A 128,270-nucleotide genomic window follows, 5' to 3' on the forward strand; every position below is an offset into this window, starting at 1 on the left:
CCCCCACCCCTCTAAAGGGACGAGTGGTATAGCTAGTGAATAGTAACACCGGTGTCCTTCAAATTTAGAGCACAGCTGTTTTAATTTACTGCCCAAGTGATCTGTAGCTGTTATATTTCACAACGTGGTCGCCGTCAGTTTGGCTAAACAGCTGTTATGCTCTGAAATGAAACTGTTTTTAGTTGAAGCTGAGAGCTGCTTCACTGCCATTCAAAGTGGCTCTCTCCTTAATACTTGTTATTTGTGTGCAGCAACAAGTGCTCCGTCCGGCACTTCACAACATGAAATCATACAGAAATGCACAGACTGCTGATAGAGAGGTAGTAAGCTTCACTCACACAGACAGAATCTTAAACACGCAGCACACCACAGCATTCTTAAACATGATGCTGACAGAAAGGTGTTGTGTTACTCAAACAAACCACCATATGCCCAAATGAAATGTTCATTAGTTACTCGCAACACTCCCCTTCCTCCCCTCCCCTCCCCTCCCATCCCCTCCCCTCCCCTCATTTCCAATTATCCAGCTGCGCAGTGTGAGGGGAGGCTGGCTGCTGTGCAGGTTTGTCTTGGTACAGTATGTGGATGAGCTGTACTTAGCAGGCAGCAGCAGCAGCACGGAGATTGTCATATAACTGCAGATGTGCCGCACTGAAATGCAAATGCCACTAAATCTTATTGCCTCATTTTTGTTGATTGCAGTGCCCGTGGTGTCTAAACAGTTTTGTAGAAATGCATCTGCAGCTTTAAGGAGCTGAATCTTTTTGATAATGTGGTATTTGTCTTGAGGCCATTTTGGTCGTTACGCTCACTGTCTCTCTCAGATCCCTTCATTACCCTTCTGAGTCTAGTCAGTGCTTGTTATCAGGAAACATAATGACCTTTATACACTTGGCCTTACTGACTGACAAGGAATAATATGACTTCTCATCGTTTGCTTTCATGCGCTTTGTCCAGGTGGCGGCATACAACTCGGAGGGGAAGAGCAACCCCAGCCAGGTGGTCGAGTTCATCACGAACCCGGACAGACCCAGCAGCCCGTGCAGGCCTGTCATCAGAGGAAGAGTCCTGCCCAACAGCTTCAAGATGGCCTGGGGTGAGCGTTTCCTACCTGTCGCCCCTTTCCCTTATTAAAAAAAAAACCCTTAAGTCTTTTATATGTAGTTGACACCCTGGCAAAGCAAGTTTACAATGTCACATTTTTCATCGAGCTCTGCCTGAGAGCAGCAGATGCATCAGCTGGAGACGGATGACGTTCTGAGTAGTCTGTACAATACATGACTGACAGTTCTCTCCTTCATTCAGACATCAGCATGAGTCCTTCCCACACCTCACCGGACAAACACATCACTCACTGCTGTGCTTGGTCTCTGCTTCCAGTTTTTTCAGAATGGTGGAAAAATAAGAAGATATGTCTGCAGAGCTGAAGACACTGTCAAACCTCGACTTGTTTCCGCTAAAAATGAGCCTACATCATCAGCAAATCACGCTTCATCTACGTTTATATATTTCCCTACTAACTGTATGATATTAAAGAGTTTTCGGAATTAACCGAGTCATGAAATCACTCCCCGTATTTGATAGTTAGCTGATTTGCTTCAGTGCACATTTGGATTTCCAGTCATAAAGCAGTGAAAACTGAGCTTACTGGCACTAGCAGGCTACTGAGGCGAAGAGCCCGGTTAGTGCAGTTTTACAATGATTTTCTTTTTTTTCTTTGTTTTGAAATTCAGAGCCCCCAAAAGAAAACGGTGGAGCAGAAGTCACCAAGTATGTTGTGGAGCTGTCTGAGGGCTTAAGCGGTAAGTGATTGGTTATTTAAGTTCAAGTGAAAACGATGTTTTTGGAGTTTATTGAAATAATGGAAAATGTATTTGAAATGTGTTTGTACTCAGGCTTGTCATGGGAGCTGGTGTACTCGGGGCCAGCCATGGAGCATGTGTGTGAGGGCTTGAAGCCCGGCTGCTCCTACCAGACGCGAGTTTACTGCATGAGCGAGGGGGGGCAGAGCCCGGTGAGTCATTCAGCATCAGCACACGTGCACACACAGTCGCGCACATGGCCTTGTGTTTCGCCACAGGAATTTTGACAGTTTGCTCATCAGTTACGATTTTATTTAGTTAGAAAGGCATCACAAAATATATATTTTTAATGAATACACATACACAAGTGCCAAGATTACTACACTTCTTTTATCTAACTTAAAAGGGACTTCTACCTGCAAAGCTGAATCACCCCAGACATCCAGGATGTAAACAGACTCTCTCCATATTGTCTCCTCCAGTCCACTCAACAATGCAGCTATATAAATCTGATCATCATGTGCTGTTTTTCCTATTATTGATGCATTTCTCGGCTCTTACATACACAGTCATTGTTAAGCCAGGCAGCCATGAATCTCACCACATCCCGTGGTTGATCTGATAAATTTTACATGACTAATTCTAGATATGCGCTCTATTTATGGTGAGTTTTAATAGGAAATTGTCATTCACCCAGCCTCCTATGTTAGGAGATTAGACTAGGCTTCCTGGTGTGCAAGTACAAGGCAAAGCCTGCTAATCAATTAACCCTCCCCCCATGTGTCAGAGGATGTTTTTCTTAATTAGTTCAGTTCACAGACGTTCTTCATTAATTTCTTCATCAGCTGTTAGTGCATGCATTTATTCATGATGGGGCTTGTAAAGAAACATGACTCATGGTGGTGAGCCCTTGTATTTCTGTGCAGCACAATGTGACATAACACTCACATGTTTGCCTTTTGTCACAGAAGCTGAGTTTGAGAAAGACCTATTTTTCACTCGCCAGACTATCTGTCTAACTTTATCCACGGCTTTGAAAGGAACACAAAATCTTTCTCTGCTCTACGCCGGTGGAGCTTGTGAACGATGCATTCACATTTGTCCCCTCTCTGCTCTGTTGTAGCCTGAATCAGTCTGATAAGCTGGCGAAAGTGACAATCTGCATCCAGTGTGTTTGTGTCGTGTGAGAGAGAGAGAGAGAGAGAGAGAAAGAGAGGCAGGGTGTGAGATTGTCAATTTGATATTTTCTCCGGGGCTTAATTGGTGCGTTGTTTTCCCTTGCAAGCTGTCGGAGACCCTGCAGGTCCAGACTCCCGCGGTGCCCCCAGGGCCCTGCCAGCCCCCTCGGCTGGTGGGCAAGCCCAAAGCCAGGGAGGTGCAACTGCGCTGGGGTGAGTCATTCTTCTCCAACTCAAGTGTGTGGGATGTATTCAAGCTTCTGTTGATACGTTTATTTGTCTCGCAAAGTACCTCAAAGCAGTGAGCTTTGATTATGCAGTCTGCATTGTTTGTACATACACGCTGTTACTTTCTCTTGGAGAACCCTTTCTGAATTATATTGATTTTATAAACACTGGTTGTACAAATGTCCCAGGTCCCCCTCAGGTAGACGGAGGCAGCCCGGTGTCCTGCTACAGTGTCGAAGTGAGTGGGCCGCAGTCTGAGGAGAGCAGGGAGGTTTACCAGGGCCCAGAGCTGGACTGCTCTGTGGGAGGCTTAATGCCTGGCAAAACCTACAGCTTCCGGCTCAAGGCAGCGAACAAGGCTGGGGTGAGAACGACTGTTTAAAGTGATGCACCAATAACAGGAGAAGGCATTGTTGTTTTGTTTTTTGTTTTTTTCAGATGCAAGCTTTCAACCCTCTCCTACTAAATTTGATTTGAGAAGTCTAGCGTTAGATTTTTCGGTAGTATTTAATTGTTTTTTTTTGGGGGGGGGGGTTTTCTGTTGTGCGGATAGTTTGGGCCTCTATCGGAGCGCTGTGACGTTACGACCGGCCCCGGGGCCCCTGAGCAGTGCAAGGCTCCTTCCACCACATGCAAATCCCCCAGCTGTGTGGTTGTGACCTGGGAGGTAAGACTGACTACACTTCCGTTCCTCCACTGATGTTATACAATACCACATGCATCCGTTTTGAGAATATGTCAAATAATTTACATACAGCGCATTATTATTAAAGACAATCACACAGTCACTTCCTGATGGCCGTTGTTGCTGGCGTTTGCCTTCTAGGCTCCTCCTTGCAATGGAGCTGCTGTGACAGAGTTTCGTCTGGAGTGGGGGGCTGCTGAGGGCAGCATGCAGGTGTGTTACAGCGGACCGGGACTCAGCCATGAAATGAAGGGGCTGCTGCCTGCAACCAGCTACTTCTGCCGGTTACAGGTGAGCATTAACAAACACTTTATTTAGTGAAGCTGAAGCTAATTTCCCTCTGTTAAAAACACAAGCTGGAAATAGAATCATATCTCACTGTACAAATCCTGCGTGAGTAACTTCTGTATTATTATTTTTATTATAGACCTGTGAAGAATCCATGGGGTGTCCCAATAAAAGGAAGAATAGTTGAATTTCACAATAAGATCATGGAAATAACCCAAATTTTCCTGTGCGGGTCTGTGGAAATTAATCTGATGAAATGAGTGGGTTCGTTGCCCTTAAAAGCTTGAGGTGAATTTTAACGGCAACGTCATATGGAAATTCCACCCTCCTTTTTCTCACTTCTTTTTAATGGAGAAAATCTTATTCAATATATTTTTTACTTCAGTTCCTTAAACGTGTCATCACTGATGCTGCCGGTTTTGTTTTAGATCAGCAATGTTGATGCAAAAATCCACTTTTTAATCAGTCATGGGATCTTCCCATGTGTGAGAGCAAAGGGGGGAAAAGCACAACACACTTCCACGATGCATCAGAAAATAACTTTAGACCCAACTATAAAAAAACATCATTTCTCTCTCTCTCTTTGTCTGTGCCATTGTGGCTCAACGGATGACGTATGGTAACTAAGTAACTAACACTGTTGGGGTTAACTTAGGCGGGGACTGTTGGGTCTGTTGTTGAACCAGTTTAAGATTCTTTCATCCTGAGTAAGAAATACATATTCATAAATCCATATTTCACACCCCAGTCCTCGTAGTTGTGATCACAAGTGTCCAAAAACATTGCAGCTAAGGTAAATTACGGCTGTGTTTTTTGGATGATGATTAACATGAATATAAAAAATTAACTACAATAGGTAAGAGACAAGTTTTAAGTCTACAGGTCGTGAGGTTTCAGAGATCCCTTCTTTATAGTTTCAGCTGGTTGGCAGCGATTTGGAGAACAATTGTGAACTGTGAATTGATTTTTGACACGATGATGTTCTTCTCACATCAGCGCAAAGTGGTGACTCACTTTTAATTTGTCAGAGTAAAAGCTGGTTTGATTGTGCGCCTGCCTGTTTTTGATGGCTATCTAAAGCGCTACGTGAGCACTGTTTATATCTGAAATACAGTTGGTTCACTAGTTACTTCATCGTGATGAATAGACTGATACAGCAGCATGTCTCTATTGTGCCGTTGCACTGAATGCACATTTCGAGACTGTCGCCAATGAAGCCGGCGTTTGTCTAATAGGAGAGAGAGAGAGTCTGGCATTAAAACATTGGCTTTGTCCTTTGGATCTGGTTCAGGCTGAAATTTCAGGCTGTGCTGTACTCTGTACTCTTGCAGCCTCTTTTGTGGTCCAGCAGGGGAGGAAGGGAGGAACACTGGCTGCTTATGGGTCCACACACACGAACAGGCAGTTCTTGTCTGGTGCAAGTGCTCAGACCATCCCTAAATGTTACACTCTGGTTAGGCTATAAAACCGGATTCCTATTATAATAGTTGATTAAAACCAAACCCACATTGTCCTAGTTTTTTAAATATGTGATTTTATTTATTTTTTCCAGTCCATGGGACTTGGCTTGAAAATAAAACCACATCCTTATTAGAACATGTTGAAACCCTGTGTTTACATTGGGACTCCACCTTGTGGTCAAACTTGGATGTTACACACGTGTCCGTTCACATCCCAGGTGAGAGTTGACCTTGATCAGCTGACTCTTGTGTCTTGCTGTTGTGCAGGCCGTGAACGTGGCTGGCGTGGGGCCCTTCAGCGAGGCTGTCCTGTGTCAGACGCCCTGCTCCGTGCCCGCAGCCGTCAGCAACATCTACACACTGAAGGAGTCCGAGCTGCAAAGGTACGAGGCGCCAGTGGATGCAGATGAAGATGAGGAAGAGGAGGACAGCAGTTCCCGGCCGCCACCGCTCTACTCTCCGTCCACCTGTCTGGGTATTTGCTGGGACACCCCGTGTGATCACGGCTCCGAGATCACTTCCTACCTGATTGACCTTGGAGAGCGCCAGCCCATCGCCATTGGTCCTGTCACCAAACACATCATCCAGCATCTGCAGCCTGACACCAGCTACAGGTGGGCGCATGCATTATGCATGTACTACACAACACGGCAATGAGAGCCAACATTTTTAAACTGTTGGTTCTCACAAGTCATAGAGTGGGGCACAAATCAATTTCACACTCAACACACTTGTACATTAACTTGCTCTGTGATACTTTGTACCAAAGGATGTTAAAGGGGACATCTGAAACCAAATATGATTTGTCACGCTTGTAAATCCAGGTTTTTTCTGGACAGGGCCGGCAGCTGTTTAGTCCAGAACCTGACACCTTCATCTGTGGCCGGTCGCTTGTCTGTATTTCTTTTTGATTCAGGATCATAGAACAGGTGTATTTTCTACAGGAAACTTAGATTGTGCAGAGTTAAATAAAACAAAGTCTCTTTCATGGATCCATATTTTATGAAAGTTTTATTTATCTGATATGTCATCTGCACAGGATGTATTTTACACTGGTTTATTTACCTGCTGTTTATTTTAAGCCCACGCAGAACTGTGCCAGTTATATAGTGCAGTCTGGAAGCTGTATGCCAATGACATATTTTTCATTGTTTTGGCTCTACACAGTGGACTTGTAATGAAACAAAGACCGAAGTTGAGCTAAAGTGCAGGCTAACAGAGCCAAAACATCATAAAATGTGTCACTGCCAGACTACGTACAGACTGTACATTAACAGAGGCCGAACATAAACATCTGTCAATGAGATAGAATACTGTTAATGCCACTTTGAAACCCGCTGCAGGCTTTCTGCTGGGGTCAGCTCAGTCCCCGCGGCTCTCTGATGTCGACATCTCTTACGTTTTCCTCAGGATCCGAATCCAAGCCCTGAACAGCCTGGGGGCCGGCCCCTTTAGTCACACCTTTAAGCTGAAGACGAAGCCCCTGCCCCCGCAGCCGCCCCGCCTGGAGTGCACTGCCTTCAGCCACCAGACCCTCAGGCTCAAGTGGGGCGACGGCCCAGCAAAGGCAGCGACCTCAGACGCCCTCCAGTATCAGCTGCAGATGGGGGACAAGAGCGGCAGGTCAGTGGCCCATTAAGTCAGGCGAGGGGGGAAGCGACTTGACGAGAGATAAACCGATAGGAGAGGAGAAGCTTCATAGAACTGTATCAAGGAGGGGTGGGGTAGGTGGGAAGTGATGCACCAGAGAGACTGCCATATAAGGGGACAGGAAGTGATGATATGCTTTATGACACTGTGTATTTCCTGACAGAGGAGTCACTCGTCCTGTTCGCTCTTTGACATCTTTATCCTTTTGCTCATTATATCCTCTCTCCATCTCTCTCTCTCTCTCTTTTCTTGTTCCTGTCATTGCAGATTTATATCCTTGTATAAAGGACCATGCCACACACACAAAGTCCAGAGGCTTAATGAGTCTACCTCTTATATGTTCCGCATCCAGGCCTTTAATGAGGCGGGCGAAGGGCCCTTCTCCAATGTTTACACATTCACCACCCCACGCTCCCCTCCAGCCCCTGTGAAAGGTACAGACGCAGCTCTTTCTTTCTTTCTTCTCTCTCTCTCTCTCTCTCTCTCTCTCTCTCTCTCTCTCTCTCTCTCATTTACTTTCACTTTACCCAATATGGATCAGCTCTGATTATCTTTACAAACACTCTGCTGACATACAGACAGCCAATGTGCTCAGCTTTTAACCTCAGTTGACCCAGGCTCGACTTGCATTTGATTAAGACCCGGCAGGCAGAGATTCACTTGTCGGCTGTCATCATGAGTCGGGTTGCTCAGCGCTGTGGTGTGGTCTCAACCAGCCTCTGCAAAACCTCTTTTGATCCCACGTGTTGAAGTCAGTAATGAGGACGTGGGTTTTATTCTCAGTGTGGCACCTCTTTTGAAGCGGGCCGTCATGTGCCAGTTTGTCAGTGTTACTCAACACTGTTTGTCTCCCCACATGGTGAAGTGGACTCTCGACTATAAACTGTTTGAATTCAGACTTACCGTTTCAACATGAAGTCTAAAGCCTAATATCATAATGCCACAAAGGATTAAAACCCTCCCTGCTCTTGTGGTAATTTTTTTTTTTTTTTCGTATGGTACAACCACGGATTGTTTTTGCTTAAAATTCCACCTACCTGAAGAAGAAGAGCATGACTCATACATATGGCACTCTGCTGATGGGGAAAAGTCGCATGTAGTTGTCTAGAATTCATTTTGATTCTGCTGAGTCACTGTACACTGCTTCTTCTTTTTTTTTTTCCTTTGGAAGTTTGATATGAATTCTTTAATATCAAAAATGAAAAAAATACACATGTGGTTATTTTAAATTCTATCCCTGAGGTTTTGTAGGTTACATTGTATACTGGACTGGGTGTTTCACACATCTCAGCAACAGTAATGTGCTCCTGCCCTTCAGAGAGAAGCTTCAGTAAATAGGAGTTCCGTCTTCCTTTGTTTAGGATTATACGTTAATCTAAGAAGGCCCAGAGGTCAGTGAGTCAGTGCAGCATGTATGTACCAGTCTTATCAGAGAGTGTTGGCAGAGCTGTTTCAACATGTTAATATTTACACATGAAGTAAATCTACACTTACTCATTAGGAATTTCCCCTTTCTTGATCTGACTGTTTGATCTCTTGTTTTAAATGTGATGTGCAGCTTCACATTTTCTCTCTCTTGCTCTCGATTCACGCCACCTTCACCCTCCAGCCCCTAAAGTGGAGCGTCTAGATGACAACTCCTGCGAAGTTACATGGGAGGCCCTACCGCCCATGAAGGGGGACCCGATCACCTACACCTTGCAGTGCATGATGGGCAACTCTGAGTTTAAACAGGTACTGACGTTGCCGCGTGGAGGTTTGTGCGCTCGCTCTGCGTGTTTCGTGTCCTTGGCTTTGTTACCTGCGGGTGACCTGCCATTCATCACAATGGCCTTTTGATGCAGATCAGGATGCAGATGGATCCGGGGGCCTTTATGTTTTCAGCGTGGTGTCTCAGCGTTCTGTATTAGTCACCGCTGGCTTTAAATTGCCCATTATGCAAAGGTCATTGATCCATGAGGTATCCCAGGCGTCTGGCCCCTGCCAGGACATTCATCCCTCTTAGTGGCCACCAGCCACGTTAACGTGGAATAATGGCCATGGCAGGGTTATGCTAATCTCACCACATCATACATGGCAATCGAATCAGTGACGGGAAATATACGACTGCCACCATGCATGAGTTTCCATCTTTACTGTCAGTTCCGGTGGCCTAGACCCGACGTTTTAAGAAAAGGGAATTATTCTTTTTTGAATCTTGGCACCAGCCCTTTGTTGATTGGTCAGTGTGTAACGGACAATGTGATAATTTTATAGTTATGCTAATTTCACACCCAATATGAAGTAAAAACATCTAGTAACACCCCCCCCCACATAGTTTTTTTTTTTACCTCTACTTTTATGATTTAAATGCAAAGTTAGATCACTCAGTGAAGAGAGAAGTGTCACTCTAGCAACCGAACAGATCAGGTTCACAAGGCCCCCCTAAAAACTCGTGGGTGTGGCAGCTGAGTAAACGGCAAAGGCAGATGGCTTCCCGCTTCATCCAAGGCGACAAACAGCAACAACTCTAACAAATAAATCAGAAAATTGTCTGTAAATTGAAAAAATAGTCAGAGCTCAAAGAGGAATCCTCAACTGTTTTTCCGTGATGCCTGACACAGAGCTGAAAGGTGACTTCATCCAGTTTGTCAGAAACGGTATTTCTGTCAGCTTTACAGTCCAGTACAAGTTCAATACAAACAAATCTAATTTCAGCAGTGTTCAGTATATCAAGAAGATTAATTTAAGCCGCTGAATTATAGATGTATTACCACAGACGTGATGATGAAAAAGAAGGAAAGATGAAAAAGACACAAATAATTCATTTGTGTTAAGAACTATCTCACATAACAAAACAACCAGTTTTCACACTCTTCTTCCTCGTCTTATTTTCAGTTTTTAATCGCACTTCTTCTCCTCCTCCGTTCTGTCCGCAGGCCTACAAAGGCTCTGCCACATCCTTCCATGTGCAGAACCTGCAGCCCAACAGCGACTACCGTTTCCGGGTGTGTGCTATCAGGCAGTGCCAGGACGCCCCGGAGCTGAGCGGTCCCTACAGCCCCACAGTGACCCTCTCCCCTCAGCGGAATGACGTGGCGGTGGGCAGCGGCGCGGCAGGCTCCGGGTCCAGGGCCAGCACGGAGTCCAACCGAGCCAGACGGAGCCTGACGGACGAGCAGTGCGCTTTCCTCCTCCTCATGGTTTTCGCCGTCATCGCCATCCTCATCGCTTTTGTTATCCAGTACTTTGTCATTAAATGAGCAGTTTGCGCCACCCAGCTGCAGGGTTATAGCTTTATTCTTTCCCCCTCCCTCTGTGGTTTTTGTATTCTTCATTTTATACTTATTGTTTTCCGTCGTCAGCTGAGTAATCGCATTACTCGCGTTGAAGTGTAAGGGGAGGACGGGCTGGTGAGCTAGAGTTATAAATTGAGGATGGAACATCTTATTTGGCACCTGTGATACCTTCCTGACTCTCATGCCTTTGTCACCCCGCCCCAACTCTGTGGTATCTGTTCAGATTTCTGTTCCATTATGATCAGCTTCCTGCGCATAAGGAACTCAGAAAGAGCAGGGATATGGTTTATTCTGGGGAGAGGGTGGGGGGAGAAAGATGCGCTTCTACTCATGTACTTGTTGATTTCAGTATTTAAATATATATATATACATATATATATGTATGTGTATGTATGTATGTATATATATATATATATATATATACATAATATGTGTGTATAGAAATAGTCATTATTTATATTTCCATTGATGTGTCCAGTATGAAACTGTTTTTGATAGGTGTGTTCCAACAATAGTATGTAGGTGTTTCATTAGCCTATGTGCTATTTGATCCTGGGACCTGGTGGGCCAGTGTTTGCACAGTGAGGTGTGTGTGTGTCCAGATGTGTATATTGTACGTAGTTTGTGCCACCGAGGTACGCGGCTGGGAGGGCTTCAGGGCCACATGAAGGGACTTTAGCCCCTGCTGGAGTTTAAGGGGTCTAGCGAACGAAGAGGAAACGGAAATGAAAAATCTTGCTCACATTATAGAACGTTCATTTAGCACTTTCCAACCTTTTTGATGTTCAGAATGTTTAAGGATGCAAAAATGACTGGAGAAATGTTAGTATATTTTTGTACAGTGAAGACACAAGGACCTGTAAGTTTGAGAAAAAAAATGCTCAGTATAAAGTTAGAAAACAAACAAAAACCAAACTAACAGTGAATTCTAATTATTTTTACTATCATATAGTTATACTGTAGCTTGTTTTTACAATCATGCAGCTGCTTTACTCCGAAATATTGTTGTTCAGCACAAAAAATGTATGCTTAACTGTATGTTTTTGTTTTATTTTTGGTTTCTCCCCCCCCCCCCAGTAATTGATTTTGCACCTTAGTGAAAGAAAACCTTGACTGATTGCGTCTTGGTCTTGTGATGCATTTTATAGAACACACTTTGAGATTGTGCAAGCCCTACTTGTGTTTTGGGTGTTTTAAAAGTTGTAGTACCACATAACGTGTCACTGAAACAGCTGATCTATCTCAGCAAAAACAAAAGAAAAAAATAATTAAAAAAATAAATAAATAAAAAACACTGAAAAAAGTACGTACCAGTTGTTTCAGAGGCCTTAATTGGAGAGGAAAAAATCTCGGGAGAATTTTCTTAATTTCTCTTAAGTTTTGATGTTTTTCTTTTAGTGTTAGAAAACACTAAAATGTGTTTTATTTCCTTTTATTTTTGCAACATTTATTTGATGTTAGTAAACATATGTAATCGTGAGAGAAATGAAAAGTAGTTCTATGTATTACTTATGATTTATTTTGATTTTTGTTTTTGTCAGGTTATACATGTGTGAAGTATATTTTTTTATAATATTGAAGTAATATAAGTTAATACTCTCCAGAGAAAATAATAAATCCTGAGTACTCATGAATCATGGAACGCAAATGGCAGATACAAAATATCATGTACTTCCTGTGAATCTAAATTTGCCTTTACTCTGTGTGTTAAGTATTCGTAACAGATTGCTAATGCTGAGTTTTCACTGGTAATCTGGCTGTAGGGTCTAGTGTTGTTTGGTTTTGGGCAGAAAACAGCTGTTGCAACCGTAAAAATGAAATACAGGTACCTTGCAAAACGTCTTGGATAATTACATGATTTGGTCTTTGGGACATTCTGCAAATGTCTTCTCTTTGTCATTTAAAGAATTCAAATTCCTATTTTTGATAGCAATTGCAACGTGTGCCATTTTAACACCTCTTCACCCGGGGCTTACTACCTTTGGCTGGGGAGATTAACAAAATGCTACAAAAATGAGTAAAATATGCACAAAAATAGAGACCATTTTTATGTAATTTTAATGTTTGCAGTTACCTCATACACCGTACATTCCAAAATGAAAATTTGTTATATTATACATACTACCAGACATATCACTTTAAAATGTTCGTTATGGGAAAAATGTATAATCATAGGTATGTATCTAAAGTGTATCTGTATAGCCATGATATCTACAAAGGATCCATGCACAATAAAAGATTTATAATTCTTACTCGTGTGTGAAGTTTGGGTGTATGTTTGTCTTTGACAACTCATCAGTTATAACACACAGCTCTGATGACACGGTTGAGTCAAACAGTTCACCTGGTTGACATCAGTGTGTGAGGCCTATTAACCTGCAGATATCTACGGCAGTACTCGCCTCGGCTGCTGAGACTTTCTTTAGCCAATGGAACTGACCGTAAATAAAACCTAAAAGGGAAACACATGAGGCTAGAACAGTGACATTCAATTTTGGCATTGAAAACAAAACCTGAACTAAAAAAGGGGACATTAGCATTGAAAAACTTGTATTGGAAAAAGTATTGGCACTGAAAAGGGTTCCACTGAAAAATAAAATGCTGGCATTCAAACAACACAAACTTACAATATTATCATCTTATTTAAGGTTGATATTTTTCAAACTGTCACTGAAAAAAGATGGACATTGAAAAACACATGATAGAAAAGATATCAATAATTAGATAACAAGATTGTGTTTTCTTAATTTTATCTTTCAGTGGAACCTTTTTCAGTGACGATATTAATTTCAGTGCCGATTCAACTTCTTCCAATAGAAGTTTTTCAATGTCGTGTCCTTTTTCAGTTCAGTTCAATGCCACATTTGTTTTTCAATGTCAAAGTTTTCCTGTCACTGTTCCCGCCCCATAAAACCAGCCATAGTATAAGCACCCTACACTCAGAAGACTGAGAGTGGTGAAAGAGAAAACATTTATTTTTATCTTCCACCACATTATCGTCACTATCAATTACAGTATATAATATTTGACAGCATGTGCTGTACTCATTTACTTCACTGCATACACGACAGAAAAGCCTGGAAATTTTATATTTATTATTTATATTTTATTTTATATTACTTCTTTTTTCTAATCCTTATTTTTCACACTCCTCTTTAAGCCACACGCCACTGGATTTCACCACATTATTTTTGTGTGAAATAAATAAAGATTTTACTTGATCATTTCCAAGTTCATTATCTAAAAAGGTTCAGGAGAAATTGTATTTCAGTCTTGATGCGTGTACTGTTAATAATGCTAACACAAAAAAAATTACCATTACATTTCATGTCCTGTTGTTATGTTTCATGGTGTGAAGCAGACAAAGTTGACATGTAATTAATGTCTGTACATCCAACAAAGACACAGAGCTGTGAGCAAAGATATATAATCGGACTGTATTTATTTATGATATTTTTAAAACAAAGGAACAGTCAAACACTTTTACCGACATGAATCAGATGAGCTGCACTGTGACAGACAAGTGGCCAAAATCCAAATGGCGCTTCTCTTCTTTTCTTTCCTTGGCTCCTTCCTCATTTCCTTTTTCACTCTGTGTCTCAAGACAAGAAAAACTGTGTCCAAGCCTTAAGTAGAAATATGGTCAGCTCCCAATAATAACTATTCAATCTTATCTTCATGATAGGGATACTTCTTCTGCCTGATCTTTATTTTTTGAGACTTCAGCACTGCTGGAGTATTGTGTGTGAGGATTTGTGTGTGTGTGAGGATTTGTGTGTGTGTGTGTGTGTGTGTGTGTGTGTGTGTGTGTGTGTGTGTGAGAGAGAGAGAGAGAGAGAGAGAGAGAGAGAGAGAGACTGCTGAATGAAAGCTGTAGGAGTTGCACAAGGACACCTAAGTGTTTGGTGTAAGCAAGAGAGCCATGATTAATGAGGGTGAAAGTGGGCTTGCTTGTCTCAGTCACCAGTCTGCTGTGTGCTACATTGGGTCTTGCTGAGAGACAGACTAGAAACCGTTTAAAACACACACACACACACACACACACACACACACACACACACACACACAAAAAAGAAAAAAAAATGGGCAAACAAGCTCTCCTGGTCCTGTTGCTTTGACAGGAGTAAACAGTGACAGAGGAGGGACGTTCCTGCTGCCCCCTCTCAGGTCCGAGTGGCGCATCCGGCCGTGGGTCAGCTCAGTGTAAACACACAAATACACCCCTGATGTCAGTGTGACTCTTGTTACAAAGGTTCATTGAGATCTAATGGATGCGGTGGCTCTGAACCAACAGAGCACACTGTGGTCATCCAGCAGGTCAGCCAGGCTTTGGCACAATATAGGAAAAACCTGCAGATCAGGAAGTGAAAATACACCTCTGTGCATGTTCTTTCACTTGCAAGGCACTAGTTGGGGAATGCCATCTTTCAAAAAAATAAAAAATAAAAATAGGGACAGTCCAATTTACACACAGAGGCAACAATTTCCCACTTTTCATTTTGATCTGCAGAGCCTGCCAGACTCTTTCCCTCCCTCACTCCAAACCGTTAAATCAGACTGCAAAGCTCTGAATTTGTGGATTATTGGGATGTGAAGTCAAGATCATTGCGCGCTGACTTGTTGCAGGTCACACTAGATTAAAGCTGGTATTCTAATATTGAAAACCAGAATCTAAACCTGAACCGGGCACAAGAATTCACACTAAAATCAACCAATCCCCTTTAAACCATAGTCTGTGGATCACTGCCTGATTTTTACACTGGAGATGTCTGTTCGGTCTTTTGACCTCTTTAGACCAAACTTCGTGGCATTCCTCTCTGACCAGCATCGCTGAGGTTAAGTTTGTTGTAACAAGCGTGACAGGTAACTCTGGGGTGAGGAGGAAGGGATGAGCTGGCGGTGGAGTGTGGAATGATGACGCTGAGCGCAGAGACAGATGGGGCTGGTGGACAATTAAGCAAACACCAGAACCAGTTTTTCGGTGACTGCTTCCAGAGGGCTCGGCAGACACGCTGAGACTTCAGTGATTGACGCAGTCATTGATAAAGTTATAGCCCTCTTTATGTGTATATTTCTTATGTATTTGTGCTCTGTCCAGATTAGTATGATCATCAATCTGCAGCATTCGTTCTCCCAGAGGAGCAGCAGTGAGGGTGGGGGAGGTGGTAGTTGTGGTGGTGGGGTTCCCTCAAATCTTATTCCTTCCATCATATGCCTTTTTCGGTCATCCATCCCATCATCATTTGATTACACAGATTACTTTGACAAACACACACACACACACACACACACACACACACACACACACACACACACACACACGCACACACAGAGCAGACTGCCCCTCTGTTGCTCCCCGACTCCTTAGGGTGCTGTGGAGGAGGTGGTCCTTTCTTCGTCTCTCTCCAGAGCTCGACTGGCTGTTCAGCATCAGGGACCTGCTCTGCCACTTTGTGTGTGTGCCACTTCTCCTGCTGCTGCTGCTGCTGCTGCTGCTGCTGCTGCTGCTCTCCATCGACACAGTAACACAACAGAGACCCAGCAAAAGTTTAAGAGGGTGAAAGATCCAGCTCAATTTTAAAGGTAATATCATCAGCAAAGATTTTTTTTCCTTTGACACCAGGATGTTATTTTTGACAGTGAGTTTGCATGTTTTTAGCCCTTTTACTACAATCGGCTTTTACTTTATATCACAGCTAAAAATCATGTTGGTGTGTTTCACAGTTGTGAATATATTTTGTATTTCTGTACCGTATAAAAATAACTTGGTGGACACTTGAGCACAAAGTGCATAAAGTGCACTTTGTCAGAGTTTACATTATTGCTACAGGGAAATGCAGTGCAATAATTTAAAACAAGCAATGGCTGTGTGAAATTGGAAAAACAGAAGAATAGAAAAATAAAATCTCCAGTAAAGTCTGCATAATTTGTATTTTAGGAGATAAATACTTGCAAAAAATGAAACTCCAGCTTGGTCCTTTAACATCTCATCTTTCTCCCCTCAGCTGCCTGTTGAGTCTTGATTTCACTCTTTACTGCACCAGCACTTAGTGGAAGCTGGCATGCCCTGGACCAGACCACAGGTGGACCTTCATGCCGGGGGAGCAGAGGCCATGGACCACTACAGCGCAGACGACCACCACTACGAGGGCTCCCTGTTCCCCACCTCCACCCTCATCCCCGTCACCGTCATCTGCATCCTCATCTTCATCGTCGGGGTGACGGGTAACACCATGACCATCCTCATCATCCAGCACTTCAAGGACATGAAGACCACCACCAACCTCTACCTGTCCAGCATGGCAGTGTCCGACCTCATCATCTTCCTCTGCCTGCCCTTTGACCTCTATCGCCTGTGGAAGTATGTGCCCTGGCTGTTTGGGGAGGCCGTGTGCCGCTTTTACCACTACATCTTCGAGGGCTGCACCTCAGCCACCATCCTCCACATCACGGCCCTGAGCATAGAGCGCTACCTGGCCATCAGCTTCCCCCTCAGGAGCAAGGTGGTGGTGACCAGACGAAGGGTGCAGTACATCATCCTCGCCCTGTGGGGTTTCGCCCTGGTTTCTGCAGCTCCCACGCTCTTCCTGGTCGGGGTGGAGTATGACAATGATACACACCCGGACTACAACACGGGGCAGTGCAAGCACACCAGCTACGCCATCAGCTCCGGACAGCTGCACATCATGCTCTGGGTGTCCACCACCTACTTCTTCTGCCCGATGCTCTGCCTCATCTTCCTCTACGGCTCCATCGGGTGCAAGTTGTGGAAAAGCAAAAATGACCTGCAAGGCCCCTGCGCTCTGGCCCGGGAGAGGTCCCACAGGCAAACAGTCAAGATACTGGGTGAGTAGGTTGTTTCTTCTCAGCAGACAGATACATGTTTGTTTCACACTGACATTGAGCAGCAATCATGATGGTCAAAAACACACCTGAACCGCTACAATTGAGTTTCATAATGTTTTTCTGTATATCACCATGACACCAAAGTTTCACATTTGTAATTTGCAAGTAATATTATTTGATATGATCCAGAATTACTCCATCTGATGCTCGCTTTCTGAAATGCTTCATAAAGAAGCAGACAATTCTAATTCAGGAAGGACAGCATGTGAAACTTTGTTGGTAAAAATTCAGTGTTTGTTTTACACTGTCAGTCTGACTTTTACTGTTGCTGGAGCAAAATAATAAGGTTTTAAGTTTTTGGGGTTAGGGTTCTGAGTCAGTCGAGTGTGTTTGTTGTAGCAAATTGAACTTTTGCTCTCACATATATTTAAAGAATAGATTTGTACTCCATTTCAAACCCAAAGTAGTTTCACCTTGTTTGGCATAAAAAAAAATCCAGCTCTCTGTATGTGGTTCATTGTGGTTCTTTTATCCTGCAGGTTCCTTGAAGAAAAAAAAAGCTGGTGCCATGTTTGCTGCTGTTGATGTCAGCGGTTAATTATTCTGTTTTGTCTGAGGCTAATCATGTCCTGCCACTGCACTTACTGATTGGCTTAATTTGCAGATCTGGCACTCTGTGCAGGAAACCTTGTTTTACAACGCAAGACCATGACCAGGCTGATCTGCATTGACCAAATATGAATCATGATGCATCCATTAGGATATTAATGCTGTTCATTAGCAGAGCACACACACTGCACAGAGCTCGTGTTGTCAGACTCGCTGCCGTTTGTATGCACATCTGTTGCATCCCAGAATGGATTGTCATCAGAGGCCTCCATATATCAACCTTAATGGTAAGGTACATGCTCCTGCAGTGCATGGCGCCTTTGTAATCTGCCGGTGTCACACGTCTCAGGAGTCACTCAGTGATCACCTTTCCTATTCGCCAAGACACGATCACTTCTGGATAAAACACCTGTTCTCTCTGTAAATCTACTCTGCAGTGTATAGATAACTCTTACTGTTCATTAACAAATAACTGGCTTCATGCAGGCCAGATATACCTCTCTTTTAATTATTAAACTGACATTTATAAGCCGTACTGAAATCACTGCCCCCATTAGACAAATTGGTGGTATTATTTCTGCAGGGGCTTCTTGATCAATACCAGTGACTCAGTGATTACCTCACCCAGCACTCAGATTTCTGCCTTTCAAAAGCTAAATAAAGCCATGTTGTTTTTATGATGTGCTTTCACCACGGTGGACATTTCTACATTTCTGCTGCACATATGCTCTAATTAGCTTGCTACATGCCTGTATTGTGAAAATGTGACTGCGTGGTTGGAGCCAATTACAGGCCACCATCACTTTAGGGGAACAAGAGAGGTTGTGCACAGAGCGCTTGTGTGTGTGTGTGTGTGTGTGTGTGTGCGTGGGCTTAAGGAGAAGTTCTTTTGATGTCGCTGTAATTGCTGTCGGTCATTAATAAATGTCAAGGGTGACCATTGACCATAGATCATAGGCTACTTAAAGATCCTGGAAACTGCTCCACTTAGCAAATGAGCCCAAAATGAACATAATATTATCTGTCTGAGAATAATAGTGTTTATTTCATATGTGAGGTTTCTACAATTGTGTGTATTGATACTCTCATTGGTTTACTGTTACTAGACAGATTCTGCTGTCAAATGAATCTGATCAAACTGTTCCCACGAAGCACTAATAAAGCAAAGCTCACTAATTGTGTCCCTTTTGTTTAATTGCTACTGAAAATGAAGCGTAAAATGTCAATATATGGTTTTATAGGGGTGTTAATTAGTGAATTTAAAAGTGCTGGTAAGCAGATTTTGTTCATAGGCTAGCTGTTTCCCCCTGTTTCCAGTCGTTATCTAGCAACTGGCTGTAGCCTTATATTTACTATATAGGAAGAGCAGTATCAGTTTTCTCATGCAACTCTTATACATATCTCTTATTTCCCAATTTGTGAACTTAAGTGACACTAGTTTCCTCCTCCAATTTCTCTTCACTTTCAGTGGTGGTGGTCCTGGCCTTCATCATCTGCTGGCTCCCATACCACATCGGCAGGAACCTGTTCGCCCAGGTGGACGACTACGAAACGGCCATGCTGAGCCAGAAGTTCAACATGGCCTCCATGGTGCTCTGCTACCTCAGCGCCTCCATCAACCCGGTCGTCTACAACCTCATGTCCCGGAAGTACAGGGCTGCAGCCAAGCGCCTCTTCCTGCTGCACCAGCGGCCCAGACAAGCCCACCGTGGCCAGAGACAGCTCTGTGTGACAGACCACATCTCCACCCTGAATGAGAGCCTGACCGGGGTCTGACGTGATTTACAGGATTGTTTGACTTCACCACCGAGGGAGAGTTTTGCAGGTTTCTTTACAGTTCAGGAACTGCAGCTGAAGAGGAAACTAGTTGAAGATGTGTAAAGGAGAAATGTTTGTTCTGGTTTATCTTTGAGGGGGAATTCAGGGATGAGAGCGTCGCACTTCACTGCAAAGTCAGTTCATTACAACTCAGTGGTATTTTTCTTCACAGGGACTGGGTGGAAGTTTCTAAGCCATCTCAAGAAAATATTCATTCCAAGCAAAAAAAAAGTTGTCATTTCCATTTTCCTGTCTCAGTGTTATGCAGAAGTATTTTCCTCCATGTTGTGTGTGTGCTGCTGCATGTTTCTGTTGCTTGGTGTCAGCACTTGTTGAACACACGCATTATTTCAGTTTATAATTACCATCAATCCGCAGCACAGATTAATAAGTGATCCCTCTTCGTTAATGACGGACGACATTTTGCCACATTTGACTGTTCATTTGTAATGTTTAATTGTAGTCTCCGCTACAGATTGGATTTGTTTAATGTATGGTGAACAGTTGTTATCATACTGCTCGTTGTTCTCATAAATCAAGAAAAACAAAAACAAGTAAACCTATTAGCTCTGGGCCATTAGTCGTGCTCATTTGAAATTGGGTATTCCGGTGTGTGTGTGTGTGTGTGTGTGTGTGTGTGTGTGTGTGTGTGTGTGTGTGTGTGTGTGTGTGTGTGTGGGGCCACCTGAGCCCTGAGGTTTTTGGGGGCTGCATACGTGCCAGCCATCACATGTAATCTGATAGGGTTATTATATTACCTGGGCTCTGAGTTAGATTTACACTGGCAGACAACATCCCTGCATCTCCATATTCAATGTAATGGCCGCTCTAAGTGCATTTCAAAGATGAGAAAGATATTAGGTTGTCAGCTGCGGCACAGCTTATTGCTTTTATTGCCTCCACTTGCATAACCTTGACACCACTGTACAATCCTTCTTTGATGTTGCATTTTGAATTAGAAACTGTACAATTTTGTACCTTGTGCACTCTGGTAAGAACGGTAACATCAAAGTTATGTATTTTTAACCTGAACAATGTCAAATCCCAAAATAAACCCAGAGTTCTCCAGGTTCTGTCTGCCATACATCTTGTTCTTTAAAAGGAACTGTCATGATTTTGCCCATGAATCATCGGGGCCTTGGTTTGCACAAATACAAAGAGACAAAGTCGCTCTGGGCTGACTCATCCTCATGTCAGTTTTTTTTTTTTTTCACCGAGCCATTCATCTCTGCCAGAGGAGCTGCAGCAGTGGGTAAAAAGCTCATATCCCACAGACCATCCTGCCATCACCTGGGGAAAGATCAACAAGCAGCACGACTCCTCTGTTGGTTATTTTCTTTGCTGATAATGAAGAGAGTGTCTGAGCGGCGCGTCCACAGCTGTCAACACTTCCTTCACGCATTCAAGTCAGTCAGCGTCAGAAATTTTGTTTGTTTTGCCTCTGCTTTTCAGGCCATGACTTCTATTAAAGCAGGGAAGCTCTACCACACTGCTCAACTCTGTGAGCTCTGTAATATGAAGACAGTGACTTATCTGCATTATAAAAAGAATTCGGAATATAGATGAAATGTGGTGACGTATCACCTGAGAGATTTAGAGGTTCATGAGGACTAAAGGTCCTGAGCAACAATACTTTTATTTTAAAAGAAAAGTGATATTATACAGAGTATAAGATAGTATCTAAACCCTTTGGAATCCCCTGGTTTTCTGCAGTAATTGGTCATAAACTGTGATCTAACCTTCATCTAAGGCAAACACAATGTGCCTATGTTAATAACACACAAACAATTGTAACCTTTCACATCTCTGTAGTGAATACACCCTTTAAACATTCATGGTGTTGCTATTTATACTGTGTAATCAGTGTTTATCTTAAACTGTTAAGTTTATAGTTAATGCACAAAACATATTTAAACTGAAGAGCGTTGGGATGGCTGTGCCTTTACCCATGTGAAAATTTGATATATGTACATATATTGAATTTATGTATGCTTATATTATAGACATACAGTATGTTAACTATATATACATCCATCCCAAAGCCTGTCAATATATGTTGATATTACAGCCGATATAAGAAATAGACATAAATATTCAAAATGAATAAGACACTGATAAGAAAAACATAAAAACACTGAATTTTGACATATGTGTTGTTTTAATAAACTTGCACATATCTAAATTTATATAATTAACATTATACCACATAAAAAAATCATATAGATATTTTTAATAAATGTACATATAGAACTTTTACTATGAGTATTTCATATATGTTATGTAACTTATATCTTCATATATCCAGAGGATGTGTATATGCGATAATATATCCCCTTACAGGTGTAATATATCTTAACATCACTATAAAGGCACATATATGTTATATATTAGATTTCTTTATGGGTATGATTGTTTGGTATTAATATAGAAATACGGCAGCCCTCATAAAGAGATAAAAGAACTTAATACTAAACCACAAACAAGACGGGGGCCAGTAGAATATCCTGAATTGGCAGAAACTGTATAGATTTACACATGTATTCCTTTCTTACTTTTCTGCTTTGCACTTTCTTTTCATTTGTATCCATCTCCTAATGACAATTTAAGTTGATCTCTTCTGGGAAATGACACAGCTGCACACACCAACATGATTTCGGTGTAATGGTCCTTTCCTCCAGAGGGGGGAGCCAAGGTACACTGCGATCAGGAGAGACGCACCGTGTATGTATGCATGTGTGCAGACGAATAACAGCAATATCAAACGTTTCCTGGGGTTAACATCGGTCAAATGTTGCTTTTAAATTACATAAACACCACTGTTGTAGAAGAATGCTTCATGTTTTCACTTCTCCCCTGTAAGAAACCTTTATCAGCTTCCCCATTTCAGCCCATTTTCACAAATGATCAGAAACACATATTTCCTTCCTGTTTGGTACCCTATGTCTGCCGGTCCATGCATGTGGCTACAGAGAGCTGGGCCACAATGGAAGTTATTTTAGGGGAGGGGTCTGCAGGACAAACGCTCTCCTCCAGAAAGTCTGCAGAGGTTCACTGTCTTATTGCTGTAGCCAACCCAAACTAACTGTGAAGCCAATCGTCCGTAACACTGCAAATGTTCGCCGTGAAAGCCGAGTTGATGGAGAGCCCAGGGAGTTTGATAACCACCTATTTAGAAGTATGAGGTGATTCATCTTGTGTAGTCTCACCCATCATGTCTCCCTGCCACATGTGCCACCTCACTTCTACTCTGCACTCGTCTTGTCACAGTTGGGTGACAGTGAGACAGAGAACACAAATGTGTTTCTGTCTTTTTACAAACCACTGGGTGCTCACACGGCACTTTCAAATGCCTCTAATGGCAGTAATAATGATAATAAGCTTCATTTATAAGGTGCTAATCACCTTGTCTTCTGCAGCTTTTAGTAAAGAGTTTCCATTGTTTAATGAACCGTGTTGCACAAAGAAGAGTCAATACCCTGATTCTTTCTCTAAATTAGTAAGAGTTTCCCTGCAATTTGGAGGCTAATTTATATCCACTTGTTATCTGTGAAGTGTTTGTTCATGAACAGTGTTTGACATTGGGTCAACTGAGGGACAAATGTCAACTCTCTAGACAAAAGAGCCTGTTTATGTGTCAATTTCAAACCTGTCAAACTGGATCACAACTGGCTTTTGTCTGTTTGACAAGTAAAGAAAAAGGCGTAAGTGGTGGAAAATACATTTTTTAGCCCCTGGTGATGATCAGAATATGTGAACTGATATGACAATATGGTTATTCTTGCTCTACCAGTACTGTGGCCTTAAGACAATGTAAGGAGCACTGTGTGGTCAGTATACCAGCAGGAGAAACAGCCTCCTCTGCAGTTGTGTGGCGTGCTGTTGGCGAAGCGAGTCCATTAGACGACTTCTCTACATTTCCACACCACAAACCACTTGAGTGACTGGCTCTCCTTCCTCCTGGCCCCAGACAGGACAGCAGAGTCCCTCCAAGATCTTTCATCCTTACATGAAAACTCAAGATGAGAGTACTTGACTGAAAAGCAGCTAATAGTAATATTTATGTGCTTGCCAGCTGTGAGTGTGTCCTGGTTCTTGGTTCACAGGAAAACCGGAGAGGGCACGCACAATGCAGCACATTCGGACAAGAACAAACCGCCTGGTGAAAGCAAACTCTTCCTGTGCTCCTGCACATGAAGTGGTTGCAAGAGGAGGTGAAGCTTTCACTGCAGGTATTTCAGACATGCACATTCAAACAAGAACTGATGAAAATCCAGCAGCCTGTGGTCCATGCATGAAACACAACTCATTACTCAGCCTATAGATAGTTCTTCTTTGAAAAAGGGAAAACAAAATCATCCTCAGCTGTTTTCCGTTTTTGCATTTGCATTTTTGTTACATTAAATTCGCATCTATCTATTGTCAAGTCTGAACCTCTGACCTTTGAACTGTGCTTGTAAATATCGGATATGTCGATGATGACTGTATGTTTTTTGAGTTTCTCCAGTCAACTTTTAGACAGTCTGCAGGAATTGTCGGAAGGTTATACACAGTGGAAATAGAGTGCTATAAACCAAACCATTAGGTACCGCAGACAGGAGTGTCTAGGAGAATATTAAAGAGAGTTTTTGTTGGTGTGGACACACTTTGGATGGAGGACTCAACCCCCACCAATTTCTTATAGAGCAACAATTACACTCAATGTTGTAGTTTGTGATGTCCACCTCACACAGCTGAGTCAAGACAGAGACAAATGTGGCAAAATACTGGGCTTCAAAATAAAGGTATACATATCTATAAACGCTGACTGAAACTAAGAGTATATCATATATAGCTAGATATATACTGTATGTACTTTCCAGGTGAACATACATTTAGGATTTTTAAAAAGGGTAAAAAGAGAAGTTTGGCCTGAAAACTACTGCTGGGCTTCATTCTAGACTGGATCTCTAAAAATGTTTTTCATCTGCCCACATTTCATTCACTGATGTCACAGCAGGTGTTTCCCATCAGTTTGCAAAGGCAAAGTACGTGGTGACATCACAGATTTGTTTGTGGCCAGGAGTAAAAACCTGCTTGAAGGTTTTGGCTCACAGAAAGCAGACCTGCAGCATTTCTGTGTCACTGTGTGGTCTGATCGGTAAATTGACTGGTGAGTTTTGTAAATGATTTGATTTGGGTAACAATGTGTTGTTGTTTTTTTCTCCTACTGACACCATCCTCAGTTTTGCATCTCGTCCCCACTATTGATAAGAAGTTATGTTTTCTAGCTGTTCACTGTACTGTTTCTGACGACTTTTTCAATGTATCTACTATCTCAATAAAACTCAAACCCTATAATAATAAGAAGAAAAGATTATGTAGGCTACCAACACTGTCCATCTGATGGTAAAAGACAAACAACTGAACATTCACATTAGTTTGAGAGGCCCACCATACATCGCTTGGTTGGGTTGCAAATGAAGTCTAACTTTTAATTCCAGTTTGCATCTACCAAACATATCAAACAGCAGGGGAAAAAAATATTTAGTATATATCCCGAGAGGTTTGATGATTCAGTGTCAGTTTGTAGAAAAACCTCCCCCCAAAAAAAAAAAAAAAACTCCAAAAATGTATTTTGAAAGTCTAGCAGAAGCTGTATTTTATTTTGTAACTTGACAGCGCTGAGGAAGCCCGAAGCGCGTTGGAAGTTGTCCCCTCCTCCTCCCCGTCCATGCGGCTGATTTGGCTCCAGATATAAACACAGAGCTGCTCTCTGTCCTCGCTGCGCTTCTCGGTCTCCTCACAACCAGCAGGCACTTTGCTCCAGGACCCGAAACACAGAAAACACTGAAGAAGAAAAACAGGAGGGGACCATCTCTGGCACTTTCCCCAGGATGGAGGTAACTACCATATGACTCTGAGCGGAGTTTTCTGTCGCAGCCTGCACTTTTTAAGCCACTTGAGCAAATGTTTTTAACATGTCATGTGGTTTTGTGCGGCCATTGTGAGGTTGAAATTAATATATTACATCATAGGAGCTGAGTGAGTGACTTTATAGTATTTTGAATGCTGTGTTATTACTGTGGCATTTCTGGAGGGACTGAGGTCTGTGCGTGCAGCAGTTTAACATGTGATATTGCTGATATAATGATACAGCTTTGATATGAGTAGCCCTATGGAACAGTATATACACGTGTGGTTGTATTGACTAGGATAAAAAAAGTTCTTTATGATCTTATTAGACACAATATATGTGACATATTATATGATAAGCTGCATGTGATAGTTGTATAGTGTCATTTTAAACTCTTTAAAAACTGTTAAAGGATGACTGTACATCTCTTTCCTGAGGGTGTGGTTGTTCTATTACACACACACACACACACACACACACACACACACACACACACACACACACAGACACAGACGCCACACAGGTCTTTGGCTCACTGTGCTTGAGCTTTAGGCTGATATGGTTTCATGGTAGGTTTGTGGTAACGACTTCATAACAAGTAACCACTGTGAGAGAAAAGAAAAGGAGCTGACAGAACATCTGTCGTGACCCAGTGTTGTGTTTGTGTAAATACCATTAGTTGATTTCTGTCTTCGATATAAATTGGTTGTAGCTTTTAAGTCTGAGTCTTTTGATTATCAGCAATTTCCCAGCCACCCACCCCTCAGCTGACACATTCTCCTTTCTCTTCTCAAAGAGAAGCCAAACAGTCCTTTACTGTTTACTTTTCTTTATAGCTATAAAAGAAAAGTGCTTCTTCATGGTACAGGAGGCCTGTCCTAGCCCTTCCACACATGTGTTTTTCCTGCAGGGTTTGCTCACAGGTTTGCGGCCTCCTCCCTGCAAAACAAGCTGAACCTCAGACTTTTAACATCATTCTGGAGTATTTAATGTCATGTGGCGAATAGGAAGAGAAACGCCCATTTTTTCCCCACAGCACGTGAGGGAGCACATTAGTAATCGACCACAGTACTACTCTCGCATACTTACACCATCCAACTTCAGGACTCAGACATGCTTTAGGCCAGGTCAGCTTATTTCCCCCCCCCCTAAATCTGTAAAACATGAAAGAATGTTAAAAAGAGAGAAGGGGGCTTTTTTCTTTCTTAGGTAAACGATACAGTCTTTGTTAGATAAAACTGTTTTGAGAGAAAACCATGGATCTGCACGCAGAGGCTGAACACTGAGAGGGTGAAAGCAGGTTCAACTATTATTGTTGAGTTCAGCTTTTTCTGGAAAGAACAAACCCCAACCTCAAATCTCACAAGCTCAGTTTTCATTACAAGCTGTTCGTCTATCTGGTGGTTTAGAGGTTGATGACACTGAGCAGCTGCTGCAATTAAAATTTAGACTAAATGCTTACTTACCACTTCTTAACTACCTGATCTGTCCTAATAAAGGTGCTGTTACAGATGTTGATGCACAGATGCATTGCTCAGTGATTTCACTTCTCACCTCTGTTTTTTCAGAAACATATTTCCGTTGACAGTTTAGGTAAAATGTGACACTTCAGTTGCAGCCATCACGACTTTCCGGTCTTCAAACTTGAAGTAAAACCTGTCAGCCCACTGATTGTTCCAGTCAACCAACCAACCAGTCACTACTTTCCTGTAAGGTCATTTTAGTTTGCGTCCATTGATGACACCCGAGCAGTGTTTGTTGAATCTTGCTACATCAACACAATTTGTCAGCTGGTTGTGCAAGTGTATGTTGCTGCTGCTGTTGTTGTTGAAATTAATTTGTGTAAAATAGATCAGTTTAGTCAGTTGTGTTTTTTGTCTGCTGCGGCCTCAGGTTGAGTTTTGTAGGATGGTATTTTTGCTGCATTTTGCCCAAAGCACCTGTAAAGAAGCGTTGAACCAGCCTGTAAAGTCAGTCTCTCGCCGTCATTTAAACGGCTTCGGCCTTTGCACTTTGATGACATCACGTGTTAGTGATGCTGTGTGTTTCTGGCTTTAGGAATGAAGTTGTTCATGCTCACAAACACTGATTTACGTCAGCTGCTTCGGGCAAAAACCTAAGATGAGCTGAACGCATTGGAAAGTCATTTTCTAGAAATTTTGTGTTTCCTGTGTTGGAATGACAAGAAGACAAACTGGAACATTTTGTGTCTATGTGTGTGTGTGTCGGTGTGTGTGCATGCACCTGAGGACTGAGGATACTGTTCTGTGTGTGTTTGGTTGTGGGGGTGGGGGGGGCGGAGGGTGGTGGTTTTCCTTTGATGGAAAAACAACACCACAGCGAGAGGAGTGAGTATTTGGGATTGGCTTGCCAACCATATGGTGAGCACATTTATTATGTAATCCATAGTAAAGTTAAGAGACCAGTCTGTACCAGACAGACATCTGCTAATGAGTGAGGTCCCCCCCCCCTTTTGGCTTTACAACAGTATGTTATTTAAATTGTGTCATACTATTGTTATTGTTGTTATTATTATGATTTTTACTAACCAATATTTCTACCGCCACTACATAAAACTACTGCTCTGCTTGTACTACAGTCACTAACACTAGAACCAGTATAATAAGTATCGTAGCATCCTTTGAAACTTTCAGTGATCATGACACAGAGTAAAAGCATCCTCTGGTATTATGTCCAGAGCTTGTCGGAGCTGGACATTATCAGTGACAGATGCAGTCTGAGGTGTCTCCTGAGGCTGTATATTAAGCTCGGAGCTTTCACTCCACAGTGAATGGTTCACCCTGTGCTGAACATAAAACAGACACGGAACTGACCATGAAGCTCAGAGGAATGTAAAGCATCGGCATCAAGGAAACTTTAGTCCGTTCTTTAAGTCACAGCGTTTATTATGGTTGGATCTGTATGAAATGTATAAATGCGTCTTGATTTTACAGCTTATACAACTCTGTGGCTAAGGGGTTTCTGAGCCATGATATGAGCACACAGCGATGACAGCACAAACCAACCAGCGTTTCATGTGACTCTAAAAACTTCGATTCCACTCGTACTTCCTGTTGTGGTTACATTTTTGTAACATCCTGCAAACCACACCAGCTTTCTCCTGATATTGTCTTGTAGCATGTTTTCTACCTCCTGTCCACACATGTTAAATCTTTTGAAACCAGCATGGTACCCTTCCAAAAATGGTGTAATTGCAAAATCATATAGAAAACAGAAGTAAACAACGGGAAGTGTGTCGTTGCTTTCTGCAGAATTTTCATATTTTCACTGTAGTCTCTGCATTTTGTCTTCACTGTTTCACATTTAGTTTCCCTAGTGACAACAGTAACAATATGAACTCACACTAACGTGAGTTAGGCTACATTCATCGTAAAAGTGACTGAAACTCCTTGAGGAGTATTTATAAAAGCTTTGATGAGGACGCAAATGCTCTCTAAAGAGCAGTGAGCTGATATTTATTCTGCAGTCTTCTTCTGAAGAGGGAGTGAACACATATCAACCACTGGCAGCGATAATAAAATGTGCAATGCACTGATAAAAGATGAGGAGAAGATCTGCAGTCGATGTAAACAATGCAGGTTTCAAAACATTCAAAATAGGGATTTATGGATTTATAGATTTATAGAAAGCAGGAAATGGTTTCAGCATGTATATGTGAACGTAAAAAAAAAAAAATGTTTATAGGTCAGAATGAGAGCAGACTCATTTAATCTAGTTCATCTATATTAGCTTAAAAAAATAAGCAGCTCAGTGTCTTTGAAGACGGTAGCGTGCACAGACTTGCTGACTGAAGCATTTAAATTTTGTGCAGTGGATATGTGATTGCCTTAATCTCCACGCTGTCCTAAACTGCTTAAGGTAGTTTTGTGGGAGCTCGGGCTCGTTGGAGGATATTTGCACCTTTACGACCAATCAAATGGTTCGTAAAGCCTCACAATCCCTTTACTGCTTTAGCTGCTTTTTTATTGCAGAGTGGTGGTTGTTCTTTTCTTAAATGTTGTTATTATTGCTGCCATTACTGCTACACAAAGTGTTCATGTAGTATCTGTGTTTTGTTTTTCTTTTCCTGCTATCAGAGATGAAGTTGTGTCAGACCCTGCCCCTCTGAGTTTCAGCCCAAAGCATTGTGTGGGGTAGACAGATAGCCAGGGCTGGAGCTGCAGAGGAGATAGCGAGGGGGACGCTGTGAGTGTGTGTGCAAAGAAAACACACATGCTGTTGGCTTTCAAGGAAGTTACATCATGGATGGATACATATAGACCAAGGGGAATTTCTTGGGATATGGAAGGCGATTTTTAACGATCCACACTACACATCCCAGCTTAACTTAGTCAAAATGGTCTTAAAGCGGCACATGTTATTGCCATCAAAGCTGGTTAAGGTTTGAGCAGGTCAGAGAGGCAGGCTGTGTCAGGCGCTAAGCTCTCTCAGACATCTGCAGATTGTCAAACACGTTGAGTTTTGTGAACATAAAGCGTACAAACGTGAGATACATGGAGACGAGGTTTGGGCCGGGCAGAGGAAGTGAAAAAAAAAAAACAACAAAGCTATTTCTACATGACTTTCTAACTTACTTCCAAATCTCTCTGCTGGACAGTTAACCCATACTGCCTTGTGCCTCCTCAACCATGCTCTTCTAAATTTGGCATCCAGCCACGCTCTTTATTTCCTTTTTTGGCAGAAAAGAGCGCAAACACAATAAGTGCTGCAAGCTGCTTGTACTTTGCAAGTGCCATTTTCTTTTTTTAAAGTCAGATTTGACATTTTTACTTTAGGCTGTGTGCCAGAATTTGTCACCACCTAATCTAAATTACAAATGTTTCTGATTTCCTCATCTAAGCTTCATCATTTGATGTGTGGAGTATTACACTGCTGATGCAAATAAAAACTGGGAGAGTTATTAAGAGCCTTAGAAAGCAGGTACTGCTGCAAGTTTGAGCATGTTATAAACCCATTAATCGTTTGGGCGTAGCAGATATATGATAGTTGAAAAAAATCTTATTAACATAGACTGCTGGCTGAAAGCAAAACATCTAAGAATTAGAATAGATACAAGTCCACAATGCAAGTAGAGTGGCTTGGTAATTGGACTATAACCTGTGACATTTTCATTATAAGAATCTAACCAGTCTTTGAGAAGTAGTCAGATCCTTTACTTAAGTAAAAGCTGCAGCGCTGTGATGTAAACCCCAACTGCTCCTGCAGAGCAAAAAAACAAAAAAAATAACAGCAAAATATACAAAAGTATCAAAAGTAAAATGACTAATTTGGTCATTTTGTAGGCTGCAAATTGTGGTGCTGCTGAACAGTATTGTGTTATACTTACAGGTGTTTCTATTATTTTGTCCCCTCATTTTAATTCAACAGTGGCAGGCTGGATAGCAGACACCCCTCAACACCCCTCTGTATATTGCAGTAATTATTTTTGGCTGGAATGCAATAGCAGGGTCAGCCCTGTAATCATGAATGTCACTGACTGACTGAGTGATCATATTTCCACCATTGATCAGCCGAATGCCACGTGACTGAGTTAGAGTTTCCCCATTGACCATTGCTCCTTCAACAGGAACAAACAACAAATAGTTTCTATGGGGGGGGGGCATTAACAACCTGAAGTGTTTGAAACGGTCTCAGTCTTATATTTTAGCCTTGCTGTAGACAGATCACACGCTACTGTACACGGACACTTGCTGCTCGTAACGATAGCAAGACTGGTGGACGAGGAGTAGATTGATCAAGATATAAGACGAACACATCAAACGGAAACTGTCTACTATGCACAGATACAATGTGTGACGTAAAGGTCTGAGAGCTCCAGAGGAACTATAGAGTGAACAGAAAGAGGACTGAGACCCATCAGAGCTGAAGAACTGATTCCTCTTTCAACTCAGCTCACAATGCAAACATGTAAAAAGAACTGAGTCTCTTTTCTGTCGGTCCACTTTAAAGAGGAGTTTGGTTCGTTTACAAAGGACTATATGTGAAAACACCTTAATACTCTGTCGCTTCTAAGTTTGTCTCTGAGTCATCATTTTACAAGGACATATAGCCAAAATCACAGCACAGTCTTTGGCAAAATCACCAAACACAAAAGTTAAAGACAGACAATGTCATGGTTATAAAATCAGGATTTCAGCAGCAACTTGGAAATGTCTTGGAAGTTAACACGGAGGGTTATTGGGCCACATTTCAGTCACAATGTCAAACTTTATCGTTGTCTGACAACAGAAACCGTGAATGAGATCAGCTTTATTAGAAATTCATCTGTATTAAAATACGTGTATATGTGAGCACAGAGAGTAGGGGAGAAGCAAACAGATAAAGGGCTGAGACCAGCTGATACTAGCAACCTATGACGCCATGTACTAGGTTCTGACCTGGTTTTGTTACTACATTTACTTAATTTATACCTTGTTTTTATAACTTCATCTCTTAATCTGCAAAGTAACTCCATTCCAATAATGCAGTAGAATATGAATACGATCCTAAAGTTTACAGTGTCCAGGTCTCTCATGGATGAATGGATGCCAAACCTTGTGGCTCTCAGTCTCAGCGGGAACTGCACAACATTGTAGTAGGGAAGGTGCAAGACGTCACTGAATGATGTCACTCCATGTCTGTGCTGCTCAGCCCCTCACGTCAACCGTCTGATCCACTGTCCAGATGGTTTTTGTCTCTGTGATTTCTGGATCAGAGTGGATGAGAATACCAGAACACCATGTAGAATTCCCAACAGACGTTTGTACGAGAGCTTATAGGCTCAAACATTTGAAGGGAGTACTCTTTGCTCTTGGCTGTTTTTTAAGTTTTCTTTTTCGTCATTCCCTCTCCAACACCCCACCTTCTCATTGCACAACAGCTCAGATTATCTTAAACAGGCTGCTGTAAGTTATCACATTGAAATATCACAGTGCATTCCATGAACAGGCCTGGCTCTGTCATCTGTTCTCATATCTTCATAATTTGTCAGTCAAATTTTAGCTCAAATTGTATATTTCAAAAAGCTCTTGGGGTCTTAACTCGTTTGTTGTGTTTATCACATTTCATGAAAATACATTTTGGATTTTCAGACTTTATCAGCAGCTTTTCTGTTCTCAGGTCATCTGGATTTATTTTCCTTTTTTTTCTCTGGATGCTTATTTTATTTTATACTTGTTTCTCCACCCTGCAGTACTAGTACTTATGTCTGCAGCACCTCCCATTTCCCGTGAGGCGGCGGCAGCAGCGGCTCGAACTGTAGATGTGTGTGTCCATTTACCTCATCCCTCTGATTGAGGCCCTTTTCTAGTCCACTTCTGCACACACACAAAACACGGTGCCAGTGAGGGTAGTGGAAAAGTGAGATATTCGGATGAGGCCTGGTCCAAAAACACATCATGTTTTCCTGGAAAGGCAGTGAGCGAGAAGGTGCCTGTCTGCTCTTTTACCACTTAACAAGTGTAGGCAGAAGGGAGCCGCTCACTGTGGTGGTTTTCCCCCTGGCAGAACACGTTGACTTGTGAAAACAAAGTCTACAGACTCAAAACTGAAGCCATTACGCTTGGTGAGCTTATTGAACAAGATCTTGCCGAACAGCTGTGCTTTGGTGCGCGCTGTATTTATCTTCCCTTTCGCAGATTTCCACTGTGTGGGGCTCACCAGCAAGAGCTTATGAGGATTGAGAGTAAAGCAGAGAGTCATTCCCAGAGAAGGGTTAAAGATCCTGAGCCAGACATCATCTTTATCAGCTCCATGGTAGATTACATGGCCTGTTGCTCTCTGACCACCGATGTTATATCAAGCAGATATGTTAGGATTTACTGAGACTAATATCATGTGCTTCTTCTCCCCTGCCTCTGAAAATAGGAATCACAGGAACAGACAATAGCAGGCTTTGTGTGATCTGTTTGTCTCTGTGTTCTCTTTCCACATCTGCTGGTCATACAGTAAACCTCGTGTCTGCATCCACAGACTGGAAATTAAGATGTCGGGATTAACCTTTACTTACCTAAACGCAGCTCACTGAGGATGTGCGCACACTTTTTCCTTCAACACTCCACTTCGCATTCACTCTGACAAACACAGTCTTTTTATATAGAGTGTTTTCAGGTGTGGTCATGTACACTGTCACCTGTATTGAAGGTCACTGAAGTGGCTCAGAACAGCTGGACACTGTCAGACTGTCCATGGCACCTCCAGACGGCTCCATGAGTTTCTGGGGAGGAAAAACAACCTAAGAAAAGATTTGTGTACATAAGCGTCCACCGTTGTGCCAATGTGCTGCAAATGAGGTATTATCTTTATATTTAACGCCACCATATTTTCCCAAGTCAAGTCCATTTTTATTAATGTAACACCAGATTATAACCGAAGTTATCTCTTCCCAACTGTCCTGGAGATTCAAACCAAGCAGCATCATCCAGGGCTGAAAAATGAAGCCATAACATTAATGTCCAAAACTCTGTAGAGTCTCATGTTAAAATTCCCAACTTTACAGCAGAAATAAACATGTTTACAGCCTGGAACAAAAAACAGTTTTGGTCTCTATAGTTAATTTCCTCCTTCATGGCAGCTGTACAGGGGGTGAGTTTTTATATAACTCACCTGTGTAAATTTTGTTAAGGCTTAAAGTTATGGAGAATTGTGAGTGTGCCACTTTGAGTGACAGGTGGGTGAGCGTATGTTTGCCACAAACCGGCATTCACCGAAGTCTCGGCTCCACACACGCTCCATCTCTTTGCCCATTTTTGAATTAGCCGGGAGCTTGGCGTCAGTCTCCGCCAAGATGGTGAAGGCGGAGCAGCTCACTCTGAGCTTCAAAACCGCTCTCCAGAAACCTGTGGGTGATGTCATGGAGGCTACGTCCATCTTTATTTACAGTCTATGATTCAGACTAACAAACTGTTTTATGAGACTATCCTTTAGGCCTCCACTGTTCCATTGTATGTCTGTTTTGCTACAAGCATAAATTTACTTTTTTTTTTTTCCATCATTTCAATCATGCTATTAAATAACACAAAATGTCCTTATTTGTCAAAGTAAAGTTTTTTTTATAATAGTACATTACGTCTTTACTGTACGTGGAACTGTAGTAGGGAAGTCAGTTCTAAAATAGATTGTCGACCCAGGCCAACTTTTGGAAAACCTCCATCACATCGGTAAGGCTTTGTTTTTTTTCCATCGTGTCCTTGTTTAGACATGCTCAATAGCTCTGTATGTGACGAGATTACACTACGTTTCAGATGTGGTCTAGCATATCCAGGGACACTCTCTTAGGAGCTGAGGGGTTACAGAGCAGAGCTGTGATCCAGGCTGCCTACACAGCTCTGGGGCTTTTTCCCAGGCCTGGAGCCCCAGAAATAGAGTTTGCCCTGCTCTTTCCTGCAGTGAATCAACGTTTCCCACTCTTTCAGGGAGCTTGGGGTCCCAGCTGAGTTCAACATGTGTGTGTGTGTGTGTGTGTGTGTGTCCTGATAACCAACCTTTTATGGCTCCCTGAAATAATCTGCCTCTTTGGTCATTTTAGTGAAACATTTTAATTGACAGAAAATGATGTTTGCATTAACATTTTCAATTAAAAGACAAAGACAAACAAACAATTAAATTAAAAGTTCAAGATTAGTAAATTAATATCTTGTATTTATAAAGCTGCTGACAATGGCTCTGTAAAATGTTCTTGTTTAAATCATTGCAGATAAAAAAAAAAAACTAAAAACAACACAATAAGTTCAGCTGCAGTTCTAAAGTATTAGTGGAAGTTTTTAACTATAAACAGGAATAAAACTGTATCTATTAGCTTATACGCTATATGCATGATCAGGGTATATTATAAGGAGGTATTTGCATGACCTTATTTTCTGCATGAAGCAGCTCATTGAAGATAAGAGCTTGCTGTGAGAAGACACACAGCTGGATATTAATGGATCTGAAATGACTTCTTCTAAAACTAGAACATTGTTGAATAGTTAACACTGATGAGCCCTTTTTCAGTCACTTTTGCAAGTAACTGATAAATGATCAGAATATGGACAATATAATCTTTGCTGTACATGACCAAATTCCATTCCTAACATTTGCAGTAAAGTGCAGAGGTTGTCCTCAACATATACGTAGAAATGTGGGGTTTTTTTTAAAACCAGAAGTAACTGAAAGAACAAAGAAATGATTGATTGTGTGTTTGAGAGGTTGAGTAGTCATTCTGTCTGTGTGCTATTTAAATAAAGTTGGCAAACCTTGATTTTTTTTTTTCACCCAAAATATCTGAGCAAAACTGTAACCAAACAAAGCCCCACTTCCTTTGCCTTCACCGTTGTGACTTGAGTTTGTGCTCTTAAGGAGGCCTTTGTTTTTGAAGGACAGGAAAGAGTTAAACAATTAGAGGTTACAAAATAATGGCGCAGAGGGTGGGTGGTCCCTGGTGATTGCTGTTTATCACAGATGAGAAAAGAGAGCTCAGGAAAAGGGTTGGGATGTGGATTAGGACAAAGAGGCAGCGCAGAGAGGCATTAACAGAGGCACCGCAGGGCTAACTGATGCTGTAATAGTTTTGGGTGGAGGGTGCAAGGTGGTGAGGTCATGTTGAGAACAAGAGGGGAAAGAAAAAAATAAAGTGTGTGATTAAAATGTGGAATGTGTGTATCTGAAGCTTGCAAGATCCATGTTTCCATGGGCTACAGCTCAAACCGCGCAGAGAGGGAGGGAGCTGAGAGTGCACACCCAGGAAATGTGACAGAGTTGGCAGCTGTGAGGAGAAGCATGAGCTTTTTAGTGGTCAATAAAAGCGGGATTGAAATGACATGTAGCATGAAAGTCAGAAAGAGAAAGGGAGGAGCACCACAAGCAGTGACTGTTCAATGCAAATCATTAAATTGTGACACGATGCATGAGATTCTGCACAGTTCTGGCCCAGCTCGGACCGTAAACAAACAGCTTGACCCATTCACAGTCCAAATACTTGGCACAAAAATGACCAGAACCCGGTAAACAGAGTAACGCTGGAGGGTTGTTTTCAAGGCTGATGGTGGTGCACATTCCTGCCTGCAGCCATTAGCCAACTAATCACTTAGACCACAGATATGTTGGAGTGAGTTAATGGTCATCAAAGGGCAGCGTGGAGGAGGCAAGTTTAGCAATCAGCTTGGGAATAGTGGGAGAGACAGAAAAAAAAAATAAAGGAGCCAAGAAGTGATAACAGTGTGAGACTGCAAGGACAGGTCCCTCCTGTCACAGGCTGCGGCGTGATGTTGAACAGCTGTGGAGAGAGGGGGCTCACTTCCTGTGTCCAAACCCATAAAATACGCTTTGTAGCAGGAGATGAGATGAGTTCCTCCAAGGACAGCACTGAACACACTGGTTGACTCTTTGACTATTTCTCTTTTCTTTTTTGTATATTCCCCCCTCCCTGCTCTGTTTCTCAGCCCATGTGCATTTTACTGTTGAGAAGAAGGAAGTGAAACGTTCTTTATCTCAGATGATCTCCTTGTTCAGCTGCTGTGCGTACTCTCAATGCTTTATGTTTTTTTTAGCAGTCTTTATTACCTCCCCGAAGGACGTTATGTTTTCACCTGTGTCTGTTTGTTTGTTGGTTTGTTTGTTTGTTTGTTTGTCAGCAGGATTATGCAAAAAATGGTGCAGATCTGGTTAAAGAGGCAGATCTGTTGTTGGTTGGGGCATTTTTCCACACTTTCATTGGTTTCTCAAGAAATAATGTTTTGAATCTTTATCTTTATTTATGGTGTTGAGATATGTGACTTTGTACAATTTGGTGCAGGTCCAGACAGATATGTATAGGACCGTTTGACCTTGGTGGATATATGTGCTCCACTGAGCAGAAAGCAACTCCCCTTTACAACGTCATTCAGCTTTTGTGCCTCATCTAACAGGGCAAAGGGTTGCCATGCCACATTTTCTGTTTCAAAGTTTCACACACTGAGAAGTAAAAACAAAGGAATTTCCAGATGCAACAAGGGAATCAAGTGATCAAAAACAAATTTACAAAAGAGGGATCAGTTATAATTTTAATTTGTTACATTTTCAAACTCTTACCTGCAAATTCATCTTGGTGGTTTTCTGAGAAAGCTGTTTTATATCTCTCACCATCTACACAAAGAGTTCATGGTGCTGATGTTAGAGTGGATGTTCAATGCGCGAGGATGAAAGCAAGGATCTCAAATACCATAATCATTTCTCATCTTACACTACATACTTCATGTTTTTATTTTGAAATATTTGATTGTGATTATTGTTGATTGATCACTAATCTCTGACATCCATTTGAATGTGATCGAAATACTTCAGATAAAACCACTGGCCTCATGCAGTGCATTAACATTTTCTAATATTCTATATGTATATGAGTATTTCCCAAGAGTCTCACTGTGATGCACTTGGGCAGTTTGTATCATGAAAGTGAGAAAAACAATGCAAGGAATCCTTGCTCCGCTCCTATATTTCACATATTTACCAGTTATGTCCTCAGCTCATGAGAGGCATTATATTAATTTTTAAATGTGACACACAAGACTGATGTTAATATAAAGTATTCTTCAGGTCTACAAGAGTTGTTTTTTTTTTTTCCCAGAAGGAGTCTCCATCCAAGCCATCTGTGGCTGAACTGGCTGGAAGGTTCAAAGGTCATATTCTACCAATGCCCACCTCAAACGATGAGGTAATGCACTTTATTTATATCTTATATGCAACAGCATCCATACAAAAATGTACAAAACAAAAAAACTGCGTGTTTACAGATTTTATTTACTCTTCTTGTGCTTTTTCTCTGTAGTTGTCGTTTCGAAGAAGACCTCCATGTTCTCTGAAGCTGCAGCATCAAAAAGATGATAATGAAGAATCAGATGTGAGTAATTTTTTTCTTTTACTGAGTCGCGTGCTCCAGATCTGGTCTTGCTCTTGTCTTTTCATGAACCCTGGTCTGACCCGTGTTCTCCTGCAGAAAACCGTTGTCTCCTCAAATCCCTTTAAGATCAAGATGAAGAACTCCCCCATCATTGAGAAACTGCAGGTTGGTGCATGCATCTGGCAACATTTGAATAATTTGTGAGGGAAAGAGGAAACAAAACGACAGCTTGCATCACCAATGATGTGTTATTATAAGATGTAGCACGTAGTCAGGAATTTTCTCTTATCAGGGATATTTAAAGCTTTACTGCCACCCACTGTTCAGTTTACACTGGTGCGTGAACTGCTCGCAAGCTGAAGAAAAAGAGGAAGGGCTTGTCCCTGACGCCACAATCAGCTCAGATTAATGAGCTAATGGGATCAGGGGCCACCCAGCCTCCAGTGAGGCTCCAACTCTCCACCATTACTCCTTTAGTTAAAAGTTCACACGGTGGGCAGCCATGGGACAAAAGGGCTGCCGCTTCTCCCTCTTCCTCTTTTCCCCAGTGCAGGTAGGATGCTCTCCTCTAAACTTGAACAGTGTTCGGGTGCTAACTCAGGATTTTATGTAGTCCACTTCTCACGCTGAAGACGACAGGTGTTGTTTACAAAACTTAAGAGGGAATTTCAGGGCATACTCTTGGCAGTGAGTTTTCAAAGCAGAGGGGACAGGTACTAACAGAGCAGTGTCGTAAATGCAAACCTGAATAATATTTGTAATAAAATCCTTTTATACTTTTCAAGCAAAGCTATAATATTATATTTTAAAGAGGAATACTGCCAACTTGGTGACTAAAAATACTATCAATTGTAAACTGTTAAATTTTTACATTTTAAAGAAAATAATATACCTGTGTTTTAAAGAAATTACACTGTTTAATATTTCCTTCTCCTTAATGAACCTTCTCCTAATGATTTCCTATGTTGAAATGGTTTAATATTTAAGACAATCTTACTCTCATCCGAGGTTTGTTGCATGTTGGTTTTGATAAGTGCTGTTTAAATAAATATAGTAGCAGTAATTAAAGGTGTTGTCTTCTAATTAAGTTTTATTAGAACACAATGTACTAAAGAGATTATAGTGTCTGGGCCTCAGGATGTTCCCTTCCCCCCTGCAGGCCAACCTTGCTCTGTCTCCCACTGCTCTTCTGCCTTCGCCCAAGAGCCCAGAGGTGAAGCTGCAACCAGCACCGTTGTCCCCCACCACGCCCTGCAGCCCCCCGAGCCCCCTGAGCCCCACCCTGCGGACCTCACAGCTGTCCAGTGAGGAGGAGGATCCCGTCAGCTTTGACAGCCCACCTGAGGGCGCCCCACTGCCGAGCATCAACAAGGTAAATACATGGACTCATGCAAAGATGCACAGTAGCTTGACAATATGAAGGACAAATAGATCTGGGCTATTTGTTACAACATCTCAGTATAATGCAGTTGGACTGGTTTTACAGTATTACTGCATGTATCAGGCAGAAGGCCAAAATGTACCATTGACCATACTGATATATTTTCAATATTGCAGCTCATTTGTAAGTATTTTTGAATAGATTGGTACTCCTATGTATCTTATGTTTGTTTGGGTTTTTGCACAAGTTCTCAGTGTGACAGCCATGAGCTGCTGTCACACTGAGGCCCCTTAAGTGTTTCTCACGCTATTCACCGAGTGAGCTGTGACATCACAGCCGGCCACATGGTCCTTGTAGCTGTTGACGTGTTTCTCAGTGGGTGTTCTGCATCTCCTGTTTAAGCAGGCCTCAGATAAGCTGGAGCAAGATGCTACTATAGTGCATAAGTGCTGCTGCAAGGGGGATTGAAGATGTAATCCCCTTAGCCTAGTTAGAGTTTCTAGGTACCTTTTTGTGCACTACTCTCACGCATATGCTGATTACACATGGATAGCTGCCAGAAACATCTTAATCATACAAATTATTTGATATTAAATATAAAATGTTCCCTTTTTTAATACTAGACATTTGTATTTTTTTAAAACATGATCTAAATGACCTGCTGGCTGTTACTTGTTTTGTCCACACAGACTCGTGTGCGGCTATCATTCAAGAGGCGCCCGCCCACGAGACAGCACAGGAGGTCAGCTGGAGAAGAGGCGGGAGCCTTCGGAAGCGGTCTGTCTACATGTGAACTGGACAGCCCAAAAGAAAATGGGGACAAGGACCAGGTTTTTGACAGCGCAGCAGAGGAAGCTGAATGTGGGCAACTGGGCAGTCAGAAAGACATTAAAGACAAGGACATGGACTATGGAAAGACACAGGACAACGTGGCAAAGAGTGACCCAGACAATAAAGGAGATCCAGAGGAGGAGCTGGAAGCAGAAGAAGCCCAGTGCTCAGAGGGTTTGGAGGAGGAACAGCAACCTTCAGAGCCTTGCCCTGCTGATCAGATAGAGGGCAATATTAAGATGGAAGATGGGCAGGAACAGATGTCTCAGGAGGCACGCCAAGGAGGAAATGATGCGGTGTGAACTGTGAATGTTTACTTTAAGAAAAAAAAGATATATATATATATATATGTATAAGTTATTCTGTGCTTTGATTAAGAGAACTCTGAAAAATACTCCTCCTCAAAAAGAGTTCATCTGTTTTAAATTTAATGGTACCTGCTCTGTTTTAAATCCCTCTGTCGCCCTCTCCAGGCCGTATATAGAACAGGTCTATAAACACTGGAGAGTTCTGAGAAGCAGCTGTTTTCTTGCACATGGAAATGAACATCACTGTTGATACTGTATCCATGATGAGAGGAAATTTCATTCATGTTGTACCAAGTCTGCATGACCAGACAAGTCAAAGACATTGTTAACAGTGCACTTCCAAGTCTCTGTCACACATAGAGAGATTTGAAAATACTGAATGCTGGGTTGACAACAGGCAAAAATAATATTAGATTTCATATATATGTTAGCAGATACATAAACATCCTGGCATCATACTAAATCACTGTCACTTTAGGTTGAAATTATATACTTTGCTTTATTTTTTTTTGATGTATGTTGGGCGACATCTCTGCTTGTCTTCTATTTTGTATACTACAAAATATCTAAATCACAGTGCTACTGTGGAGTGGCTCAGGTCCTCAGATTATGCATAGAAATATTAAGAAAATAAACAGCTTCCTTCTTACATAAAGAAAACTTTATGTTACATGTGTTTGGGTTTGTTGAGTCAGTATGGGTCATTATGTCATTTTGTGCATCAGCTTCAAATACAAATTGTTTGCTAAGGGCAATGCTTAATGTGCCAGAAGGTCTTCAGTCAGATGAGGCCAAAAAAGTTATATTGAAAGAATTTAGAGGTTGTATTATAGAGGTCAGAGGTTGTCAATGATGATAAAGGTTGGCTCTACCCAAACACAGATTTTTGCACACCTGAGGAACACCCACACAGGTGATTTCAGTTGTTTTCTGCACCTGTGTGTACAAACTGTGCTTGATTAACAGCTTTGTTGCAGCTGTTAGTGTAGCTGTTGCTGTTAATAGCTCTAATCAAAATAACTGAAAACAATACAGATGGTATTTTATTAAACATTAAGCATATTTTATCAATAAAATTTAAGCAGTTTTAATATGATATGTCACATGATATGATACAATGTGCCTGTTCCTGTGGGCATTATTAGCATGGTGTGAAAACCATTTAAAACACTTGTTAAGAAGTTAATTTTAACTTTGTCAGCCTCTACTGGTGACCATGAAGAATTGCAACTGCAGAATTGCAATAATGGTGAAATATATTGCTGTTCCCTGCAATTGCTACCTTAACCCTAGAATGCAACTTGACTTAAATGTTTATCTCATGTTTCAAAATGGCCGTTAATTGTTAAATTGACAAGCCTGCGTTTATATAGCCTTATTAACTGTTTTAATCAGAATAAGGATGGGTTTAGCAGCAGTGTAGCAAGTGCAGCAGCAGGTGACATCTACACTGTAAATGTGTTCTTACTGAAAAAAGTATACTTGATTCAAGGTTCCTGCTCAGTTCAGTTGACAATAATGGCTGATTTTCAATGTAAACAAAATAAATGAAAATCAGCGAGTCATTAAAGGTAATGACAGAAGAATTCCTGGAATTTTCTGCAGTAAATATATTTATTTTGGCAAATAAAAAGAAAACAGCCACCAACAGTCTTATGAAGCATCATACGTAATACCATTAGGTTAAGCACATATTTAACAATCATATAATCCTCAGGACATTTACCTGAGGGAGGGGAGAGGGGGGATCACGTGGACTGCATACTTCAAATACCTGAATGGTGCGACTTAGTTAGTTTTTCACGCGAATTTTAATAGCAATTTTATTTCATAACGCAAGGAAAAGAAAGGCAGATTCTGAATCGCAATACAGCCAGTAATACATCCAAAAAATACAGCGGTGTCATGTTCAGCTGTTGTGACATCTAACGTTTCCTCCCCCGGTTCCTTGACGACGCCTTCCGACGTCAGCGCCAGCGAAACTTGTAAGGAAACTCACCTGTCTGACTGGGAAGGACGAGCGGTGAAAGAAGAAAGTAATGACCTCGTCCTAAATAGCAGAGAGATAAACTTTTCCAACAGTTGTCAGGTCTGTAGATAACTGAGTGACCTGTGTTACTTTGAGAGGTTGTTGCCTTTTCGAACCGTGGGTGGGAAGTTTACGGTCGCGCGGGCAGTGTAGTTTCATTATTAAAACTTATAACTTTTAGTCACTTCCGCGTTGGGACTTCAGTCAGAATATTTATAACAACTCCCAATAACCACTGGGCGTTGAAGACAAATAAGCATGGACCCTGTGCTGCCGCTCTACACGATAAATGGGAACGACGGTGGGTCTTATTCAACTAATGAATGGGTGAGTTCATGAGATATATATATATATGAGAGTTTGTTTTTATTGGCCTGCCCAATAATAATAACGAAAATTTAAAAAGCAATCCGTGTGATGATTCTTAGAGGCCCACTGGAAACAATTGAGACAATAATCAAGAGATTAGTTGATAGTGAAAATAATCTCTAATCACTGCTCTGGATGTCATACATCATCATCATTTTGTATGAAAATTGCCATTGTGGTGTTAAGCATTTTACAGTAACATTCCCCAATATTTGACTCCTCCCAGGTGACAACAGGGAATGGAGATGGTGTGGCCTACAAGAACTCTGAGGAAACAGAAAGGGACAATTTGCTTACAGTACAGGTGAGCTTTCATCAAGGTTGTGCCGTGGCTTATACAATATTTTGTTTTGTTAAGTTGTTAGATGTCTGCTCAAGAGAAGGAGACTAGAGTAGGACATATAAAATTTCCTTTTCTGTGTAAAAGAGCTGCCCTCTCCATGACAACAACTTGTGCTATTCATGGATGAATCATTGGCTGAATCAAAACACTTTGCCCAGATGATAAATTCCCTTCTCAGAAAAAGGAGGAAAGTGGCATACTGTACGTGTCTTTTTGCTTTGTCAGGTTCCTGCTAGTAACGGGGAGATGACGCTCTGTGACCACGAAGTAGAAGCTCAAAGGAATCCGGCAAATGCACACACTCCTCAAGAGGTAAAAAGACTAAAAAGACTGCAGTTTGTTGTTTCTTAAGCTTTGCCTCCTACACTGACAATAAAGGAAGTGTAACTTCTCAGTTACCCTGTGACAACCCTCCCCGTGAGTTATTTATACATCAATCCCCTGAACAGTGGAGAGGATTTAATTCAGTTCAATCCAGTTTTATTTATACAGCAATGATGATAACATATCATTACCTCAAGGGACTTTACAGAGTAAGGTCAAGACCTTACAATATTGTAGAAAAGAGAAACCCCAACAGTTCCAACAATGAGTAAGTGCTAGGCAACAGCGGAGAGGAAAAATCCCCTTGAACAGGAAGAAACCTCCAACACAAGCGGACACACGGTGGGCGGCTGTCTGCCTGGACCGGTGGGTTGGGAGGAGAGAAATGGGGAAGAAATAAATGAAAAGAGAAAGCAGAAATATCAGTGTATACTGTTGTATTCAAGCACTGTCAGTCTAGTTATTTTGATGATAATAATAGTGGTGATACTTACAGGTGTAATTGTGTTAATATCAGCAGTAATGATAGCAGCACCAAGTAATAATAATTAAATAATAAGATTATAGGATTAAAAAAAGTGGATCACTGGTGGAGTTTTGTGCACCCCCTAGGGCCCAATTAAAGGTGGGGTGTAACAGTTTAGATGAAGAAACACCAGTTGTGGGAAGGGTGATGTGTTTTTTCTTTTTTTTTTTCTGTAGTAGTTACAACTTTATTGGTAACGAATCTGATGAACTCATTGCTACTGGTTACAGTGCTGAAAAGAAACCTAAATAATAGGAGGTTCTGGCATTATGTAGGGCTTTTTAATATGTTGTCAGACGATCTTTCCAGGCTAGGTGCCTGGTCTACCTTTGCTTCCTAATTTCAGATTTCTACAGATGAGAGCCACACCATCCAAAGTTGGATAAGAGCCATCTCTCCCAATCAGACCAGGTCTTCCCCAGAAGGTTTTCCAATAATCTACGTAGCCCACATTGTTTGCTGCGACTGTACATGCTGTCACCGGTCAGATTTGGGAGAGGTCCAGAGAAAACTATATTGTTATAGCAGGACAGTGCAGCTATAAAAAACCTCAATGGAAACCACAGTACATAGTGTTTTTCTACCTGTGTCTTGATGCTTTGTCATTCAATACAATACTGTTTGTAATTTTGTGTAGTGTATAAACTTGCACCCACGAAGATTGTAGCCACATCTTGACAAAGCGTTTTCATTCTGCTTCCAGATTAGCTCCACATCCAGGGTAAAGAGAGAGCTGAGTGAGATCGTCTTCTGGAGAGTCAGACTGTGGATGGTCATTATCTCCATTTTCGTCCTCATCGTTGTTGTGATAATTATTTCGCTGGTGGTGTGCTCAGGTAAACTTTTGTGATGAGTGGTTTCTATATTTAGGAGTGTTAGTTTATGCTACATTTATTAAAACATAAGTAAATGAACAGAGTAAGAAGTCAAGTAAAATAAGATTTGAAAGCACAAATGTAACAAGGCCATGGCCAACTAAAGGCCAAAGCTTATGCAAGAACACAACATCAACACTTTGTGCAAGTAGCTATAAACAATGTAAAGCTAATAATAACATCTTATGCTAAAATAATGCAATTTAAACACAACAGTTACGTTTTCAGTTTCGAAGCTTTGACCCATTTTCTCTCTGTGCAGCGATCCACGAGGATCCAGATGAGAAGTTTGACCCTTCGTTGTTTAAAGTTCCTCTTTTTTTCAATGGGAGCTTCCAATTGTCAAACAAGGCCTTTGAGGAGGAACATAGCACCTTAAATTACAGCAGTGATGCACTTACTGCTGACCTTCAAGAAAAGGTTTGACCAATTGTAACCTGCATTTCAAATAATGTACTTAATAGATTCATATTGTGTGTGTGTGTGTGTGTGTATATATGCATATATGTATGTATATATATATATATATATATGTATGTATATGTATGTGTGTATATATATATGTATATATATATGTGTATATATGTATATGTGTGTGTGTATATATATATGTGTGTGTATATGTGTGTATGTATGTATATGTGTGTATGTGTATATATGTGTGTATGTATGTGTGTGTGTATATATATATTTATATATATATACACACACACATACAGACTGGAATATGCTGACAAACATAGGATTGGCTTTTATGTACAGAGTTTCTTCTTTTCTGTGACTATTGCATCAGTTGTAACATAGCAACAGCACCCATTAACATCATGAATAGAGAGTTTACTTGATGCATACAGTGAAATGGCTTAAGATATAACAACTGGGGGAGAGATGTATTATGTACAGTAAGACAATTACATAATACTAAGTAGAAGTGAATAGTTACGTTATTGAGGCAAGGCGGATTTGCTCTCATTTCCATTTTGCTAAAACCTCTACCTAGCCTTATTTGGTTTTGTTGAGTGAGAAAGCTGCAAAGCTGACAACTGCATATTATGTGGTTTTAAAAGCCACCATCTCCACGTAGAAAACACCTTTGAAACTGAGAGAGTAATGCCACAAGCTTTGTAAGATGAAACCTGTTAATTTCTGCTTTTGCCAGGAGCTGAAAACCTTCTGTAGCTGGTTTTTATCTCTGACAGAGAATTTAAATTGAAAGCATCTGCAGCAGAGCAGAGCTCGAGGTGAATTTGAAAGTAGGTTAGTGTCAGCCAAACTGTTTCATCTCATTGTTTGCCTCTGCATGCACCAACCTGCCACACCCCAGCTGGCTGATATCTACAGATCCTCCCCTGCTCTCGGACGATACTTCTCCAAAGCTGAAATACATGTTTTACGGTAAATGCACATCACCCCCTCTGCATGAAACAACTGGATTTAGTCTTCTGTCATTTGTGAATTTTAAATGGGGGAAAAAAAAATATGCGTTGAACTTCAGGACTTCTGTTTTACTCTCTCCCCCCACCCCCAGGAACAGCTCAGTCATCGCTGACTACCATCTGACATTTCTCATGCCTGAAGAGCAGCAAGATCAGCTGAGAAACTTTACCCTCAGCAGGGAGATGGTGTACAACGTGTTCAGACAGTTTCTATACGACCAGGAGCCAGACAGTTCTGAATTGCTGTACATTGATCCCCTTTCCCTAAACATGTCTTGAGGACTTGAAAACCGGAGTATCTTGCTTTCTTTGTCGCTCAATGGAGACGACTCTAACCAAACACTAAACATCCTACGTGTGATTTGAGAAGCCTGCAATGTTCCTATGAGGTTGAAACACATCATGCATTTTTACCACAGGAAGCTAGAAAGCCACAGTCACACAGACCCACTTTATTTGTGGGTTTGTACGTGCAGGTCATATGCAGTATCTCATGTGTGCTCTGTTTAATAGGCTTTGAAGACTGTCAAACGGAGTATTTTAACTCAAAGGAGAATACTAGCAAAAATCAGGGCTTTGCTTAGTATATGAAATAGTTTTTCCTAATGTATTTTAAATTTTATTGGGATTTACTGTGCCTTTTTTTTAACTGCAGCTGTATGAATTGTAAGAGTATTGGTATAAATGTCAGTGCTGTAAATATTCATATTAATTTCCGGTCATCACTGTAACTTCATGCGTGACCATTTGTACATAAGGAAAGCCTGAAGCCAGTTTAGTGTTTTTTAATGGAAATACAAGTGTTTGTATTTACATATCTGAGCCATTATTCTGTGTCACCAGAAAATGATTTGCAAACCAAAACTGTGGAACACTATAAAAACATTTGCCTAGAAAGTAACAAACACTGTAAGGAAATAAGCTGTAGAGCACTGTACAGGGAAATGATCCTGCTGGAGCCCTCATTCTGTAAGTGAAAGCTATACATGTACATTTAAAACTGTATATTTTACACAAAGAAATTATACTTTTTGGAGAATATTTTACCAAATGCATCTTTTTTTTTTATTTTTTTATTTTACATGTCTCTGATGTTTTGTTTGACATATACAGTCAAGTGTTGTTCTCTGTGGTTGAACAGTAGAGGGAGTACATGTCCCATATTCAACAGTTACTATTTCCTTTGGTTTTCCTCACTTGCTTTTCTGGCTCTGTCTGCAGAGAACCATCAAGCATTTTTACATTGTTATCTTCCTCCTGAGCTGAATAAGTAGTAGGTTGTTAAAGTTAACAGCACCAGTGATGATATATCACACATGTATCAACTAGTAATACTGTGTCAGCACGTCAAACGATCACGTCAAGATTACATGATAATACAGATTACAGCTGTGATAATTCTCATGCCAAATTGTCTGGTACAAACCACAAGACTTCATGGAAAGATTTCAAGCTTGAGCCAACTAAGACACTAATAACCATGTAGAGGGTTTTTTTTAACAGTTAATTTTTATGGTAAAAACATGGTAATGGTTTGATTGAAATGATGTAAATGTGTAAAGGCTATAATTTTTCAAATAAATATTTTTTCAGGTACAGTATTTGTCACTGCTTAAGCTATGCAGTTAATGTGTAACTCAAATGTAACAGTTACAGTTATTCACTTGCATTATAATCTCAGAGTCAGTTAAATTTTCTTGGTTTGCTTTTTGTATTACTGACTCAATAATCATAATACCATGATATGGTGTTAACAAGATTGAGGTTGTAGCAGGGCAGGATAGTGAGTAGGAAGTGACATCACACACAAGAGGAGGGAGGAGAGGTTACAAATCAGAGACACCTGAGCTGGGAGAGGGGGGAAGTTCAAACAAAGGAGAACAAAGGAGGCTGAAGCAGAAACAGTGTGAGAAGTGAGACAAGGAAAGGAAGGAAAAGAAACCAGTACTGGGATCTAGAACTGAAAACTCTGAGTAAACTGGAGGTGGCAAAAGAAAAACAAAAGAAAGGATCAAAGGATCGGTTTAAGGAGAAGAGGATTGAGCTCCGGGGAACAGGCGACAGTCTCAGGCCAGTTTGGATCGCAGCGAAACACCTCTCTCTGTCCAGGTCAAAGGCCACGCTCCTTCAGATAAGTCCCTTCACCCCTCATTCTCCAGGCCTCTCCAGCTGACTGTCCAACTCACCTGCCCCTCACATGCCCACACACACTTACACTCACCCTCAAACCCCCCACTGACTTCCATTGCATTCATTCATTCATTCAATTGCCTTCATTCTTCCATACACCCTTTCACCCCATCCTCATACACCCACACCCCACAGAACTCCTATGAACTGAACTGAACTGAACAGAACTGAACTGAACTGAACTGAACTGAGTTGAACTGCTCGGTGTTCATTCATAAACCACACACCTGGCCACTCGCACTCATTCCCTTGCACACACACCCTCTAGCCTTTGACTATCATTATTATGAGCCTGATTACGGAGTGAATTTAATTTCTGTGAATTAACTATTTAATTTCTGTAAACTGATTTCTGAAAACCGGTATTGATGATTTACTTAAGATGATGATGATGAATTGTTTCAGTTGCTGACTGATTTCTGAAGTCCGGTATTGATGATTAATTTCAAATGATGATGATGATAATTGTTTGTGGTTGCTGACCGATTTAATATAAGAACAATGAGACACCTTGGTTATGTTATTTTTTGTAGCACTGAAGTAAGCAAGCAGCTGGGTTTTTGTGCTCTCTCCAATGGAACTAATTTAAATAATTTAAACATTTGATAGGTTTAAGGTAGATTAACTTTTGCCTGTCTGGCACCCAACCTTATTCTTTTTAGGAGAGGCAGCTTCTACGCTACAAGGTTGACAATGAAATTATGGTTGAATGTAATGTTTGGGGTTTTATATAGAAGTAAATAATAATTCTGATGACAGTGTGCATAGAAACACAGCGTGTCCAATCTCACTGATGTTAAAGACAGTTTAACCCCACGATATAAGCTATTCTGAAAAGTTATGATTAGAATCACTTGGGAAGGAAACTCTATTATGATGCAAGCTCTTAATAATACTGTGTATGGAATGAACTACTGAGTTTCTTTTCCCTCCTGGGCCACCTTTCCTCTTTTTTGTCTGGAGAGAAATATATTTTCACATGCAGTTCTCAGATGTCCGTGCTGCCTGACAGTCACATGCTGGTCAAAAGGTGAAGTTTAAACAGCACTGCATCAGTAGGATCCAAGAGGTTTCAACATTTTATTACTGTACATAAAACCACATCTCTCCACCTGGCAGCTATTTGAAATACTCAAACATTGCAAATGTTGAGAAAACAAGAATGAACCTGCATGTTTCTGTTTAAACTGAATTTATTGATTCTGACCAGACAACTTCAGCTGACATAAGCTGCTCTTTACTGTATTCAGGGTTCGAGAAGGTATTTTCTACAGGTGTCTATCTCTGTTCTGTTAAAGTAAACACTTTTCTTAATCTGTTGGCAGAGGTGAGCGATCATGTGCCATGTTAGAGGGCGGCAGCCTGGATCCTGGTTGTGTGTGCCTGATAGACTAGTGGATACTAGCTGCCCGTGCAGTGTGTAGTCACTGGTGGTCCATCTTCTCAATCCTATTTTGAGAATTGTTAATCGTCTAAAGCCAGATTTACTATAATAAGCACTCTGAGCTTTGATAGACTGGTGGGTTTTAACAGCAGTCACTACTCCCAAGGCTCTGTCATACCCATGATCCTCTCATACGGGTCATGCACAGCCATACTTAGGTCACCTATGGGTCAACAGTGCAGGTTAAACATGTATTTATTCACTGTGAGATTTAGTGCAAGATTTTTCCATAGACTCAAACTCTGCTGCAGTTCAAATCTACTCGCAAATGTGTGAATATAAAACTGATCTAAATCATAAGGCTTGAATATAGGTTAATGATTATATATGGTATTTTAAGAAACTCTGAAATATCCTTTATCCTCTTGCTAATTCAATGGCGACACCATTTTTGATTTCTTAGCATTAGAAGAAAAGTGGCAAAGAGAGCTTTTCAAGCGTAATATCTTCTTTGCTTGTCATTGAAAGAAAGAGCAAGTGTATGAACCCCCCCTCTCTCTCCTGCATGTTGATATCACACAGAAGAAGTTATTTTGACAACCACCCATCCTCCAAAACGAACTGACAACCCTCCCACACACACGCACTCACCAGGATCTTAGATACAGTTGGAAAGGTATATTTTTCATTCCTCCATGCATGGATTCTTCTGTCACACAACCATACCAACAAAAGACCACAGAAATCACAAGCCTTAAATACCTCGCAACTTACAGCACAAAAATCTAAACATCAAAATTAGTAGCTTTTGAAAAAAAAAGTACATAAATACATGTGCATATTTATAATATGTTTGACTATATTCATCATACATGATAATAAACCTTTATGTAATATTTCATAAGAGGATTGATGTGTGCAATGTAACTCAGAAATATCCTTTAGTCTGTTCATGTTTGTAAAGAAGATAAGTCGGTTCCAAGAGGAACTCCCTCGGTTAATTCCAGAAGATTCCCAGAGGTGCGTGACAACCTTTGTGAGTGGGCACCCAGCTATGTGGGCAAACTTAGATGATTTACTTACATGCAGAAATGAATGCAAACATAGAGGTGGAAATATAAAATAAGTAGCAGTTATGGAAATGAAGGGGTCATTGTTTAATAAGGTCAATATAAAAGATATATAAAAAAAAAAAAATAGAAAAGAAAAGAAAATGAAAAAAGCAAATGAATAGAAATAGAAATATGGAGTAAAAAATATGTATATAAATAAGAAGTTCAACTTTTTCGACCAGTTCCATAGTAGATGTGGACTATCAAGGCAAACACCATCAATTAAACTCTGTATCTCTCCAAGACGCAAGAGGTCAAACCTGAGGGAACTTCCTCTTGCATATTACAGTCCCAACCCCTCATCAGTCCCAGAGCATGCAATGTCCTGAGTTTCCTAGAAGACCTCTGCAGTTATCCCATTAAAGGGTTATGTCTCCTTTTGGCTGTCCCAAGACTTAAAGATTAAGGCAGTTATTGTATGAGGCTTCAGCCGGACCACAGTCACTCCCAGAGCTCTGCACGAACACTGTCCTCTCTCGCATCAGCCTCACCGCCAGCTCTCTGCAGGATTCTGGACAAGAATCAAACCTCTGGAGGAGTGATGGGTTCCCACTGCTCAAATTTGGATGATATACTGGAGGAAGACATGCACCACTGGTACACCAAATTCATGAAGGAGTCTCCCTCGGGGCTCATCACACTCTTTGAGCTCAAGACGATGCTTGAAATGAACGGTATGACAGAGGAGGCCAGCAGCTACGTGGACCAAGTCTTTTTCACCTTTGACATGGACGGGGTAAGAAAATACCTAAAACACATTTCTTCTTCTCTGCCCAGGAAGAAAAAAAGATTGTTTGATCCCGTCAAAAATGTTGACAATACCACCAATTTGTCAGACGACTGAATAGACAGTTGCTCAGTGAATTTCTGTTGCATGTACCTTGTTGAAGAAAACAGATCAATTTGACAGGTTTGCTACTTTATCTCAAATGGTTTTACGTGCAATATTTTAAAAGGAGTGATTAGAGATTACAGATATTTCTGACGTTTTAAGAAGGATAAACTGAGGTTAAACTCTATCCTGTGAGTCCTGGACTCCTTCACAAAGCTGAGGAAAAAAGGTCACACATGCACATGCACATTAAAGTTGGGCTACATGATTTACAATATAACTATCTGCAATAGTTTCCCCAGAATTACATTACCCCTATAGTGCTTGATAATATGCTAAATGATCAAATTCGGGATTTAAAAAGAATCCTCATTAGATAAAAAGTAACTTTTGATCTTGCACTATAAGCATGAGAATATAAAGTACAGTAATTTCCCTAACTGTATCTGTTCTGTGTTCTTTTGCAGGATGGCTACATAGACTTTGTCGAATATATTGCAGCAATAAGTTTATTACTGAAAGGGGAAATAAACCAGAAACTAAAGTGGTACTTCAAGCTTTTTGATCAAGATGGAAATGGGAAAATTGACAAGGAGGAACTGGAGACTATATTTAAGGTAGTGTATATTTTCTTTTTGAATGTTTCATAATTAGACCTTACAGTTCACAGTTCCTTGAATCGTAAAGCTTTGCTGCTCTACCGCTAAACAGTAGAAATTGGTTTAACTGGCCATGAACTAGACACGGCACGTAATCCAGGGGGCTTCTTATCTAACCCCGTGTCTAAATATGGCCTTGTTTATAATCTAATTCACTGTCTAGAGAAGTCATAGAGTAATCACCCTGCAGATTGTATGACACCTTTTCACCTTGTCACAATTATATCAAGAACTTTTCACCACTCAAGTCAAATCATGACCCACCTACACGCTATGGTTTGAGTATCAGTAAGAGTTGCTGTAGTATCAGTAGAAGGTGTAGTTGGTAGTTGGTCCAGTATGACGTATTGTTAAGTCTCCTGGTTATTGAGCATCTGAATGGAAACAGGCATAGCATTATATTAAATTATTATGCCTTTTTATGAATCTGTGTAACTAACAACTAACTGTGTAAACTCTCCTATCAGGCAATTCAAGATATCACCAGGAGTTACGACATTCCCCCAGAGGAGATTGTGACTCTTATATATGAGAAAATTGATGTCAATGGAGAAGGTAACAAATATTGTATTTATCAGTCCATAATATAACAATTTATCAGCCCTCAACACGGAAACAGTTTATCACTAAAATCCCCAGAATGTGTTAGTGGTTGCATCCAAATTGACAACATAATGTCTAAGAGACTGGTTTTCAGAGTGAAATATTGCATAAATAGGAAATGGTGTTTAAATAGACTTTGTGATCATTGTGTAATTTTATAATATATAAGTTGTCCCTTGAATATTGTAAAGAAAATGTAATACTTAAGATGTTGTTCATCTTTTCTGCTGTAATTGTGTCTTCAGGGGAGCTGACTCTGGAGGAGTTCATCAGTGGAGCGAAGGAGCATCCTGACATCATGGATATGCTCACCAAGATGATGGATCTCACCAATGTCCTGGAAATCATTATCAGAGGTCAACAGAAGAACGCTGTGAACTGAATTGATAACCTACAAGCTGGACTGTGTGAGGAATCAAAATTGTTTTTTGGTGGATTTTCAGATGGCAGAAGTGTTGAGAAAAGAGTGTATGTGCTTGATGAAGAGCCAAGTCCCATCTCAGACTGCACAGAATGAAAATGAATGAACAGTACCACGCAGATATGATACTTCCGTAAGTTGCCCAAGGGGTGAAGGAAAATTTGTCCCCTTCCTTCTGCTTGTGCTCTAAAAGTTCTCGTACGACGGCCCTTCAGTTTTGTGAAGGTTTAAAACACTGTAACCGATAACGTGTCCGGAGAGTCTCAGTGAAGACGGGCCCATCTGCTTTCAAGTTCTCATCATGCTCCAAGTAGATGGTGCAATGTAAGGTTGATAAATCACTTTGATTAATGTCATTAAGAGTTTACTGAGCTGGAAATGCTGTATGGCCTTCTTGGTTTGCAGAACTGTCAGGCACAAAGTGAAAAACTGAGTGGGTTGCTTCAGTCCAAAATGTCTTGGACGGCTTTGGAATTATGTTTTATTCAAATCTGGAAAAGATTTATAATTGAACATACTATTAATACTATTAATTAATAATTTAATTCTGATTCATCCTGTTGAAGACAAACTCAAGCTTCTTTTAGAAAGCACCGTGGTCACTTCCTATACCAATCATTCACATAATCACTGTATATGGGTGTTAAAATATTAATACAATGTCAATATTCAAAACACTCACTGAGATTGTTTGTGTTGTTTTGTGTTGTTGCTCTTGTAAGATCTGCATGAAACCTTCACTGCTGGATGTAGAAAGACTTGATGGTAACAGATTACTAATGACTGAATGTAAAAAGATCTGTCATTGTGTACATGATATGTAATGTTTCACAATATTTTTGCTGCAATTAAGGTTACATTGTTGCCTTAAAAAATCAATACAATGGTTTTGTTAAAAGAGTTGGCACAGATTCCTGTATGATTATTCAATATTCTGCCAGATAAAGATGCAGAAGTAGAAAGAATACCACAGGTTTTAGATGTGATGTATCTGCACTGCACAAACTGGACAATGTTTCCTTAAATGTATGGCTTAACTTTTTACATTGTTATGTATACATTTACATTTACTAATTTTATCCAAAGCGACTTACAAGTGAGGGACAACACTAAAGCTTCATTGCAGTAGGAAACGTTGGTGTAAGTACAAAGTACTACATCTTTTCAATAAGTGCAAGAACCACAAACGAGAACAGTCTGGACTGGGATTGCCTTGTGTGCAGGGATGGCAAAGCCAGATGATATTCCTTGGACGAATGTAGTGGCTAAGATGTAGCTTCTATGATTGAGTTCAAGTAGATGAGTAGGTGAAAACACAGAAGTCACTCTTAAGGCGGCATTAGTGACTTGAATTTGATTCGGGTGGCCCTGTGTAGCCACTGTAGGTCCATGAGATGTGGAGTGACCTTGTGTGCCCTTTTAGGCTGAGTGAAGACAGGCTGTCATATTCTGGACCATTTGTAAGGATTTCAATGTGTGTGAAGGGAGGCCTGCCAAAAGGGCATTGCAGTCATTGAGGTGAGAGATGGCCTGGACCAGAGTTGGACCTGAGCATACCTGATGATTACTACAGTTCAGTCTTAGAGAGGTTCAGGTGAAGGTGGCATTCCTTCATCCATGTGGATATGTCAAACAGACAAGCTGAGATCCGCACAGAGACCATGGGATCGTCTGGCGGGAATGACAGGTATAGTTGGGTGTCATCTGCACTGCAGTATTATGAGAAGCTATGCAAGCAGATAAATGGACTTAAGGAGGTGGCATACAATATATTGCAAAGACAAGGTGTCAGTACAGATCCTTGGGGAACTGCAGTGGGGAGGGGATGGGATAAGGAGATTTGTCCTTGCTATGTCAGACTGAAGGAGCACCCAGTGAGATAGGATTCAAAGCGCTTTGCCTGTGATGTCCACGTCGGAGAGCACAGACAGCCGGATGCGGTGGTTCACTGTATCAAAGGCTGCTGATAGGTCCAGCAAGATAAGAACCGAGGACTGAGCAGCAGCTCTAGCTGCCCTTAGGGCTTCTAGAGAAGTGCAGAGGTCTGACTGTTAGGTAGTCTTTGGCACAATTTTGGGCGAGACGGAAGTGTATGTATGGTACAGTAGTAAACAATGGAGGCCATATTAAACAATTGGGAGTGGGAAAATGTTTCAATATATAAAGTATATAAAGCCATACTGTTACTTATGGCATGTAAAGGCAGTATTATTTACAGTCAGTCAGTAACGGATGAATGCACTGATTAGACAACGGACCACTCAAAGAGCTCATGGTCGCCATCTTGTGGGCACAGATGGAGGAAGTTCAACTCTCAGATTTCCAGGCCCTCCTTTATTGTAGCTTCTTTGTTCGGTTAATAAATTTCATTACATTATCAACTTATGGTGAAAAGAGCTGGACAGCATGTTTAAGTACAGTCTCTTCTGTTAAGTGGACCATTGTCAACAGGATACAGGGTTTGTAACTATTGGGGTTTAGAAAACCTGTAAAAATGCATCACTCATTCACTTTAGCAGCCAAATTCTATTCAGTATGACGGTTTCAAACTACGAACATACCTTACATCTCTGCATCAAAATATATTTTAAATCCTTTCTGATCCCAAAAGCAGCTATCATATTCTAAATGATAATCTTAACCTTCTTAGTGACACAGAGTGGTATTTTGTGTCCGGGGCTGTGCTTGGCTCCTCTTCTGAAGCTGTATGCCAAGGAACAGACCGCCTGCAGAGCTTTCTCTTCCATCTGAGCAAAAAATATCACACACATGAAGGAACCTTAGTGCCAGCCATCCTTTGGTTTGGAGAGGAATCAGGCCCAGAAACAAATGTTTGCACCCAGGCATATTTGGACCCATTTTATCTGATGTTTGCTTCCCACATTTTTTTTTATATCAGGATCATAATAAAACTTAATTTTCTTTTCAAGACTAAGTTCTCTTTGCCTTTGCAATAACGTTGCATGTGCAATCAGAGATCAGAAGAACCTGAAGTCCAAGCCTATAAAATAACCTGAAAATCTAAACACAGCTGACCTTGGCTTAACACCAAGGTTCTTTATCTTGGGTTGAAATTTGATATCCCTCAGCTCATCTTTTAAATCAATCAATATCAAACCATGCTCTATCACTTCATACTGAGGTCATTCAAACATAGTGGTCTGCATGGTTAATGATTTGACACTGGCTCATTTTGCACACTGGTCAAACATTATGAACTCAAAAGAAACTGAAGGTTGTGTAAATAAAACAGAGATAAGGGTTTGACTTCAAATAGCACTCTAAGTGTTCCTAAATGTATCGGATGATGCAATTGCGTAACTGCACCGATCAACCCACCTGTTCTCATCATATAAATTCACCACCATATGCACTCATGCCTTTGCACTGCACACTGCTTCCTACTGTACGCCACCACAGTACAGGAACAGCTGACCACATCCAACTGGAACCATGCAGTCTGCCGACGCCAAATTCAACAAAAAAAGCCTTCTCCTGGCTCTGAGGCGATACAGCTCAGCCATCAGTGACATGGAGCAGACCATTCTCCTGCCAAGCCTGCTGCGAGACGTGCCCTCTGATGAGGTGTGGGACAGTGAAGCAGCAGAGGAGTCATGTGAAGACTTGTATGGAAACTACCTGATGCTCAAAGCCATAAGAAACACAGTGGAGAGTGGCCTGATTCCCCTGGATGACCACAAGACAAAGAAGACCACAGTGCTCAACAAGACCCTAGAGCCTCTTCTGAACACAGATCCTGAGGCCCTCTTCCGCTTCCACCTGAGAGGGCTGTTTTCTGTGATGAGCGAACTGACTGAGAAGACTCGGAGCCTTACTGATAAATATATGGACATCATCGGAGCAGCAAATTAGAAAACAGTGTTGACATATATGGACATCAAGCAAAACATCGGGTGTTCATAAAAGTGTGGTATATGTAGCAAAGTCACCTGAACGTCTCAAATGTCTGAAATGTTTACATTCAGTGACCCCATGTTTCTAACACTGCAAATATGGATTAAAGTGCACTACCAAAACTGGTCATTTCGGTCTCGATCTGTTCATTGTAATAATCCCTTGGAAACTATGGTTTGAAAATATGGCAAAAATATTGATTATAGTGAAGAAACAGATATGTTCTAGGCTTCATTTATGTTCAAACACACAGCCTTACAGGGAATTATGATTATTGTTTTGACTAATCAGGAAAATTTCAGGCAGAAAATGTTGAATTTGGGATCTCTTTTTTTATTTACATAGCTATATTTCACACAGTATATGACAGGAAGATTTCACAAAAAGACCACTGAAGACAGATGGTAGTCTGCAAGTGTTTTCTCTCGACATCCCTCTTCCATCTCACCAGGTGCTGACACTTAGCGCACAGGATGGAAAGGCTCCACAATCTCTGCAAAGGTCTTTTTTTCTGGTGACATAAAAGAAAACAAAAGAAACAATGTGATAACACACATATGTGGGCCACCATATTATTTAATTCTAGTTCCTCTGTGTAGACTTACAAATATCCTACTGCACTTCAAACACTACAGAAATTATGGCACAAACTGTGGCACAGAATGGAGTTTTATATCCTGATACTGACTATGTTTGAAGATACTGGCTGTGATCAGCATATGCCTGCAGTTATGGTGGAATGGTAAAATATGTGAACAACATGCCACAACTGATTCTGTGCAATACAGTAACAGCACATACAGAAACAAGAGTAAAAATATGCAGAGTGAGAAAATATATTTTAATGTGTTTGTACAGAGTAGTCAGATACTAGTAAACTTGAATGGTTGTTTTTAATATACAGACAATAAAAAGAGCACTATCGTTGAACAGCCATTCCTGTGTATTGAATGAAAATCCACCTGACACTACGCTGACACTTAATTTTGCTTAACTGCACAGACAGATGCATGAAGTGGACCATCACTGACTGTATCAGACTTTAACTGTGGAGAACAATGGCAGTGTCCAAATATAAAGAAAGATATGAAAATGCTCAAAAGTACATCAAACATTATACATGAGGGCATTAGTATTGTTAGGTTCCTGTACCCTCTTGTGAGTGCAAAAAAACTGAAAGTTTACTTACCCTTTGCTGCAAACTCCTGTGGGTGGAGTCTTACATACTCGTTCATGTCTCGATCAAGTCTGGCGAAAGTGTAATTTTCATATTTCGAAATGTGGTAGCCGATGAACCAACCAATGGTTGCCAACAGGGCTTGTCGATGAACACCTGAAAAAGTAAAATAGGATAGATATGATTTTGGTTTAAGCATACAGCATGACATTACTATAATATGAATTTTGCATTCAAAGCACAAAGCTTTCATGGTGCTGTGCTTATGAGGAACAACATGCATGCACCTTATACTTTTCAAAATAAGCAGGAGCAAGCTTCAGAAATTTAAGTTAAATATTTACTCACGTCTTTTTATTATTGCTACCTATTATATAATTAAGTCCAATTTAAAACTAGAATAATGACATAAACAAACATACAAAAGTACTCCATAACAGGCCAAGTATACACACACAAAAGCTCTCAAACTAAAGCACTATAAGACAGACCCTGGAAATGTAGTTGGGTAAGTTTATTGTCCAACTGTGTTTAGTAACACTGATAATATATACATATGAACATTATTACTTGTCTGTTAATAGTTCATTTGTTATTTACATGAGACATTTTCTTAGATCAGGAGATACAAATGGATAACCACGCATTCAGCTATCATAACATGATAAGCTATCGTAACAGGTTACTGCTCTGCTGCGATGCAACATGGTGATTCTTTGTTAAATGCGACATTCCAGGCCTTTTTGTTTGATGGTTTTATGCTTTCTATAGTAAATGTTGTGTCTCCGTAGACAGCATAAAGTCCTAAAGCCAGCTAACAAACATGCTAACCTGATTTTAGCGGTGGCCTGTGGTTAATGGCATTTTGAAGCATCGCGGAGCACCAGCCTACACCCGCCAGCCACAACGAATTCCTGTTGACGAGTCCCGGAGGAGGGAGAGACTTTGCCTCGTCTGGTATGAGACCCATGGCGATAATATGTCCCTTAAATTCAGATTATTTTTGTGACCTCCCAGCTGCCTGTTCCTACTACACAGCTTTCACCTCCGGTAGGAAGTCAAGGGCATGGTGTGCAACCGTGACGAGCCGTCCGGGTAAAACATTGAAAATTCTTCCGTTCCCGCTACTCTGTTTCCTAGCAACCGAGGGCAAAACTTTAAATTAAGCGATAAAGGTGATTTCTTTTCGATTATTACATTGATTTGAATTTGTTATAAAATAGCACACACAAAAAGCTCTCATCCACACGTGTTAAAGGGAATCTTTATATAAAACGAGAATCTCTGTAAGTGGCAATAGAAGGCTAGTAATTCCACCATATCAGTACTATTATCAGTAGTGGTGATTATAGTGTTATAGAATAGTATTAAGGTTAAGAGCTAAACTATGTATGTTCGGTCGCCTGTGTCCTTAATAATAACGTTACAAAGGCTGCATAAAAATGATCTGTCGCTTAACTTTGCTTTTTGTTTTTGCTTATTGTTCTATATTGCAAGTGGCCAATCTGATACACATTGAATTCTCTAACAAGTTAATAATGAGATTATTTGTCATCACCCTGCAAAGTTAGTCCTGGTCATACAGTCGACACATATATCTTGTAGTTATAGAATAAACATTTAATTAAAATAGAAATGATCACATTTAACAGAGTAGTAGTTTAACATTTAACTTAAGTTACAGGCTCTCAGAATTGCACTAATATGCATATACTCGAGTACATGTACTGAGTTACTTTGCATGTGAGCTGATGACATCATTGAGTGCAGTCCTCCACCTCCTCCTCCTCCTCCTCCTCCTCCTCCTGCTTCTCCTCAAACAGACAGGCTGCTGAGGATACACAGCCAGAGGAATTATGCCCTTCCCAGCAGAGGCTTTCCCCGTTTGATGAGGTGACCTATGCATACCAAGTAGTTAAAAGTCCGGGGACATCCCCGTGTTTTTGGTAAGTGCAAACTATTTCCAGGCTCGATACGCAGCGCTGACTTTGATTTTTTTCCCTCCTCATCTGGAGATAGTGCCAAAATGGCTAGAGTCACACGGTAGCCGCTAGTTGCTACTGTTGCTAGCTTCGCCCTAATGGCTATCAACTCAGAGGATCGTGAAGCATTATTAGGAAGAAATGTGATGTTAACTCAGATTAAGTGTGCGCAGAATGTCACGATGTTACATTTCATTAGAAAACAAGATAAAGGAGTGAGGAAAGAAATGCGACACAGGGAAAAATTTAATTTATATGCAAGCGATTCCAGCTGAATTAACCCCTAAATTATGCTTCATTGCATCAGGGTGGAAGATTCACATCATCTTGCAAGCAACAGTTTGATTTCTTATAAATGCTTTATTACAGTGATGTTCTTAGTTTTTACTCACGTATAGGCCCGATTCACAGAGCAGATGTAACGGTACTGTGGAGACTACAGGAAATGTATGTTACCATCCCTGTTTACATGCATGTAACATGCATGTAACCACTGTGTGGTGTGTGGACACTGAGCAAAGAAACAGAGATACATCAGCTACATCTTTTTTTGCAGATTATTCATTCCAGCGGGGTTTCGAGTCGCACCCTCCAAAAGTGATGCACGGCCCCTTCAAACTGCAGCCAAGCAAAACATTAGGAATCTCAGTTTGTGCGCATATCATAGGAAGAGGGAGAAGTGAAATAAAAACATTTCCTCTGTGTAACTAGTGTTGTTCTCAAAGTTCAAACTGTGCTCATTGTTAATGATGTACAAAATACACTAAAGTAATGTACATTTGCATCATCAGTACCAGAGACAGGGAGGTGTTACAATATTAAATACCAATTATTAAACTGAGACTTGAGGAACAGAGACTTTTGCTTTTAGTCAGTAGTTTTTGTACAACATATTTAAGAGCTGAACCAGGACACGTTTCACTCACAATAACTGATTTGTATGATTTTTTAGGTCAAATGTCAGTTACAGTCTCCCCTGATGATGTTGGCCCGTGCGCCAGTTTCACAACAGTTTGATAGTTTCACCACTGTCCTTAGCCTTCACATGCACTGGAGACAAATGTGATCAGTTTAGTCAAGTGCTGTGATTTGTTTTTAATGCATTTACTCATGTCCCTTTTTGTTTTTCCTTTACTTTTCACAGTTTAGCATGAGCATGGAAGATTATGACTACCTGTTCAAAATAGTTCTGATAGGAAATGCTGGAGTTGGGAAGACATGTCTCGTCCGGCGCTTTACTCAGGTTTGTATTTGTCCGTCCTAATGAGTTTGTAGTTATTACAGAATATAAAATTATATTCCAATGTAATATGATATAATATATGATATGATATATTCTAAATTTAGGGCCTTTTCCCACCTGGACAAGGGGCTACTATTGGAGTAGATTTCATGATTAAAACTGTGGAAATCAAAGGGGAGAAGGTCAAGGTAAACAAAGATTAAATTTTTTTCCTTTATGCTTTGTAATAGTTTAGATGGACAGTTGCTCACTTGAAATATCTGTTTTTTCAGCTGCAGATATGGGACACAGCTGGACAGGAGAGATTTCGCTCCATTACTCAGAGTTATTACCGTAGTGCCAATGCCCTCATTCTTACGTATGACATTACCTGTGAGGACTCCTTCAGGTGCCTTCCAGAGTGGCTGAGGGAGATTGAGCAGTATGCCAACAACCAAGTGGTGACTATATTAGTCGGTAAGAAACTTTCACTTCCTACTTTAATGACTGATGGACCTCTTGAATAAAACTGAATAATAGTGTGCACTATATTTGACTGGACCTGACCTGGTTTTCTGAGCCCACTTCAATGTGAGCATGAATTACTGAGCCGATATCAGCGTCAGTTTCCGAATGGATTTGCAAAAAGCCAGTTTTGTCTTTGTTAACGTACATTTTAGCATGTGATTTCTGCAAAATGTCTTGTCCCTTCTCAGGAAAGAAATCATCCCACACAAGTACACCCACTGCACTTCCATCTGCCTCATCTACACCTACCCAGCACTGTTCAAAAGACAATCTGCGTTGTGATTCAAGAAGCCACGTTCTTACTTGTTGCATGTGTTGACAGGACAAATGTGTGTGTCTTACAGGTAATAAAATTGATCTGGCAGAGAAGAGAGAGGTTCTCAGACAGAGGGCTGAAGACTTTGCTGAAGCCCAGAGCATGCTGTATCTGGAGACCTCGGCCAAAGAGTCTGACAACGTTGAGAAACTTTTCCTCGACCTGGCCTGCGAACTCATTCGAGAGGCCAAGCAGAACAAGCTGGATAACAATGACACTGCCCCAATGCCCGGCGAGGGTAAAACCATCAGTTACTTGAGCTGCTGCAGCCTCAATTAGAGAGAACTCGGCCTGCTGGCCACGGTAACTCAGTAGCCATTGACTGTAGAGGGCAGATGGCTGAGCCCCAATGCCTCCGTCCCTCTAAGATGGCATAAAGCCACTTAGGTCCGTCATTTGTAGTCCCATGCCTTTTTTAAGCTGTACAAGGGGGAGATAGTCAACTTTAGTTTGGCCTTCCAGGAACAAGCATTTTAAGATGCTGCCATTATGGAGAACATTATCCTCAGTGCAACAGGATGTGAAGTATGTCTGCCTGATGCATCCAGGAATTTTGAGTAGGGCTCCATTTCATCCTCTTCATAGTGAAATGGCAGAATTTTGCCTGTTTGGGTTGTAGGCTCCATTGTCATTAAAAACATCAGTGTTCACCAGCAGTGAGTGAAAAGCTCTACCAGGTATTTTGTTACAGATTCAACAAAGCTGACAAAAAGCTTCGTGATCATTGGAGGTTATCAGTTAATGGTAACAATATGTTTACACGCAGTACGTTTTTGAGATTACCAAGTCTGATCAAGTTGCAAAAAAATACAAAAAACTTTGCAAACTTTCCCTGAAATCGGTTGCACAATCATTTCCTCCCCACTACAGTTTCTTCTGCTCTGAGAATTGCATACAATATAATTAACTTTCATAATCTAATTTCTGAGTAGTTATTTGCACCTGTCATTACAAACTGTGAAATATTTGTTCCCAGTAGAAGATTTTTACTTGCTGCTAAAATATGTTTTTATGTCAGATAACATCAAATGAAACACGCGTATAAATACTACATTGAAACAGTATTCTGTGACACCGTTTTTTTCCGTACAGTGCTTGCGATTAGTCAGTTGATTTAGTATGAAGAAAGTGGAAAGGCCTCTTGTCAGTCATCAGTAGAAATTATGAACGGTTTAATCACTTGACATTTTTTTTTTTTGTGACTGTCAGTTGTTACTTTTACCCATCGACGTGAATATTTCTACCTTTGTTGGTGCTGTCTAGTCATGAAATTGTATGACTTCTTATTTGTTTGAAGCGGTTTGTTCATGTAGTTTCGTATATGACTTGTTGTATTTCATATGCTTTTATTGTGAAATTTGATTGTCCAGCATGTTTTGCCATAATTTGTAGTGTCTAACTTTATCTTTCATATATTTGCCATAACTGTAATGTACTGTATTGCACAATGCCATATACTGCACACTTATTTTTATTGTAACATTTTGTCTTTTGTTGTACAGACCTGTAGTACATCTTGGCACTTTGCTTTTATACTTTTCATTTTCAGTAATCAATCCCTTTGTACAACTGGCGAGCATTTTGTTTTGCCTTTTACCTTAGACTTAACAGCAGTAACTTACTGTTGATTCCTTGCATCTTCTTGTCAACACAATATGGGTAATACAAAGGAAAACACTATTGGGATGTTGTGCTTCTTTTCCTTTATGTGTACAAAATAAACCCCTGAAATTTACTCTGTACATTAACATTAAATAATTACACTAAATATCTTGTATTTGTTATATGTTATTCCTTGTACTGTAAATGGTGAAGTCAGGTAGTCAGTTATTCTCAGATACAGAGGTGTTTTTTCTTTCTTGTGGTTATTTTGAATAGATTCACTGGAAGCTTAAGGATGTTAAAGTCTGCTTTGACGCAGGTGGAGCTGATAATTATATGTGTTTCATCAAAACTTTATTTTGAATGTTTCAACAGAAATACTGCAAGGACATTTTTTGCATTTGTGCCAGTGGAATTGAGTCTCAACGGACCACTGGTGCCGACAAACACACTCTGAAGTTTACTCTCCACTAGTGTAATGTTAACTGATTCTGTAAGAAGGTAATCAGTGCCAATTATCTATTCATCCCCTTTATTCTACTTATGGTGTTAAAGCCATTCTGTCAAGCTTTATAATTTCCTATTTCAGTTATTTCAAAGTAAATAGTTTGGCAGCATCTATCGGTAGTTTTGGTGATAAACCAAGCACAGAGACCTAAATCTCAGGAACTGCTTAATTAAGGCATGTGCTTAATTAGCAACTGTGGAAGAAGCCACGGAGAAACAGTCTTCAGCTGCTGTGTGTTTTAGTTATTTTGTCTGGTTTAATCTTAGTTTTGTTTGGCAAATTCATTTATTCCCTACTGCTCTTTATATATTTAAAAGCCTTCTTTATTTTGGGGAACGTTTGTTTGGCTTTTCTACTTTGTTTATGACACAGTCAGCCAAAGCAGCTCAGACAAATACAACAACAGTCAGCACCCATGCAAACCCGTGCGTCACCTGGACCACCGTGACTCATCACACTGTGAGCAACGAAACAAACCACAGGGCGTTGATCATGTCATGGCATCTGTGGGCAGCTATTTCGAATAAGTTAATATCTAGCCAGAAGCCGCAATTAGTATCTATGTCTGTAGTATTCTTTCTTTACTTACAGTATTGTCATGTCATATTATGACTATAAACTGTCCTCCTGTGGTCACCTTGTATAACCACATATTTCAAAGTATTATTCTGAAATGACTTAGCAGAAGTTTTCATACACCATCGTGTCTGTGCCAGAGATGTTTGTCTGGTGTTACTTTGACCAATTCGATGCTGCAGTTACTCACTGTGACCCCTAGAGGCCAGTAAACACTGGTGATTTTAGAAGGTGCACGGGTCAGCATCTCACAGACTCCAGAGAGACTGCTACGACACTATTAAAGAAACAAACTTTTATTGAGAATAAGCAATTGATAATGACAACTGATTCCTTTACAAAATTACTCAGGTTAAACTGGTAAGTAAAAATGCCCTGTTAGGCTGCTAAAGTTCCTGTGTATTTACTGCCCTCCAGTGGTCACAGGTAGCAACTTCACCATAACATTAGTCATACTTGCACCATTGCAGACATAAGTAGGAACAATACAGATATTAGTATTATTGCTATTTTACAGAGTGGTGTTGTCGTCTCTAATTGTAGCCACTAGAGAACAATTAAAATGAAGGTTGTCATCAGTGTAGGGAGACGGCTGTGACCACCAGAGGGCAGTGAACATCTGCCAAGGAGGTCATGTTTTCAGCTGATTCTGTTTATTTGTCCGCAGGGTTACTGAAAAAGTACTGAACCAACTATTGAAGTCAGATCTCAACACTATAAATATGTCTGATTTTTTCTATTTACATCAAGATCCTTGCATTATTTCCTGTGTGAGTTTTCTTTTTATGCCTCCACGCTGGCAACAGCGAGGGCTGGAGGCATTACCGTTTCGGGTCTGTCCCATTCTTGTGAATGTGATATCTCAGTAACGCCTTGAGGGAATTTCTTCAAATTTGGCACAAACCTTCATTTGGACTCAAGGACAAACTGATTGGATTTTGATGGTCAAAGGTCAAGGTCATGGTGACCTCACAAAACACAGTTTTGGCCTTGTGAACACAATATCTCGGGAACAGATGGAATCCCTTCACATTTGGAACAAATGTCCACTGGGACTGAAGATGAACTGATTAGACTGCAATAATCTCTGAGCATCTTAAATGCAAGGCACCCAGGGCGTATATGAGCAGTGCGCGAAACACTTACTCCCTACAGAAAACAACTGGAAAAAGACACCTCTCTGAAAAATGCATTTGGTCTGACTGACGCTTTAATTGACATGCACGATGTATGGTACATTTTTATCCAAACAACTTCATATCTATTATTCCCCATGTTATCTCGCCTAAAGGGAATGTAATTTATTTGATCTCCTCCCTCTGGCAGCTCAATTTTGTTTATATATATGGGCTGTTTATGTGTTTGTTTGTTTTCCTGTTTGGGCGGCGGACACATGCATAATACTCTTGTTTTTCTTCTGCCTCCCAATTCCAGTGAAATACTAACTCAGCAGCTTGCCATTTAATTGCTGATTACATTCAATGTGTTTATGTGCACTGAATATTTAACCATCCACAGAGGAGCAGCATGTTTCCTGCAGAAACAACCACTACGCGGCACAAAAACGGCAATATAAACCTACTGATCCTACCGGTCAAGGCAAAGTATAATATCCACAGTAACTGGCATGTGTCAACCAGGTCCATGAGACACACATCTCATGGCTCCCACACAACAGAATTAATTATTGCAATGACACAAATATGGGCTTATAGGTTGCCGGCCACCTGGAGGCTGGGGTGCAGCACCTTAAGGTGGGTGTTGCAGCACCCTTAGCCTAGGCTACTTCCAACGGCTGTGCCTACAAGAGCTGTAAACTTTATATTTCAATACATTGAATTCAGTCACTAAAACCCAGTAAGGTTAACATGAGCTAAGTCAAATGTAACAGGATAGACGTCAGCATGTAGCAGAGACTGGTCGGTCACCCACATGGTTAACATTATTTTACTACATATTGTCATAAGTAAACACATCTTCATGAAGCTCAAATTTAAGTTTAGCTTGGTGGCAAGAGCACATATCTACAAGTTTCTTGCTCTACATCAGTGCTCCACAACCATGCATAACTACTATTTGATAGAAGTTCAATTTCATAGACATACAGCACTTATCCTGTATAGCTAGACATAGCGGCATAGATCACACAACCTAGTAACCGTGACTAGTAACATTACAATATTGATGATGCATCATATAAATAAATAATCAAGTAACCAAAACACCCATATTTCAGTGCAACAAATATAGAAAATATTGATCATACATTAAAGTTTGACTAACATAACTACATAACATGCAGCTCTATAGGAAGAAATTTGAGATATTAAGTTATTATTTTGAGAAACTTTATTTCTATTTAGGGTTTGTTTTTCATCAGTGGCAGAAATGAGCTTCTATACATATGCTTGTGTGTGGCCTGCAAATGTTTTTAGAACAACACATTTTTGAGTGAGTAACACTGTGTAGCTTTAGTAAAACTGATAAGAGTCAGAGCAGCTGTGCACGCTGGGAGATCAGACAGTGCGGTGAGTTCACTGACGCTACGGGAGGTGGAGTGTGTGAGTGTGTCCGACTTGACGCCAGTGTTTTTTTATCGTCCAACCCTGCAGTCACCGGCTGTTCCCGTTAAAGCCGAAGTCGAAAACGAACGCAGGCTTATGTCTTCGCTCGTTAGTGATGGCCGCGTGACTTCGGAGCGTTTCTAGCATCAGCGTGCACACGTATAGAACTCCGTCTCCCAGCATCCCTTGCGAGCGTATTTATAGTAGGAACCGTCTGCTGTATCTGCTGACTGCTAGCCGGCTGCAGTTGAATTAAAGTTGTTCAAAATGTTGGGGAGACGTTGAACCCGATGTTTCCTGTCCAGCAGCTGCCTGCATCTGCTCTGCGGCTGAATGTAGGTCACATGCTGGCAAACAACACCTCTCTGGGTTTGCTGACAGGCGAGTCTCACTTCCTTTTTTTGACGGGACAGGTCTCCTCTTCCCAGCTCAAGCAAAGACAGAGAGAGAGAGAGGGAGAGAGATCATGCGATCTCATTATCATGTGCTGAAGATCACTTTGTTGTGAGCTGTGTTTGACAGAGGCAGCGATGAGGGCTGGAGGCAGGACGGGGGCTTTGGACAGGGCTGCAGCTGTCTGCATCCTAGCGTTGTGTTGTGGCTGTTTACACGTGATCGCCCTCAAATCACAACTTTTCACCAGGCTCGGTGGGTCATCTTACTCCACTGAGACTCCCATCAGCTATGAAACATTTTACTTTGACCAGCAGGTGAGTTTAAAAATTCTCAAATTTTTCACTCACAATTAAGCCTACTTGTAAAAAGTTAATATAATATGGGTACTTTTTCCCACTGGTTCCTTCCTCTTTTACTTCTTTCTCTTTCACTTCACTTTTTAATGTTTGACTTGCAAACTAAATAACTGCTGAGTTTATGGGTATGAATGAGTAAAAATCCAAATAAATAAAAGTGATCCTAATATTTGGCCTGAAACATCTTTTGATGTAAAATAATAAAACAACCGATAAAACTGGTGTCATAATGACAAAAGAATATTTAAAAGAAAACCATGAAGGAGTGTTATGTGAAAATAAGATTGATATTATATGATGAGTACTGGCTCATTTTAGTTTGCTCACATTATTATTTACCTCTATATTACCATTACCTGGCTTCATTGTTAGCCATTTACTTATATCTGCACCACTTGCTCTTTCTAATGTGTTCAATGTACTTAATGCCGTGGAAGTTGCTCATGTGTTGTGTCTACAGACAATAGGTGCTTCCCTCTGGCTTCCTGTAGTGAAGGGAAAACCATCACAATTGGCTCTGTTCTTGCCAGCAGAACTGTAACTATCCCTCCTGGCTCCGTGCCTAAAAAGGTCTCCAGGGCCCAGTGAATCTGAAAGACTTTGCCTCAGGGGGGGGTTTGAGAGGTCTTCTGTCAGCCTTTACATTTTCCATTTACTGTTACTTCATGGGGAATCAGATTGCATTGTGTGTGTTGTCGTATACAGCACAGCAATCACGTTTAGTGACTTGTGAACCTGACTCACACAATCACAAGGCCGTGCTTTTGTCTTAATGACTCTGCTCTTCCTGCAGTCAGGGATGTTGTGAAAGGTAAACGAACCAGCTTCCCCACATTTAAAGGACAGTATTCATCATTTTGGTGTAAATCTGAATAATTGTTATGATTAATCATTAAATAAACATTTTAGACAATGAGTGGAGGTCCCTCTTCACCCTCATCATGTACTGATTAATTAGCTGTATCACCTACCATGACAGTAAACAGTGTGTAAATTATAGAAACCTAGCACAGTAGTGCATTTAGGTGCTCCATAAACTGCTATATCTGTTCTCAAGATGATAATGCTAGAGTTTAAAATGTCAGGATCACTGAAAACTTAACTCTTGCTGATTTTTTTCTTTTATTGTTTTGTGGTTTTCCCTCAGATGTTCTTCACTGACTCTGATATAAGTCAGTGTCTTACAAGATTTTTAACAGAGACTGAACATAGTCACACCTCACAGTCTGTAAATCTGGGCATCAGGTATCTATCTGTCTGCATTTAGCCTTAAACTTTAAACTGTGTTGAACATCTGAGCCTGTTCCCCTGCCAATTTAGACATTGGACATTCTAAGATCCATGCTTGTAGCCGTCAGGAAAAGACAATCCAACACACAAGGAAGTGGATGGAAACAATCCCAGATTCTTTTGTATGAATTAGTGAGAGGATTAATGAGCTAAACATTTTAGAATAATGCACAGATTATTATTATTAAGTACATATTGGAAAAGTGCTGATTATTAACATTAGCATAGCAATATTTAGAGCTGTGATGATTTGTTGATTATTGCTTTGATAATAGATTCATCATTTAAGGCATTTTTCAAGTAAAAATGCCAAAGATTTGATGCTTCCAGATTCTCAAATGTGAGGATTTGCTTCTCCTCGTCTTACATTTTAGTAAATCTGGTGTCTTTGTTTTTGACTGTTGGCCAGACAAAACAAGGCGATTGTGTCACATGGAGCTCTAAGAAATTGTGATTTTTTTTTTTTACCATTTTCTGATGTTTTATAGATCAGACATTTAATCGATTATTCAATAAAATAGTCATCAAATAAATCAACAAAGAAAATAACCATTAGTTGCAGCTCTAACTGTTATCTTTACATACTATTAATAGTGTTTGTGCACTAAACAGTGTTTGGATTTGGGGACAATGCTCCACACCTGGTCCAACCCACGGCATCCTGCCTAATCAGCCAAGCTGACAAGAAGATAAAGACCATTTCCTCCCTTCTGACGCCCATTGTCTTGTCTGATGTGCTTTTTTTCACCCAATCAACAAGAAACTGCTTCTTCTCCAAATGTGCAAAAAAAAAAAAAAAAAAAAATCAAGAAAAAAGAATAAATCCCTGTAATTCACTTTTCAGTACCGGTAGCAAGTCTGCTGTTGTCATGAAATAATCATCAATCATGCAACTTTTTTCTCCACTCTGTGTGAGACGAGCTGCTGTGAAGAGAGCACCAAGTAATCCAGCAGTTGTCCAGAGGAAATCCTCTGGACTGCATTCTGCCTCCAGACAATGAATGGAAGTGTCCTCTCGCATCCTCTAAATTAACTGCTGTCGTTTACTGGAGCTTGTACTGCGTTTTTTTCCCCCCGCATGTGTCCAATTTATGGACAACAGATGCAGCTCTCTCTCTCTCTTGTGGAATAGTTCACGTACTGGTCCAGTAGATGTACAGTATGTGCAGTGAATTTTAATTGGAACAAACAGTGCTCCAAGTTGTGCAAGCACTAACCACATGGGGGCACTGTTTTATCAGGGTGTGGATCTGTTACAAAACCGCTCTCGTGGGTTTTGTGATGTGCATACTGAGTGGGTGCAAGTGATAGAGTACTCACCAGGGGTCCTTTTGCTGAAGCACTTGATACATTCAACCACTTTAGTTTTGGCATATATATCACAGTTGTTTATTAGAATATTTTTCTTTTAGTTTTAACAGAGCTTGGATTTCAGTTACTCAAGAGCTTCATTCCCGCAATCAGGCATCTACCATTCAAAAACCTTGTTGTGAAATGAAAAATAAGAAGTCAAAGTAACTTAAATGGCTTGTTCACAAAATTCCCACTTTACACTTCAGACGATATAACTGACACTTATTTTGCCGCTAAACTGCCGAACTTTTCCTTTAAACTGTCTCATGGTCCCCTCGCACTTAAAAGCGCTGCCAAGCGCTAAGGAGTCGAGGCTTGAATGAACACATTGAGGCCCCGGCATCTTTTTGCTGTCATTGGCTCATAAAATTGCTGCCTCCTTTGTATCCACTGAGGAGGGAAGAGAGCAAGGAGGGGGGGAAAAACAAAACAAAAACATTTTGTATTAAGTGCCGGGGCTGTTTCAGGGGTTGGACAACTCAGTCGCCTCATGGGGTTGTCTTCTCTGTGAAGTTGTTGGTTTCTTTCTGCCTTTGTTTAATAAAGAATACAGGAAATATAGTTGAAAGGGGAAGATACCCCAGAATCCCTGAGGTTTGATGAAAGGATATCTCAGAGCTCATCTAAAGTGGAACTAATGTGGCATCCCTTAAACTGGCTCCAACATGTTTTAATACAAATTGGGGCTAATTACCCCCGAATCCAACCTCGGGACTGTCATTTCAAAACGCCATAGTTGGCACAGGGCCAGGTATCCGCTGATCACACCCACCTCTCAGAGCAGTCTGTGTGGACTGGACTGCATCCTCTAAAATGCTCTGTTGATTTGAACATCAGTAAAAATGATTGCCGCAATAGCTTTTCTGTCAATTAAAGTGTGACCATTGCACAAGAGACGCCATCTTTTTGGATCAAATTTTACATTTTCTGCTTTATGTGGCAAAGGGAGATACATCCCTAATTTACACTTTGAAAGCTAGTCTCAGTAGGGAAGCTTGTTCTTCAGTATGACTGTATAATATACACTTAACTTCAGCCTCAAAAGGCTTTGAATCAACACCATCTCTGACAGACTCAACAGAAGCTGAATGTTAGAAACTCCACAAAGGAAGAGTGTATCACAACCTTCACATTACAGGTACCTCATGAACGGGTAAATCATTGTTTATGTCAGGCAGTAAAAGTCACATGCTGCAACATAATCATTAACACAGGAAGCAACTGAGTTTATGAAAACGCAGTCTTTATTTTGTGGAGTAACACTGACATACTGAAATTCAGGCATTATCCAAGTAAAGATTATTTTAGTAATTATTTGTTATGTCACAACACTTTGTCATACTTTTTTAAAATGTAGAAATTATTCCTGTCATTACAAGTCAGTACATACTCCTGCTCTCTCTATGAGACACAGGCTAACAATGATCTCAAGCGTGATCTCATTTGTTCAACTGCATCAAGGTTTTCATTAAAAATGTTTAACAATAACACATGGTGCCCTTTTAAGGAAGTTTCTTGGTTGCACATTTCTACAGAAAAGCAGTACATGCCATATATGTCCCTACATAAAGAGTGATGTCGCCATATATGTCACTTTAATATGCAAGTTTATTAAAACAACATGCATATGAAAAATTGTATATTTGTATATATGTTTTTCAAATTAATTTCTCATTCATTTTAAACATGTCTATCTTCGCATTTTGGGAAAGTGGTCTCAGACATATATGACGGGCTATATTTATGTAATAGTTCTTATTCTGGATACGTTTCATTGATGTTTGTGATCAGTTTGCGTACATGAACACATTTAAGATTATATAGTTAGTTTATTTAGTATTATATTTTTATTTGTTTCAGATTGATCATTTTGGATTCCTGGAGGAAGGCACCTTCAAGCAGAGATACCTTGTTGGTGACAAACTCTGGAAGCAGCCTGCAGGACCGATTTTGTTCTACACCGGCAATGAAGGCGACATCACCTGGTTCTGCAACAACACTGTAAATATCTCCTCTGTTCACTCGTGTTTACACTGCACACAGTCCTCAATATAATTGAACACCTACCTTTGTTTTTTCTTCAGGGCTTCATGTGGGAAATTGCGGAGGAGTTGGGCGCCATGCTGGTTTTTGCAGAGCATCGTTACTATGGAGAATCCCTGCCATTTGGACAAGACTCTTATAGTGTAAGTGAAGATGCAGTGTCACACAAGGAGATCACATCTAAGTCTAATTAAAATCTGATTAAGTATGTTTGATTATATGTTTTTTCTCTTATTTTGGTTTCAAGCCAGTAACTAACAAAAGCAAATCTTATACCTTAAGACTGTAATGGCATTTTACCTGAAAGCAAAAATGATTCAGCAGATGCAGACATTTCCAATTCTATTTGTAGCTAAAGGTGTTAAAATAATTACCCGCCAAAATAAATTTCACTTACAGGGCCAGAGAATAATTTTACATGCATGTGTATCAATCTTTTAGGTGATGGCCACCTAATTGTGGAACGATACTTGTCATGTGCTTTTGCAGGACAGCAAACACCTGAACTACCTGACCTCAGAGCAGGCCTTGGCAGATTTTGCAGTCCTGATTCAAAACCTGAAGAGCACTTTACCCGGAGCTCAGCGCAGCCCTGTCATCGCTGTTGGAGGTTCCTATGGAGGGATGCTCTCTGCCTGGTTCAGGATGAAATACCCCAATATAGTTGTTGGGTAATGTATCAGTGTAGTTGTGAGGACCTGCAGGTTAAATTTACCCAAATGTGCACTAGTCATCTTTGTTTGTTTGCAGCTGTAATCAGTAGAAAAATGTAATAAAAAAAGAAAAACATCTTCCACACCAAGAAGTCACATAGTGGTGCATTCACACAGCAGCTTCATGTTTACCTAACTGGTCATTTCACACCAAAGGACTTAAGGGAGTCTGTAATAAATACCAGATGTTCATTTGAGCCGTCATGGTGAATCTGTGCAGTCTGTTTTACAAGAGGCACTGCAGTAGTATGAGACATTTGGTATCAGAGTTTGCATCTGCGTTCTATTGACTTTCTCACTGCCTTTGTAATCAGTACGCTCCTATTGCAAACACCTTACACAAATGTTATTCACAGATCGCCATGGATAAGGGATTGAGAGAAAATCTAAAATGGTTTTGCTTCTTCCTGTATTTCAGAGCTCTGGCGTCCTCCGCACCAATATGGCAGTTCCCTGGCATGGTGCCATGTGGAGACTTCTACAAAATAGTAACACAGGACTTTGCCGAAAGTGGCTATAACTGTGACGCAAACATTAGAAAATCGTGGAAGGCTATTAATAATGTCTCTTCCACTGGTAAGTCGAACACTCACAAGTTGATTTATGCGATCTGTCACATTATAGGAAGTAGGACTTATTTGAATTATTCAGAGTAATAAATCAATCATGTTAAATCTTATCTATGAGGAAGGCTCCTGGATTGTAAGAATTTCTTTCCATATGGTCCACATTTGTTAAGTGGTGCAGTCGTCTATTAAAGCCTGAAACCAGACAGCTGTTACTTAAACCTGTAGTGCCACTGGGTATAAACTCTAGAGTCTCTCCACAGAGGACAGATTGTGAGAGAGAATATGTGGATCCATTAAATTTATAACCTGCATAACTCAGACTGTCTGAGTTCTTCAGTCTTCCACTCAGATCTGAAAAAGAAAATGTGCCTTAATATGATCCCCTGGTACTTTTTCCATGATCACAATCCTAAACTATAGGAGTAAGCTTCATTGAATTGAGTAGCACTTTTTATTCTTGTCATGCCACTGGAAATAAATTTACACAATAAAAAAAAAAAGTCGATACCACTTTCTAATAAGGCATTTACAAAGCGTTTATAAGGTGTAACTGATAGTTTGATTAACTGTGAATCAATCATTTACTAATGCTTGATGGGACAGATATAAGCTATTCATAAGAACAGTTTCAGGTTGCTAAGTGATAGGAAATCCTCCTCCAGCATTGGCATACATTATAAGTTAATGTATAAGGGGACTTTCTGATGAGTTTAATAGTAAAAAGACAGACACAGTGTCATGCTGGAGGATGATTGTCCCAACCTGGCAACCCAAAAGGTCTAATTAATGGCTTATAGCCGACAAAGCCATTAGGTACAGCTTATAAATCATTTTAAAGTGTCTTATTAGAAAGTGGTGCCAGTGGTGCAAATCTACCCACATCCAATATTTTCAAAATGCAGTTTGATAATATCCCGAACAGAACTGTCTAAAACCAAGAGAGGAAATACTCCTCATGCTGTAAGGTTCTGATTATTAGTGAAAAATGTTACTCCAGCCACAGACAAAGCATTTATAGGAGCGAGGGCACAAAGAAGCTACACTGAGAATTCCCAACAATATTGATCAATATCACATAGCAACTAAGCAAGCAGTGAGACAGCATGGTATTTGGCTAAACAGGGCAAACATGCTGATGTATCGTTTTTTCTATCACATTAACCCAGAAACCTTAAATAAATTGATGATGGTTGACACTTTGTGTCATTGAAGCATCTGTCCCAAAAAACTTGAGATTCTGGGAACTGGCATTAGAAAAAGATGTGCAAAGGAAGTGATAGTTGAAAAAGGAGGAACCAATCACTGACTTGGAATAAAAGAAGAAATGTGCTGTTTGATTCAAATTTGATGGTTAATATACAAAGTATTTCTTCATGTTCTTCATGTTTTTTGTCACCACTCTTTTCTGAAAAGTCGATACATGATACTGAGTTTTTCTGTGCATATTTTAAACTAAATGAGTATTTGCGTCTGTACTGGAAAATTACATTTCAGCACCCTGTCACTTTTTTATGTTTAACCAAGGTAAAATAGTGATCATTTTACTAGCATTTTGCAGCTAAAGCTCCCATGAAGCTTTATATGCTGTAGTCGTAGTACAACATTGTTTTATCTTTGTTTAAAATGACAATTTCACTGTAAAACTTGAGTAACCAGTAGTGTTGTAGATACAGTAGTGAACATACATGATAACATGGATAATGCAGCCTTCAAGGAATGACTAATTTTTTGTTCTCTTGTGACAAGCGGCTGGTCTTCAGTGGCTGTCAGAAGAATTCAGCTTATGCAAGCCTCTTAAAAACACGATTGATGTTATCGCCTTCAAGAACTGGCTTCAGGAGACTTGGGTGAATCTGGCTATGGTGGACTACCCCTACGAAGCTAACTTCCTCCAGCCCCTGCCTCGCTGGCCAATCCAGGTACAAACAGCCGCTAGTTCAGTTCTGTATCTTAAGAGTCAAACAGTATTTCTAAAATGAGTTGTGGCAGTCGGGCCAAAACAATTACTAAATAAAAGAATAAAAGTTTTTAGTTTAACTTCAAATTGATTTACTGTCTAAAGTTTTTACTTTATTGCAGCTTTGGATTTTGTTTGTCTTTGGTTAAGCACCTGATTTGGCCTGACAGCCTGTCCTTAATTGAAATGAATGCGTGTTTCAGCCGATTGTGTTACAAGTGTTTGTTGTGGTCTTCAAGCTTTTGTTTACAACAGCTGTCAATTAACTTCATTAATATTCATAAGGATCTAGTTTCTTTTGGATTTTAAGTATTCTTTAGATGAGCAGCTACAAGTAAGCCACCATTCTTTTCTTCTCCCGTACCAATAGTCTTTTCATTTGCACACTCCGTCAGATCTCTGAGGTGTTCCTCTTAGGACGCTCACACGGCACCACAGAAAGAGGACATTTGCCCAGTGCAGCTCATGAGGCCATTAAACAAAGGTTCACCACTCTCATTTGAATGGGACTGTAACAAATACTTCACTAGACACTTGATGTGAAAAAGTGACCACAAGTAACTTGCCAAAATAAAAATAAATAAATAAATGAATAAATAGATCCAGTCATGTAATGTGGCTAACGCAAAAAAAAAAACCAACAAAAAAAACAACAACTTTTAAACATATTTAAAAACTCTTTCCTGTTGTCAGCGTTACAAAATAGCCTCTGTTTTCATGTAAAACAGCTTGTGACAGTACAGCGGCTGTTTTCCGGAGGCTGATTGACTTGGGTGAAGTGTATTCTACCAGTCACCTTGGCATGTCACGTGCATAAACCAAGCTCTGCTATTGACCCCACGACTCTCTGTTTGGTGCTTCAACACCCCTCCGAGTGCCCCATACAGCACTCTCAAACCAAAACTTTTACTAGTCTGATACATTTTTTTGTTATTTGTTTATCATTTAGCCACTGAATAGACCCGAGAGCATCGCGTTAGATGAACAAACACTAAATGGTCATTTTGAGTTTTTTTGGCTCTTTGCCTTTAATGTATGCGACCCCTATGGGTGGTTTAAGCGGTTTAGGCAGTGGGTGCAAAGAGGAGCTTTTTTAATGACAAAGCTAATGTGATTATCTGAGTGAGTGTGAGAACGGGGTATTGAGGGCTTAGAGGAGGGAAATCTGTTGGCAGAGATGAATGTATAAGCCTAATCCTATCTGAAAAGTAAGGAGAAGATGCTTTGGAGCAATTGCAGTGTTTTTTTTTCACGGTATAAATCTTTGGTTGGACATGTCTGTGGCCCTCCTCATCCATCGACCACCAACTCCTCCCCAGCCCACAGACAAAAGCCTTAGTAACAGACTCCACACTAGTGCAGCTCCCCTCCAACGTCCAAACAAGAAAGCCCAGTTTCCCTGCCCCACAAAGAGTGCAGAACAACAGCCACGGCCAACTCCGCTGCTGCAACCATAACAACACGCAGCGAAATCAAACAAAAGCTGAAACTCAAATATTTATCATCCATGCTATTAATTCTGAGAAATCAACCATGGTCAGACAAAACAGTAGTAATGAGAGCAAAACCTTTAAATTTTCACTCATTTAGATCATTGGCTTTAAGTAAATGGACGTTTGTTGTTTTTTTTTTCCTCTTGTGCCAAGATTAGAGCAATAAATTCAAGTTCATTCCAGGGAATTTCATATGCAAATCAGGCGCCACCACTTTTTATGTGGAAAAACACTTTATGGGCCACAAGAAAGCAATCTTCAGTCTTGTAAACAACTTGGATATACAGTGGCTTTAGAAAGTATTCAGACCCCTTCACTTTTTACGCACTTTATTGTGTTGTACATTTAATTTTAATGGATAGAAATGCTATTTCTGCCAATCTACACTCAATAACCCATTATTTAAAATGAAAATCAAATTTATTAAAAAATCTCTTATCTACAAAAGTATTCAGACCCTTTGCTGTGGATCCAAATTGTGCTCTGATGCATCCTCTTTGTTTGAATTCTCCTTGAAATGTGTCCAGAACTTGACTGGAGTCCACCTGTGGCAAAATGAATTGATGGGACGCAGTTAGTTAGAAAGACCGGCCAAACTGAGTAACTGGGCAAGGGAACTGACCAAGAACCACACAACAGTGACTTACTAACAGAACTTTAGAGGTCTTCTGCAGAGATGGAGAACCTGCTGGAAGTACAACCATCTCAGCAGCACTTTATCACCCTCACAGCAGCCGTCATGGTACCTTGGAGTTTAGCAAACAGCGTTTAAATTAGAGAGCATGAAGAAAAAGATTCTCTGGTCTGATGAGAAAAAACTGAACCATTTGGACAGAACTCCAAACACTATGTCTGGCGAATACCAGGCACCACTCATCACTAATACTAATACTCATACCATCGATATGATGCAGCATGTTGGTGGCGGCATCGTGTTATGGGGTGGAGCTTGTCAGCGACGAGGACAGGGAGACCGGTCAGAATCAAGGGAAGGATGAATGACGTCAAATACAGTTAGGCCCTTGAAGAAAACCTGCTCCAGAGTGCACGCGACCCGAGACTCGGGGCAACGGTTCAGCTTTCAGCACGACAAAGACCCGAAGCATACAGCCAAGAAAGTGCTGGAATGGCTTCGGGACAAGTCTGAGACCGTCCTTGAGTGGCCCAGCCAAAGCCCAGACTTAAACCCCATAGAACATCTGAGGAGGGACCTGAAGATGGCAGTTCACAGACACTTCCCATCCCATCTGATGAAGCTTGAGAGGATCTGGCAGGAATAATGAGATGAACTGCCCAAATCCAGGCATGCAAAGTTTTGAAGCAGTAATTGCTGCCAGAGGGGCTTCTACAAAGTACTGAATTAAATGAGATATTTCAGTTTTTGATTTTAAATACATTTGCAAAAATGTCTAAAAGCATTTTTTTTACTTTGATATTATGGGTTATTGAGTGTAAATTGATGTTGCAAAAACTGATGTGCAGTTTTATCCATTTACAACTGCAAAAAGTGAAGGGGTTTGAATCATTTCTGATGCTGTAACTAAATTACATATCTTCATTTTTTTTTTTCTCTCTTTAATATGTGAAGCATTCTCACCTTGCCTAAACTGTCATGTAATCACAAACTTGTGATTAATTCTGCGGTGTTTTGTTTTGTTAATGTGCTGTGTTTTAAAGGTGGTGTGCAAGTATCTTGGATTCGATTCCGCTGTGTCTGACTACCAGCTACTGCACGGTGTCTCTCAAGCCGCAAAGGTCTACTACAACTACACCGGAGACTCCTCCTGTCTAAACACATCTCAGACAGCAACCGGCAGCCTCGGTTATCTCGGCTGGACTTACCAGGTGCGGTAGCACAGGGCGCAGTGATCAGTCATGTCACGCTGAATAAATTGGCGCACAGATGTGTCAGTGGGCAGCTTTTACCTGTATGAATGAATATGTGTTCAATCCCTCATCCCCAGGCCTGCACAGAGATGGTGATGCCCATGTGCACAGATGGCGTCCAGGACATGTTTGAACCAGGGGAGTGGAACTTCCAGGCCTTCTCCGATGAGTGTAACGCAATATTTGGTGTCCGGCCACGAGCCGACTGGGCAGGCATAGTCTACGGGGGGAAGGACATCGCCTCTCACAGCAACATCATCTTCAGGTAAACAGACCTCGGCAGAAGGTTCTCTGTGTTTTCTGGGTTTGTCTAGTGCAGCGAGCTCAATTAAAGTGCAGATTCCGGCTGGCTTTTATTTCAGGCAAATTAAGAGCAGCCATCTGTGTAGCCACAGGAGGTAGACAGACGTCTGTAAAATGTAAATGAAAAAGCTGACTGACTCTGGTGTAGCTTAATCACGAACACTAAGGTCGGTCATATGAGGGTAAATGCCAGTTAGCAGCTCTTGTCATGCGATAAAAAAAGTCTGGTAATAAGCAATTTGATATGAGTTTTCAAAGCAACGTTTCATAATGCTTTGAAAACTCGAATAAAATGTTTCAAAAATCAAAACACGTGCTGTGAATACTGACATGTTGGCACTAGAGTGTACAAAAGACTATGCCTTAGTTAGTTCAAGTGTCTGAGTGAATATTCTGCCGTTGTGTCTCAGTAACGGAGGACTCGATCCGTGGTCGGCTGGCGGAGTGACTGGCAACATCACAAATTCTCTGGTTTCCATCATGATTCCTGACGGAGCCCATCACTTGGACCTGCGCTACAGCAACGACCACGACCCTCCCTCAGTCCGTGCAGCCCGAGCGTTAGAGGTGAAGTATTTTCAGGAGTGGATCAAACAAGCTAAAAAGGCCCCTCGGACTGCATCAACCCCTTAGTCTCTAGGAGCAGCAGAACGTTACCAGGCTAGGATATCCATGATATGTATGGTGTAGCTTTAATATGCATGACAGGGTGCTCTTTCCATCATTCCACCAAAGTTTGTCCTCTTTTAATCAGTGTTGGGGACATTTTTTTTAACATTAAATTAATAAATTTCTAACATTTTTTTTTTTTTTTTAACTTTAGCTTTAATTTTCAATATCACTCTTGATTTTAGTAAGTGTGTTTTTTTAATTTTTATTTTAATCACATATCTAATCTCAGTGCTGGAGTATCAAACTACAATTTTCACACTCCATTTCTTTATGCCAAACTACACATTTCCAAGGGCTGGGAGACAGAAAGGTACTGTGTCTGTTTGTGAAGTAAAAAAAAAAACAAAAACGATTGATCACAATGTAAGTCTGTAAATATCTTTGTTTATTCATATCATCACATTATCATCATCATCATCAAAAGACTCAGATCATCATCATTTTGTCTTTCCTCACATGGGAAGTTTTGCCAAAAACCCATTAAGGTCTCTCTGCCTCCAAGCTGGTGTTTTTCTTCCTTTCAGTCAGTGTTACAATGAGGGCTACACTCCCTGTTATTCTCATCTCTGATGTTGTTTTTGTCATTTAATGTCATTGTTAGTGTTAAGTTCTGTTGTCACTCTGCTGAATAGCCATTGTTGTTATTCAGGTGTATTTGTTCTTTCAAAATACGTTTATATGGTAATATTCATCTTAACACTTAAAGAAGTCTCAGGAGAAAAATTGGCACCAAATACTTTTTTTTTTTTTTTAAAGCTTTCCCCAGAGTGATATTAAACTTGATTTGTTGTTGTTCACAGAAGAACAGTGTCCTCCCTGCTTTTTAAGTTTTCTATTTGCATCTTATACTCAAATTATTTACAGGCTATCGTTCTCAGGAACACATCCACCACTGAAACTGAAAGCTACAGACAATATTGATATCCTTCAAACAGTCTTTTACTCATCTGTGGATGTAATGTTGTTCTGTCGAGCTGACTCTTCATCTTGTTTTAGGAACTCTGAGGCTTTTAAGTTGCCTCCACCTAGCAGGAACAATTGCGTGTGCTTGAGATTTAATAAAAACCCAATCGGAGGAGGCCAATAAAGTGAGTGGTGGGAGGTTATTGCAGCTACGCCTGCTGACCTCACCCCTGTGGACCAACCTGTGGGATTCCCCCCGGCACACATTCATTCACTGGCTGCCATTAAAGCTCTAAATTGCAGCACCAAGGCAGCCCATAGACCCTGGTTTGTTCCCCCCTGCTAGTAATATTATTAATACAACTCCTGGGGTGCCAGATAAGTTGAGAAGGGGTTGATGGAAGGTTAAGAGCAAAGCGGTGAGGGGATGCGGGAATCGGCAGGGACCAAGAGGCCTTTTGTAGTTCACCATGAAGTCACAGTTTCTTTCTTTATCTTATTTCAAATGTCAACATAAAAGGCTCAAATGTCATGAAAATACTACGACTAAAACACTGTGACTGCAATGAAAATGCATCTTCTTTCTTTGTAATTTTCTTTTAACAGTTCCAGCCTATTCATCCCCCCCCCCCCTCCTCTTTTAAAGCAAAAGTTCCTGACATGACATGACTTAGTGAAGCAGATGGGGAACATGTCCTGCACTGGTATGTGGTTTGATTTTCTACCAGGAGGCTCAAAGCCTGACTTCTCAACATTTTGTCACAGGCTTGACTGAATTTCAGAAACATTGCTAAACATGGGGGAGGATGGGGTCTCTGCCACTAAATGCCCTCCTTAAACTTTTCTCAGGAGTTTGAGAGGTCATTAATTTCGTCAGCCTTTTCTAAGTCTCTGACACTGGCCATCAATCAAAGGTATTATTAGTATTCGCTCGACCCCAAACTCTGCGTATGTCCCTGCTCAGACAGGGACCACACACTAGTAGGAAGAGATTAAGCCTGTGTGTGTCACATCACGTTGCACTGAGCGCCCTGCACCCTTGGGGTTGGGTGCTGCTGAATACGTAAATGCTCTGGGACAGAGGGCGTGGTGGTAATGTTTAACAATATCTCAACAATATGGATCTGTGTACTTAACAACTTGCTGGTTGTGGGAAAAGTCACAGCTCATTACAAATGATTTTCTCTTAATTAAACTTCCCCCAAGGTCTTAAATATAACGAGTTTTTAAAAAACAATCCATAGTTATAATAAACACTGGTCTATTATAGGAATTTAATAAATAACTTAACAATCAACACTTAAAGTCTTGAGAATAGAAACAAGTCAGAACCTCCTGGGTTGTGCTCTCAGTTTGTGTATTTTTTTTTCCGAGCTACTCCGCCGCAGCCCCTCCCCTCTCGCCTCCTCTCGCCTTCTCAGCCTTAATGCAACAATAGAAACTTGTTTCCGGGATCTGTGCGTCAGGCTCTGTGATGTGAATGACCCACCAGCACAAAAGCCAAAGCCCCTTGACTAGGAAAAAAAAAAAGAAGGGGGGTGAGGGTGGTGGTGGGGGGTATGGCTGCCACGACTGTGATGATGTCACTTTGCCAAAATTGTGCCGCTTGCAAAGAGAAGGAGTCAGAATCAGTTTGGGCAGGCGTTAAAAACTCCTCCACTGAATCCACGGGATGTTGTGATATTGCTGCTGCTGACCTGCATTTCCCTCCACTTTACTGTAATTAACCAGAAGTTTGAACTGCTAAAAAAAAAAAAACTGTGCCCGCTGAAATGAATACAAGTGAATCATGGATTCTTATTTTTTCATTGCCAGCTGTATAAATAACAAGATAATCTTTGTTTTGTAACCATCTGCTGCTTTTAGATTTGAGTATGGCTGGATTTCTTTTCAGTCATAGACTTGTATTGGGCCACAGATAATTAGATCAGTGCTATCAGTTTCACTGTCCCTTTTCTGCCCAGGGATTAACATAAGAAAGATTTTTTTTTTTTTTAATGGCCTCACTCCCTTGCTCCCTGTTTTTTTTTTTTTTTTTTTTCCATTCCTCCAACTCTGAAATGAGTCACTGCCTCACCTCAACTTGCACTTTCATAAGAGGAGTGATCTCCTTTCAATTACTCCACTGCAGTATCTCTGAAAAAAAAAAACAAACATAAAATACGAATAATAAACTGAGGTTTAATGTGGGCAGAGGATGGGACAGATAGAAACTAGTGTAACAGTTGGTTACACATTCATGTTGTATAGTTAACCTGTGTCTAACAGCCCACTCGCTCAAAATTCACTTGAAACGCAATTGAAATTCCTCTTAAATTGGGATAAGTGTTGGCAACATAACAATCTGGCTCTTGTACACATCCCTTATTGTATTCAGTGCTGGCCAAGAAACTTCCTGTAAATACGTTATTGTTTACAACAGAAGTTTCATACCCAGGATTTCTTAAGGTCAACATTTCTTCTGGCACACTGAGCCTGAACTGCACTTTATTCCCCTTTAATTTAACAGCTCCGGCAGCTTTTCTAGTTAAATCGACTGTTCATTATTGAGACCCATTTTACGAAGGGGCTGTGAGGTGCAATTTAATGAATCTCTGGCACAAAGCTCCCTTTCACTGCCGGGCAAAGAATAGAGGCTATTTAGACCCTGTAGGGCTTTATGTCAAAGGCAGCCCATAATAGTTGTCAGGCCAGGGCAGAAATTCCCACTGGCCTGGGAATGCACTAGAAATCAACTTTTGCCATGAGCAGATTAAGACACAAGCAAGCAGTTGGGAAGATTCTCCCAGATAGTGGCATCTGTTTGGGCACAAAGATTTTCCCACAGAAAGGAAGCCGTTCTCCTCATTGTTTAGCCTTGTTTTTTTTTTTTTATAGCTGGGTTTGTTTCAGTGTCTAATTGAACAATAATTACAACACAAGATAACTTCTGTTTGGTAATCCACACAAGAAACACATATGTAGACATGATGATTGAATAGTGGTTTAAATGGTTTTGAAAAGCAAGTAGGAATCCCACGGATAATAGAGATTTATGTTGGATACTTAACTCTGAAGTCTGCTGTATTTTTTATTGTTTAAATGTGTTTGTTTGTTTTTTTTTTAATATCATGCATTTGTATAACAGCAGAAATACTCTATCCAAGATTTTAACGGCGTCTCTGCTCACCGTTACAGTAATATCCTCTGGTTTCATGAGAGCGTTCTTGGTTCAGAGCACACACAAACAGTTAAACTAGAGGGGGAGAGTTCTGACAGAAGTTATTGTCTTCAGCTCAGCAGGGAATTTCAGACAAATCCCTCTTAGATGCAGGTGGTCGGGCACAAGCAAAGAGTTAAGTCCTGCGGTCCCTTTGCCCCTCCTCTTTGATGTTCTGACATCATTAGTCCAGCCCCCTGTAAGATCTCCTTGCTCTCCTCAGAGCCCGTCACTTCTACTCTGGAATGTTTACAGGAACTTCATGAGCAGCATCAGGACCAAGCGTTTGTCAGAGGGAAAAAGACATGCTCTGAAGAAACTTTTGGTTCACGGATCACAGCAGATGCCACAGGTGTAGCCGCTGGGCTCAACAGAGTAATGGCTGTTCAGACTGCAATCATGAACCCTCAGTTCATGAATTTCTGCTTCCCTGGTTCTGTGATGGAGTATGATGTGGAGAAAAGTCTGGATGGCAGTCTCCTGGGTGAGGCAGAAAATGACGAGGACTACAAAGAGACCACTCGGGACTTGCTGAGCTTCATAGACTCGGCCTCAAGCAATATCAAGCTGGCTCTGGACAAGCCAGTGAAATCCAAGAGGAAAGTCAACCACCGGAAGTATCTACAGAAGCAGATCAAAAGGTGCACTGGCATTATAACACCAGGAAATGTAGCAGAGGCCCCAGTTAAAAGACAAGGGTCCCCCCTGGCTCAGCCCAGCCCTTTGCAGAGCAAGACTCTACCTAAGCGTGATGGGGTCCAGGCCAACTTACAGAGCAAGAGCTTGGCAGCCCTCTTCAGCCCTGTGAAGGATATAAGGGGTGAAAAAGCCAAGAAGCCACCCCTGAGGCATCGCAATTTGCCCCCCTCTTTCTTTACTGAGCCTGCCAACTGCTCCAAAGTCAGCTCCACATCTGGGATGACGCTGAAGGACTTGGAACGAGGAAATCCTGAAGCTGCAGAGTTCTTCGAGCTCTTGGGGCCTGATTACAGCAACATGGTCAGTGACCAGGACCTTTATCACAGCATGCCTCTCCGGGTGCAGCCAGAGATGGGGGGCCCAGATCCCGCTTCCTACGATGCTCACCATTTAGTTGGTGGTCTCCTCTACTCGGAGCCCTGGACTAGCTGCTCTGGACCCTCTAAGAAACAAGGGGAGAGCCTGCGAACGGGCCCGGCCCAGCCTCCTGTCTACTGTCACTCTGAGGCTGCTACTGGGCCCATAGAGGACAACGCACTGTGCACTTTGGCCTTCCCGAACTTCTTCACAGACTGCTCCATACCTCAGGTCACTTATGATTTAAGTGGTGGTTATAACAGAGCTAATTATTCATCTCTATGAGAGACTGACAATTCTTTCGTTAAGAAGTGTCAGTAAAAAGCAGATAAAACTGCAGTGACAAATTTAACAGTAGTACAAGAGAGATTGATATGACTGTATCTTATTTGTTTATCTGTTGTGGAAATGATATTGCAACATTTCTATCATCCTTGCTCAATAGAAATGTGTGTCATGGGGCTTTCCCCCCTCAAACAACAGTTTTTCTTTCATAAAAACATGTCAAAAGCTCTTTGAAATTACTTGATGCCATGTACATTTCCGATATGCCAGTTTCATTCTCTGCACAGTTCTGTTTAATGTTTCACAAGTTGATATGATTTTCTTTATCTCAGGCAATTTCAAATGGCATTCTGAACGAAAACACATCTGATGTTGGGTATTTTTCACCAGAGTACGTGACTCTGTTCATCAGAATGGAGCTTATTCATTTGGAAATTTAATGAGACATTTCATTACATTTTCATATCTTAGAAAAAAAGGAAACACACTAGCTGCAGAGATAGTTGTTGGTTTAGTCCACTAAGCATCAGTTATTGCTCGGGAACGGTATTATAGAACTGTTTGTCACATTTGACAAAACATGCTGCAACAATATCTCAGTGAGGCACTTTCTTCAGTCATATTAGTAATGATTCTGTGCAGAGACATAGAGGGGGAGACCCATTTTGCTGAAATGATGATTACAACAATGTGCGATGCCATATTTGTTTTACAGCATTTACAGCTCAGAAATGATTTTCAGTCGGCAGATTTTACCACTTGTATCCATTTTTCTGGGAAAAGCCTTTAATGTATCTAGCTATTGCGAGAAGACAAAATAAAGCTGGTCTTTATTACTGTGACCACAGAGTCTGTTTTTGTGTTCATCGTGGATGTTGAGGTGTGATGATCAGAATACAAACAGGTACATAGCAAAAGCACTGCATGGAGGAAGGTGTGTGTGTGTGTCTGTAAAGTACTTTTATACAGTCTGAAGTAATTTGCATGAAATCACACAAGAATCTGGCAGGATGGGAATAAATAAAAATTGGGACTCCTGTATATTAGAACACAATCCAATGCAAGTGTCCTGCAATAAACTGTGACAGAGTCAGTACACAAACAATAAAATAGTGCTGTCAGCAAAAACACAACAGTTTCAGTAGTTTTACTGCAGGGCTGACATATTGCATTGCATCACATTACACAGGTGTTTTGTTCTAATCACAGACAGTATTTAAATGATGTAATATGTAAGATTCAAATGTTCTCACATAGGTTGGTAGAAAAGACTATATACTCTAAATATAATGCTGAAAAACTTGGATTTCCAGTCTCATTTGTTGAGAAAAAAAAAACCCTTAACGATATTGAAATAACTATTCATCACACAGGAAAAATGAAAACACCAGGAGGGAGACATTTTCTGAGCAAAAGAAAAAAACCCTTTAAGCATGCTGAACAAAGATTTCAATGCTGCATGATTCATTTTGCATTTTTTCTGGGACCAAGAGCAGATTGATACACTCAAAAGGTTTCAAAAAATGAAAAGTTCATGTAAATGTTAAACCTTTTAACATCATTTAACTTAATTGAGTTATTAAGTTTTCAATAAACTCCACTTTTTTCCCACTGAGGAGCAAAGATGGAGCAATTGGATGGATGGATCAATTTCAAATACTTTTACTACCACACCATTGCACTTGGCCATTTGGTGGCTAAATGTAAATGTATGGGCATCGTGCCAATTGTTGAGGATTAATTTACTTCCTGCGGTGTTTAAGTTAAGCTGATTGTGCATTTAAACTTGAAACCTCCCACATATAGGCCCAACCTTCTCACAGGAGATCACTCCCTGGAGACTTGGATTCATGGCCCTACTAACAGTATACATTATTATCTCCCTCTGCTGGTTGTGGGGTTCATGCATTTACCTTCTAACATGGAGGCAAACCTCATCATCCTGGCTCAAGTATCGTTCTAAAGTCTGCATGGTGAGCTGATTGTACGAGACTGTTGCCTAAATGTTTGTGACGAGGGTCAGTCAAACTAAATCTGCATTTTAGGGCCTTCAAACCAGAGTACATTTTATGTAAAAGCACTGAGAACATACTGGATGTTGTCACGTAAGAGGTATTCTAACAAGAACATTATTTTCAGTGACACAATGTGAGGTTTTTCCTGTTTCAGTGTTGGATAGACACTCAGGAAGAGGAATTTCAAATCAAGAGAAGCCCTCAAACTGACTTCGCTATGTAAATTTTAAATTACGTATACTTTCGAAACGTTAAGAAATACGACTTTTTTAGACCTTTTAGTTGACTGATGCATGACGTGTCTCGGCACTGCACTGCGTCACATTAGAATAGTAAATGTGAACGCACTCACACTGAGCTCTGTCCAGCAGGATGCAGTTGTTGTATACACTTGTACTTGGCAGCTCAGATGCAGTTTACTGGGGGCGACGTGCCTTAGCTTGTTGTTGAAGACGACAGGAGCAGTTTTCATTTTGTTTGTGCAATTTATTGACCCAGAGCTTACACTCCTCACCCTCGGTTTTCAATCAAGAAAAAAATACAAAATGGCAGAGGATCACAAATGCAGTATGCCTGTCAGCGCAGTATCCGCAGGCCCACAAGCAGTCGCTCAACAAACACACTAGATGGCAGTAATGTTCCATTGAAAACCCAATGTCCACCACTCCCATCCAGACAGAAGGGCACTTGTATCTGATGTATGAGATTATGTGTGCAATTGTAGCCTTGTGTGGTAAGAACTGAGTGGCTCTTTAGTTTTCTGTTGGTAAAATGAATCGGACCTGAAGTAAGTAAGTTGGAAGGGATGAATGGTTGTAGACTATGATTTTCAATCCATCAGTCTTTGTCAGAATTGGTTTAAATGGATTCCCACTAACGACTGTTAGGATGCTTACTCCTGTAAGCGTATTACATGATGGTGTTTATATTCATTGTACTATGTGCTTATGTGCTCTACTTTGAAGCTAGTGTTGTCTGCCAGGATTTTTTTTCCCTCTCCTCCTACATGCTTGTCTTTGTTTGCAGGTTGGTCAACACTACCCTATGTCATTCGCAGGAGAAAACAATATCTGGCAACCTACAATACAGCAAACTACAGACACATAGAGCATATGGATTTTCTGTCCCTGAGTTGACACCAGCTGATACATTCAGATTAGGCCCTACTGATGGAGCCACAACTGTATCCTGCTTTGATTTATGGCACAAGGGAGTTGCAATGTTTGTCAAAGCGATTAAAAAGATCTGTGTTGGCACAGACCGGAATAACAAGAGCCAGATATCCAGGTAAACTAGACATTCAGGGGTGTAGTGCTATTTGCACATAAGTGGGCCCACATAAAATTTATTGGAAAGATAACAAATACTGCAAACACCTGACCTATTTCAAATAGTAAAACACTGCCATACTCTAAAAAAAGTGCGGTCATGGTCCCAGCATATAAGTCCAAGGCTGAATTTCTTTCCCAGTCTGACTTCGGAGCCAATACTGGTCAGGCTTTACCTAGATGGAGAGACCTACAAGCTGCTAAAGGGCTCCATCTTGACTTGACTTGGAACTGGCTTCTTTTCTTCCTAATGTAAGTAACTTAATGTTTCTTAAGTTACATGTCTGTTTTCTTTAGTGACCGGCTACAGTAGACATGATAATGTTAGTTTACTTGCTGTTACCAGTGTTATGAATGTGTTTGGCAAGTATTGCTATCACTAGCTGGAAGCATTTGTTTTGGTCTGAGATGCTGGTGGTCTGGTGCGATATCTAGTAGCAGTGACGATTGTTTGCAGAACCTTTAACAAAAAAATTCTGCATAAATGGAATATATCAAATATTTTTAATAATGTCTTTTACGCTATTGACAAAAGAAGCCGCAAATGCTTATAAATGCTTACATGAATGAAATGCTCACAAGAAATTTAAGAAATTCAACTATGAACACAGGATGATTCAAAATAGTTAAATATTAGTGCTTATGAGTTATTTGAAATTAGAAAATCATTGAACACTTTGTAGGATTGAGTAAATAGTTCACAAATACTGACGTGGTGCCTCAGCTCAAAAGCTACCGGTAACTTAAGGTAGAATGTTTTCTTTCACGTTACTCAATGCATGAGTTGCTGTCAATATGACAATTTTGACCATTCTCTTGCATAAGTGATGATGATTTAGTGCCAACTGAAATTATTCTATTTCCTTGCAGCACTGTATGTATGGAGTCAATGTACAGCAGATTTTCTGTGATATTGTATGTGATGTCCTGTAATGCAAAGATGTGTATATGCAGATGATATAAGGTGTTCTATATGCACAAACCGAATGCAAACACAGGACCATGGTAAAAAAATACAACCAGTACTGAGATGAACTCCAGTAAAGTCATATATTGTACAGCTGTTTCCTTCATTGTGCTACGTTGGGAATTACTGGCCCTCTCCCTGACCTTTCACAGCTAGCCCTCATATCTTGTTAACACCATCGGGACGGAGGCACAGTGCCAGATGATATTCACAAACCTTTATAGCCTGACATGAATTCACTGACATGAAACTTTTGTCTCTGAGCTCAAGTCAAACAATAATTTTTACATGTTTGTTTTATGGAGGGCAAATATTGTGAAAGAAAGAATTCGCATATATTCTATTGAAGCATGACATTACCATTATCTAACTAATTACTTTGTAGGAAAAATTAAACAGACTCATGCTTGGTTTGATAAAATTAGCTGTGAATTGTTCGTAGTATCAGCTGATTAATGTTTATCTTCCTGTAAAGATTACATTAGTGTTTGAAAGTTGAATTTTATTTTTGCAAATTTGCCAACATACACTCTAAAACAACATATCTTTCAGGAGCCAGTATGTCCAAATAGTGTCCATCAGTTTATTTCTATGTCCTTCCTAAGATTTCATACACCTCAGATGGGTCTTTTGTCAACACCAAACTCTACTTTGAATCCTTGACTTCAGAAATGTTGTTTCATCATAAAAGGTGTTGTGCTTCCAACCTTCCAAGGACCACCTACTGCAAGTTCTTTAAGAACTGTAAACAAGGTCAGTGCAGAGAGACAAACTTAGAGAGTGTGACTTAGTGCACCCTGTACACACAAGGCCTCAACCAGTGAGAGCAGTTAGTATCAGTAAGCATTAGTTTTAAGTTAATAATGTATCCATATCTGATCCTTTTCTTGTCTATGGAAGTTATATTACAAGAAAAAGGCAATTTGCTTACAGCACAGAATGTTTTTTTTTCCATATGCATTTAATGTATCACCGCTTTCTATTCAAGTTTGCATTCATTTTCAGCAGCTATGATGCACTGTTTTCCTCCTCGGGCTGTTGTGGGTATGCTTGCTTACATCTGTGTGCTTTTTGTCAGTGTGATAACAATTGCAAGCTGTGCAGCTGACAAAAGTCTTGGCTAGATTATAGACAATACTGCTTCATATTTTTCATCTCCAGCAGATGCTGTATTGATAGACACTACTCTCTCATGCAAATGACATTAATAAATAATAGTCTAAAAGACATTCCTTTACTCAGATGACAGGTTTTAATAGATGCACTTGCTCCTGTTATGACCCAAAGAAAGACAACTTCTTTTACCTCAGCATGGTTGAATGGACAAACCTGAGCCACCAGAAGGGTGCAGGAAAGCCAAATGAATATGTCACTATTGTAAATTTAATATGATATCTTAAATCTGTAGGATGGGCCTGATGACAGATTCCAATGTGGAGGAGGAGTTGGAGGAGTATTTTTCTCACCTTAGTACTTACACTAAACACAGACTACTGTACTATTAATTGAATTACAAGTGATTCATTAATATTATTTCTGACAGGTTTATGGAGGCTCGAGCGCTTCAGGGAAGTGAAAATTGAAAAAGAAAAATATTGTTTCCATCCATCTTTTGCTGCTTATCCAAGTCAGGGTCATGCTTGGGGGAGCTGAGTATCTGAGGCATGTTTTATCCAAGGAGCTTCCTCTCCTCATAGTTGGTCATGCTCCATCAGAGCCACAGCTAGAAATTTTGTGCCTCCTGACAACAGCTAAACAGAAGCTTTAACACACTGAATATCTATTAACCCTGAAATGTTCCAGGGACCCAGTCCAGCTCTGTGGCCCCTGAATGATTCAGGATTTCCCACAACAAATAGTGTTTCAATGCTCTGTAATTCTTCATTTAGCTATGTGCTCGCTCACCTGGATGGGCCACGCCTTTATCCGGGACAGAACCACTTTCTGTTGCAAAACCTTTCACAATAACAGCGATGGTTGACATTAGAAGTACAATACTGAGCACATGCTAACACATTCTACTGTGCATTGATTTTTTTAACTTTATTAATTTCCTGTCTTTGAATATTACAAACAGGAGAGAATCCTGTTAGAAATTGGAACTATTTCATACATTGACATATACAGTGTATCTAGCCAATAGAATAGAATACAGAAGAATATAGAATTTTTATTTGTGTTTTTTTTTTTTTAATAAGCATGGATGGAGCAAGGAGAATGTGAGCAAGCGTTCACGTCACATTCACACCTATGGACAAAATAGAGTCGCATCGCAGAAATATGAAGTTTGATAACTGCTTTTTTCAGTGCAGCTTCTTATAAACTAAACAAGTCATATACTTTGTTGTCACAATCTGCCCTTCTTGGACTTTTTGTAGAGCTTACCATTTTATTTTGAAATCTCATACCTGTTGGGCTGTTTTGCTTCCTGCCCCTTTTCTGCCTTTGTGATTTTCTGCTCCGCGTTAATAAATTTCACCTGTGCCTCATGGTCTTCCCCTCACCAAAGTATTTAAAAAACCAAGAGCCTCCGCTGCACCACAATTGACACCCAGCCAAACCCTGAGTTGGCTGTTCCTGTTCCTCAGTCTGTTCTGAGTCCAGGGTCCTGGCCAGTGCTTCATCTGTTCCTGCCGACGTTCTGTCTGTTCCTGCATTTGGGGTCCTGGTCAACGTCTCACCTGTTCCTGAGTCTGTTCCCGAGTCGGGGTCTCAGCCAACATCTCATTAGCTCTCGAGGGTGTTCCTGACTTGGCAGACATCAAGTCGGCTCCTGATCCCCAGTTGGCGGTCCAGCCGATGCCAGCTCTAGATCTCCAGACTAGATCTCTAGGCTGCGGCCCAGCTGACACCAGCTCTAGATCTCAGGTCTGCAGGCCAGCAGACACCTGCTCCTGTTTACCAGTCTGCCATCCATGCCGATGCCCAGCCTGACCTGCAGCTGCCCACTTCCTGCTCTGTACTCCAGCGGCCTGCCTGTCCTGCGGTGTGCCCCGACATGCAGCTGAATCTTATCGAGCCAGCTGCCTCTCCTGACCTCCAGTCTCATCAGCCTCCTGCCTGAACTCCAGAGGGGATCCAGCCTCACTCCCTTGCCCGCACCCTCCTGCTCTGCCGTCTTAGGGAACCGGTCCTCGCTGTCGGCCTCCTGCTCGTCCCTTTGAGCAGCCCTGCCATTGCCAACGCCCTCTGGAGGAGCTCATCTTGTCTGTCCACCCTCTGGGCCACCCCCCCCCCAAGCGACACCGCCAGTTTGTTTATTTCATTTAGTCTCTGTATTCTCCTCACTCCTTGTCAGTTTGTCTGTTTTCATTCCCAGTTGTGTTCCTTGAGTGAAGTATCCTGTTTATGTTCCTGTTCACGTTCCTGAATTTTTTTTCATGTGTTTTTGCTACCTGAGTTTGGATCACCTGAGTTTGGATTTCCTGAGTTTTGCTTTTTGTTTGCCTGCCTACTTGGACTTCAGTTTTTACGCTCCTTTGCCTGTAAACCAGCTTTTGTTCTTTACCTCACTACATCTGCCTTGTGTGTGTCTGCATTTGGGTCCATCCTGCCTGTACTCGTGTTGCTACCAGCAATTGTGACACTTTGTATTTTGATGCATGAGAAACGTTAATTTGTTTTCATCGTTACAATTCCTTAGAATTGCTTGACATGCAGGAAGCAGGACAGCAGGTATCGGCATAGAGCACAACAATGGTTTCAAACACATTAGCAATTAGCAATGTCTCTTTTAATATGATGCAGTCCAAAGCCACTGCACTGCCTGATGCCTCGCCCGACTGCTCCCAGATAAAACAAATCATGACTGGTTATTTATTTACTTGTCTGTTTAGTTTCTCTGCTGTACTCCAGCACTGTGTAGCAGTAGCTGGTGTTAACTGCATGAAAATGCGTTTGGTTTGCAGATGATGTCCAGTGGCTCAGTTCCCTGTAGATACGTCCAACAACAACATGAGTCGTGAAACGGACTACACTGACATTGTTTGTGTGACATCCTCTGCATGCCCTGTTACACACCTCATACCACCCAATAAAGGAAAAAAGAGAACAAACAGAAAGAAAGAAACACTTCCTTCTGGTGTTCTTATAGATATTGACAAAACAATGTGTACAGAGCAGGCAGGGTGATAAATATCTGATAATAAAATCATGATTACAACTTAATAATAGTTGGTAGTTGACATTGTACTCTTCCTCAGTACCCTTGTTATTAATCTTCTAAACCTCTGCACAATAAAAAGAAATTAACAAAACTGGCAGTGACACTTACTCAGCAAGCTCTGACACATTCCCTGGAGCCATTTTCAGTTTTCAGTCTGAAATGCAGTCCATTTATGGTTGTGTCCAATGCCTCCGAGCAAACAACTACACAAAAAAAAGTGCATTTCATTTCCATTATTATCACTTACTGGCTTTAGGTTGCAACAGACTTGAGAAACGAGATTGCTGCATAACACCTCTGCCGAGGGCTGGATATGTATAGCCTGTCTGCGGTAATTTAATGCAGCCAAGTCTGCCACTGCGCACAGTATGATAACACTTCTTTTTGTGAATTCTGTCTTCATGCAAAGTGGGAACGCGAGTAACGTTCTCACCTCAAAATAGATGTTACTTTGTGAAAATCATCAAAATTGGCTGTCAACAAGGCCCACGGAGTTGCTCAGTTATGGAGTTTTAGTATGTCTTACTGGTTTGCTGCAATTATCTGTCTATTGAATGTCTTGACTTATGACTCATAGCATCATGTAAAAGAAATTATCTCTCTGGCTACGGTGGAGTGCAAATGTTCAAGGATGTTAGGAACATATATTGTATAATAATACAATAAGTATATTGTGAAGCCTCCCTTTCCTTTGTATCATACAGAGGGCAGGATCTGATATAAATGAGGTGCCTATCATCTGAAGGAGAGGAAGTTGTATAATACCACCTGCACATCCCTTGAGAAGCATAATAATCTGTAAAAGCAGAGAAAATCCCATTACCTGTCACAGATTTCTTCTCTCATAATTGCTGGAGCCTCCCCTTTGGGAGGGACGGGGAGGGTGAAGGACGCCAGACACGCTGATATCAGACTTATCTTCAGAAAGAATCTAGGGGACATCTATTTTCGTTTTGTCATTCCCATAGCAAGGTTTGGCCTTTCTCAATCCTTGAAAAGGGGTTTTGATAAAAAAAAAACATCACTCCAATGACACCACTGCGGCAAAGATTTAAGGTTTAGAGTTTCTTTTTCAGGACCCACAAACCACAGCACAACAGGTAGAGTGAAAAAACAGTTCTTTATTGTTAACTAGTTGTTTGAGCTGAGTTATGAGGGGTAGGTTTGAAGATGTCAGAGGGGGGTGATGCAGACTGGCTGGCAGACAGTGGCGGAGCAGAGCAAACAGACAGGGATCCACAAATCCAGACAGGTTAACTGACGAGGCTGGGCTGAGCGTGACAGGCGGCAGGGTTGCAGAGGTTTGGACCTGAAGCACAGGAAAAAAACATAGGATTAGCAAGAAGTCCGAAAAAAAAAACAACCCCAGAACAAACAAGGAACTAAAGCGGAGGTGTGACTGAACGATCTGGCAGAGACTGAGGAGATGAGCCCGGCTTAAATGCTGCTGGAGAGTGTGGAGTTGATTGGCAGATATAGAACAGGTGTGCATGGGAACTGGCAGGCGCTGGAACCAGGAGGCCACGCCCAGCTAGACAGACAAACACAGACAGACAGACAGACAGACAGACAGACAGACAGACAGACAGACAGACAGGCAGACAGGCAGACACAGAGAGCACACTGGGGACAAACAAAACACATTAGGGAGGCGGGGAACAGCTGGGAAAACAACAGGAGAAAAGGGCAAGAGAGGCCCAATCATAACAATGCATCCAAACCTTGAGGCTGTGTACCTACTGTGTTGACAGATAAGTGTCGTTTGGAAGAAAGTGGGCCAATATTTTGGTTTTGTATTTGCCTATTTTTAAAAGGATTTCCTAATAACAAAAGACATGACAATCTCACCAGGTTAGAGACACAAAATGTTGCTTGCAAGCAATCCAATTATATCGATATAAATATACCTGTAATTTGTATGAGAGTTTCCTCAGTATGAGATTTTTTTTTTTTTAGGTTTGAGGAGCTTATTGTAAGTTTTGCTATTGCTACATAGCCAGCGTTAGCATCAACACCTCCCAGTGAGTTTAGCATCAAACTTCATTCCTTTACTCACCAAGAGCTGTCTCCAGTTGTGGAAAGCAACACCAATGTTAACTTAAGTCATTTTGGAGTCATAGTCATATTTAAGATGGAAATTTGTCATGGCTCAGAAAACACTGCTCAGAGACCCTGGATGGAAGTTTGAAAGGCTAACCTTTATTCAAAAGGCAAAGCAGGTAAGGGGGAATGGCCAGGGGCAAAGTCAGCAGGTAGACAGAGGGCGGCAGCAGGCAGGCAAAAATGCCAGGAGATCAATGCAAAAGGCAAAGTCCAAAAAAACGACAGACAAGGGAAAAACAGACAGGGTGCAACCCCGGAACAAAGGCTGGACAGCTACAGCTATTGGCATTGGTCCTCTATCCATCATCTATTGATCTATCCATTCATTGATTCATTCATCCATCTAGACATTCTTTCTCATCCGGGTCCAGGTCATGTTGGGAGCAAGCGTGGCAAATTAAACCTCTTCTGGAGGACTCGTGGCTGTTCCTAGGCCAGGTGGGAAGTTTGTGTCCTCACTGTAATTGCCCAAGGTGTTCCACATGTTGCCCAACATGCTGTATCTGAGTTACCACAGAAAGGCCTCAAGAAACACCTGAACCACCTCAACTGGCTCAGTTTGAAGTAGCAGGGCTTCGCCTCCTAGCTTCTTTACGGACGCCTAGAGAGATCCTAACCACGCTTGGCTCTTTACTCTACAATCTTTTCATCTTCACCTACAGGTGGCCTTTTGGTGAGGGCTGGAGATTACAGCATCTTAACCCAATATTCCTGCAGCACCACAATGTAAGGCTTCTAAGAGGCACGGCCATGAGCCCCGCTACAAGTCCGCAAAGTAAATGCAGACCAGATGGGCAGACTCCCAGTGCTGGACCACACCTCACACCTACACACAGAATACATAAAGAGACGGAAAGAGCACATCACAGAATATAACGTTAACCACACTAAGCTATAAAAGGTTGAAGTTAATGACCCTGGTTCACAAACAATCAAAACCCCCTCTGGAGCAGCACAAACTCGGAGCCTCTGTTAGCTGAGGGACTCTGAAAGCTAAGCTCACACGGTCCAGACAGTTGTTGGTTCTGCTCCCCATGCTCCATTTGTTCACCTTTACATCTAAGTCAACCCAGTTACAGAGTAGCAAAACATCTGGGGTCTTGTCCACTCAATCGCTCTGAGTTTTCCCTTTCTTCCCCTGACAAAACAATAAGCACGGTATGGTTGTAATTTAGCTGAAATAAAAGGAAATGGTAAGTCTGAAAACGTATGTAAGATTACAATATATCAAGCTTTTGTTTTGTCTAATTCAAAAATGTACAGATCTTTGTACACGTTAAAAAGAGGGATAAAAGATAAAAGGAGGGATGATGTCGAATAATTTATAGGCTTCTGACTAGTGAAGACTCTCAGGCGGAAAATCTAAACGTGGTTGTGGCATAAATCAGTAAATCAGCAGCGTAAATCATATTTCTCAATCCTCCTGTCTGTTTAGATGATTTGACTAATGTCCAAGAAATTGTTTCGCCCAGGTGTATCCTTGGATGAGACTTGCAGGTTGAGTGGTGCGATTCCGCGAACGATGGCATACCTCCATTTTTAATGAGCTGTTTATCTTGTGCCTGGTTGCTGGAAACGTTTGATGTTTGCTGAAGGAAAAAACAGAGACAGCAAGACAGAGGAAGAGAGAGAGAGAGAGAGAGAGAGAGAGAGAGAGAGATCTCCTACTGGTGACATTTTGTTTTGTCTCATTGGAAACATACAGATTCCTGTACACTTAAAAAGACAGATAAAAGATAAAAGGACGAAATGATGTCAAATAATTTAAAGGATTCTGACGGCTGAAGACATCGACTCTCAGGGTATCAGATTCTGTTTTTGTTTCTTCTGTGATTTCGCCTGTAAGTGCAGGTGATCTCTCAGTGTCGTGCTGTGCAGTTCCTTCAGGAGAAGATAATACAATGAAACAAAGGTCAATGCAGAAAATGTGGCAGTAGTGGCATATTTACAGTCCAGTGATGAAAGACATGATTTTTTACTGCTAAATACCTTTTGAAAATTCAGGAAATTTAGTCCAACAATTTAGAAACAAACATAACAGACTCTGCTTTGAATAACGTGTGCACTTCTTTCACCTGTAGAAATGACTCCTTTAAGTTACTTGATTTGGGGAGATTTTTTTTTTCTTAAGTTATATTTTTCGGGCATTTTTGCCTTTATCTGGACAGTACAGTGAGAGATAGACGGGAAATTCAGGGGGAGAGAGAGAGAGAAGGGATGACATGCAGGAAAGGTCAGCAACTCAGACCCGAACCCTTGGCCGTTGCAGTTAGGACAAAGCCCACATGGCAACGCCGCGCTCAGCCAGGTCAGCCACCGAGGTGCCCCCAGATTTGGGGAGATATCTGAGGTACACAGGGAGCGTTGGTGATTTTCAGACCAATATCTACTGAAGATGTTTAGGTTAACACTGGGCTAAAAAGGATTTTTAGACATATACACTAGGTTACAAATAATTGTTATTTCAACAGTGACTGTTTGCCATCTGGTTTGGACCCCCTTTTCAAATAAGATGACACCACGATGGGGTCTAATCGCCACAGACTCTCACGTCTCTCTCTTCTCCTCTCTTGTTTTCTACACAGCAATAAAAGTTATTCGTTGACTCAGAATGAAGTCTCCCCTGCTGTTGAAACAGTGATGCTTAATGTCAGTAAAATGCAAGGACTCAATAACTATAATAATAGGCCTTTTTCCACATGCTTAACCAATATTAGACAATACAATTACATATTTTGTAATACGATTTTACTACAATAAGTGCCGTTTAAAGGGAACAATGTGTCCTCCATAGATGCCCAATCACAGTTCCTCAATCACTTCTTCCAACCAGTCAGTGTTAAAGCAATGAAGTTAAAAAGACATGGTGCCTCTTTATGTCCTTGTTCGTTTTTGCGATATGCTAATGTATGCAGATTAAGGATCCATTAGCATCTTTGTCCCAGGAGATGTGTCTGCAAGGACTGATTGTATTTCTGGGGCCAAAAAATTCATATAGACTCGCTAAGTTTTTCTTTTTTTTCTCCTTGTCTGGTAAATTGTTCCATTAGCCTTCCTCCGAAAAATAATTCTAAGCTTTCCAAATAACCAGACAGCCTATTCTCCAGCGATATCAATAATTATTACTAGTTTCCGACAACACAATTACATGTTGGAAAGATATGCTTCATAAGTGCTCAGTGCTGTGGATACAGTGTGCAAGAGAATTTATTTTCTGTGAGGTGTGTGTGTAAAATGTAAAATGTGTTACGTTTCTCTTTCCAGCAGCCACTGAACAAGTAGAGTTTCCTAAAGTGGAAATCTGTGCACCGTGGCATCATCTCAAAAGTTTGCAGATATCAAACTTTGCCACAGAAGTATGCTTGCTTACACAGTGCAAGAGCAACTCCAAAGCAGATGTGTGTAATAGGTGAAATCCTCTGAAGCAGCTGCATTCGATACTGGTTCATTGACCATACAAAGACAAATGACTAACAGCTGTGTTAGCAGCAGCCGTCACATTCTCACAAGGTGCATTTTCTTTTACTGTATCCATCCTGTGTGTCTATCTCACGCTCCCACAACCAGCTCACTCACAACACAACTGCACTGCACATCTTCTGACCAAATAATTGACTGAATAATTAATTGTCTGATTGCTAATATTAAGTGGAACAAACTCAAGAACAGGGCTCAGTTTAGCAGAGCAAAATGTAAATAGTTTAATATTTTGAGACCAAAAGATTCAGTCGCTGATTTATTTTCAGTGGTCTGGGAAAGTAACAAGGCATATAAAAAATGGTTTATCTGTCAGGGCAGTTTCCTGATACGGGGTGGTACCTAACACAATTTCATATTTCTGTCTGTCTGTGTTATTGATAGGGCGGTTTTGTGCTGAATCATCACGGTTATAGACTTCCAGTCAGAACTGGTGCTGGAAATCAACGTGGCAGAGACGCGAAGGCCTGATGTGTCTGACAGATGACTAATTTTATGAAACACACACAAGAAACACACACATACACACACACACACTTGAAGTGAAACTTTTTTTTTTTCCAATTATGAACCGTGTCCAAGGATTCACTGTACTCACCAGAAACAACAGGCTGACACAATTTTTCAAACAAATTATTTTAAAATTTTAATTTGTAAATATTTTCTCTTTTTTTTTTTAAATTTTTTATTTATTTAGTATTTATAGTTACACCTGCAGGACTGACATCGATCAATCATCACAATGTATGGGGGCGTCTCGGTGGCTCACGCAGCGGCCATGGGTTCGAATCCGACCTGTGGCCCTTTGCTGCACGTCATCCCCTCTCTATCTCTCTCCCTGACTTTCCTGTCTCTCTCTCACTTCACTATCTGAAAGAAAGGCAAAAATGCCCAGAAGTGTGCAAAGCCACTCTCAGTGTGAAAAGCTGCCTTCATCGCAACAAGACACCAGATGCCCAAACTGTTTTGGGGGGAAAACAAATGTAATGAGTTACAAGATTCTGCCTAGAACTCAGATGAATTAGTCAGATTCAATCCCACTTTATTGCCTTAAAAATAAAACGGCCAGGTGTGACATGTTTCAGGTCTTATATTCCAGCTCCACCTAATATAGTAGATCTAGCAGCTGTTGCAGTAGTTAAACTGGAAATGAAACTAGTATCTCATCCCAAAGCCAGTGTTTTTACCTATTTCCTATAATCTCACTGTTATGATATAAACACATCTGACAACACTCTGGATGAAGAATGGAGTCGCATAAAAAGATGCGCTGTTCTGCAGCCCAGACAAACGCCTCGTACGCGCCTGTTCACAGGGTTCAAGCTGTGGTGAATATGAAAAAATTGAGCCACGAGGACTAAGAGCAGACATTTATTTACATGCACAGCAACAAGATTATTGACTCGTCAGTAAACCTTCATCCCAAACCAGTAAATCTGTCAAACGCTCAGTCAAACCAATAGCATCTGATCCTCAACATGAGGGCGCATTAATGTGTTCTATTGACATTAACAGAGACATCTGCATACAAATGATGCCAAATTAAATCTGGTTGAGTCGAGGTCCTTCTTACAGGATTCAGGCGACATATTCACAGGCAAAGCACCACCATCCCAAACGAAGAAGGATTACTGCCGTAAAAGCTGACCTCATTATGGAGAACAGTTGAACTGACAGTCTACCTAAGATTTTCATGTCCTTAATAGTAGCCTCTTCTTTGTGGTAAAGATAATCTTTTCTCATTAAATATTCACTGGATAGCATTTTAGCTTCATGTGTAACTACAGGTCCGATCCTATCAATCAGGACAAATACCATTAGTATGAGTGTAGTCCTCTGTGACCTTTTCAGATTGCATTATGATAGTGAAAACAGTGAGAAGGTCAGTGAATGTCCTCTCTGTAGCAAGGAGGAGGCACGGCACAATGTGAGCTGCTCTGGTTTAGACATTACAGGAAAGACTGAGGAACATGCTGATGTGGAAATTCCCATAAACAAAGAACAGAAGTTTGTTATCTGAAACTGCACTTATGACCTATTAAATGCCAATCACATCTCAGGGCTACAAATAGGCATGATTTATTAATGTTGAGGCAGACTTTAGTGTTTGATCTTGTCTTGACAGATTAAAATAAAAAATAAAATAAAAAAAACATCTTGATAATCATTAGTCTTATATTCAGCTGTCATGAGTCCTTTTAATGACTATTTTGATGGCTTATAAAAAATCAAATAAAAAAAATGAAAATGTTTCATTGCTGTTAAAACCTGCATAATTATTCTTGCATATTGAAGTCTTACATTTTAATTCAACATTTCAGGAATTTTCCAGAACGCGAGTCTCAATATTTTGAAACTCTCTGTGACAGTTTGTTTTCCTGCTTGTTTTTTGAAAAGACTCATTAATAGACTTAAAATTTATCAAGATGGAGACTTTTGCTGTGACTCACCACCTAAGCTCCAGCGCTCCAGACTGTCAGCTTTTTATTTTTCTGCCCCACAAGTACCTTTATGTTTGCCTGCAGCATCTCCATCTATAGAACAGACTCAGAGCTCTGACTCACCTTAGCCACTTAATTCTGGTCAGGTAAGGCTGAACTCACAACAACCCCGGCTCTGACCTTATTAATTAATTTCTCTGGGACTTTCTATTGATTGTAAAAACAGTGGCTGAATAGGCTGCTGGTGCGTGTTTGTGCAAATATAATATAAAAGATGGAAAGAAGAGTCTTGGGCTGCTGAAACAAATTCAGTTTCCCTGTCTGTCAGCGATGGACTCAAATAGAAACAAACTGATGTTTTGATGAGTTTGGCGTTAAAATGATACACAGAGGTAAAGGAAGACTGTGCGAGGAGGCTTATTGTATATACATGTTTATTCATCTTACGATCTAGGAAGGCCAGAATCTATCCCAGTATGCACTGGGTGAAGGACAGGATATAGACAGTTTATGATGAAGCTATAGAGACAAACGCATCCACACGCTCACACTGCCTGTGGACCACTGAGTTTCCAGTTCAGCAGGGCCCAGCATGACTGAAGAAAATCCAATCATACATGTGGAAAACATCCTGCCTCGAGGATGTTCGACCCAGGACCAGAATCCAAAATGTCAGCATATCTTTTCTTTTTCCTTTTCCTTTTTTTAAAGTTTCTGATGTGTTTGTTGTGCAGTAGCTAATTGATGTGAATATGTTGTCAGTTCAAGCTACATTTGGAAAAGATTCCATTCTTGTGTCTGTTACTGTTTCTATTAATAAAACCCTTGTTTCCTGTAAGAAAACAACTTGGTAGGATTACTAACATTGTTCATGAGTGTTCAAGTGATAAAACAGTTGAATAAAGTTTTAGTGTCAGTGTCTGATGTTTTGCAAAACACAAACTCTTGTTCTACTTTTTGCATCAACCATCTATGCGCACAAGTTCTTGGTCGACACTGACTATTTATCACGACACCTACATGAATCTGGGAAAAATAATGCGTACCATAATTGCAATTAAATTAAATCAAACATAAAAATTTCACACTACAGACATGGTGTGATATCACTACACGTGATGCTCTGCTCGATGGAAACGTTTGCTCAGCCATGGAGAGAAACCACAGGGTTAACATTACTGTAAAGCGCAAGCGAACATCAGCACTATTATTATACCACAGCAAGTAGATAGTCAACACTTTCTGTGCCACCTGAGCTCAACTTTCACAACAGCATGAGTCACTTTTCATTTCACCGTTCACTGGATATACATATAAAACTCGCATAATTTAGAAATATTCAAACATAACACCGAGATGCAAAATGTAACTGTTATGTAGCAGTGACTTAGTGAACTTCCAAGGAAGCACACTAAGTAGCTGACATTCATAAAAAAAGATAAAGGATTAACTGCACTGTGATGGCTGCATCCTGACAGACACAGTCAAAGGTGCTGTGGAAGTATATTTTACTGCTGTTCATTTTAATTTTATTTTTACTTTTTACCTGAGCCTGACGTTGCTTTTTAAACTAAAGTGCAAAAGTGTACAGGATGGTTTGGAGAAAAATTATAATTATATTGGTGAAATGTCAGCCTCACAGAGATGATTTTTTCCTAATGACAAAAATTGAGGTATCATTTGCTGTGGCTTGTGCTGAGTTTAAAAATGTGATAATGTGATATTTGCACGTTGACTATTCTTGTATTGTGTAGGTTTTATCATAACATTTAATGGCGCCAGTAACAATCAAAGAACAGGTGGTGATAACAGAGTAGAACTTGAAGCTTTTTTTACCCTTTTTTTTTTTTTCGGCACGCCATGCTTACCTACCGTTTAATTTTGCAATTAACATACATGAATCTTAAGCTCATCTTAATTGAATTGCGTTGATTTTAATTAAGGGCTAGTTTAAAACTGTAATGGGACACGCCACCATCACTCGTTGTCCAATAAATGCAGGTGGCAGGGCAAATGAACACGCCTCTCCTCTAATGAAAATCAAAGGATTGTGCATCAATGTCTGAAGCAAACAAACAAAGACACTTCATCTCTGTAATGTATATCACTGCATGTGATGTTTGACACGTAATGAGTTAAAGAAATGAGATAAAATCCAATGCACATGACTTTGTCCTCCCAGGATTTTGCCTGATCCTTTTCTCTCATATCCTTTTGTTTCACTTGACGCTCCCTTTGTCATGATTGATAGAAATTATACACTTCCAGTCGATGGAGGACAATTCCACTGCATAATCCAAGAAAAGGTAATAACAGGAAAGGTGCTTTTGTCACACAGATTTAAATCAAAGTAACGGACCATTAGTGTTCTCTCACAAAACCTCTACTCCTGGAGGTGAAGACGTTATCAAAGGTGGACAGTTTCACCTCAAAGGATTCTCCAAATACATACGACATTACACGTTAATGAGCCACATGTCTCTGAGTGTAATCTCTCAGTGATATACCATGCTGAGCAGCCTATATTAGATGCACAGTAATGCATTGGTACTGCTTCGCCGTAGAGGCTTTGGCAGTGTGCAGGCGTGGAACACACTGTGTAATATCATCCCAGAGTGTCATCCCAGAGATTATCGTGAAATAGCTTTGGAGTTAGTGATCAAACTGAAAGCGTGAACTAATAATAGCATGAACAAATAATGCTTCATCAACTCGGAGGATGAAAAAGAATGATCAAGGGAGCTGGCTCTGAATGCTGGTTTAAGTGAGGGAGAAAAAAAAATACACCCTCAGATCCTCTTACATTGTTAGATATCATCAGTTTGCGTTGTTTAGTTTATTATTTTGTGATGAGGTGTTGGAGTTTTGCAATTTTTTAATATTTTCACTAAAACATCTTTCCCTCATCATGTCTCATCCACTACTGCATCAGCTTCATTACAGTTGATGTCTGCAGAACTTCACACGACCTCTGAACTGAACCTGTTACCTTCAATCAAAGGTGTTTGCATGAACTTAAAGTTTAAATGTCGTTAGCTGGCTCATGTAGGATTCCAGGCACACCCACACACAAAAAAAAACACGGGGTCTTGTGCATTCTGGTCTGCTGAAGCTAGTTCCAGTAGAAATATTTCTATCTCTGCTTCATCTTGGATGGATTTGTGCATCTTTGACTGCTTAGCATAACGTTTAGACAAAAGAAGAGTTTGCGTTCTTTCAGGCAGAGGCATCAAAGCCTGAACTGTGCACTCTTTCGATATAAAATCAACCACAGTCAAATATCTCCATGTAACATGCACCAGACGATTGTTATGTATTTAACTGTGTTAAAGTATGCTCTGTTGGGCTTTTCCTTTCCACAGTCTGACTGTCCTCTGGTCAGAGGTGCCCTTGTATTCTGAGCAGCGGAGAGACAGTGGGAGGACTCATGGTCTGCTGGTCTTCCCATGCCCTGCTGCTTCCTGCTGCAGGGAATGAGACACGCTTTGGCATGATGATGATGATGTCTGCTTCACCATGGTTACCGTGCGTTTGGAAAACAAATCTGTTTATTCCCAGAAGACCAATAGTAAGCCATCCCTATACTTGCCAAGGAAAAAGTTGTTTTTTTTTGTGCGTGTGTGTCTGTGTGCATTAGCCTATAGGCAAAAAAAAGCTAATTATGCATTTCATGAGGCTGGCATGCCTTTTGTGCCATACGTCTTTATTTTATCTGCCTAATTTTATCGCAGTTAATTAACCCAGGGGTATGCGCTAAACAAAGTCTAATTTAATGTTCATAAAAGCTGTTGAAAGACTATTGAATATTGCACGCTGGGCAAATGCTGGTGTACAGTACGTCGACTCTGACTTAAACATCTTTAGGAGCAGTGCATGGATTTACACTTTGCAGATAACTTAATGAAGCAAGATGTGACCCTCAAAGCTTCCAAAAAGAGAGTAAACTGCAACATGAACCCTTCAAAAGCAGCCAATGACATGATTGATCACTTGTGGATGTGAGTGTATTGCATTTCATTACATTACATCATATAGGTGTTTTTACATTTCTGGTGCATGTGACCAACAGACTAGATTTGTTCCAAGCTGTTAGTGAACAGGCCTTTGGGCATATCAGAAGTTTTTTTTTTTTTTTTTTTTAACATTGTGAACTGATTTTCTTAGATGACACACTTTGCACATATTTTTACTTCAGCTACGAAGTTAGCATTTTTAAACTATCATTCAGTTTGTTTTTTTACTGTAATCCCACATAAATCACGCTGTGTGTTCCCAGTTAGCAAAACTGGGAGCACACACCCTGGTATGACATAACATCACCAAGTTTATTTGTAGGCTAAGAAATTTAAGTTAATGATTTATCTCTTCTTTGCAAAAACAAAACTCGTAATCTAATTCAACACATTGTACTCATATGCTTGTGATTTCTAAAAAGATAACAGCAAACAGAACTTGGCTCAACAACACAACAGTGACAACAATGTTTGCACAGTCTGGGTGAGAGAGTGTGCGTGTGCGTGTCCATCTGTCATAACCTGTTCACAGCAGTTCTTTTGCTTATTGATTTTCCCAATATATCTCGTCAGTTTCATGTTCGCTCTCTTTTCTGTTCCCTCGCCACTGATCGAGCTGATGTCCCTCCTGACTTCTCCCCAGCTGCTCTTTTTAGACCTCGGCGGGCAGCTGGTCCTCTGTTGGTTTTGTAGTGGTCTAATGATCTCAGGTTTGTAATATCAGAAAATGCCACTTGTCCATATTCAAGTGTTTGCTGTAAACCAACTGCATTTTTTGCATTGAAGCATCCACTACAGCTTTATCAGTTCAGGGGAAATCGTCTGTGATCAATTGATTAATTACGTGTTTGACTCAAATTGCTTTAGTAAACATATCTAAATCTGGAGCAGACATTTGCTTACATAACTGATTTATGGCCTTGCTCTTACATCTCCCTCTCTAAGTAAATGATTCACTCGCGCATTGTCTCGATGCTCCTTAAACAATGTGATGTGTCTAATTACAACCCAATTATCTGAATTATCAATGTAGAAAATATGACAATCTTATGTGAGTTTTAAACACCCCTCTCGGAGCTTGGCATTTCTGTCACGATCACAGGCTTTGTAATTAAAAGTGGGTTTGTCTGCACATGGATCATTGCTCTCAGCTGATTAAGGAGTGATAAGGAAAAAAACCATATAAATCAAAGACAACCAACCCAACTAATTAGCTGTCCTAACCATTACATCCACTAACAACCGCTGGAGGTGGTTTCTCTTACATAATCAACTTCATTATTAGATTATGCCACTGCAGCTTGTAATGGATCACATCTGATATTAAGGCAGCTAAGCACAGTGGAGGGGGAAAACAGGCATATTGTATCGTTAAATTCATTGTAATGTCAAATCTGTGTGGGATACAGACACAGGAAGCCTTTCAGCGTTGTCGTACGTGAAAACAAACACACAGCTATGTTTTTTTAAGGCAATTGTTCCCAAGGGCAACTGGGAGACTGGGTCGTTTCAATCACTGAGTCTGCTGAAACACTTTGGCTCGATTCTAATATGTCTTTATATCAATTAATAAACCTTGACAGCAACATTACATGAAGGTACAAACTACGAGTATGAAGGACATGTCGTTACTTAATCATTTAAATACAGAATTGCACCATGATGTCATGTGAATGCAAAAACAACTTCATCCCCCTTGTGGGAGCAGCATAAAGCTGCACAGATAATTCTCTAACTGCAAAAAAAAAATCTGTGGCAATTGTCTGTGTTGAGTAAAGATTGTGCCTTAAAAAGGTTCACCTTCAGAGTGGGGCTATTATGTTTCTCCTGATATGGGGCTGATGCTAATCAGTGTGGATTGTATTTTATGCCTTAAGGCAGGAAAATGTGCTGATGAGAGCCCCCACAATAAATGAACCTTATCACCTAATGGCATCTCGGTCCACCCTGTGACTTAGTGAAAAAGCCCTTGCTTAATGTCACGGGCAGGCAGAATGCACATGTGAGATAATTACAGAGAAACGAATGATCCACAGATGGAGTGGTCAGTCATCAAATGTAATGATTGAAAAATGATTGAAAAAAAAAAAGAGGAAAAGCATTGGCACTGACCTCAGCAGAGGGTAATCTTGACCAGAGTAACGTTGTTAACATTAATTTATCCTGTATAAGTTGCAAAGTACATCACAACAGAGCTCTGAACACATTTTAACACATAGCTCTGGTGCACCGCTGTGTGAGGAAATTGTAGTAAAAATACAACTTCTCTATCGTTTGATCTGAACAATGAAATGTTAGTGTAAAGGTTTTTGCATGTTGTTGTTTACATGGAAGTCATGTGGCACACTGAGGAGCTGGGTGCAACACCTCCGAGAGTAATGGCTCCAAACTAACGGTTACCCATTGTCGACATTATGCTTTTTATTTTATTATGTCTGATTTAATATAAACATATTTATATCTATGAGGAGATAATCCAAAATGTATCATTGAAATTAAACAACAGTAAGTGAGGTCATTACAACAGGGCGCTACATCCATCCAAAGAAAGATGTGATCTCAGGCTGATGGCATGTATTTTAGGTGCTTGTATTTGAATTTTAAGTTTATAGTGAGACATTAAATTATTATTCCCCTGCCCCGCAGCGCTTCAGCCACTCCTGGCTTTAATACACTTTATGGTGTGTCAAAAGTTTCTATTCAGAATCACAGATTATGAAGGTGATAAGTGGGTAATTGTCAGTACACTGCAAAGAGGTTTTAACAGTAATTGCCCACTAATTAACCCTCCAAGGTGAACACAAATCTTCGCATGAAAATAAAGTCGTTTTTGGCCTTATATGCAGGCTTTAATAGAGTTCATCTCTGCCTTGTGATATTGAAATTATCACTCCAATCAAATACTTCACTGTGTGTGTGTGTGTGTGTGTGTCTTTAGGATGGAAACGCCCCGTAGAGCAGGGCTAAGTAGGCAATCACTCATTCTGAGTAACAGCAGAGGTGAAATGTAAGTAAACTCTGTGAATGTGCATGACCACCCAAGTGCCAGATGCTGGGAGCTGGTGCCAGCTTGGCATGTGAGTGACTCATTAAATCAGAAGAGTGGCATCCATTGGCCTTTCTCTGACGGCTCTGTCGCTCATTCAAACCAGCAGCAATCCTGCACGAGACTTTCTTCGATCAGGGAAAGCAGCCAGCTGGGACAGTTCCCGATTCATTATTGGCATGGCGAAATAAATAAATAAATAATGGATTTAAAAAAATAGCGTTGGAAATAGGACCGTGGGGAGGTAGCTATGGTATTAGAGAAAGGAAAACAGTTTCCTGTAAGCAGCAGATTATGAAAACATTAAGCAACAATTACCGTAATGAGAGTTATTGAAGCGGCAAGGTAGCAGACAAGCTGTGTGCATCTGGTTGCTGCATCTGGCTGCAGTGGCAGAGCATCCAAAGGGGCAGGCGGGAAGGCATTCATTTGTTATAGCCATTCCTTCCCTGTGGATGGAGAAATGACATGTCAGTAATTCCTAAGCATTGAAAATGATCTCACAGGCTGCATGTTGATGCTGGCAGTGCTACGGATACTAAGTGCACTGTCAGAAATTTTGAAGATGTCATTTAGGGTAAATTGAGGGAGAGGCTTTCAGTGGGCAATTTATATCCCTCCCTCTGCGTTAAAAGATGAGCACAAGATAGATATTATCAATTGCTGTTAGGACTCAAATCCTCATCTTTTATTTTGGCAAAAACAGCAACAGAGAGGAGCCAAACCTGGCCCTGCATTAAACCAATGCAGAAATAATTTTATTTAAACTAATGCAGCAATCTAACTTTATGTGGAGCATAATGTCTGCCGCCTCAAAACCACTTCGATTGGGATTATGTTATCTAATACAGAACAAAGTGGATTTTGTACAGCTTATGCTTAACACCATTACCCTTGATTTGATACAGTAAACTGGCTTATCATTGCTGCTGTCATTAGCATCTCAGTGTCTTCCATACATTCAAACGCAGATGTAGTGCATGCTGCTTATACACAAAACAAATAATGTAATGGTCTTACATTTATAGGCTACAGGGCCTAAACAGACCAGCCCATTTTGCCTCAACATCTGCAGGAGAAAACAATATGACAACTCATCAAAATTACCTTTTCACCTAATTAAGATAATATCAAGCAATTTAAAGTGACAAAAAAAGTATTTGTGGTTTGAGGTAGTTTTTTTTTGTTTTTTTTTACAACCCCCTTCTATAGCTCATATTGAAAATATATTTTTCTCTCCCCGAAAACATCATCATCTTAACCACCATTCCCAATAAACAAATAGACACCATCATCTTTAATTAAGTGCATGGTGCACATTATGGTGGCAATAAACTGACATTTTGTGTGTGTTTTTCTCATGTTGTGCTGAAGTCATTCCCACTTCCTGGTTTTCTCACCGGCAATTTAGCATACAATATTGAATCTTGCCCTTTCTGCACACAGCGGCCCATTTAATCAAGGAGTGGGATTAAGGCTGAGCAGCTCAGCCCCATACGAGACGTACAGTAACGTGACTCTCTACTAGGGACTCAAGATGGATGGGCTGGGCTATAGTCTGGATGGAACGCCTCCATTGGGCCGTTTGGCCTGGTGGAGCCCATCAATCAGGGTAGCACCAGAGGTCTAGGCTGAGGCTGTGTAATGATGCGAACAGCATGTGGCCAAGCCATCCCTGGCTGCTCAGGTGTAAGGGTCTGCCCTGTCCACCAGTCCTCTCAGCTCCTTCACCGCTATCATCCATCAAGTGCCGGCCACATTCACGGCACACAACAGATTTCACTAGGTTTGATATGATGACTTCGTATCAAACTCAATACAAACTGTAAATGGAGTTTAAAATTAAATGTTTTTTTTTTTTTTTTTTTTAGAACAATTGTGCTCATCTACTTAGACTTATTAGGTATTACATTATCTCAGTTTTTAAAGCCTTGAGTGTAGACCTGTGAAGTCAAAAGCTCCAGCAATAATCCCCGGGTACCTTTAATAGTAGCTTGTTCTGGGAAAATAATTAATGGAGCTTGGGTCCTTGACAAGCATTGTGTTTAGATTTAAAATCTTTCTAATGGAAAACCTCACAGAGGTGAAGACCAGACAGAATACTTTCCCTATTAGCAGTTGTACAGGAAGTTGCCATTAGCCACTTTTTATGTGCCCCATACTCACGGCTGTGTGGACGCTTCATTCTTTCTATAAAGTTCATTAAAGGACATATTTTACTGCACATTATGTGCTTTATACCCCTCACACAAACATATTATGCTCCTGGATGAAGGTGGCCTTATGAGTCCCATAAAGCAGGCCTCATGAATATGATTGTAAAAGCTGCTGCTCAGTATGGACTCAGTGTGAGAGCAAGGTCATTTGGTAGAAAGCATGCACTGCAAAAACGCATGCTTATAAAGATGTCTTTGGTGGAGTTTCCAAGCTACTGAAATACATCTGCTGCAGCCTAATGGACTTCTCTCCCTCACTGGCAGCGATGCCGGCGTTGGATTTCAGTTATGGGACTGAATTAAAGCAATCCCTTTTCCTTGGTCAAGGATTTGTTTTATGCTGTCATGAGGTGGGAAACACTAAAATTCCATTATAAGCGAAATACTCCAATTATTTTTTGGTTTCATTGCCATCATAAATTGAGTGTACATGTGGGGTCAGCGAGGTAAATGAGCACTGACAAGTGGCATATGAATCTTGCTCTTGTCTCCTGCTTGTTCATTTTGACTGCCTGTAAGACCTTTTGGTATTTGTGTTTCCACGAATGTGATAATGAAGGATGTTGAATCAACTAAGCATTTTCCATTGTTCTTATGTAATCAATGTCGAATGATTTTTAAAAAGGCAGCGTGTATGAATGGCTGATAATTGCTTTTTGTTCTTCACTGATGATTACTTGGTTACGGAGGCATAGCAATTTCTGATTAAAACCTCAAATTGGATTTTAAAACTGGGATTTGAGGTGTGAGGAGGGGCTTTATACAATGCATTTAATATGGATTTCAAATTCTGTTCTTCCCCCTGAATTTCAGGGAATCATTAAGAAGTATGCTTTAAAAAGGTTTATTAATTTGGTATTGATTGTTTCATTTACATGAAGAGGGATTTCACACGCTTCTAGAATTGAATGCCTAATATCCTCTCAAATCCTTGTAAGCTTATAAACCCCACAGAAAGAATATTTCCTGATAAAGTTGCAGCACCTCTAGTGCCAATTTTTTTTGTCACATCTTGTTAATCTCATCCATATTTGGGCATCTAATCAGTGAGACCTTACTGATTGAACTTCATAATTAAAGAATGTATTATTATTCTGACTTTAATTACATGACTTTATTTTAATTAAAAAATACCTTGCCCCGTTGGGAGCGTAGTTTGACTGCCTTTTGTATGCAAGGGTGTGCAATTTCTTACCCTTCTTATTCGAAAGTTCACTAACCCAGATTTCCGGACGTACGCTGTGACCTTGAAAATAAGTGAATGACTATGATGGTCTTGTCTCACTACCTATCACAGCATGCAAATTGCAAAATTGTATGCTCCATTACTACTTGTAGTTGCCACCAATCTCCTCGGAGCATTTCACATTTCCTATACTATATCCAGGTATGAAAAGAGCTCCTGGCCACTGTAATGTGGGGGTTAATAGCAGCCTTTTATAAAGGGTGGTGAGGGTGAACGTCCTTTTTGCAAAGAGAGGGGCAACGTCCACAGATTATTAAGATGTGTTGCCAAGACATAATGGGGTTCCAGCACATTACATACACCTCTCTATGTCATTAGGTTTTGTCAGGCATAAAAACACTCATTTTACTAATATGGACAAACCATTCTTCATTGGCATGGTAATGATTGGGGAACTGAGTGCAGTCCAATCAAGTCATCACTCTGTCATGGATGACCAGGCTTATTTGCTGCACCACCACAGATGGCACTGTTGCACTGCTGACAAGCTGACTGACAGCATGGTGATGTGCCAGTCATAGAGCACAGATTGTGGTGTCACTCCAAATCTGTGCATTTGCTGAAAAGCTGTGGTGCCAGATTAGCAGTTAAATAACCAATATTGAAAAACTAAAAAAAAAAACAAAAAAGAAATTAAACTTCCTGCTCATTTAGCTGTTCACTTTGATTTTTGTGTAAGGGATGAAAATCATCTAACTTTGTTGCAGTATCATGTTGCCAAAGAATATGTGAAAAAAAAAAGTAATTATAAGGCACATGTGGATTTTCATTTTGTGATATGTTTGTCCACTTTGAAAGAAGACAAAAAATGTAAATTTAAAATGAGAGGGAGTGAGGCACTCTATCTTCATTTCCAATAAAAGCTTCGGGTGCTTGTTTGCCGTGACTTATACATAGAAATATAAGGTGTCATTTAGCTTGACAAGTCTATTTTCTGCCCTGTCATTCCATCTGTGCAAGTAGTTATATGCATGCCTTTATTACAGTATGCAGCCATGTGTTGGTCTTCTATTCAGACCTTTTTTGTGAGATTGAAACTGTCACATGTACAAATTATTGCATGGTTTTGAACAAAAAAAAAGTTAAATCAAGAAATGTAACAAAAGCATTAGCCTGTTATCTTATTGCAGTTTATATTATATAAAGCATATCAATAATTCGTTATATCGATATCCACATTTTTCCATGGTGATCTGTAAAACCTGATAAATCAAAGGTTGCTTGTACTTAGAGACAGTTACTTCTTGTATGAAAACCACCAGTTAAAACCTGATTTTTGCAATAACACATTCATCCAAAATGGGTTTTTGAGCCTTTATAGGTAAATACTCAGTGTCCTTCTGTGGGCGTTAGGCTGAATCACTGTGCTATGGAGATGAGAATTAGAGCTGTATTTCAAAAGGATATAAGGTACTTCAATAAGCTCTTTATTGAGGCGAACAGCCTACTCATGGCAGGCCATACAGGCCTTCACCAGGGTTGGCTGTCTGGTGGCTCTCCAATTTAACAAAGTGATATTTTAATGAGCCTGGATCCAAGGGACAGAAAAGCTATTCTCATTTGAGTTCCTTGCTGGAAAGAAAAAAAAAATCCAGAACACCTGGTACTGAATAAATGCATGGTACTGGCATAACAACATACCATAGCCTGCTGACAGAGAGAATCATCTTGTTAGCCCCATCAGTTTGTCACGACTAAGTCAAGCATTAAATACAATATTGAACCTGCCCATTACATGCACTGAAGGTAACACTGGTATTTCAGTTTGGAAACAAAATAAGAATTGTAAATTGAATATTGATGAAATAGCATTCTGAATTATGCAATGAAAACATTGACCACCGTCTCTCGCGGTCTGGGTGATAAGGATTACCTCTTCACCCCAGCCATAACAAGCATATCAAGCAGGAGACTTGGCTCCAGTGCCCGGACTCCTTTTAGAGTATCTCTCCACTCTGATGTGCACGATCACAGAAGTGTGATGTGTTCTGAGATCAAGGACGCTCATGCTCATACAGTGTGAGACTGGCCTCATTAGGGCAAGAAAGTTCTAGTTTGGAGACTTTCCATCCATTCCACAAAGGGTCCATGAATCATTCTCTGAATCACGTTTGCTGGGGCAAATCACCACAGTGTAAACATCAAAGGTACTTTGGAGGGATGTTCTCTGCTATGATTAAGAATCTGACCCAAGATACCATCATATGGTTCAGGATCAAATCATTTACTGTGAAAAAGACAAGACAAGGCTAAATTGTTTAGGTCAAAAGTATTCATTTTCAAATTTTGGTTTATCCTTGATATCTTCTGGTTTACTGAAGGACTGCTTATCACATGTCTTAAATGTAGAATAGAAATGGAGAATAATTTATTATGCAATGCAAATCGAAATATGGGGCTCCCATATTTTTACCGGTCCATATAGCCTAGTTAATAAAATTGAAATTCATCAGTGCACTGCTGCACACTGTCATGTAGAAAACATTAAAAAGTGCTGCCTTGATAGCCTATTCCTGAATTATCATTAAAAACACATCACTGAACTGAAATGCCCCCGAGAGCCAGATAACTGAGTCCTTTCAGCCAGACTACACATTGTTTATATTGTCTAAATGCTTTGCAACTAAACCTTAAATATTCTATATATTTAAACATTAATCTCCTTGACAAAGATACGATTTTTGTACAGACTCAAGGTCTTTCTACAAATTAATTTTTTCCTTTTTTTGTATAACAATGTCATTATGTTCCATAATAACATTAGAGATTAGTATAAATAAATGGACGTGATTACTAAAGTTTTTAAATTTCACCGGGGAGTCACACAAGTCTATGTCACTTCCGGCTGCCATCTTCGTTTTTTAATTCAAGAGTCACGGTCTGGGAAAGACGTTCAAAAATCTTTTTCGTGTTTTTGAGTGGACGGAGTATTTTGTGATTCACATGGTTGGACGAGTCTTTAAGGATTGTGGGAATACTTTCAAAGCAGCAGGAAGTGTTGTAAAACAACCTCCTGGGGTGTCGAAAGACCGCGAGGAGTCATGAGGGAAACAGGTGCGTGGAACTAAATTGACTATTTTGTAAATGCGACATAAACAGTCGCTTGTTGTTGTTCTGCTTGTTAATGACACAGTATTTATTTATTTTTTCGTAATGTATGTGTTTTCTGTTACTGGCATTGAAATGAGTAACAAAAATGCTAAACTATAATAGTAATTGTGGCAGTGACTAGTTTAACTTGCTTTCACCCTGAAAGAACCCAGTAATTTATTTTTGATTCTGTCACATTTGAAAAAATGTGTCACGTACACAGCAGTTCAACTCTCATTTTCAACTGTTGCTTTACTTGTGAGTTTCTGGTATGCCAATGCGTTAACAAGTGTCCTATCCAATTCATTTCCCAAACATCTTGTGCTCATCTCCTACTTTTCTGCTACATGATGCTGTTACAGAACTCTCTAAATGAGCTGTGCATCAAAGCTGTGCAACAGAGCAATCAATGACTGATCTTTTGTTAAATTGTATTAATTTTGTTTATCTGACTCTATAATTGTCTTAGGTGGAATTTAATTGACATATTTGAAATGCAATATCAGATTTGGAATAGATTTTGCTCAGTTGTGTTCATCCTCTTAATCACGTTGCTTAATCGTTTTTATCTGAGTCTGTTCACAACTGTCAATCTTCTTCACAAAAATATTGTACTTTAATTATTAACCATACTAAACTACAATTCATGAAGCAGTAAGGGATCAAATCCAGATATTAATTCAAAGAGTGTCTTGTGATATTGCTTTTGATCCTCGTGAAGCTGTGACAAAGAGAGGATGACTGACCACTGGTGTGGTATGAATGCATCACTCCTTCCTTCATGTGCTTGAACAAAATGTTTGTGGTGTTTAGATTCCTAAAATCCAACCCACAGGTCCACATTTATTAATAATAAGATAGCCTTGACTTTAGTCTTTATGTCAAAGTCTGCAAAACATGGTTGATGGAAGCAGGGTATAAATAATATGAATTTGTCTGTTAATACCCAATGTTGAGATGAAAAATTAAGTACACTTGTGGTATCATACAGCTTCTTTATGATTAAGAAATGGGGAAAAAATAAAAGAGAGAAATTCTTTGGATTATATAATGCATTATGAAATAGCAAAGGCTGGCATGGTCAGGCATTTCCAAGTACTTTTTTAAAGCAAATATTGTTATGAAATTCTCATTCCCTCAGTGTGCTGTAGATCCATTAATTCAAAACTCATTAAGAAAGAGACTCATTTCTAAATCCCTAAATGTAACAGGCTGATGAAATGGAGTGATCTTGACGTCTTGTCTTCCAGTTTGATTTTGTATGCTCTGCAAAGGTCTTACCTTATCACATTAATGTCAAACAATGGATTATCCAACTGTCCGCGGTCATTTCAATGCATCACACAATTAATCAAATGTTTTCCTTTTCCTAACTTTAGGGGAATCTCAAATGTCTCTCTCTAAACAAGGAACACAAGTTAATCAAATAAAGTGGAATTGAGCATATCAATCATCTGCTCTCTTCAAGGGTCCATGTTGACTGCCAGAGCACATGTCATCATTCATTTTCAGCCAATCCACTTGATAAATAATCAGCCGAGCAGAGTGTTTGGCACCTATTTCACATTTACATAAATCTAATTTCAGGTGAAATATTCAAAGCTCACCTTTACCCCAAGACAGCTTTCAGTCCTTATGTTGTGAGTGGAACAACCATCTCCACTTGTGCTTGGCAGAAGGGACTGAAGGGGGTTTGCAGGCCTCGTTTGACTGCTCCCATACATGTTTACAGTGTAAAGTTAATTGCTTATCACCAAGAAATGTAAGAAACTAAAATTAATATGAAGTGAATGTGTGATTTCCTGAGATGACAGGATCTGACACACGGTTCTGATCGTACTCACAGTGACTTGCACAATCTCGTGAGACAAGCACTAATTTCCTTGTCATTTTTGTAAAATTGTTTCAACACAGTCATTCAACACATTATAACCTTCATGAAGATGGGATTTGTTGCAAGACTGGTTTATCAGACTGCATTGGTTCTTGCTATGTGTACCTAATAAACTGGCAACTGAGTGTATTTTGTTTTTTAGATTAAGGTTTGTTAAGATAATTTCAGTTAAATTTGGATTAAAATATTATTTATTTGGTTTGAAAAACTGAGCAGGCTGCCATTTTTCTCCATACACGTGAACTATTACTCCAAATAACTGCAAATGTCTGGTAGGTAGAGGTTTGATTGACACTTAATATACTTTATGGATATTTTAAGATTATTTTCTCTGTACTATATTACCGTACCATGTGTGGTTGTTGTGATTTTCCTGTGGTTAAACCTCTGACATTGATATTGATAGACTTCAGTAATGATTTGTAAAGGCCTGTAAACTGTGAGTAACTTGTTTGTAACTTTCGGTGAAGAGCAGAAAATGTAAAGCAATAGAAAGCGGTCAAGAGAGAGTCAGACCTGATGTAGAGTGGGAGCTAAAGTGAGTTCTGTTAACAAAAATGAGACCACTCATGAAAGCAAGCGCAGGGCTGTAGTAGGTGGTAAAAATGACACCCACTGTGTTTTCACTGTGTGCAATATGGACATTAGCTGCCTCAGAAATATTATGCAAAGCCAGGTGGGGGGGGTGGGTTGGAGAGGGTGGGGCGGGGGTAAAGCTGTAGATCAGGATTTCAGACTACTAGGGCAATCAAAGGAAGACTGCAGAAGAGCCTGCAATCAGATAGATCCTCTAATACATTGCTGACAAAGAAAAAAAAGACAGTGGGCTTAGCAGTTTGTTTTCAAATGGTTTTCGCAACAGTGGCTCATTATTAACTCCTACTTGACATAAAAGAAGCACTGAAACGCTTCTGTGCAACAAGCAATACATCCAAAAGGGTTTTTAATGAGTTTGCTGTCAACCAATCAAAAGCTGTGCCACCATGTGCACATGCAGTCTTCAAGATAACAAATTTTAGCATCCATGTTTGACTCTGTCCTTTTCTCTGAGGAACTGTCCCTTAATTCGGACTTACCTGAACGTGCTTACATCAGTGTGCAGAATATTTACAGGTCATGATAAGAGTAACAGGGCATAGTAAACTTTAAGTGACAATGATTTTCTGGGATGACTGATACGGTAATCACAGGATTCTTTCACCTTTTACTTGACACAATGAGATCTGCTTTGCATCAGGGTCTGCATCATAGTGTTTGTCCTCAATTTGTGCTTTAACACTACTGGGGCTCTGTATTCATCATAAATTGCTCATATTACATGGCTGATTGACCATGACACATCCTCTAGTTTTTAGATTATTTTGCCATGAAATGAGACTGACATTTTGTCATGCTGTCCAATAAGCTTCTATGGAGGTTGTCAGTCCTCTGATTTGACTTTGCATTAATGCTTCTGATAAAAGAAAAGTCCTTAATTTCAAAGTCACCTCAGAGCTCTAATATGGTCAGTTTTGTAGATTGCAAGCAAGCGTGTGTTTTCAGATTGGCTGGCTTTATTTTTAGTGATTGTTTTGAGGTAGTGAGTGGCTGTAAGGCACAAACTGGTTGCAGACTTGACTGAGACTCAGATTGTCATTTCGAAAGTGACAAGGTGCTGATTTGCCCGCCTGGCACTGAGCGATTGGACATCACTGTTGACAAATGGGCAGTGGAACAAAACTGGCAGGATGCTAGGGAAGACAAAATGCCTTCAGCCAGATTTTCTTTTTTTTTTTTATCTGTTATCACAGCTGGACAACAGCTAGTTAAAATTCCTGAATTTACTGATAGTATAATCGTTTTGCTGGCAGCTGTGTCTGTGTCAAGCACACCTCTAGCAAATATTTATCTACTGTACTATTGTTGGATTTTCAGCATATATTCATCATAAGTTGTTTGTGTGATGTGTATAGAGAATGTGGACCGCCTGGATTAAAAAAAATAAAAAAATAAATCAGATTCAACAGGCTCCACTAATAAGTTTGTCTTACAACCTACATTCATTTTATATTATTTTATTTTGACAGATGTATGTTGTAAGTTTTCTCTTCTCTTAAGGGTAATGTCAGGGTTAAAAATGTTTTAAACTTTAAACTTAAACTACCCGAAACATGACTGAAATAACCCACATCAAATAAACCCTGCAGTTACCAGCAAAAGCCATATAGGTGTAATGGTAAACTTGTATTGTTTTATATCGATATTACAAGTTGCACTATACAAAACTGATGTGGTGATTTTTGAGTATAGGACTATAGTTCCTTCAGTAATCCAACCAAACAAGCTGAAATGCTGGCTGTGTGTGTGTTTGTGCAGTGTGTGCATACAAAAAGGAAAAACATAAGGATGCAGTGTGGTGAGTAGCGAAGCTCTGTGTCTGACTGTATGAGGAAAGGATGCCTGAGCGGGTCAGTGGATGTCATTACAAAACAGCAGCTGTAAAGGGATCAGAGAGACACAGATTGCTGTTGTTTCTGCATTAGTCTCACATAGCCAAACCTATCTCCACAAAACTGGACAATGGAATGGCTGCGCCCATTATCATTCTGCTATAGGAGAAAATACAATCTGGCTTGTCTGCATTTCTTTAAAACAATCACTCAGGATGCAGCGATGGTGCCCCGGCAAATTGTGATGAGGATGGTGGTGGGGCAGTTGTTTTTGTCGAACATTTGCACCATGGGAGGCGAGTACTTTCATTAAAATGGCAGTTCCCTGCAAAAAATATGCCATAAAAATCAGCAAAGATGTATGTCGACAGTGTGATTGCATTAACCAAATCTTTGTCAAAACTTGCCATTTTCAGCGTGTAGGTTGCTCGCTCTGAGGTTGTCGTTGTTGTTGTTTCCCGTAGAGAAGGAGATTTTGAAAACAGTAACAGGCAGGCGAAGTGGATAGGGAGGAGAATGCCGCCTGAAATACTGTAGGCGCCCAATGTCGGGCTTATACCCACACTCTACATCCGGTGAGCCAGACTATTTCTGCAGCATTTCTCCAAAGCTAAAAGTGCCAAAACGCTTTTTCAGTTGATATGATGAACTAGTTAGTAAAACAATTGCTTATTTACATACCCAGCAAATACAGAGCTGTAATAAGTATTGGTGTGGAACATTTCCTGCCACCTGGTGAATACAAGTCCAATATTACTTCTCCTTTTAGCTCCACTAACTCATGGGAGAGTTATCTGCCTCTTAGCTGCTAAATACCCCATTATGTTCCTCAGCCAGTTGCCAGCTTTGTCTGTTTGCCGTTTGGTCCTTCATATACCGGATCATATCACGGACAAGCAGACTTAAGAACTGCTTCTACCACAGAGCCGTAAGAGAACTGAACTCTACCAGACATGGACGTGTTGTGACTATCTGTGCTTACATTATATGTATGATATGTATGTTGGGGTCGAATGATATACTCTTTTATATAAGGCTGATTCTGATTATTAGTAATCAAGGAGATCGATAACCAATATTTGAAATCGATAGACCTGCACAAAACTACTGCTACATGAAGTCAGGGGTTTCAGTTATTTCATCCACACATGACTGGGGAGTATAGAACATTCACACCCACTGTATGGACATGTACATGTTATGTAACTCGGCAGAAATTGTGGAAATGCTAATTCTGAAACTACAACAATCCTAATCTGCACCTCCCTGTGTGTAGAAGGTAATGCATTTAAAAAAAAAAGGCATGTCTCACTTGTTTGCAACAAGTGACATTCAGTGAGGTTGAATCAGGCTGGTAACCTACCAGACACGACTTTGGCTGACTGTGGTTTCTATCGCATCATCCTGTTGACAGCTAATGCATTATTCAATCCAAGCATTGCTCGAGTTCCAGAATAAGAGTAGAACACCATTCACACCCATTTGCCAAAGGTCTGATCAGATCCTGCTTCCTGCCCTGAATTTTCAAAACAAATTCTGGAGTCAGAATATGACTAAGTCTTCCTCTCAGGAAACTCTCACTGGATAGATTTTTGAAGACTCCCCTTGCAGTGGTAATGTCTCAGTGCCTGTCTCTGCTCTTGCAAAAAAGCAATCTAATGAAAAAGGAAAGTGGAAAACACGGTGAATTCGCAGCTACGTCCGAGTCAAAACCAATCCCAGCTATTGCTACAAATAAGATTGCACTTATAATTGAATTAAGATTTAAACTGCAGTTTGAACATGTGTTAATTATAAACAGCAGACAGTGTGTGCTTTTGGTTAAAGGCTATCAATTAATGTAAGTTTTAGATTATCACCTGAATAGGCATTGAAATTCTATTTTTCTTTTCTTTATATTCAGAATTGTTATTGTTTTTTTGCTTTTTAATTGATTAATCAAATAATTTCATAATGAAACGAATTACAGATTTCACTTCTATTTTCCAGTGAAAAATAGAATTGATGATACTAATGCTCACCCATTTAAGGATGAGCATTAGTTATCAACATTAATATTGGTATGAAACTGAAACAAACACAGTCAGGACAAGATCATTTTATATGAAATAAATTTCAGTCCCATTACTGGCTGTCACTCCCATTGTTGTCTTGCGGACAGACAATAAGCAGCTGGACTCCCTCTGCTTTAAATCTGAGGACATTAGGTGCTCCTGACCTTAAACTTGTGAGCATGCAGTGGCAGGACAGCTCACACCTCCCATTAGGTGAGAGGTGAGGAACCAATTACCTGGAGATATGTCTCAGGGCCAAAAATATTATTGTCAAGTTGTCACAATGTGACAAATGGTGAGGAAAAAGAGAATGGTGACAAATCGCAAGGTAACATGTCAGATTGTGTTATCTTTTAATTTCCTCCCCAGATCTGATAGAACTGACAGTAGGATCCTTAAGGACAGTGTATGGGTTACTATACTGCAACATCAACTTAATGGTACGCACCTACTAATCAGTGATTGTTTGTCATTTCCTGTTCAGGACAGTCACTTCTCTGGAAAGTAAGAGATGGGATGCAGATTCTTGATCAGGAGGACTACAGCGTGGGGAATGCTTTGCAGCAATGTGGAAATGAAGCAAGGTATTTCACTCTCTTTACACCATATTATCATAGTTCTTCACAGCACATAATGGTAACTACAGAAATTCACATTTCTATTTTTTTATTTCATTTTTTGGCTACCTGGAGACAACCGAAACAAGCTGTAAACAAAACACTAGTGTATTATCACCTTTTCAGTTGGTATGATGAACTAGTCAGTAAAACATTTGCTTATTTAAACACCCAGCAAATACAGAGCTATAATTAGTATTGTTGTGGAATATTTCCTGCCACCTGGTGAATGCAAGTCCAATATTACTTCTCCTTTTAGCTCCACTAACTCATGGGAGAGTTATCTGCCTCTTAGCTGCTAAATACCCCATTATGTTCCTCAGCCAGTTGCCAGCTTTGTCTGTTTGCCGTTTGGTCCTTCATATACCGGATCATATCACGGACAAGCAGACTTAAGAACTGCTTCTACCACAGAGCCGTACGAGAACTGAACTCTACCAGACATGGACGTGTTGTGACTATCTGTGCTTACATTATATGTATGTTATGTATGTTGGGGTCGAACGATATACTCTTTTATATAAGGCTGATTCTGATTATTAGTAATCAAGGAGATCGATAACCAATATTTGAAATCGATAGACCTGCACAAAACTACTGCTACATGAAGTCAGGGGTTTCAATTATCTCTGTCTATCTATCTATCTATCTATCTATCTATCTATATATATATATACCTCCCCAGTTCCCCCTTTTAAAAATGTAATGTTTACTCTGAGTAGATTTTAACTGACTGACTTTGTACTTTTATCTAAGTACATTTTTACAAATGATTTTAGTTCAACTTGAGTAAAATGTCTTTTAAGTGACAGTAGTGAGTGGCTCTTTCCGTGTTGACATGCTGCAGTAAGTGTTGTGTCTCATTTCTGTTTGCTGGAGTTTCTGTTACTGGTAGCCTTTATTGCTGCACTATCTCAGCCCAGTTATTTCTGCTGTTTTCTTCATCACAGCATGTCAGCTCTCTCCTTCTTTTAGCGACTTGCTTGCAATTTCCACAGTTGTTTATACTCAATTCAGATCTGCTAATTACTTTAGTTTAGCAGATAGCAATTCTCTCTCTCCATCTCACTGCCCTGCTTTCTGTTGCTCGATGTGTCTTGGATCAACAAATTAACTTGTTCATAAGATTGTGGTGCTTTTGCAACTTCAGTAATCTCTACTGATGTACGATCGACACACGGCCCCAGTCAGTGTGCACAGTACTCTTCAGTGTTGATAGGCTGTTACTCGTCACATGTAACCAATAGGATGCTGCTGTGGGTGGGACATGGCATAAGACCACAGAGTGGTGAGTACAGACAGGGGCAGGCAGCTGCATCAGAGCCATTTCCCAGATCCCATTTCTAAATTAATTAATTTTATCGTCAGTCTGTTAAAAACGAAAACAACGATTCTGATAATTGTAATAATGCTGAATATTGGATCTGATAATTGACCAGGCAGATAATCAGTTGACATCATAGTATATACTCCTAACTGTACTACTTGTACATAGGACCTCTGTAACTAGGCAAATAGGCAATATCCTCAAGTGCAATAACCCCAAGTGCAATATCTCAGCTGCTTTTTTACAGCATCATATTGTTTTTATATCTTATTGTTTTATAGGCCACAGCAAATGGAATCATTTTATATTTATGTATATATAGTTTGCACTCTGAATTAGTTAAGTTTGAACCTTTTTTTACTCTTAATTGCTGTTTATGAGTGAGTGAACCATCTGGATTGCTACTCCATGTTGTTGCCTTCTGTGCAATGACAGTAAAATAATCTTCAATCAGTTTTTGCTGAAAACATCTGCATGCTGAAAAGACGCTATGAGAGCAGTGAGACTGGACCAAAACAGTAAAGTGGACAAGGAGAAAAAGAGATTAATGTTGCTTAAACAGTCTTTAGGTCTGACGGGGACTGCAGACTCGGTTGATAATTATCTGTGGGTTCATCTCTGTGAGAGATGCCTTTTACATACAAACAGTCATATGATCAATTCTTAATAAAGAAATATGAATAACTGACCAAACATTAACACTGTGAAATCACACCGAAGCATTTCCATACAAGTCACAGTTTGATAGCAGAAAATGTATAAGATTATTAAAAAGTCCAATAATAAATTTCAGGTTGAATCAAATAACGAGGGGTTCTATCATGCAGGAAGGAAATCCATGGCAGGGGAAGCTGAGACACCACTTTCTCTGCTGACAGTGGCCTCAATAGACCATATTGCAGTAGAGAGACAAGACTTGATACAGTTTGAGTACGGGATATGAAAAATTTGATCTCTTGCTCTCACAATCACTGTCACTGTCGCTATCACTATCCCTCTTGCCACCTACGTACAACACCCACAGCTAAAAGCAACAAGTTCATGGAAGGTTTTCAATAGACAGGGAAATGTAAAAAATCACTAACTGAAGTAGATAAGACGGGCAGAGGAAAAGTGTCAAAACAAGAAGAAAGTAAATTACAACAGGTCATCATAAAATCAATCCTGAACATCACAGATTGGTCAGATAGAAAAGTGTCAGAGTATCTGAACATGGAATTCTCTTTATATAGGGACAGCAAAGTAAAACAGGTCAGCGAGACATTGTCCTTTTGATTAATCAGTTGCTGTGGAGTCAGTGTCTGACTTGCATCCAGTTATTTATTTTGTTCTAGTTTATAAAATAGTCTTAAATATCTGCAAAAATGTGATTACAACAGCCGTGGCTACTGAAAACCAGAAAGCATCGGATTCAGTAACAGGCTTATGCTGTGCAGCAAGTAAAAGCATAAAGTCAAGAGTCTGTGGCCCTGGTAAATACCAAAAATGCTTGCCACTGCAGCAGTCCGCCTTTTATTACTGTCAGTGTATTTAAAATGTGCCCTGCTGTATGGGAAAGAAATGACTTCACAGCTGTGTAACAGTGTGTACAATCAGTGTAAGTAGTGATGATCTGCTCAGGTAACCATTTCATTTTCACAGGACATAAACTGATAGCAACAGCTGAGACTGACAACAGGATTTATATCCTGACACTGATATGTACATCATTCTGTATCAGCTTTCCTTGAAATGGAACAGACGGATATGTGTCTGCAGCTGTGTAGAAACCCACAGGAGGTACACTTGTGTTCCTGAAGAGAGGATAGTACTCCCTTTCAAAGGCGGTGCATTTTATAGTTCACATCTTTATGACACACGAGATGAAGCATTTGTCATTTCTACATTGAGATGTAGAAATGAAAATGCCGGGCCCATTTGTCATGTCACCAACGGACAGGACAGCCAATCAGTCAGTAATGACCCTCTCCCTTGTCTAAATAATTGTGTCATTACAATGACGAAACTAATGTAACGTCAGAAAGTATTTAGTCTCTTGTCTCGTATGGTTACTGTGTGTCTGTTAATAATAATGGACTGCGCCTGACTGTGCCGCGACAAGTTTCCTTGACGTGTTGGGTCAGATGTTGCAGCGAGTGGAGGATGGGTCTTTTGTGCCCGTTTTCATTCTTGTGCTTTTCGAGTAATGTCTTATTTCGGAGTTTGCTTTCTCCTTGTATTAAATGCTTGTGTTTCAAATGCAGTAAAAAGGATTTATCTTGCTGAAGGAAATGTATGCAGGTCATAAGTCTTTGTTTACTATACATCTTATTTGCTTTACCTTTTGAAAACCCAACCCTGTATTAGACTGCGCATAGAGCCAGCAACTAAAGATGCAGAGAAAATTCCACCAACAACATTTTATAATAAGCAGCAGCAGAGATTATGGGATATACTGTCTTAATTCTTAAAAACAACACTGATTAGTACTGGAATACGTCTGTCATGAGATAAGGATTATCAGTTGTTTTCCTCTTGCCAATGATACCAAGGTACCACAGTTAATTTCACAATAGTGTACATGTCTTGTTATACTTAGCAGAATATTTTAGAGCACATCTGGGTCTCATATCTTTTCAGTCATATCAGCAATTATACAGCCAAGATATGTAACCAGTGTCACATTAACTTGGTTAATGCTAATGTATTAGTTTTTTTTTTTTTACCTCTCTCTGATATCAGTGAAACATTATTCTTTCTAAAATCAATGTAAGAGCACAAAAAAAA

General features: G+C 40.4%; 10 protein-coding genes across 11 annotated transcripts in view; 9 read left to right on the forward strand and 1 right to left on the reverse strand.

Annotated features, from left to right (window-relative positions):
• The window catches only part of fndc3a (fibronectin type III domain containing 3A), a 47,183-nt gene extending 34,362 nt beyond the window's left edge, over window positions 1–12,821 (forward strand). Inside the window, exons 15-26 of the mRNA XM_023405881.2 lie at window positions 958–1,096; window positions 1,734–1,802; window positions 1,896–2,014; window positions 3,088–3,193; window positions 3,397–3,572; window positions 3,762–3,875; window positions 4,035–4,184; window positions 5,909–6,255; window positions 7,052–7,264; window positions 7,559–7,725; window positions 8,901–9,025; window positions 10,210–12,821. Of these exons, the coding sequence (XP_023261649.1) occupies window positions 958–1,096; window positions 1,734–1,802; window positions 1,896–2,014; window positions 3,088–3,193; window positions 3,397–3,572; window positions 3,762–3,875; window positions 4,035–4,184; window positions 5,909–6,255; window positions 7,052–7,264; window positions 7,559–7,725; window positions 8,901–9,025; window positions 10,210–10,533 (2,049 nt within the window). The 3' untranslated portion in view covers window positions 10,534–12,821. The remainder of the gene's footprint in view (window positions 1–957; window positions 1,097–1,733; window positions 1,803–1,895; window positions 2,015–3,087; window positions 3,194–3,396; window positions 3,573–3,761; window positions 3,876–4,034; window positions 4,185–5,908; window positions 6,256–7,051; window positions 7,265–7,558; window positions 7,726–8,900; window positions 9,026–10,209) is intronic.
• Window positions 12,822–16,631: 3,810 nt separating this feature from the next.
• mlnr (motilin receptor) lies at window positions 16,632–19,860 on the forward strand. Its single transcript, XM_023405867.1, has 2 exons — window positions 16,632–17,415; window positions 19,493–19,860. The coding sequence occupies exons 1-2, from the start codon at window positions 16,632–16,634 to the stop codon at window positions 19,798–19,800; spliced, it is 1,092 nt and encodes a 363-aa protein (XP_023261635.1). The 3' UTR covers window positions 19,801–19,860.
• Window positions 19,861–25,561: 5,701 nt separating this feature from the next.
• On the forward strand, window positions 25,562–41,768 carry LOC111654743 (capZ-interacting protein). Of its 2 annotated transcripts, none has more exons than XM_023405870.2 (6): window positions 25,562–25,721; window positions 38,316–38,402; window positions 38,517–38,588; window positions 38,685–38,753; window positions 39,748–39,960; window positions 40,659–41,768. In XM_023405870.2, exons 1-6 carry the CDS (start codon window positions 25,716–25,718, stop codon window positions 41,100–41,102), a joined length of 891 nt encoding a protein of 296 aa, XP_023261638.1. In that variant the 5' UTR covers window positions 25,562–25,715; the 3' UTR covers window positions 41,103–41,768. The 2 variants fall into 2 exon arrangements, with proteins under 2 accessions (XP_023261638.1, XP_023261639.1); XM_023405871.2 differs by having other exon boundaries at window positions 25,572–25,721; window positions 38,319–38,402.
• A 1,021-nt stretch (window positions 41,769–42,789) lies between these two features.
• c15h3orf52 (chromosome 15 C3orf52 homolog) lies at window positions 42,790–48,608 on the forward strand. Its single transcript, XM_023405874.2, has 7 exons — window positions 42,790–43,464; window positions 43,733–43,810; window positions 44,075–44,161; window positions 45,403–45,535; window positions 45,837–45,994; window positions 46,899–46,969; window positions 47,103–48,608. Exons 1-7 carry the CDS (start codon window positions 43,396–43,398, stop codon window positions 47,287–47,289), a joined length of 783 nt encoding a protein of 260 aa, XP_023261642.1. The 5' UTR covers window positions 42,790–43,395; the 3' UTR covers window positions 47,290–48,608.
• A 3,500-nt stretch (window positions 48,609–52,108) lies between these two features.
• On the forward strand, window positions 52,109–55,111 carry guca1c (guanylate cyclase activator 1C). The gene is made up of 4 exons (XM_023405878.2): window positions 52,109–52,432; window positions 52,996–53,145; window positions 53,655–53,742; window positions 54,036–55,111. The coding sequence occupies exons 1-4, from the start codon at window positions 52,115–52,117 to the stop codon at window positions 54,170–54,172; spliced, it is 693 nt and encodes a 230-aa protein (XP_023261646.1). The 5' UTR covers window positions 52,109–52,114; the 3' UTR covers window positions 54,173–55,111.
• Window positions 55,112–57,578: 2,467 nt separating this feature from the next.
• thrsp (thyroid hormone responsive) lies at window positions 57,579–58,255 on the forward strand. Its single transcript, XM_023405872.2, has one exon. It carries the CDS (start codon window positions 57,665–57,667, stop codon window positions 58,082–58,084), a length of 420 nt encoding a protein of 139 aa, XP_023261640.1. The 5' UTR covers window positions 57,579–57,664; the 3' UTR covers window positions 58,085–58,255.
• Window positions 58,256–58,438: 183 nt separating this feature from the next.
• On the reverse strand, window positions 58,439–60,370 carry ndufc2 (NADH:ubiquinone oxidoreductase subunit C2). The gene is made up of 3 exons (XM_023405873.2): window positions 60,135–60,370; window positions 59,316–59,459; window positions 58,439–58,637 (listed from the first exon to the last, which is right to left on the reverse strand). Exons 1-3 carry the CDS (start codon window positions 60,271–60,273, stop codon window positions 58,588–58,590), a joined length of 333 nt encoding a protein of 110 aa, XP_023261641.1. The 5' UTR covers window positions 60,274–60,370; the 3' UTR covers window positions 58,439–58,587.
• A 744-nt stretch (window positions 60,371–61,114) lies between these two features.
• On the forward strand, window positions 61,115–65,119 carry rab30 (RAB30, member RAS oncogene family). The gene is made up of 5 exons (XM_023405893.2): window positions 61,115–61,249; window positions 62,430–62,528; window positions 62,633–62,716; window positions 62,801–62,984; window positions 63,380–65,119. The coding sequence occupies exons 2-5, from the start codon at window positions 62,436–62,438 to the stop codon at window positions 63,628–63,630; spliced, it is 612 nt and encodes a 203-aa protein (XP_023261661.1). The 5' UTR covers window positions 61,115–61,249; window positions 62,430–62,435; the 3' UTR covers window positions 63,631–65,119.
• A 3,510-nt stretch (window positions 65,120–68,629) lies between these two features.
• prcp (prolylcarboxypeptidase (angiotensinase C)) lies at window positions 68,630–82,438 on the forward strand. Its single transcript, XM_023405866.2, has 9 exons — window positions 68,630–69,311; window positions 73,857–73,997; window positions 74,081–74,182; window positions 74,529–74,710; window positions 75,171–75,328; window positions 77,068–77,240; window positions 80,449–80,616; window positions 80,736–80,923; window positions 81,372–82,438. The coding sequence occupies exons 1-9, from the start codon at window positions 69,132–69,134 to the stop codon at window positions 81,592–81,594; spliced, it is 1,515 nt and encodes a 504-aa protein (XP_023261634.1). The 5' UTR covers window positions 68,630–69,131; the 3' UTR covers window positions 81,595–82,438.
• Window positions 82,439–82,867: 429 nt separating this feature from the next.
• Window positions 82,868–87,918, forward strand: fam181b (family with sequence similarity 181 member B). The gene has a single exon (XM_023405879.2). The coding sequence runs from the start codon at window positions 86,114–86,116 to the stop codon at window positions 87,074–87,076; it is 963 nt and encodes a 320-aa protein (XP_023261647.1). The 5' UTR covers window positions 82,868–86,113; the 3' UTR covers window positions 87,077–87,918.
• Window positions 87,919–128,270: the final 40,352 nt, after the last annotated feature.

Source organism: Seriola lalandi, unplaced genomic scaffold (genome assembly GCF_002814215.2).
Source record: "Seriola lalandi dorsalis isolate HSWRI2012SDOR001 ecotype SW California unplaced genomic scaffold, Sedor1 jcf7180002054288, whole genome shotgun sequence".
Lineage (NCBI taxonomy): Eukaryota > Metazoa > Chordata > Actinopteri > Carangiformes > Carangidae > Seriola > Seriola lalandi.

Bases quoted from the DNA above. Each gene is read 5' to 3' on its own strand.
- ndufc2 (XM_023405873.2), bottom strand. From the start codon at position 60,273: ATGGGTCTCATACCAGACGAGGCAAAGTCTCTCCCTCCTCCGGGACTC. The intron at 59,460-60,134 runs GTTAGCATGTTT...TTACTTTTTCAG, and splicing joins CAGGCCACCGCTAAAATCAG to GTGTTCATCGACAAGCCCTG. The intron at 58,638-59,315 runs GTAAGTAAACTT...TTATGTCACCAG, and splicing joins ACAGGAGTTTGCAGCAAAGG to AAAAAAAGACCTTTGCAGAG.
- guca1c (XM_023405878.2), top strand. From the start codon at position 52,115: ATGAGGCTTCAGCCGGACCACAGTCACTCCCAGAGCTCTGCACGAACA. The intron at 53,146-53,654 runs GTAGTGTATATT...CTCTCCTATCAG, and splicing joins AACTGGAGACTATATTTAAG to GCAATTCAAGATATCACCAG. The intron at 53,743-54,035 runs GTAACAAATATT...TTGTGTCTTCAG, and splicing joins AATTGATGTCAATGGAGAAG to GGGAGCTGACTCTGGAGGAG.
- LOC111654743 (XM_023405870.2), top strand. The intron at 38,403-38,516 runs GTAATGCACTTT...TTTTCTCTGTAG, and splicing joins TGCCCACCTCAAACGATGAG to TTGTCGTTTCGAAGAAGACC. The intron at 38,754-39,747 runs GTTGGTGCATGC...TCCCCCCTGCAG, and splicing joins CCATCATTGAGAAACTGCAG to GCCAACCTTGCTCTGTCTCC.
- fam181b (XM_023405879.2), top strand. From the start codon at position 86,114: ATGGCTGTTCAGACTGCAATCATGAACCCTCAGTTCATGAATTTCTGC.
- prcp (XM_023405866.2), top strand. From the start codon at position 69,132: ATGAGGGCTGGAGGCAGGACGGGGGCTTTGGACAGGGCTGCAGCTGTC. The intron at 73,998-74,080 runs GTAAATATCTCC...TTTTTTCTTCAG, and splicing joins CCTGGTTCTGCAACAACACT to GGCTTCATGTGGGAAATTGC. The intron at 75,329-77,067 runs GTAAGTCGAACA...TCTTGTGACAAG, and splicing joins TAATAATGTCTCTTCCACTG to CGGCTGGTCTTCAGTGGCTG.
- c15h3orf52 (XM_023405874.2), top strand. From the start codon at position 43,396: ATGGACCCTGTGCTGCCGCTCTACACGATAAATGGGAACGACGGTGGG. The intron at 43,811-44,074 runs GTGAGCTTTCAT...TTGCTTTGTCAG, and splicing joins ACAATTTGCTTACAGTACAG to GTTCCTGCTAGTAACGGGGA. The intron at 45,536-45,836 runs GTAAACTTTTGT...CTCTCTGTGCAG, and splicing joins TTCGCTGGTGGTGTGCTCAG to CGATCCACGAGGATCCAGAT.
- thrsp (XM_023405872.2), top strand. From the start codon at position 57,665: ATGCAGTCTGCCGACGCCAAATTCAACAAAAAAAGCCTTCTCCTGGCT.
- mlnr (XM_023405867.1), top strand. From the start codon at position 16,632: ATGCCCTGGACCAGACCACAGGTGGACCTTCATGCCGGGGGAGCAGAG. The intron at 17,416-19,492 runs GTGAGTAGGTTG...CTTCACTTTCAG, and splicing joins GCAAACAGTCAAGATACTGG to TGGTGGTGGTCCTGGCCTTC.
- rab30 (XM_023405893.2), top strand. From the start codon at position 62,436: ATGAGCATGGAAGATTATGACTACCTGTTCAAAATAGTTCTGATAGGA. The intron at 62,529-62,632 runs GTTTGTATTTGT...TTCTAAATTTAG, and splicing joins TCGTCCGGCGCTTTACTCAG to GGCCTTTTCCCACCTGGACA. The intron at 62,717-62,800 runs GTAAACAAAGAT...CTGTTTTTTCAG, and splicing joins TCAAAGGGGAGAAGGTCAAG to CTGCAGATATGGGACACAGC.